Genomic DNA, 112256 nt, shown 5'->3' on the forward strand with positions numbered 1-112256 from the left:
TGCTCTCCAGACCTGACTGGTCAGTACTGCACCCCAACCATCACCCCAACCAGTTACAGTATCTAGTAGCTCCCCCAGGGCCTTTTACCCATCTGCTCTCCAGACCTGACTGGTCAGTACTGCACCCCAACCATCACCCCAACCAGTTACAGTATCTAGTAGCTCCCCCAGGGCCTTTTACCCATCTGCTCTCCAGACCTGACTGGTCAGTACTGCACCCCAACCATCACCCCAACCAGTTACAGTATCTAGTAGCTCCCCCAGGGCCTTTTACCCATCTGCTCTCCAGACCTGACTGGTCAGTACTGCACCCCAACCATCACCCCAACCAGTTACAGTATCTAGTAGCTCCCCCAGGGCCTTTTACCCATCTGCTCTCCAGACCTGACTGGTCAGTACTGCACCCCAACCATCACCCCAACCAGTTACAGTATCTAGTAGCTCCCCCAGGGCCTTTTACCCATCTGCTCTCCAGACCTGACTGGTCAGTACTGCACCCCAACCATCACCCCAACCAGTTACAGTATCTAGTAGCTCCCCCAGGGCCTTTTACCCATCTGCTCTCCAGACCTGACTGGTCAGTACTGCACCCCAACCATCACCCCAACCAGTTACAGTATCTAGTAGCTCCCCCAGGGCCTTTTACCCATCTGCTCTCCAGACCTGACTGGTCAGTACTGCACCCCAACCATCACCCCAACCAGTTACAGTATCTAGTAGCTCCCCCAGGGCCTTTTACCCACCTGCTCTCCAGACCTGACTGGTCAGTACTGCACCCCAACCAGTTACAGTATCTAGTAGCTCCCCCAGGGGCTTTTACCCATCTGCTCTCCAGACTTGACTGGTCAGTACTGCACCCCAACCATCACCCCAACCATCACCCCAACCAGTTACAGTATCTAGTAGCTCCCCCAGGGCCTTTTACCCATCTGCTCTCCAGACCTGACTGGTCAGTACTGCACCCCAACCATCACCCCAACCAGTTCCAGTATCTAGTAGCTCCCCCAGGGCCTTTTACCCATCTGCTCTCCAGACCTGACTGGTCAGTACTGCACCCCAACCATCACCCCAACCAGTTACAGTATCTAGTAGCTCCCCCAGGGCCTTTTACCCATCTGCTCTCCAGACCTGACTGGTCAGTACTGCACCCCAACCATCACCCCAACCAGTTACTGTATCTAGTAGCTCCCCCAGGGCCTTTTACCCACCTGCTCTCCAGACCTGACTGGTCAGTACTGCACCCCAATCATCAACCCAACCAGTTACAGTATCTAGTAGCTCCCCCAGGGCCTTTTACCCATCTGCTCTCCAGACTTGACTGGTCAGTACTGCACCCCAACCATCACCCCAACCAGTTCCAGTATCTAGTAGCTCCCCCAGGGCCTTTTACCCATCTGCTCTCCAGACTTGACTGGTCAGTACTGCACCCCAACCATCACCCCAACCATCACCCCAACCAACATCTCCAACCATCACCCCAACCATCACCCCAACCATCACCCCAACCATCACCCCAACCATCACCCCAACCAGTTACAGTATCTAGTAGCTCCCCCAGGGCCTTTTATCCATCTGCTCTCCAGACTTGACTGGTCAGTACTGCACCCCAACCATCACCCCAACCATCACCCCAACCAACATCTCCAACCATCACCCCAACCATCACCCCAACCAGTTACAGTATCTAGTAGCTCCCCCAGGGCCTTTTACCCATCTGCTCTCCAGACCTGACTGGTCAGTACTGCACCCCAACCATCACCCCAACCAGTTACAGTATCTAGTAGCTCCCCCAGGGGCTTTTACCCATCTGCTCTCCAGACTTGACTGGTCAGTACTGCACCCCAACCATCACCCCAACCATCACCCCAACCATCACCCCAACCAACATCTCCAACCATCAGCTCCACCATCGCCCCGACCATTGCCCTGACCATCACTCCAACCATCACCTCAACCATCACCCCAACCATCACCCCGACCATCACCCCGACCATCACCCCAACCATCACCCCAACAATCACCCCAATCATCACCCCAACAATCACCCCAATCATCACCCCAACCATCACCCCATGCATCACCTCAACCATCGCCCCAACCATCACCCCAACCATCACCTCAACCATCACCTCAACCAACACCCCAACCATCACCCCAACAATCACCCCAATCATCACCCCAATCATCACCTCAACCAATACCCCGACCATCACCCCAACCAACACCCCAACCATCACCCCATGCATCACCTCAACCATTGCCCCAACCATCACCCCAACCATCACCTCAACCATCACCCCAATCATCCCCTCAACCAACACCCCAACCATCACCCCATGCATCACCTCAACCATCACCCCAACCATCACCCCAACAATCACCCCAACCATCACCCTAACCATCACCCCAACCATCACCCCAACCATCACCCCAATCATCACCTCAACCATCACCTCAACCATCACCCCGACCATCACCTCGACCATCACCCCGACCATCACCCCAACCATCACCCCAACCATCACCTCAACCATCACCCCAACCATCCCCTCAACCAATACCCCAACCATCACCCCAACCATCACCTCAACCAACACCCCAACCATCACCTCAACCAACACCCCAACCATCACCCCAACCATCACCTCAACCATCACCCCAACCCTGTCCAATCCCCAAACTCTCCTCACCTGTTCCTGCTAAACTGCTGTTGTCACGCAGTTCCTATGATTAACCACCAATGCTGTTCAAACAGATCATCAACTGAGTTACTGAGTGATGAGATGAGCGGAGATGTCAAATCATGCTCTAATTAGCCGGCTGCATTTAAGCTCGGGAGGTTTGAGTAAGGGTTGACAGCTTTGAGTTAAACCACCATGCTAGCTAATCCTGATTCGCAGCACTAAACTACATAGAACTAAAATGTTGGATTATATCAGTTACAAATTCTAAGAATCCAAGGTTCTTATCATGGATTAGTCTCAAATAAAAATAAATGTGTCTGTGATGAGACACTTCATATTATGACAAATACGGCTCACAAACTGTGGGGGTTCATTCGATGGTTAATTTCGGAAGAGAACATGAATCCCTGACCACTCTGAGAGAGAGAGAGAGAGAGAGAGAGAGAGAGAGAGAGAGAGAGAGAGAGAGAGAGAGAGAGAGAGAGAGAGAGAGAGAGAGAGAAAGAGAGAGAGAGAGAGAAAGAGAGAGAGAGAGGGGAGAGAGAAGGAGAGAGAGAAAGAGAGAGAGAGAAGGAGAAGGAGAGAGATAGAGAAGGAGAGAGATAGAGAGAGTGAGAGAGAGAGAGAGAGAGAGAGAGAGAGAGAGAGAGAGAGAGAGAGAGAGAGAGAGAGAGAGAGCGATAGTTCTATCTACCATGCTCTATCAAGGGCTGCCATCTAGTGGCCTCTCTGTTACATTGCAACGGCAAACATTTATGAGAGAACATTTGCCTTGTCCAATTCTTCCACCACACACTGAGTACTGAACACTCCGTCACTTTAAGTGACCTGTTTCTGAGTGCAAATCACCTTTGTTTGAGGCCACAGTCATGTGGTCTAACAGGTAGAATGCAAAATGAGCCTATGGCAGTGTTTCTCATCCTCGGCACCGGTCCGTACAGGATGTTGCTCGGCCAAGGGGTTATAGGGGATAGGTGCTAGGTGATAGGACTTGTTTCTGGAACGGTCCAGAGATCCGTTGCGATGTGTCCCTCAGTGCCATTATATACAGTCCAACTCTAGACCGTGTTGTTGTACATTTATTGGTCCATAATGAACTGGAATACGATGACAAGGCCATGCAGTGTAAACACACTCAGTATCTCTGGCCGTCAACACAACACTCCTACGCTTTCTACAGTACACACTGGAATCACAAGGTCACCAACAAAAACGTTTTAACCGTCAGCAATGTGCCAGTTTCCTTATCAGAGTTTGGTTCCAAACTATGTTGGTTCATGTGCTTGGCATCAGATCCCGTTTATTCCACAGGGCTGGCTTCTTTGTTTTCTCATACAGAACTAAATATCAAGCAAATAGCCGTTGGAAATGTACAATATATACGCCTTCACTGGAAACAGCCAACATAAATACCCTCTGGGTTCTGTTTGAACAAACCTAACCCAGTGGTAAATATTAGCACTGGCAGTAGCACTATAGGTCCAGGAGTGTGTCAGAAACATCAGTGCTATTTTCACAATTATGAGCACAGTAGCTGGCGGTGGAGCGAAAGGGCTGGGTTTTGATGAATGAATAAGTTGGATGCTTGACCCCTCAATGGCCAATCAGAACGTGCTCCGTGGATAAATATGTGGTTGCTTCGTTCTCATCATTAAAGCCAGGATGGTGAATCATTCTAACAAGTAGTTGGAAATAGCTTGGGGTCAGAAGCATGATGTCATACAATGAACAGGAGAAAAAAGGTAGAAAGGAATGTTGAAGCAGCCTTGGTTACAGCCTATAGACCCAGGGTAAGGGTAACCTATAGGCCTAGGGCAAGGGTAACCTATAGGCCCAGGGTAAGGGTAACCTATAGACCTAGGGTAAGGGTAACCTATAGACCTAGGGTAAGGGTAACCTATAGGCCCAGGGTAAGGGTAACCTATAGGCCCAGGGTAAGGGTAACCTATAGGCCCAGGGTAAGGGTAACCTATAGGCCTAGGGTAAGGGAAAGGGTAACCTATAGGCCCAGGGTAAGGGTAACCTATAGCCCAGGGTAATGGTAACCTATAGGCCTAGTGTAATGGTAACCTATAGGCCTAGGGTAAGGGTAACCTATAGGCCTAGGGTAAGGGTAACCTATAGACCTAGGGTAAGGGTAACCTATAGGCCTAGGGTAAGGGTAACCTATAGGCCAAGGGTAAGGGTAACCTATAGACCTAGGGTAAGGGTAACCTATAGGCCTAGGGTAAGGGTAACCTATAGGCCTAGGGTAAGGGTAACCTATAGGCCTAGGGTAAGGGTAACCTATAGACCCAGGGTAAGGGTAACCTATAGACCTAGGGTAAGGGTAACCTATAGGCCTAGGGTAAGGGTAACCTATAGACCTAGGGTAAGGGTAACCTATAGACCTAGGGTAAGGGTAACCTATAGACCTAGGGTAAGGGTAACCTATAGGCCTAGGGTAAGGGTAACCTATAGACCTAGGGTAAGGGTAACCTATAGACCTAGGGTAAGGGTAACCTATAGACCTAGGGTAAGGGTAACCTATAGGCCCAGGGTAAGGGTAACCTATAGGCCTAGGGTAAGGGTAACCTATAGACCTAGGGTAAGGGTAACCTATAGGCCAAGGGTAAGGGTAACCTATAGACCCAGGGTAAGGGTAACCTATAGGCCTAGGGTAAGGGTAAGGGTAACCTATAGACCTAGGGTAAGGGTAACCTATAGACCTAGGGTAAGGGTAACCTATAGGCCTAGGGTAAGGGTAACCTATAGACCTAGGGTAAGGGTAACCTATAGACCCAGGGTAAGGGTAACCTATAGACCTAGGGTAAGGGTAACCTATAGACCTAGGGTAAGGGTAACCTATAGACCTAGGGTAAGGGTAACCTATAGGCCTAGGGTAAGGGTAACCTATAGACCTAGGGTAAGGGTAACCTATAGGCCTAGGGTAAGGGTAACCTATAGGCCAAGGGTGAGGGTAACCTATAGGCCTAGGGTAAGGGTAACCTATAGGCCAAGGGTAAGGGTAACCTATAGGCCTAGGGTAAGGGTAACCTATAGACCTAGGGTAAGGGTAACCTATAGGCCTAGGGTAAGGGTAACCTATAGACCCAGGGAAAGGGTAACCTATAGACCTAGGGTAAGGGTAACCTATAGACCTAGGGTAAGGGTAACTTATAGGCCTAGGGTAAGGGTATCATATAGACCCAGGGTAAGGGTAACCTATAGGCCCAGGGAAAGGGTAACCTATAGACCTAGGGTAAGGGTAACCTATAGACCTAGGGTAAGGGTAACCTATAGGCCTAGGGTAAGGGTAACCTATAGACCTAGGGTAAGGGTAACCTATAGACCTAGGGTAAGGGTAACCTATAGGCCTAGGGTAAGGGTAACCTATAGACCTAGTGTAAGGGTAACCTATAGACCCAGGGTAAGGGTAACCTATAGACCCAGGGTAAGGGTAACGTATAGACCTAGGGTAAGGGTAACCTATAGGCCTAGGGTAAGGGTAACCTATAGACCTAGGGTAAGGGTAACCTATAGACCTAGGGTAAGGGTAACCTATAGGCCTAGGGTAAGGGTAACATATAGACCCAGGGTAAGGGTAACCTATAGGCCTAGGGTAAGGGTCACCTATAGGCCTAGGGTAAGGGTAACCTATAGGCCTAGGGTAAGGGTAACCTATAGGCCTAGGGTAAGGGTAACCTATAGACCCAGGGTAAGGGTAACCTATAGGCCTAGGGTAAGGGTAAGGTTAACCTATAGACCTAGGGTAAGGTTAACCTATAGGCCTAGGGTAAGGGTAACCTATAGACCTAGGGTAAGGGTAACCTATAGGCCTAGGGTAAGGGTAACCTATAGGCCTAGGGTAAGGGTAACCTATAGGCCTAGGGTAAGGGTAACCTATAGACCTAGGGTAAGGGTAACCTATAGACCTAGGGTAAGGGTAACCTATAGACCTAGGGTAAGGGTAACCTATAGGCCTAGGGTAAGGTTAACCTATAGACCTATGGTAAAGGCAGCCTATGGAGGGCTTGGTTTTTAATCATATGAAACAGAAAACAAGCAATTGTTACAGGAAAATAAGTTCCAAATACATCGGTCACCAGCATCATGTCCTTGTAATGACAGGCATATGGACACATCTAGCCTTCATGGAGGGGTTTGATGTTTCATTTTTATTTTACTAGGCAAGTCAGTTAAGAACAAATCCTTATTTACAATGACGGCGTACACCGGCCAAACCCGGACGACGCTGGGCCAATTGTGCGTCGCCCTATGGGACTCCCAATCACGGCCGGTTGTGATTTCCCACGCTGAAGATGTCTATATCGGTCCACTAATACAGGACTAGTAAAGGCCCAGTGGAAAAAAATTAACTACATGTATTTGAGTGTTTACCAGCATTTGTAACTTGAGTCTGATAATTATCTGTACAAAACAGTTAATGTGATAATACTTGCGGAATATAAAAATACTTGGTTGATATCCCCGAGCCGACTAGGTGAAAAATCCGTCGATGTGCCCTTGAGCAAGGCGCTTAACCATAATTGCTCCTGTAAGTCGCTCTGGATAAGATTGTCTGCTAAATGACTAAAATGTAAAAGTATATCTGTTTTCCAGTTTCTTGAAATACAACTTATTTCCGTGTGAACACTGAAATGGTCTGTTCATTCCTTTTCCATTTTAGTAAACGCTCTTCTCCAGAGTAACTTACAGTAGTGAGCGCTTACATTTTCATACTGGTCCCCCGTGGGAATCGAACCCACAAACTTAGCATTGCAAGCACCATGCTCTTCCAACTGAGCCACATCATCACATCACATCGTCACAAACCACTTGATGTCTCAATGTGCTTAATTACTGTACTGTGCATTGTTTATCTTCATGGTGATGGAAAGTCTACAGGTACAAACCTAGATGACCAGCCTATGTACAATACAGTAATGTACGTGTACATTAAGTGGTTTGTAAGGATGGTAAATTAATACTGCACAAAAAGTGGTTGTTTTCCATGTTATTTGATCAATAATTGTTTTTTAATTTGACGTTGGATGTTTTGTGTCTTAGCCCACAATTGTGCACCTTTTGATGTAAATGTTAGAGGACAGGGTTTCGTTCTTTCTGGAGTCCATTAGAATGACCATCGCAGAGAAAGAGACAGGGCAACGACTCATACAATTCCAACTATTGAATCCTGCAAGATACTCTTCTTAATTATATACAACTACCTTTTTTTTTACCAAAAGCAGAGATGCCGAAAAGAAAATGTGCCTGCACTACAGACACCAACAGTATATCTGTCTGCTAATACTAGGAAAGGCTCAGTGCACTACTATTTCTCCAAGAATTGCATATTTTTTAAAATAATATTTTTTTCAATTCAGATTTTTCAGTGGGTGCTGCAGCATTGTCAGTACCTCTGCGGCTATGGGCCTACACAATACATAGATAAAAAGGGGCTGTCCGCTTACTGTTTTGATGCTCCCAAACTTGATCTTTTAATAAAGCTTTTGTTTTTATTTCAAAGCAGTCTCAGGAGCCAAACACCTTTATTGATAGGCTTGGCTACTTGGCGAACGCATTGGGCAGGACAAAAAAAACCCACAGCCTTCATTGAGGGGAGGCTATAGCCTATAGTTGGTTTTGAATCAAATGAAACCAAATGGGGAAAAAAAGGTTACTGGCACAAAAACACATCTCCTCTCTTGTTCCATGAGCATAAGGGACATTTCGCATCACTGCTGGTTGCGCTTCGGCTCACAAAATCCAACATTTATTTATGACAGCAAACTTCAATTTACAACCAAAACAAAAAGACTGTGTTTTTTGTCTTTTGAGCTTCTAGTCTATTAAATCTTTGCAGCCTCCTCAATTACTTTTTATAGCTACTATTTCATCACAGTTCATAAATTAAACACTCTTCATTTTCTTTCAACTCACAGTAGATTTAGGCCTACTAAAATTTGACGCGCAGGTCACATATTTATAGACGCGCTCATGGCAAGCTCCCCCTGTAACATTCAACAGGATGGAGAAACCAGACACATGCACACACAGAGCGCTCCAAACAAGACATTGGGGAAATTGTCAAAACAATTTGAGAGAGAGAGAGAGAGAGAGAGAGAGAGTGAGGGAGGGGGAGAGAGAGAGAGAGAGAGAGAGAGAGAGAGAGAGAGAGAGAGAGAGAGAGAGAGAGAGAGAGAGAGAGAGAGAGAGAGAGGAACATTCCCCCACCAGGTGGTGCCTGCTACAACCATTCAGTTTGTCTACATTCCTACATTACACAAAGCATTGTTTTGGGAGTGGCCTACTGTATGCCTACAAACACAGCATGTTGAAATCACATCCATTGTGGGGAGGGATGCAATGGAGGAGCGTGAAGGTCTGTTCACACAAACCTTCACAAGGGCCAACAAGTTCTAATGATAGCAGAGAAGCATGGAGAGGCCAGAGATAGCCAGACTTCTATACTGAACAGAAATATAAACACAACATGCAACAGTTTAAAGATTTTACTGAGTTACAGTTCCTATAAGGAAATCAGTCAATTGAAATAAATGAATTAGGCCCTAAGCTATGGATATGCATCTGTTGGCCACAGATACCTTTTTTAAAAACTAAGGGTGTGACCACTATTTACCTCATGCAGCGCGACACGGTTGATCAAGCCGTTAATTGTGGCCTGTGGAATGTTGTCCTACTCCTCTTCAATGGCTGTGCGAAGGTGCTAGATGTTGGCAGAAACTGGAACAAGCTATCTTACATATTGATCCAGAGCATCCCAAACGTGATCAATTGGTGACATGTCTGGTGAATATGCAGGCCATGGAAGAACTGGGACATTGTCAGCTTCCAGGAATTGTGTACAGATCATTGTGACATGGGGCCGTGCATTATCATCACATGAGGTGATGGCGGCAGATGAATGGCACGACAATGGGCCTCAGGATCTCGTCAAGGTATCTCTGTGCATTCAATTGTAATCGATAAAATGCAATTGTGTTTGTTGTCCATAGTTTATCCCTGCCCATACCATAACCCCACTGCTACCATGAGGCACTCTGTTCACAACATTCAGCAAACCGCTCACCCACATGACAACATACACATGGTCTGCTGTTGTGAAGCCGGTTAGACATACTGCCAAATTCTCTAAAACGATGTTGGAAGCGGCTTATGGTAGAGAAATTAACATTACATTCTCTGGCAACAGCTCTGGTGGACATTCTTGCAGTCAGCATGCCAATTGCAAGCTCCCTCAAAACTGTATACATCTGTGGCATTGTGTTGTGTGACAAAACTGCACATTTTAAAGTGGCCTTTTATTGTCCCCAGCACAAGGTGCACCTGTGTAATGATCATGCTGTTTAATCAGCTTCTTGATATGCCACAGGTGGATGGATTATCTTGGCAAATGAGAAATGCTCACTAACAGGGATGTAAACAAATTTGTGCACAACATTTGTGAGAAATTAGCTTTTTGAGTGTATGGAACATTTCTGGGATCTTTTATTCCAGCTCATGAAACATTGGACCAACACTTTCCGTGTTGCGTTTATATTTTTGTTCAGTGTAAAATGGGCTAAAGAACAGAAGTTGGAAGCAATACACTGAATAAAGGCGTGACAAGAGTGGGGTGAACGGACAGGCGTGGTTACGGACAGCGAGGAGGAGGAAGAAGAAGAGCCCAGTGGGAAGATGTGTGTTGAGGAAGAATGGCGCCAATTACAAACCGTATTCTGCTGTCTCTGACGGCTCAAATATTGAACCTGACGAGAGTGAGAATGAATTACCTGTGGTGGCAGGTGTGGTGAAGAATTCCGAGTCCGAGCCTCGCTCCGATGATCATGCAAAGGATGATTCACCCCAGTGGGAGGGACATTTTTGGAGAAAGTGGATCCCTGCCTTTTGGTTTATCCATATGTAGTCTCAGGTTATATATATATTTTATATATTATATATCTCAGGCTGAGTAGAAAATAAGTTGGCTACTGTTAAATCAGTGAAGGTAACTGGAAGTGGACTTGATTTTCTGTGTTTCTTCCGTCCAGAGGGAGTGGGCCGTCGCGTCACACGACTAGGGACAAGACCTGTGCCTTGCTTTGCTCTCCGGAGCCGGGCGCCTTTGAAAGGAGTGATTACTGGGGGGTGGTGTTAAGTCTTAAGGTGGAGCAACTGAAATTGAAAATCCCCCCGTATATGTGACGCCCGCCGTTTGGTGCGACGCAGACCCGTTGTGAAACTGAGAAGACGTTGTCTGTCCTTTTGAGTTTTGAAGCAGTCTTTACCTGATAAAGTCATGTTAGGATATGTCAGGTATCCAGTGAGAGCTTTTGTGCCGAACCCAATAAGGTGTTTCAGATGCCAAGCTCATGGTAATGTTGCAGCAGTGTGTGGGAGGGAGATTCCTAGATGTAAGAAGTGTGTGTGGTGTCAGAGACAACGATGCTGATCTATGCTGTGATGATAAGAAGTCCGCTTACACTGTACTTTGATTATAAAGGTTTATTATTTCAAAGTATTCCAGCGTCAATTTACAGACATCTGCAGATATCTGGAGAACAACGGCCCAATCTGTTAATATGTTGTCTCTCCCCGTCCTTTGTTCAAAACATGGTATTTATATCCTATGTAACATAATATGGCGTGATTTTAATAGACCAATCCCCGGGTTCCACATATCTCCCAATGTCCTCTATTCCAAGAAACCTATGTAGTAATGCTTTCCAGATGTTTCAGCAACGCAGAGTAGAGTTCATCCATTACACCATTTGCAAATGTCAGCAAAATCATAGACCCTCAGACACTACATGTGCAAGAAGGCATGGGACAAAGGAATGTGTAGTATCGGCGGCAAAAACTGTGTGTCAATTGTGGGGGTGCCCATGTTGCTGGGGATCAGAAGTGCAAGAGAGACAAGTTGAGGTTGCCAGGGTCAGAGTAGAACAGAAGGTGTCGTATGCTGAGGCAGTGAAGAGAGTAGAGGATGATGGGTCAAGGGTGAGTAGTAGGCCAAGGACAATACAGAGTGATACCAATTTGTGTTTCAGTAAGGTTGGGTTCTTAGCATTCATTGCCATGGTTACCAACTGTACCGCAGAAGTGGAACATAAATCACAGAAAATAGATGTTTTGGTGGCAGCTGCAGAGAAGTACTTGGGTGTACAAGGTTTTACTGCAGAAGAGTGTTGAACGTAAGAGTCCCGTCCTCCCAGGCTGTTGGCCTAGTGTAGGATCAGTTAGGGTCAAAGAGGTGGAATGGGGTGGAGATTTTTTTTGTTTAGAAGGAGTGCAAGGTTGAATTGAGTTTGTGCTCACGCCCACTTCACAGAGGAGGCGTTCCCTAACGGAAATATGCAAATACACATGCTACAACGCGCCAATAGGATCTCGCTAGCTCGTGCTTGGCTCTGCCCACCTGCTTGCTTGTTCTGCCCACTATGCTTCATTTGCTCCCACTGTAAACAGATGAGGGTTGGTTATACATATGTTTGGAGGTCCCCTATGTGGTGGCAGAGGGGAAAAAATGGCAGATTTAAAGTTAATGTCCTGGTATTCTATACGTCTAGATGTTTTAGGGACTACAGATGGAAATGTGCTATTAGCTAAATCTGGTGCGACATGTTTTCTCAGTGACTTCTGTTTTTGTTGTGCATTTTCCCTGCCAGATAAACGGAATAAATATAAATAACTAAATACATTGCCATGGGGTGTAGAGAAAATGTTGCTCTTTTAAAGCAAATTTCCTGTGATTCTACTCCTTTTGCCATGGGTTCTGCATTTGCTACATCCATATGTACCCATTGCTTCTTGAAGAATTGAATGTAGTATATATGTGCCTCATGAGCTTAGTTCAACTGTCGTACGCCATCAGAACTACACATTATAGGCTTGTTTTACTCCAATGTTTGTAAACAAAGTAAATGTAAACCAACACTGTATAGCCTCAAAACCTGGTTAACACTATACTTTAGACGTCGTGGATGGTCAGTCCTTGCATCGATAGCTCTGTTTATGAATATAAGAGTGGTTCCATTTTTCCATCCAGCAGCCTTTATTTAAATATTTTATATATACACTACCGGTCAAAAGTTTTAGATTATTGATCAATTGACTCTGACTTTTCAAATCGCCCAGTAGTTCTATCTGCAGTTAGCTCCAGGTAAATTATAAAAAAATTATTCAGCCATTCCTGGACCTACGACCAAAAACAAGCTACATATGGACAGTACCAAAACAAATTATCGAATGATTCGGTCTCTTCGCAGCAAAATCTGCAGAGCTGGGATGGTTGTATCTCCCATATATACAGTATTACATTCTATTGGGTGCAAGAGTTTTGTATAATAATTTGAATAAATAAGTAATATGTTTTGAATCCGGTGTTGTTTTGCGTATCAGTTCATAAACCATGTTGCCATGGAATCGGTACATCGAAAATCTCTTTCCAACTATTTTGCAATCCATACGGCACAGCTGTCAATTTTTGGGTTGTCGTATCGAGTGAGTGGTGGCAATTATTGCTGATGAACAAAAGGAGTCTGCTCATACGGAACGTTGATCATAAGGTTTATTCAGATCACAAGCTTCAGGATGAGTGACAGACTCGCGAGGTCTGGAGAGCAGTGTCCTCCAATTCTAATGGCTGCTCTGCCCTATCTTCTTCGTGTACCCCTATTTATAAACAATGCAACAAGATGGGCTCCCTCTTCTGGCCAATCACCAGTTTACAACACACTTCCTGTCTATTATATGTGACATTATACTAAACATTGCCTTTTGATACTAACATAACCAACATTCCATTTCTTCATGAAAAACATTTAACAAAGACATAATCTTAATACACTACAGGGTCCTTAAAGGAAACTGATACACTTTATTTATCAACATTTTCTTTAACCAATTTTGGTCTTTAATGCAGGGCCGACAGACAAGTTCCTTACTTTTTCCCCCTTTCCACTTGCCACTTGCCACTTCCATTTTTGTGGTAATGCTGCAATTAGTTGGTTGTAATTTTGGATAGAGCAGACATTTCCATATATTTTTGTTAGCTGCATGTGTGACATAACTCCACCAGTCCTATTTATGATATCATTTAGAAAGATTATACTTTTTTTTAAAAAATCAATTAGTAAATTTTATTTGAGTTTAACCACATTATTTGTTGTATTATTTGTTCTGTCTTTTCTGGTGGATTAAACTGAAATTGCAACCAACTTTCTATGTTGTTCTAAAAATAGCAATATTTTGGAGATGATTTCATTTTCCAATAACCGTAAGTGAGAGGTTGTAATCTGAATAAAGGGGAAAATGCCATTCTTGAACATGGGGTGAGACATTCTTACTAATCTGCTAGAGAACCAGTTCGGATTTAAGTATAACTTTTGGATGACTGACGCCTTTAGTGAGAGGTCTAATGCTTTAATATTTAATACATTCTGCCCTCTGGATTCATATTCATTATATTAATAGGCCTGTTTAATTTTATCTGGCTTGCCATTCCAAATAAAATCCCTTGTGTGTGCTCGGTAAAGCATGGTGCTTGAAATGCCAAGGTTGTGGTTTCGATTCCCACGGGGGTCCAGTACAACAACAACAAAAATGCTAATGTAGGAACTCAATACTGTAAGTCACTCTGGATAAGAGTGTCAGCTAAAATGTAATATTTTTTTCTCCATCGGCTTTTTACTGAAACAGTATTGTTATTGTTTCCACTGTGGATTGCCCCTTTAAAGCTAATTTCCTGCAATTCAAAATGTTTTGCCATGACATGCCATGTTCATATGATACCTGAGTGGGCGTGAGTAACAAATCCAATGGGGGTCCACTCGACCATTAATACTACAAGGTTTAGATAGCCGTCTAGAACAGTTTACCTGGAAATCTATAAAATGTTAGCTGACATGGGCTTATAGTGAGTAATATTAATGGAGTCTTTTTGTAGGTACTAACGGAGGCTAACTCTGCCATGGCTCGTTGGCCAATATCGTATCTGAAGATTATGCCTTTGTTAAATGTTTTTCATGACGAAATGGAATGTTGGTTGTTCAGGCCAGAGGGGGGAGGTTTTATGATGTTATTTGAAATGTGCCGCTTGGAGGGTGACGCCCGAGGGGAGACTGGTGATTGGTCAGAAGAGGGGAGTCACTCCTCTTTTTGCATTGTTTATAAATAGGGGGTAAACGATGAGACGGCAGAACGGCCATATCAATCTGGGGAGCCGTTCTCCGGACATCGCGAGTCTGTATCTATGCTGGAAATTCGTGATTTTAATAAAAGCCTCTAACACGATACAGCATAGCGAACTCTTTGTTGACGGCAATAATGACCACCATTCATCATATACGACATAATGGCGCCCAACGTGGGGCTGGTTTTGCGTCTCTTCCTTGTTTCAGTCAACCGCCGGCCTAACTCTCTCTGAAGCATGGCCGAAAAAGGGTGAGTGTGTTCTTACCGCTTCGGAGTTTGTTAGATTGGATATGACTTGTGTACACTGAGGGGATGTTCCATTTCGACATGGCCTCGGTGGTGTTATTGTGGTCAACTAGAGTCTGCTAAAATTTATCCCAGGGGAAACGGCAGATAATTGGGAGTTTTTAGAGCATGAAACGGTAGGATTTAAGTATTGAAGTGACGATTAAGGCAGATATGCGCATTCTTTAGGGCACTGTACCACTTAAGACCTCCAGGGGGGGCCATTTTAGATGTCGGGCCGACAAATCCGTTTACACGATAGAATGGGTGGACGGTGGGTTTCTTTTCTTAAAGAGAGCTCGGATTCATGGGGTTTATCTGATTGTAATTATGATTTGACTCTCGTCCGACGGGGCGTTTGATTGGGTCTGATTTTTCGGTGTAATGGTCATTAGTCCCGGTAGCAAAAACGGTAGGATAAATATGTTAAAATTGATAGGGCAGTGCAGGGTTTGTTACATGTTGTAGGCTGCCGTTAGCTAGAGGCTAAGGCTACAAGGCTAAATGGGAGTGTGTTTCATGCTACATGGTACATCGTGGCTAGAGGCTAAAGGCTAATTGTGTTGTGTGCTACATGCTAACGTATCCTTAGAGATTCCATTGCGATGGATTAAAGTCTCTTAAATTTGTCTCTGTCTGTAAGTCAGGTTATATGTTTGGTGAGCGCTGTTAAATGTTGTTTGACTATAAGGGGGAAATGGGAAATTACAGCTGGCTGTTATTCTGTCTGTTTGGGGAGAGAGAATAGAAAATCTTCCTTTCACGGTGAAAAGGGATTTTTGAATGGTTGTGCGCATGCGTTTAATTTTGCGATACTACCCGACAGAAAGGGGGAGTTTATGACACGAGATTAGGGAACGTTTTGTTTTACGGCACTAAACGACACCACGAGGGGATGCTGAAACTCAAGCATGAGGTTAAAATGATATTTGCGCATGCGTGGATTTCTGTAAAACAACACATTGGTTAAACTGCAGGGGGAGACAGAGGAACACAGACGACGGAACAAATACGCATAAAGAGATTTTAACACGAATCTTATAAGTTTAAACGGCGGTGGGTTAAGATGAAACTTGTTTTGGGACCTATTGAATTTATAAATTAGATATATGGTAGCGGATTATAATACATTTAATTAAATAATTAAATAACGGATTAAAATAAAAAAGGTTTTTGAGCGATCTATTTAATTCTGAGTTTAGTCTTAGAGTGAATAATGTAGAACGAATGAATATTGAATGGTTGGAAATACTCAGTGATTGCATTAACTGCTGAAATCGTGTGTGTTTCTATGTTTTTGTGAAATATGAGAGGAACATGGAACGGCGAGACGAGAGAGAGAGAAGGGGCTGACGTGTGCGTCACGAACAAGGTGTGACGAGGCAGACGAGAGGATCGGATCAGGCTAGTACACAAAATCATCCTAACAGAATATGTGATGTTATGACAATTTTACATGGGCTTGGCAAATACTATTTCATTAAAAATTGCATTTTGGAAGCTGTGTATCACTGGGATTTAATTACAGATGTGTTGGGAATCCAGGATGGATTGAGGATTCTTCTGTAAATTTATGATAATTAGGGGTTATAGAGCAAGGGGTTAAAGGCTTTGTTTATGGGTATTTTAGTCTGAAGATGACTAACTTGCATTTACTGGCAGTTGATGGGTTGTGGTAATATAGCCACCACTAATGGATAAGTTGGTGACATAGGATATAGGAATAAAAATTGGGTTTAATTATTCAGGATTTATTTGGAGTTGTTAGGGTTATATTAATAATTTAAGGGGGTAAGCCTTAGGATATACAGTCTAGAATAATATAGTTCACAATAAAGGAATTTAAAAGGGTTGATATAGGGGAAAATTGACTAAAATAGTAATTATTTAACTAAGGTAGTGTTAGGAGAGACTAATGGCAGAAGTTAGTACACCTTTATAGACCGAGGCGTATCAGGCCTGGAGGAAGAGACGACTTTGGGAGAGGTAAAGGAGCTAGAGGAACAGCTCGAGACGCTGAAGATACAGAAGAGACAAGGAGAAAACCTGCGGAGAACATTTTTAATCCCAAGAAGTGGAGGAGAAGAAGAATACATTGAGGCAAAGATGCTGAAGAAAAGTAAGAAGATGATGGAAGATGATATTTGGAGGACAGAACTTAAAATATAAGCTTTTGAAGAATACTGATATGTCAACAACAAAGAACAGGACGAAGAAACTCTGAGAAGTCAATCATACAACTGGTGGAGAAGAGAAGCTTGTGTGATGAAGAATCAGGGTGAACCAAATCAACAATCACTGTTACAGCTTCAACTGAACAATATCAAAGGCAACTATACCAGCCAAGGGGGGACCAGATGTTCCATATCGACCGCCAGTTTCTGGACAGACACAGAATTGGAGAGGGAGAAGAACCAAGAAGAAGGAGGAATATTTCAGCTACACTTTCAGCAACTTTCAGAAGACTGGTATAATTATGGACAGATTGGGTACTTTACCTGTTCATGCAACAAGTTAGGAGGAAGAACAGAGAACATTTTTAAGGAAGATACAGGGGCAATTCAAGATCACCTGTTAGTACCTAGGAGATCCGGAAGGGGGGTGCATTGCTGAGAGCCTCGATTAGAGGAGAAGAGAAAATAGCTAACAGTTGAAACAACCGGCCATTAGAAGTGATAGTGAATAGGGGAAAACTTATCTGGGTTCAGCCTAAAGAGGTTAAACATCTCACTAATTGATAACGAATTAGGATAGGGATTTGAGGTCGTAAAATAGTTAATTACTCTTAAGATACTAATATTAGAAGAAACTGTTATGGCAGTGTTGGGAAGAGATGCATTGTTTAAATTGAATTGTACAATAAGATGTACACTAGACGACTGACTGTCTGGTAGAATATTTTAAGAAGTAGGGTTTTTTGGGAATCATTTGCTTAAAAGATAATATCATAGGAAGGATGATAATGTATTAGATTACCTGTTAGACAATCTGTCTGGGAAAATAAACTTAAAAGGGGTGATTATTATTCTGGGTTACATCCTTACACCAAGAGATTTGAGGTTAGGCTAAAGGTGTTTAGTCGGGTTTTGCCAAGTCTGTGTGTAATGAGTCAGAAGCAGGTGGGGAACTTTCCCAATCACATATTCTAAAATTTGGTGGTAAGAGATTTTGTCAATAAGTCAGGGGAAAAGGTTTTAAATGTTATGAGAGAAAAGATTAGATTAAAATAAGTTAGGAGAACTAGGGGTGAAGGAACTCTGAGACAGTAAGCTAAGTTTCAAAGTTAGTAGTGAGAGAGAACAGTAATGAATGACACTTTAGAATAGGAAGATCAAGGTAATTGTGGGTACCTTTTGTTATAATCAGGAGGTTTAAAGTTTAGAGGTAGAACTGAAAGGGGGAAAAAGTGACACTAGTGGGGATGGATGGAAGTACAAGGAAAGAGTTCAAAGTCTTAGGGGAAAACTGGGGGAAAACTAGGAGTAAATAAGGACATTAACACTTCAGTCTATTAGAACAACAGGGAGAAGCAATTTAACTCTTTCAACATTGATAGGTATTAAAGTCATAAATATATTGCATTTGATTATAAGGGAACCAATACAGCACCAATTTTAGGGGGAAAACACTTATTAGGGTTTAGGATGGGGACGTTCCTCCCATATGGAGAGATAATTATGGAGAATAAGTATTGTTATCAGGACCAGGAGTAAAAGGAGGTATAGTTGAGAAGAGGGTTAGGAGTGACTGTTCACTTATGTTGCGTAATGTTACAGAGAAAGGTCAGGGAGAATATGTGTACTTATCTAGTGCAAGCATTAGAATTTGTTCCGGTTCAGAATTATTGGGTAAAGGGCTATGTAATTCATAAAGTAATGCTTATAATGGAAGAGTTGAGGTCTGTTGTAGCCTCCACAGTCATTGAGGGAGTTCAGGAGGAGTAGAACTGAATGGACAGTAGTCACTCCAACAGTAGATAAGACATAGAGGATAATGGGAATGGGAACTTTTGCACTAGAAGTAATTAGGGTTGATACAGCAGCTAAATCAACTACTTTAAGGGTAACTTTGGAAGGGATTAATGATACTATGGCAATAGCAAATATAGGAGTATGATACCGACAACAACTGTTCTGAAATTAAAGAGGTAGCAAGAGGGACTCAGGAGGTTATAGTACGAATGGGGTTAAAATAGGAGAGCAGATAGAAACAATATAGATTAATCTGAAATGGAGAATAGAGATTCATCATGGAAGCTGCAGGATGGGGTCTTTTGATTTTGATGACAGAGGGGGGGGGCATCTGATCAGTGCTGCTCGTTCCTCTGTTGTGAAAATTAGAGATAGATTAACTCATTCTGTAAGAATCAGTGAGGAATCTTGAGGGTTGATGTCTGTTGGGGATGCCAGCCCAAGACGTGTTAGACGGTCGCGCGGCCTCTGGCAGGTGTGGGTCAGGGTTATGCTTTGTCATGACTGTGGTGTCGGCAACAGTCATTGACAGATAAAATAATGTAGTTGTCAGACCAGTAGGGTTTAAGTGTTCTTGGGTAAATGGTTTACCCTATGGGAATTGTTAGATGGAAAGTAAAGTCAGGTAACAGTGGAAACCTGAAGTATTCAGGTGAAATATTGAGGGATAAAAGTTGTTTTTGTTCTAATAAAACATATGAGGTAAGGGGTATGTTTATGGGAATATCAGAGTGTGATGAGTATAGGATAACCTTGGATAAGTATGACCTTAAGGGTAGTGATGACAAATAATAGGTTACTTTTTATATATCAGGTAGTAAGAAGAGCAGGACTTTGATGGTTAAAAGATTAGCTTTTGACTGACAATGTGACTATGGGAATTTTAGAGATATTTGGTGGGTTTGTGATGATAGAGTATATTCTTACCCTATGGGGGATAGGATGTTGTTACAGGTCAACGTTTAAGCTTCCATATGAGGTTTTACCATTATAAGAGGGATAGCATTGGACACAGCTAACTCTAGGGTTAAAAGGGTGACATTACATTTACATTTTAGTCATTTAGCAGACACATGGCGACATGTCATAGTCTTCAAGCCTATCATTGAAGAATAAGTTTAAGGGAGAAGGGGGGACTTCATTCATGGTATGGTGTAACATTTGGGAAGATCATATTGATAAATATTAGTTATCTTTTGAGTCCAGATAGTTTAGATAAGATCACTGGGGTTATATATGCATTATAAGGGATGTGTTTGGGAGATCTGAGAAGATTTGGTTGCAAGATCAATTAGGCCAGTAGGGGCAGTGATGGGTTAATGACAGCTTTGATAGCACTGTGTAATATGTTACTGACTTTTGAGGAAGCTATGAGATTGAAATAGGTTGGAGAATGATGCCGGTGTTGACTGTTCCGGATCTGGACGAAGACGGACGAAGGGGTCTAGATGGACTACTGAATGGATAAATATCCTTTTTGATTATTTGATCATTTTATTTTTATTGTTTCAAGGAAAACATTTTTTTTAGTATGATTTTAGTATGATTTATGAATCAAGGGGGGGATAGGTTTATGTGATTCATACATCATTTATAGGTCATTTTTATATTCTTAAATTGATGTTGAGTTTTAATTTGAAAATGTTGTTTTGCAAAAGATACTGTTTGGTCGTTTATTTTCTTGTCATTCCAGAAGCATTTGGGGGAACATGTGACTCAAAGACAATATGAAGGGACAATATGACTGGAGGAGATGAAACAAGGAGGGTGTGGCTGATTCCATCATCAACAAGTCCATTGGAAGTTGAGACTACGGAGGAGATGAAGTGTAGTGGACTACATTCCAGTGTCTGCAATGAAATATAGACATATTTGATGTGTAATACATAATTGTGTCATATTCTTAGGTATTGATTTTAGTAGAATGATGTTTGATGTTATTGAATGCAGATGAGGATCTTAGATGCTTTTGTTTATTTCGATGGGGTTAGGGAAAGGACGTTTAGGCAGGGAGAGATTCCCTTTCCGGTCCTATGGGTTGACCAGCCTGAGAGTGGATGTTTCTGGATAGGATTTTGTTTGCAGGGGAAACATGTGTATTTAATGGCATCATAGTTTCAAATGTATTTACATGGTTTATGAGTTTAGCTGGAGTACCGCGGTGGTTGCCTGGGGCAGAGGGACCGTGAGAGAATTTTACTGTCTTGATTGATGGATGGATGGATTTGGAACAAAGGTTGCCGGACAGGTTTTTCGCTCTCACACTCCATAAAGATTTATTCATAATTCATAGTAATGTATTCATACTTCATAAACAGTTGTTCATAGGTCATAGTAATGTATTCTCACTTCATAAACAGGTATTTCATAGAAAGGTATTTACACTCTAGAGGAGAATGTGTTTGGTTAAAGATACTCAATGAGATAAATGGTTAATAGTCATAATCTTATTCTGTTTGTTTTCGAGACGTTTATTTCGTCTCGAAAGGGGGGAATATCGTATCTGAAGATTATGCCTTTGTTAAATGTTTTTCATGACGAAATGGAATGTTGGTTGTTCAGGCCAGAGGGGGGAGGTTTTATGATGTTATTTGAAATGTGCCGCTTGGAGGGTGACGCCCGAGGGGAGACTGGTGATTGGTCAGAAGAGGGGAGTCACTCCTCTTTTTGCATTGTTTATAAATAGGGGGTAAACGATGAGACGGCAGAACGGCCATATCAATCTGGGGAGCCGTTCTCCGGACATCGCGAGTCTGTATCTATGCTGGAAATTCGTGATTTTAATAAAAGCCTCTAACACGATACAGCATAGCGAACTCTTTGTTGACGGCAATAATGACCACCATTCATCATATACGACACCATGAATTGTTTTTTTTTGTAGGCTTTTTGGATAAACGCTGAAAATAAGGTCTGTGGTGAACACAGTCTTAGGAGATCTTATACGTGTTGTTCCATGAGATAATCTTCATCAGCTAATGTCACCTTTTGTGAATTTCGAATCAATTATGTAATCAAAACAAGCGCGTAAAGGCTTCACAACTCACAACGGTCGTGTTAACGGTAGACTCAGCGATATGACGTAGGGACAGAAAGTAGACAGCATAGTGGGTCAATTTTCAGCAGCAACAACTAAGAGCGTTGCAACTTCTCCGCTGTTTCGGTGCCCTGGCTACCACGCTGTAACAGCATGAAGCGAATCCGTGCACACGCGCAGATACTGAGTGAGAGTGAAGTCGTGCATCTCGCTCATCTCAATATCTGCGGCGCTGCTCGTGACGACGTCATTTTGCGTCTACCTTTAACTGACTGATATTATCACCTAGAACAAAACCTATGAGATCTCATAAGCCTGTGTTAACCTCAGACCTTATTTTTTTGTCGTTTTCACAAAACCCCATTCTTTCCCCATTAATTTCCCCCAATAGGAATGGCTGAACAGACAGAAGTAGAAAATTCTAACTCATTTCTGTTTTTCAGGACTACAAGCTGGCGAGCTCTATTGAGTGACTCTCAGTGACTGACATGAGAAGGGGAAAACTTCTGATGCAGTACCAAATAAAAACAAAATGTCACCTTGTGTATTCTACTATCCTAACTAACAGTAAGTTGAGACCCTGACTGACTTCCTTAGTTTGGTTGGGGGTCCCCTAGCGATGGGCGCTTACGTCACTTATACATTTACATTTTACATTTTAGTCATTTAGCAGACGCTCTTATCCAGAGCGACTTACAGTTAGTGAGTGCATACATTTTTCATTGGTGCTTATACCCAGAAACAGCACTGGTTTCATTTCTCCACTATCTGCCAGCTGTCATGTCAGATCTGAGATGGAACTAATGAATCCTTGACCCATACAGCACGTGTCTCAGAGGACATTGGTGCTTCCTGCCACAAGCCATTCAGTTTGTATACGCTGGCTCTAATGACTACACTACACACTGTTTAGGGAGTGGCCCAATGCCCAAAACACACACAAACACACACACACACACACACCACTCAAAGCAGGGCCAGGCTGCATGCCCTGTCAGAGTGGGTAAACAGGGCTTCCCTGTCGGAGTGGGTAAACAGGGCTTCCCTGTCGGAGTGGGTAAACAGGGCTGTACTAACACCTCAACCTCTCCTCAGGCCGTTCTCCCTTCCACTCATTTTAGGGAGGGTTTGCATTGTTTTACATTTACATTTATGTCATTTAGCAGAGCGACTTACAAATTGGTGCATTCACCTTATAGCCAGTGGGATAACCACTTTACAATTATTTTTTTGGGGGGGGGATAGAAGGATTACTTTATCCTATCCCAGGTATTCCTTAAAGAGGTGGGGTTTCAAATGTCTCCGGAAGGTGGTGAGTGACTCCGCTGTCCTGGCGTCGTGAGGGAGCTTGTTCCACCATTTGGGTGCCAGAGCAGCGAACAGTTTTGACTGGGCTGAGCAGGAACTGTGCTTCCGCAGAGGTAGGGGAGCCAGCAGGCCAGAGGTGGATGAACGCAATGCCCTCGTTTGGGTGTAGGGACTGATCAGAGCCTGAAGGTACGGAGGTGCCGTTCCCCTCACAGCTCCGTAGGCAAGCACCATGGTCTTGTAGCAGATGCGAGCTTAAACTGGAAGCCAGTGGAGTGTGCGGTGGAGCGGGGTGACGTGAGAGAACTTGGGAAGGTTGAACACCAGACGGGCTGCAGCGTTCTGGATGAGTTGTAGGGGTTTAATGGCACAGGAAGGGAGCCCAGCCAACAGCGAGTTGCAGTAATCCAGATGGGAGATGACAAGTGCCTGGATTAGGACCTGTGCCGCTTCCTGTGTAAGGCAGGGTCGTACTCTCCGAATGTTGTAGAGTATGAACCTACAGGATCGGATCACCGCCTTGATGTTAGCGGAGAACGACAGGGTGTTGTCCAGGGTCACGCCAAGGCTCTTCGCATTCTGGGAGGAGGACACAACGGAGTTGTCAACCGTGATGGCGAGATCATGGAACGGGCAGTCCTTCCCCGGGAGGAAGAGCAGCTCCGTCTTGCCAAGGTTCAGCTTGAGGTGGTGATCCGTCATCCATACTGATATGTCTGCCAGACATGCAGAGATGCGATTCGCCACCTGGTTATCAGAAGGGGGAAAGGAGAAGATTAGTTGTGTGTCGTCTGCGTAGCAATGATAGGAGAGGCCATGTGAGGATATGACAGAGCCAAGTGACTTGGTGTATAGCGAGAATAGGAGAGGGCCTAGAACTGAGCCCTGGGGGACACCAGTGGTGAGAGCACGTGGTGCGGAGACAGCTTCTCGCCACGCCACTTGGTAGGAGCGACCGGTCAGGTAGGACGCAATCCAAGAGTGAGCCGCGCTGGAGATGCCCAGCTCGGAGAGGGTGGAGAGGAGGATCTGATGGTTCACAGTATCAAAGGCAGCAGACAGGTCTAGAAGGACAAGAGCAGAGGAGAGAGAGTTAGCTTTAGCAGTGCGGAGAGCCTCCATGACACAGAGAAGAGCAGTCTCAGTTGAATGACCAGTCTTGAAACCTGACTGGTTTGGATCAAGAAGGTCATTCTGAGAGAGATAGCAAGAGAGTTGGCTAAAGACGGCACGCTCAATAGTTTTGGAGAGAAAAGAAAGAAGGGATACTGGTCTGTAGTCGTTTACATCAGAGGGATCGAGTGTTGGTTTTTTGAGAAGGGGTGCAACTATCGCTCTCTTGAAGACGGAAGGACATAGCCAGCGGTCAAGGATGAGTTGATCAGCGAGGTGAGGTAAGGGAGAAGGTCACCGGAGATGGTCTGGAGAAGAGAGGAGGGGATAGGGTCAAGCGGGCAGGTTGTTGGGCGGCCGGCCGTCACAAGTCGCAAGATTTTATCTGGAGAGAGAGGGGAGAAAGAAGTCAAAGCATAGGGTAGGGCAGTGTGAGCAGGACCAGCAGTGTCATTTGACTTAACAAACGAGGATCGGATGTCGTCAACCTTCTTTTCAAAATGGTTGACGAAGTCATCCACAGAGAGGGAGGAGGGGGGGGAGGAGGAGGAGGATTCAGCAGGGAGGAGAAGGTGGCAAAGAGACATCACATTCTAGGGTTAGAGACATCACATTCTGATTTCCACCCTTCTGACCCCCTGTTGCTCCTCTGTCTGCCTACCAACAGTCCTCAGCTGAGAGTTGAGATGGAATTATCATCATCTGATCTAATGAGGGTTTACATCTGGTCACATTCATAGGCAGCAGGCATGGGAAACATCTGAAACCAGCAACAGTTCCTCCCTGAGCCATGAAGTCTCTCCTGGGTTATTGGATGTGTGTCATAGTAACATCTCACAGCCATTAGTGGTGGACCTCCCTGTTGTTTCCTCTCTAACACTATGTTCATTAACCTCTAATGGGCCTGAGAGGAGACTGGAGAGCTCTCTCCTTTTCTCTGCGCTCTCTCTCTCTCTCTCTTTCCCTCTGCCTCCCATTCTCTTTTTCATCTCTCTCTGTATGTGGGGACAGACAGAGCCAATGGCTAGGTCTCTGTATATGGGGAGAGACAGAGCCAATGGCTAGGTCTCTGTATGTGGGGACAGACAGAGCCAATGGCTAGGTCTCTGTATATGGGGACAGACAGAGACAATGGCTAGGTGTCTGTATATGGGGACAGACAGAGCCAATAGCTAGGTCTCTGTATGTGGGGACAGACAGAGCCAATGGATAGGTCTCTGTATGTGGGGAGAGACAGAGCCAATGGCTAGGTCTCTGTATATGGGGAGAGACAGAGCCAATGGCTAGGTCTCTGTATGTGGGGAGAGACAGAGCCAATGGCTAGGTCTCTGTATATGGGGAGAGACAGAGCCAATGGCTAGGTCTCTGTATATGGGGACAGACAGAGCCAATGGCTAGGTCTCTGTATATGGGGAGAGACAGAGACAATGGCTAGGTCTCTGTATATGGGGACAAACAGAGCCAATGGCTAGGTCTCTGTATGTGGGGAGAGACAGAGCCAATGGCTAGGTCTCTGTATATGGGGACAAACAGAGCCAATGGCTAGGTCTCTGTATGTGGGGAGAGACAGAGCCAATGGCTAGGTCTCTGTATATGGGGACAGACAGAGCCAATGGATAGGTGTCTGTATATGGGGAGAGACAGAGCCAATAGCTAGGTCTCTGTATATGGGGACAGACAGAGCCAATGGCTAGGTCTCTGTATATGGGGACAAACAGAGCCAATGGCTAGGTCTCTGTATGTGGGGAGAGACAGAGCCAATGGCTAGGTCTCTGTATATGGGGACAGACAGAGACAATGGCTAGGTCTCTGTATATGGGGGCTGCTTTGTCAAACAACGATTTACAAGTTGTGCAGAGCAAGGCTTTAACACGTATAATGGTTGTTATTTCCTGTGGTGCAGCTTGTTAGCCTTGATAATATAATTAATTGGCAGTAGGTACAGCTTGTTAGCCTTGATAATATAATTAATCGGCAGTAGGTACAGCTTGTGAGCCTTGATAATATAGTTAATTGGCAGTAGGTACAGCTTGTGAGCCTTGATAATATAGTTAATTGGCAGTAGGTACAGCTTGTGAACCTTGATAATATAATTAATCGGCAGTAGGTACAGCAGCTTGTGAGCATTGATAATAATGTTCCTTGGCAGTAGGCGTAATTAGTCGATTGGACTCAGGTGATAATTGTTACAGGCTGATTACTCTGATGAACGAGCCAGTAGAGGTCAGAACTGCTCTGGGGTTTCACTGTCTACAAGACTGAGGGTCGGTTTGCTGTGGGGTCTGTATGTTGGAGACTGGAGTGGACTGTCTAGTTAGTAACCACACCCACAGCTTTGAAAGAGAGGCTAGAGAGAGTGGACTGGGCTGAGTAGTCAGGAACCACACCCACAGCTTTGAAAGAGAGGCTAGAGAGAGTGGACTGGGCTGAGTAGTCAGGAACCACACCCACAGCTTTGAAAGAGAGGCTAGAGAGAGTGGACTGGGCTGAGTAGTCAGGAACCACACCCACAGCTTTGCAATACGGGTTTGTGAAAGAACCCTCTCACTCCCCCACAACACCAGGCCGGGTCTGGAACAGAGCAGTAGGCAGTAACTTGACGTTGGTCTGACATCACCTCTCGCCTGGCTGCTGGAAGGATAGAAGATGGCTGTGAATAAGTGTGTGAAGTACCTGCTCTTCCTCTTCAACCTACTGTTCTGGGTGAGTCATATTAACCTAAATGGTTTTAACTATAGTTTCCTTGATTTGGTTTGACGTTGGTTTTTAATCATATAAATGTGTCTGTGTAGTACAGTGAGGTGTTTGATCGTTTTAGTGATCAACTAGTAGCCCTAGTACATGTAGTATTCATTCAAAAAGCTATTTACATGTCTGTTATGGAAATGAAATCACGTTTCAATGTGTCTGCTAACAATGTGTGAATATCACACGGCCATCTTTCGTTAAAGCCTTCAAGACAAAATAACTCTGACCACTCCCTCCTTCGTATGGTTCCTGTTCCATATATCCACACTAGCTTTTTCCATCTTTGTAAAGACATGATCAATTATAATTCCATCTCGCCACTCTCAGCCCGACCAGAGAGGGGGCCCAGCCAGGTCATAGCAGGCTACTGTATCGATACACTTCTCAGGCCAGCTAAACCCTTTAAAGCATATTAACATTAATGACTTTCTGATTGGTCTCTGTCCTGAGTTTACATGTTTTGTCTTTGGAAAACATGACCTGGTGATTATGTTTTTTTTCTACACAGATTAGACATTCACAACTCCCTTGGTTTGTTTCTCTGTATGTTTTACCACTTCTTAAACTAGTCTCCTAGCCATGGCCTTGACAGGAAACATGGGAAATACAATATTCTTCTACTGTTGATGTGGGGGGAAAAAACTGCTTAGGCATAGTGCTTCATGGTTATCTGTCCTTAGCCTGTTGCCAGGACCTGTCCTGAGTTTTTACGTCAGTTTATGGAGCCTTTAACAAACCAGAAACCATAGAATTAAAGTACAGTATCATCTCTCTGCCAGAAACAACCCATCTCCCACTCCCTAGGCAATTAGGATATATCTACAACCCATCTCCCACCCCCTAGGCAATTAGTATATATCTACAACCCATCTCCCACTCCCTAGGCAATTAGGATATATCTACAACCCATCTCCCACCCCCTAGGCATTTAGTATAGATCTACAACCCATCTCCCACTCCAGAGTTACAGCACTGGAATGTAGAGACTGGCAGGTTGGAGAGTTACAGCACTGGAATGTAGATACTGGCAGGTTGGAGAGTTACAGAACTACGTATTTTCATTAGGCCTGAGGACGTTTCATTACAGTCCCATATTAACCTGCGTTTGGCACTGGTCCCATTCTTAACTTCTGAAACTGGTGGTAGGGGAGGACTGGGCTGGACTAGTACCTCTGACCCTTAGTTGTTGGATAGAAGACATTGGTGCAAGTGTTTTCTTTCTTTCCAGAGAGCACTCTGTTACCTTGGCTGAGTCACATGGCATAGTAGTACACTGTATGTAATGTGGTGCCATTTGGGATTGGATGTGACTCTGTTCATTTATTAACTGGTATGTGTTGCTTGGTCACTTAGTCATTGTTCTAGAATGTGCCGGTACTGCCCTAACTGGTTCTCTCTAGGGTGACTGGGTAGGGAAGGAGAAGTAATTATCTCGGGTTACTGGGTAGGTAGGGAAGGAAGTAATTCTACCTCCACTGACTCTGGAAGGTGTTGCCTTTGCGATGATAGCTTAACAAGCCTTCCCAGTTCCCACAGTTAAAGCAGGGTCGTATTCATCAGTGCACTCCGTAGCTAAATATTTTGCAACATGGAAAATGAAAATGATCATTTCTCAATGGACAAGCCTCTGCCCCTCCCTGATTCAGTCAGTTTTCTTCCGTTTGGTGCATAATGAATGCAACCCAGATGCCTGGCTAAATGTCACCAGGCACAGTGGTGTTTGTTTAGTGTGTGTGTGTGGCTTGAACTCCTTCAACTTCTATATGACTAATGTAGGAAATGTTGCTGGAATTGAATTGTGAATTGCAGAAGAGTATTCTTCTAAAATGGAACACTTGTGGTGTTCTAGAATGGGAAGTTGTTGCCCAGTGTTCCTAGCATAGAACTCACTAGTCATGTATCGAGACATAACTGTAGTCTGTGGTTTAGACTTGTGCTATTTTCTATCAATTTGAGGCAGCCAGTGTTGCCTCACTACAATGACTGAACGCTTGTACGTTTTTGTGTTGCGTTGGTTTACAAACCAAGGGTCCCGTGTAGCTCCGTTGGTAGAGCATGGCGTTTGCAACGCCAGGGTTGTGGGTTCGATTCCCACGGGGGGACCAGTATGGGGGGGGAAAACAATAAATGTATGCACTCACTAACTGTAAGTCGCTCTGGATAAGAGCGTCTGCTAAATGACTAAAATGTAAAGGGTATTCAGTCTGAGGTATAAGGTGTCACCTCCCCTTTGTGGACAGGTTGAAATTACTTGTCCCAAATGTCACCCTAGGATTCCCTTTAGTGCACTACTTTTAACCAGAGGGGTATACTACAAAGCAGGCTCAATGAGTTAGCCAGCTAACTTTGATAAACAACCAGAAATAACAGATTTTTCTGGTTCATTTAACATTAAGAAAGCTTAACCTAGATGAGTGTTTGTTGGTTGACTCAATTAGACCATGCCCATTTCAAGCATATCTAGCTAACTCCTTAATCTTGATTTGAAGTATACCCCTCTGGCCCATAGGGAATAAGGTGCTGTTTGGGATGATGTCATGGCCAGAGAATGACCAGACCAGTCTCTATGCAAGGCTCTACTCACAACCTGTTCTTTGTCAAAGACTCGTGTTTGCTGCCCGTCCAGTGTTGGCAAGGTGACCGGTTTCGAGCCTGGTCGGTCTTATCTCAAGAACAAAAAAATATTTGTTATGTTTTGTCTTGCGTCGCTTAGCAGCAATCTGATAGAAAAAGCATTAGGGGGAAATACCCACAATGGTTTCTATGAATTGTGATGTGGGTTGTTTACAAGTCCTGGGAATCTCAATTGTATTTCTTTAAAAAAAAAAGTGGAACTGTTCATTGCATTTCTCTAAGTAGTAGCCCAACTTAAGTCTTACCAATCCACCAATTTGACCAGATGACCTTACCTAGGCTATAGTGTAATATATTAACTGGAGATTACCTTACCTAGGCTATAGTGTAATATATTAACCAGAGATGACCTTACCTAGGCTATTTACATTTGCATTTGTCATTTAGCAGACGCTCTTATCCAGAGCGACTAGGGTTAAATGCCTTGCTCAAGGGCACATCGACAGATTTCACCTAGTCGGCTCGGGGATTAGAACCAGCGGTTACTGGCACAACGCTCTTAACCACTAAGCTACCTGCCGCCCTATAGTGTAATATATTAACCAGAGATGACCGTACCTACAGTGGCTTCTCTTTCAATGGATGTAAGAGGCGAGGATAGGATTTGAGGAATCAAGGAAAACAATTTGAGATTCTCCCATGTGGTCTAGCATCCATTGTTGTGACCACAGGAAAGCTATCCTCCTGTGGTGGTTGGATGATGCTGTATCTCATCCTTGATTGTGGTGGTTCAACTGTAGTTTCACAGTGGTGGTGGTTCAACTGTAGTTTCACAAAGTCGCCACCAGATGTAGCTAGTGTGTTTTTGTGCATCTTTGACATGAATCCACATTCATGTTGAGTTGGTACGGCAACAAGACCTGTTAATGTAATCCCAGTGACATTGAAATGCACAACTTTATAAAGCTGATTCTAGATAAAGTGTTCATTTCATCTCTTTTTTTTTTTTTTTTTCTTCCCCCAGATCAGTGGATGCATCATTCTTGGTGTCTCCATCTACCTCAAAGTGAGCAAGAATGGAAACGTGGTAAGGAAATGTCCAGTCTGACACTACATTGCCATCCCCATCAAAAGCTTTACACAGTAAAAAAATAACAAGTGTAAACCCATCACCTTGATAAAAAAAAAAAAAAAAAAGGGATCCAGTCATATAAATATATTTAGCACGTAATATCGACATGTAGAAATGACTGAGAAACTGCCTGTCCCCCTTCCATCAGATAATGGACGAGGCAGTGCCGTTTGTAGACCTGCTGATAGCTGTTGGTGTCATCATCATGGTCCTGGGCTTCTTGGGCTGCTGCGGAGCCATTAAGGAAAACCGCTGCATGCTCATTCTGGTGAGGGGAAACACACACACACACACACACCCTTACAATGGCTAACCCTCACATTTTAAAAATTTAAAAATGCAACAGTATTGTACACTGCATAGGATAACGCTGTCCCAAATAGCCAACCGCTGAAGCACCGAACACAGGCAGCAGTCGGCCACAGACCAGCAGTCAGACACACTATAAAACAAAACCTTTATTATACTGCTCTACTTTTTGTCCTGGGTGCCATTTTGAGCCTGTACGCCTGTAAAAGGAAGTGGATGCGGTTAGCTGCAAGATGTGGAGGAGGTCTTGTTGTTTGTCACCTAGTAGGTCAGTGGTGTTTTAATCTTCATGTTAAAGGTGTGGTTTGGCCTCTGGGGGTTTTAGTGGCTTTTAGAAATGTTCTGTGACACTTTCACTCAGTGGAACTTTGGTTTGGTTAGATCCTACAACTAGTCTCTCCATATACCTACACACGATCATGTATTTAACCTTTTTTTTATATATACATGTTCGAGATGGCATCTCTTTTGCAAGAGAGACCATTGCAAGTATGAGATTGCAAGTATGAGATTGTAAGGCTTTTAGTGAATCTAATGGTTTCCCCAGGTCACCCATGGGAAAGGACTTCTGGGGACAGATTTTCACAGCTTTTAATCTGGATCAGAATGATCCAGATTCTGTAATTGTCTTTTTTTGCTATCCAGGATCAGATTGATCTGGCTGGTTTTGCTATACAGAATCAAATCAAATTTTATTTGTCACATGCACCGACTACAACAGGTGTAGACCTTACCGTGAAATGCTTACTTACAAGCCCTTAACCAACAATGCAGTTCAAGAAATAGAGTTAAGAACATATTTACTAAACACAATCAAATAACGAGGCTATATAAAGAGGGTAACGGTACCGAGTCAATGTGCAGGTTAGTCGAGGTAATTTGTACATGTAGGTAAGGGTGAAGTGACTATGCATAGATAATAAACAGTGAGTAGCAGCAGCATAAAAACAAAGGGAGGGGGGAGGGGTCAATGTAAATAGTCTGGGGAGGGGGGAGGGGTCAATGTAAATAGTCTGGGTGGCCATTTGATGAATTGTTCAGCAGTCATGATTTGGGGGTAGAAGCTGTTAAGGAGCCTTTTGATTCTAAACTTGGCTCTCCGGTACCGCTTGCCGTGCGGTAGCAGAGAGAACAGTCTGACTTGGGTGACTGGAGTCTTTGACAATTTTGTGGGCCTTCCTCTGACACCGCCTAGTATATAGGTCCTGGATGGCAGGAAGCTTGGCCCCAGTGATGTACTGGGCCGTACGCACTACTCTTTGAAGCGCCTTACGGTCGAGTGCCGAGCAGTTGCCATACAAGGCGGTGACGCAACCGGTCAGGATGCTGCATCTGTAGAACATTTTGAGGATCTGTGGACCCATGCCAAATCTTTTCAGTCTCCTGAGGGGGAATAGGCTTTGTCGTGCCCTCTTCACGACTGTCTTGGTATGTGTGGACCATGATAGTTTGTTGGTGATGTGGACACCAAGGAACTTGAAACTCTCAACCTGCTCCACTACAGCCCCGTCGATGTTAATGGGGGCCTGTTCAGTCCTCCTTTTCTTGTAGTCCACGATCAGCTCCTTTGTCTTGATCACGTTGAGGGAGAGGTTGTTGTCCTGGCACCACGCTGCCAGGTATCTGACCTCCTCCCTATAGGCTGTCTCATCGTTGTCGGTGATCAGGCCTACCACTTGTGTCGTCAGCAAACTTAATGATGGCGTTGGAGTCGTGCGCGGCCACGCAGTTGTGGGTGAGCAGGGAGTACAGGAGGGGACTAAGCACGCACCCCTGAGGGGCCCCCGTGTTGAGGATCAGCGTGGCGGATGTGTTGCCTACCCTTACCACCTGGGGGCGGCCCGTCAGGAAGTCCAGGACCCAGTTGCAGAGGGAGGTGTTTAGTCCTAGGGTCCTTAGCTTAGTGATGAGCTTTGTTGGGCTCTATGGTGTTGAACGCTGAGCTGTAGTCAATTAACAGCATTCTCACATAGGTGTTCCTTTTGTCCAGGATCAGATCGATCTGGCTGGTTTTGCTATCCAGGATCAAATTGATCTGGCTGTTTTTCTTTTCCTCCAGAAAATAATTGGATAGGATCATTCCGATCCAGATGCCACAATATCAAAGATCACAGAATCCAGATGTTCAGTGCTTTGAACTGGCCTACACCTCGCCATCTAATTACTTATTATGGATCCCCATTAGCTGCTGCCAAGGCATCAGCTACTCTTCCTGGTCCGGCAAAATTAAGGCAGTTATACAATTCTAAAAACATCTAATGGACAGCTTGGGGTACTACCTCACTGTTATAGGGATACAGAGATGAGTAAACTACATGAATTAAAATACGTCAAATGTAAAATGGAGCCTGCAAATCCCTTATACAGTGCCTTTTGGAAGTATTCATGTAAATGTGATATCTGTTTTTAATTTTCAATACATTTGCAAACATTTCTAAACATGTTTTCACTTTGTCATTATGCAGCATTGTGAGGGAAAAAAATCTCTTTCATCCATTTTGAATTCAGGCAGGTACACAATGTGTAAGTCAAGGGGTATGAATACTTTCTAAAGCCACTGTAAGTAGATGGATTTATTTGACACTTCTCAATATAACAACTATCCTGCAGTCAATTTAACGTAACGAAGCTTTGGTTTTCAGATGTAACGTGTTTGGACCTCCTTTAGTTCCGTTGTAATGTCTTGGTTGTAGGACCGTTCACCTTTTCTAAAACCACCCAGACTCCACCCTCCCAGTGGGATCAAGATGATCACGATTTACGGTCTCAAAAATATCCTCATTACATTTAATCATGATTTTTAAAGGTGATATTGGATTACCAAATCCTTATATGAAAGATCAGAGTATCATTTCACTTTTGAAAAACCCAATTCTGATATTTTTAATCTTATCTGATAAGTTGAATCCAGTTCACTTTTAGAAAAACTTCCTGGACCAATAGCATGTGGTGGGCATATCATGTTATTGTTTTGTTTCAGTTCTTCGTCGGGCTGCTCCTCATCTTCATCCTCCTGCTGATCGCCGGAATCCTGGGAGCTGTCGGAGAGAAGAAGGTAAGGAGGAAACCCTGACTGGTTCAATCAACGTTTCCACGTTTTTAAATGAAATTACGTTGAACCAACGTGGAATAGACATTGAATTGAAGTCTGTGCTCCGTAGGATGTCACACACCCACTGTTAGCGAGGGGAAGGTGACACACTCGTCGCGATCAGATTTGTTCATTTTATTCATTTAGCAGACGCTCTTATCCAGAGCGACTTACAGGCGCAATTAGGGTTAAGGTGCCTTGTGCGAAGGCACATCGACAGATTTTTCACCTAGTCGGCTCGGATTTGAACCATTGACCTTTCGGTTACTGGCCCAACGCTCTTAACCGCTATGCTACCTGTTGTGGGGACAATTGAATTCCTACAAAAAAAATGTAGTCCCTCGTATACAGTCAGTACCTTGACACTTCTTGAATATGTGTTTTAATAAAACATGCTTTCCACACCGGTTTCGTGTGTGTGACTCCCATACTGTTCAATGACTGTGTAAATGGCCTCTTCCAGTCTCAGGTGTGGGTGAAGGAGAGTCTGGGGAAGCTGCTGCCACTGAGGGACCAGAAGCCTGACGTCCAGACGGACATCCAGAAACTGGAAGTGGAGGTACCATAGAGAACGATAGATCTTCATTATGGTGTCTGTGAACACACGGTGGCCAACGCCATTGAGGTACTCACCATTTTTGAAGTAGTACACTCTCTTCTTCACGAGTCAAAGTAATTGGTTGATCTCTCCTGATGACCCGGTTGGACATGACTCCGACAGGGTCATCAGGAGGGATCAGCCGATGAAGTTGACTACTTCAAAATGGAGAAAGTCCTCAGTGGCGCTACCCCATGTTAAAACAGGCTTTTGGCCACCAGAGTCTTCTATCCAACTCTATGGGAGGTACCGAGATGAATCACCTGGACGTAGGATGCGCCACAAATGGCACCAATTCCCTAATAGTGTATTACTTTTGAGCAGGACCCAGAGGGCTCTGGTCCAAAGCAGTGCACTATAAAGGGAATAGGGTGCATCCTATGTCCAGGTGATTCATCTCGGCACCTCCCATAGAGTTGGATAGAAGACTCTGGTGGCCAAAAGCCTGTGTTAACATGGGTAGCGCCATTGGGATAGGGTGCCATTTGGGTCGCATCCTATGTCCAGGTGATTCATCTCGGTACCTGCCATTGACTGTCCAGTCTTGAATTTGTCAGTGGTGAATAATTGTTTGTTTAGTGGGCTCCAGATGAATTGTTCTAATTCAATTGGCTACGGATGTTATTGGATCATTTTGTAGACAAACTGAATAACATTTTTTTTAAATCGTTAGATGGGCTGTTACCTGAACAGATCGTAGTAAAATATTTTGCAATGGGGAAAATGACAGTGTGCCTTTACTGAACACAACCCCAGTGTTGGTAAGATGGAGGGCTAACTCACTTGTTTTCCAGGCAAAGTGCTGTGGCCTGATCAACGGAGCCTCTGACTGGGGCTCCACTGTCCCCGGCTCTTGTAACTGTGTTGACGCCGCTCAAGCCTGCCAACTTGCAGATGGACGCCAAGTGTACTCAACGGTGAGCAGAGATTGATTTATTATTAATAAAATACTATTTATAAAATGCTTTTCAAGGAAGATGGCGTTACATTGTACAAAATAAACAAATCAATAAACGTACTCTACATCACATCACACTACCGCGACCATCACACTACCGCGACCATCACACTACCCCTACACTACATCACACTACCACTACATCACACTACCAGTACACTACCGCTACATCACACTACCGCTACATCACACTACCGCTACACTACATCACACTACCAGTACACTACCGCTACATCACACTACCGCTACATCACACTACCGCTACACTACATCACACTACCAGTACACTACCGCTACATCACACTACCGCTACATCACACTACCGCTACATCACACTACCCCTACACTACATCACACTACCCCTACACTACATCACACTACCCCTACACTACATCACACTACCCCTACGCTACATCACACTACCCCTACACTACATCACACTACCCCTACACTACATCACACTACCCCTACACTACATCACACTACCCCTACGCTACATCACACTACCCCTACGCTACATCACACTACCCCTACACTACATCACACTACCCCTACCATCACGCTACCCCTACACTACATCACACTACCCCTACACTACATCACACTACCCCTACACTACCCCTACGCTACATCACACTACCCCTACACTACATCACACTACCCCTACCATCACACTACCCCTACACTACATCACACTACCCCTACACTACCCCTACCATCACACTACCCCTACACTACATCACACTACCCCTACCATCACACTACCCCTACCATCACACTACCCCTACCATCACACTACCCCTACGCTGCATCACACTACCCCTACACTACATCACACTACCCCTACACTACATCACACTACCGCTACATCACACTACCCCTACACTACATTACACTACCCCTACACTACATTACACTACCCCTACACTACATCACACTACCCCTACACTACATTACACTACCCCTACACGACATCACACTACCCCTACACTACATCACACTACCCCTACACTACATTACACTACCCCTACACTACATCACACTACCCCTACACTACATCACACTACCCCTACACTACATCACACTACCCCTACACTACATCACACTACCCCTACACTACATCACACTACCCCTACACTACATCACACTACCGCTACATCACATCACACTACCCCTACACTACATCACACTACCCCTACCATCACACTACCCCTACACTACATCACACTACCCCTACACGACATCACACTACCCCTACACTACATCACACTACCCCTACACTACATCACACTACCAGTACACTACCGCTACATCACACTACCCCTACACTACATCACACTACCCCTACGCTGCATCACACTACCCCTACGCTGCATCACACTACCCCTACACTACCCCTACACTACATCACACTACCCCTACACTACCCCTACGCTACATCACACTACCCCTACGCTGCATCACACTACCCCTACGCTGCATCACACTACCCCTACACTACCCCTACGCTGCATCACACTACCCCTACACTACCCCTACGCTACATCACACTACCCCTACACTACATCACACTACCAGTACACTACCGCTACATCACACTACCCCTACGCTACATCACACTACCCCTACGCTACATCACACTACCCCTACGCTACATCACACTACCCCTACGCTGCATCACACTACCCCTACGCTGCATCACACTACCCCTACACTACCCCTACACTACATCACACTACCCCTACACTACCCCTACGCTACATCACACTACCCCTACGCTGCATCACACTACCCCTACACTACCCCTACACTACATCACACTACCCCTACACTGCATCACACTACCCCTACGCTGCATCACACTACCCCTACACTACCCCTACACTACATCACACTACCCCTACGCTGCATCACACTACCCCTACACTACCCCTACACTGCATCACACTACCCCTACACTGCATCACACTACCCCTACACTACATCACACTACCCCTACGCTACATCACACTACCCCTACACTACATCACACTACCCCTACACTACCCCTACACTACCCCTACGCTACATCACACTACCCCTACACTACCCCTACACTGCATCACACTACCCCTACACTGCATCACACTACCCCTACACTACATCACACTACCCCTACGCTACATCACACTACCCCTACACTACATCACACTACCCCTACACTACCCCTACACTACCCCTACACTACATCACACTACCCCTACACTACCCCTACACTACCCCTACACTACATCACACTACCCCTACGCTACATCACACTACCCCTACACTACATCACACTACCCCTACACTACCCCTACACTACCCCTACGCTACATCACACTACCCCTACACTACCCCTACACTGCATCACACTACCCCTACACTGCATCACACTACCCCTACACTACATCACACTACCCCTACGCTACATCACACTACCCCTACGCTACATCACACTACCCCTACACTACATCACACTACCCCTACACTACATCACACTACCCCTACACTACATCACACTACCCCTACACTACATCACACTACCCCTACACTACATCACACTACCAGTACACTACCGCTACATCACACTACCCCTACACTACATCACACTACCCCTACACTACATCACACTACCCCTACGCTGCATCACACTACCCCTACGCTGCATCACACTACCCCTACACTACCCCTACACTACATCACACTACCCCTACACTACCCCTACGCTACATCACACTACCCCTACGCTGCATCACACTACCCCTACACTACCCCTACGCTACATCACACTACCCCTACGCTGCATCACACTACCCCTACACTACCCCTACGCTGCATCACACTACCCCTACACTACCCCTACGCTACATCACACTACCCCTACACTACATCACACTACCAGTACACTACCGCTACATCACACTACCCCTACGCTACATCACACTACCCCTACGCTACATCACACTACCCCTACGCTACATCACACTACCCCTACGCTGCATCACACTACCCCTACGCTGCATCACACTACCCCTACACTACCCCTACACTACATCACACTACCCCTACACTACCCCTACGCTACATCACACTACCCCTACGCTGCATCACACTACCCCTACACTACCCCTACACTACATCACACTACCCCTACACTGCATCACACTACCCCTACGCTGCATCACACTACCCCTACACTACCCCTACACTACATCACACTACCCCTACGCTGCATCACACTACCCCTACACTACCCCTACACTGCATCACACTACCCCTACACTGCATCACACTACCCCTACACTACATCACACTACCCCTACGCTACATCACACTACCCCTACACTACATCACACTACCCCTACACTACATCACACTACCCCTACACTACATCACACTACCCCTACACTACATCACATTACCCCTACACTACCCCTACACTACATCACACTACCCCTACACTACATCACACTACCCCTACACTACATCACACTACCCCTACACTACATTACACTACCCCTACACTACATCACACTACCGCTACACTACATCACACTACCCCTACACTACATCACACTACCCCTACACTACATCACACTACCCCTACACTACCCCTACACTACATCACACTACCCCTACACTACATCACACTACCCCTACACTACCCCTACACTACATCACACTACCCCTACACTACCCCTACACTACATCACACTACCCCTACACTACATCACACTACCCCTACACTACCCCTACACTACATCACACTACCCCTACACTACCCCTACACTACATCACACTACCCCTACGCTACATCACACTACCCCTACACTACATCACACTACCCCTACGCTACATCACACTACCCCTACACTACCCCTACGCTACATCACACTACCCCTACGCTACATCACACTACCCCTACGCTACCCCTACACTACATCACGCTACCCCTACATCACGCTACCCCTACATCACGCTACCGCTACCATCACGCTACCATAACTCTACCCCTACACTACATCACGCTACCGCTACCATCACGCTACCATTACCATCACACTCCTATTAACAACCTGTACAGGGCACTGATCTACAGCCACATGAAACCATAGAGGGTTCCAGGATGATACAACCATGTGCCTCAAAGTCTTCCTACAATCAACCTGCACTGGTGTTCACTGGTGTTCACTGGTGTTCACTGGTGTTGACTGGTGTTGACTGGTGTTCACTGGTGTTCACTGGTGTTCACTGGTGTTCACTGGTGTTCACTGGTGTTCACTGGTGTTCACTGGTGTTGACTGGTGTTCACTGGTGTTGACTGGTGTTCACTGGTGTTCACTGGTGTTCACTGGTGTTGACTGGTGTTGACTGGTGTTGACTGGTGTTGACTGTTTTTTTTCTTCTTCTTTGTCTTCTGCAGCCTTGTGTCAAGTTTGTGACTTCCTTCATGGAGAAACACGCAATCATCGCGCTGGGGATTGCATTCGGCGTCGCAGTCTTGATGGTAAGAATCCAAAAGTCCCATTGCTATAACAAATCCACTATTAATACATTATAATATGCAACGTACCGGTCATAGAAATTGAATATATTTCTATGGTACTAGTCAATGTTCAGTACTGGTCTGTTTCATCTTCTCCATCTCTTACTTTATGGCTGTTGTCATTGTCATTAAGATGGATATGTGCAATTCACTCTGTCACTGTTCAATAGTTAGTGAACGTGTCCTGGTCCCAGATCTGTTGCCACCTTCTTGGCAACGCAGATGTCAAATAACAACCCGTTGGCAAGACTGTACAAACGGCTCTGGAACCAGGCTAGACACCCCGAATTTGATGTGGGACCGGGGCTATAGCCTGGTAGTGAGTGGGTTGTGAAGTACCTTCTTTCGTTTTGTGTTTCAGCTCTTTGGAATGGCCTTCGCCATGACCCTGTACTGCCAGATTGGGAAGAGGGATGCCAACACTGCCTAAATGCAGCGACACATGATACACCTTCATCCAGGGTTGTGGTCAATTTTGAATTGGAAGTCATCAATTCAGGAAGTAAACTGAAATTCCAATTGAAAAAAAAAAGATCTATTTTCAATGATTTCTCAAACTGAAAAGCAGAAGTTATTTATTCCTAATTTTTACATTAGAATTTTAAATACAAATCACTTCCTGAATTGACTGACTTCAATTCAAATTGACCCCAATCATGACTTTATCAAAAGTTGGCTTTGACATATCCCATACAGCATGCATGCAACGTGTACTTTATACTGAACGTCAGGGTTGGGGTTCAATTCCAGTCAATTCAGGAAGTACACTGAAATTCCAATTCTCTTCAATGAGCAATATTTGGAATGGAGTTTGCATTGTGAATTGACTGGACTTGAAATGGCATGGACCCCAACATGCTGAGCATCACTATGGACTGCATGTGTTTCTATATCTTTTACCTGCGCCAAATGATGCTCTGATTTGGGTTTCAGATCTTTGTTAAATTATGGCAGTGTCTTGACTTGTGAAGTTGATTGAGCCATATCTCATTGAACATGCATTAGTCTTTTTGAAAGAGCTCTGTTTCCATTGACTACTGCTCTACGTATTTCTCACTGAAGTCCATACACTGAACTTTGTATAATTCATGCTCAAATGTTTTAAACTTTTTCCAAATTGTATTGCAATCTCGTAGATATTAGTCTGATGGTAATATTGATCAAGCTGTATATAATTTTGCCTGTTTTTAAAAAAAATGTAATTTATATAATGATTGCAGTACATGTCAGTGTCTTCTGTTCAAGGCCTGTGAGCTTTACGTCCTTCCTCTTCTGAGGTACTTTACAAATAAAGAAAAGTCATTCATTTGGTTGCCCCCATTTGCTTCCCGCCTCTTCAGAGAACAACTTTGACTCATTACTTTAACACTCTTTTTTTTCTAGTTCTGACTCCTGAAGAAACCAGGGCCTCAGAGTAGGAGGGCTGATCTAGGTTCAGTTTTGTAATAGATCAGATGACATGGACCGGTGGGGGGGGGACCTGATCCTAGATCAGCGCTCCTCCTCTGAGGGGCTTTATAAACACGGGCCCAGCTCTCTTTACATGGTGTTGATTCCTCCCTACTACCCATATAACCTGTATAGAATCCACCTGTATTTTGTAGGTCTATCTGGGGTAATGAACTACAACACAACCTTACGAAACAGGAACAATCCTGGGTTGTATTTATTAGGCACCAAGTTGAAGACCACTAACAAACTGGGAGGAACTAACAGAACCTGACCAATGAGAAACGCTTGTTTTTTTGTTTTCGCTACGGTGTGCACGAATGAATACCACCCTGATGTCTGAGGAACTATAGAAAACAACTGGAAATCACACAAAACCCAGAGTTTTTCTTTCAATGCACATTGAGAGAGCGAGACGAGAGTGAGACCAGAACTACAATGTGTTGTTCTTGCTCTTTTAGAGGCTGGCTGCTTTTCTTCACTACCCTACAAGTGGTAATGCAACACTTCAATACTATGTCATTATATTGTGTTTTATTTTAATCAATCTTTAACGGATACTCTTTTTAAAATCTAAAGTGGTGTCCAAAGGCAGAGCAACTGCAGCTAAGAGACTGCAATATTATGAATATATTTATTTTATAATCGTTTCTCTCCCAAAATGTCGTCTTCAGATTGGTGGCATGAGTTTCATTGTCACCCCTTGGATGTATTACAGGAGTAGTAAAAGTGTAAGCAACATTTTTCTAACCGGATATTTTCATCTTGCATGTGACTGCAATGCAACAAACTACGTGTTGTTTTTGCTGTGTTAGAGCAATGATGTGTGTTTAATGTTGAAGGACCTAGATGAACGTCTGTCTCCAGTCAGATGGGCTATCTTCACAGCCGGTGCGGTCTCCTTTCTCCTCGGCATCACCGGTATGCATGGAGCTCGTAAGAGGAACAAGAACGTCCTGATCACGGTACGTTCAGTTCTTAAAAGGGGCAATCTGGGATTCAAACAATGCCATCATCCTGACGCTATTTTGTAAACCGCTGAGGGATGCGGCTTGAAAAAATTTAACCGCTCTCAAATTACTCTCAAACTATAAGACGGTTGAACTGAGCTCATGAGGCATTTATGAGTTATATTCTTCAATAATAAATAGCTATATATCGTTAATTGACAAGTCAGAAACCCGATGGATCAATCCCAGATTTCCCGTTTATTAAAGCCAAAATCTCATTGGTAATGTCAACGAATTAAATACTTTATTATTTGACCCCTTTTACAACTAAGACCAAGTCAAGTATATCACGGTGTACAGTGTATTGCCCCCCAATATAATGTTTATGATTTACGTTATTCATGAGGTGATGTAGTATTCAGTTGGATCTTGTCTTCGATGCTTTGGACTGGGGTTTCTGGCCTACTATCTTCCTCCACAGGTAGGACAGAATTACAAGTTAAAGTCTATAAAAATAAACAAATATTTTTTAAACATTGATATTTATTTAATTGTGTCCAATCAATTTTTTTGTATATATATTTTTTAGTTTCCAAATATGATTAAAGCCTTGTATGAAAAGTACATCCCATTGCACACAAACGGAAGAGATCTGGTACCAGGACTGACGGCATTACAAACCATTGTAAGTTATTATCTAACAGGATGTGGTTTTATATGATCAGTTAAACTGGTCTAAACCAGATCTTTAGAAACCGGCCACACCCATGTCATTAAATATTTAACTTTACTCAACAACAAAAATCAGAAAAACAGAAAAGTTGTCCTGAAAAAATAATTTTCCAAATATTTAACTCAGTTAAATATTTTAATTAAATGTGAATTGTCTTGCCACGTTTCGTGTTTCCCTTTTCTTAAATCTGAACAGGGGAAATGCTGTGGATTGGTCAACGGGTATGAAGATTGGGGTTCTCATGTCCCCTCCTCCTGTTACTGCTCTCCTCTCCAAGGAGAGTCCTTTGTTCTTCCTGAGGTCAGACTGGGTCTTACATCTACAGAAATTAGACTATGACTGTCTGTACATTCACTGTATACTTCTATGGACTGAACACATAAATCCATTTTATTTTCTCCTGTATACAGCAGGGATATGTTTACAAACAAGTGAGTGTTGGTTTTCCTATACATGTAGTAGTCTGGTCATTATAATAGCTAGACGTAACATAGAGCTGTTGGTGGTGGTGTTGGTGTTCATTTTTGTAATTCCTTCTTTGTTGGTATTATTTCAGCCTTGTCTTGATCTACTTGTGAAGGTGTACGTGGACATGAATATTGTGAGGAACAGCTGTATTTTCTATGTGGTCTTTACGGTGAGTGCAGTACTTGTACCGCAGAAAGGTCAGGGTCAGGGTCAGAAATATTTTAGCTATTTTCACAACCACAATGATCGGCGCAGTTGCTGGCATTGGCGCGAAAGGGCTGGGTTTTGATGAATAAACAAGTCTTGCCTTGGAATCAACTCCAATTCCAATGTAAGTCCATTATAGTTTGTTAAATGGCTTACAGAAACGAAATAATAAAATGTAGACCTATCCCATCTTTGCTAAATATGTTAACTTGAACCTGTTTGCAGTCCACATTGTTTGAAGTAATCAAATGGCTTCAATATGGAAATATAAACATAGCATTCGCCCTGATCTAGCGGCTAGGCCTACTGTAAATTGCATTAAGGCTGAGCATGGACATGCCAAATGTTGTCAATAAGCGAGATTGAATACACTAAAAGTAAAAGTAATTCTAATCAAATTCTAAACAAAACGAAAACGACAGCTTGACAAAGATCCAATATAAAGACAATGGGAGAATGTCCACTCACCCTTATACTGCTTCCAAATAGAAATGTTTTATAAACATATTGCAACCATCTTAGAGATCGCATTCACACTTCTCCAGAAGTTGCATTGCAGGCACGCCACGGACGTTCTCACCATAAAACCAGGACGGTGAATCATTCTAATAAGTTTGGTATTAATCAAATTCTACAAAAAAACAAGCAATCTGTTAGTTTTTTTTCACCAACAATAAATACATGTAAAATGTAGCCTAATGATGTCATAAATTCTCCAGCATAAATACAGACATGACGCATTGCTGTTAAAACCAGTCTTCGTTATAGTATATATATATATATATATATATATATATTATTTAGCAGACGCTCTTATCCAGAGCGACTTACATGAGCAATTAGGGTCAAGTGCCTTGCTCAAGGGCACATCGACAGATTTTTCACCTAGTCGGCTCGGGGATTAGAACCAGCGACCTTTCGGTTACTGGCAAAATGCTCTTAACCACTAAGCTACCTGCCGCCCCATAGTAGGCCTAGGGTAAGGGTTTTCGGATTTTTTAAAATAGGAAACGGAAAATGAACCATTTTTACAAGAAAAATTACTTCCAAATAGAGGTTCGCCGGTATTCACCAAGGTTTTAATCTCTCGTTTCATGATGGGCATTCCCACACGTAGCCTTCATCATAAAGGGGGTTTACGCACGGGAGTTGCAGTGCTAAAATAATGTAGGCCTGCCTACAATACATAGATAAAAAGGGAATGTCAGCTCAATGTTTTTACTCCTCTCAAACTTGATCTTTTAATAAAGCTTCTGTGATGAAGAATAATTTCCAAGCAGTCTCACGAGCCACACACTTTATTGACGGTTTTGACTAGCCTACTTGATTACATTGGGCAGGACAAAAAGAAAACAGCCTTCATTGAGAGGAACGGAAGCTATGCTTGGTTTTTAATAAAATAAAACGAAATGGGGGGGGAAATAGTGTTTTATGTTTCTAAATATGAAGTATACAGGCACCAAATCACATCTTGTTCCAAGCACATATGGGGCAGTGCGCGTCACGGCTGGATAGGCTGCGTTTCCTGCATTAATGCTAAAATATTTCCACCCCTCCCACCTGAGCACAAGCATACTGATGTTAGACAGGTAAATTGCCGAACCTGGCGTTAGGCAGTTCCACACAAAAACAATATTTTGGTATTTGTTTCATTAGTCCATTGTTGACAGTCCCAAAAAAGTTTTGCATATCAGCACTCAAGTTTAAGATATGCATCATAAGGGGATGATTTCTGTATTTTGAAAGTTACATATCTTGAAAAGTTGCGCCAGCTGAAAATAGAGCCCCATAGTGTGATATATTTAGTCTGTTCTTTGAATACTGCTTAAGCAACAAGTATTAAACAACACATTTGTTTACAATATTCAAGATAATATCTTGTAGGTTGAATATAAAAACCCATTTCATTGTCTCTTACTTGCAGGCCATTGAAATGCTTCTGGCTTTGGTAATGACCCGAAGAATCAAAAAAGACTCCTCGGCTGAGGTGACCGAGGCTCTTCGTTATGGAAATGCTTCCAACATGGAAATGGCAACGACTCATCAAGCTCCTCCCATGCTGCCTGCCACACAAGCTCCTCTCATGCTGCCTTCAACACAAGCTCCTCCCATGCTGCCGTACTCACAAGCTCATCTTTACGCCAGCGCTTATTACCCGCCCCCTCCTCCGTACCAGTACTATGGGAAAAACTAGAGGGACGTGACTGACCAGCGAACCCATGTTGAATTTCCTCATTGGTTACGGCTGGACTAGGGTTAGGTTTAAGGTTAGGGTCGGGGTCAGTTACGGCTGGACTAAGGTTAGGTTTAAGGTTAGGGTTGGGGTCAGTTTTAGTGTTTTGCCTTCATTGGACTGCCAACGTGTTGCACCCCAACATGCCTTAGTAAAGGCAGAGCACTTCTGTTAATGTGAGGCAATATAGAAGTTTGTTAGTTCTGGAAATAACGTGGCCGAGGGAAAGGGTCTATTGCGTTGTCAAACAATCACCCACATGAAGCACCAGTTTTCCTATCTGATTACTCCTCTAACGTCAAATAAAGTTTGTCTCATTTTCTAAAGTTCTAAACCATGTGTAATTCGGTGAATAATTTGTTGGCTTTCAGTGATGCGTGATGTGTATAAAGGGTTCATCTTTTTCTTGCTAAGGTTGTCAGGGCTGGTTTGTTATTTCCCATCATACTGTTCAACAGTATTATGCCTCACATGCAGGTATACACAGCGTGTGCAGATCAGTGCTGTTAAAAAGACAACCACAGTATGTTGATTCAGATTCTTGTCGTGAGAATTGAAACCACAAGAGTATAAATGGAACATGAGCAAAGATCCAATATAAAGACAATGGGATAATGTCCACTCACCCTTATACTGCTTCCAAATATGTTTTATAAACATATTGCAACCATTTTACAGATCGCATTCACACTTCTCCCGAAGTTGCATTGCAGGCGCGCCACGGACGTTCTCACCATAAAACCAGGACGGTGAATCATTCGAATAAGTTTGGTATTAATCAAATTCTACAAAAAACAAGCAATCTGTTTTTAGTTTTTTTTCACCAACAATAAATACATGTAAAATGTAGCCTAATGATGTCATAAATTCTCCAGCATAAATACAGACATGACGCATTGCTGTTAAAACCAGTCTTCGTTATAGTAGGCCTAGGGTAAGGGTTTTCGGATTTTTTAAATAGGAAACGGAAAATGAACCATTTTTAGAAGAAAAGTTACTTCCAAATAGATGTTCGCCGGTATTCACCAAGGTTTTAATCTCTCGTCATGATGGGCATTGACACATGTAGCCTCCATCATAAAGGGGGTTTTACGCACGGGAGTTGCAGTGCTAAAATAATGTAGGCCTGCCTACAATACATAGATAAAAAGGGAATGTCAGCTCAATGTTTTACTCCTCTCAAACTTGATCTTTTAATAAAGCTTCTGTGATTAAGAATAATTTCCAAGCAGTCTCACGAGCCACACACTTTATTGACGGTTTTGACTAGCCTACTTGATTACATTGGGCAGGACAAAAAGAAAACAGCCTTCATTGAGAGGAACGGAAGCTATGCTTGGTTTTTAATAAAATAAAACGAAAAGGGGGGGGGGAAATAGTGTTTTATGTTTCTAAATATGAAGTATACAGGCACCAAATCACATCTTGTTCCAAGCACATATGGGGCAGTGCGCGTCACGGCTGGATAGGCTGCGTTTCCTGCATTAATGCTAAAATATTTCCACCCCTCCCACCTGAGCACAAGCATACTGATGTTAGACAGGTAAATTGCCGAACCTGGCGTTAGGCAGTTCCACACAAAAACAATATTTTGGTATTTGTTTCATTAGTCCATTGTTGACAGTCCCAAAAAAGTTTTGCATATCAGGACTCAAGTTTAAGATATGCATCATAAGGGGATGATTTCTGTATTTTGAAAGTTACATATCTTGAAAAGTTGCGCCAGCTGAAAATAGAGCCCCATAGTGTGATATATTTAGTCTGTTCTTTGAATACTGCTTAAGCAACAAGTATTAAACAACACATTTGTTTACAATATTCAAGATAATATCTTGTAGGTTGAATATAAAAACCCATTTCATTGTCTCTTACTTGCAGGCCATTGAAATGCTTCTGGCTTTGGTAATGACCCGAAGAATCAAAAAAGAATCCTCGGCTGAGGTGACCGAGGCTCTTCGTTATGGAAATGCTTCCAACATGGAAATGGCAACGACTCATCAAGCTCCTCCCATGCTGCCTGCCACACAAGCTCCTCCCATGCTGCCTTCAACACAAGCTCCTCCCATGCTGCCGTCCTCACAAGCTCATCTTTACGCCAGCGCTTATTACCCGCCCCCTCCTCCGTACCAGTACGATGGGAAAAACTAGAGGGACGTGACTGACCAGCGAACCCATGTTGAATTTCCTCATTGGTTACGGCTGGACTAGGGTTAGGTTTAAGGTTAGGGTCGGGGTCAGTTACGGCTGGACTAAGGTTAGGTTTAAGGTTAGGGTTGGGGTCAGTTACGGCTGGACTAGGGTTAGGTTTAAGGTTAGGGTTGGGGTCAGTTTTAGTGTTTTGCCTTCATTGGACTGCCAACGTGTTGCACCCCAACATGCCTTAGTAAAGGCAGAGCACTTCTGTTAATGTGAGGCAATATAGAAGTTTGTTAGTTCTGGAAATAACGTGGCCGAGGGAAAGGGTCCATTGCATTGTCAAACAATCACCCACATGAAGCACCAGTTTTCCTATCTGATTACTCCTCTAACGTCAAATAAAGTTTGTCTCATTTTCTAAAGTTCTAAACCATGTGTAATTCGGTGAATAATTTGTTGGCTTTCAGTGATGCGTGATGTGTATAAAGGGTTCATATTTTCCTTGCTAAGGTTGTCAGGGCTGGTTTGTTATTTCCCATCATACTGTTCAACAGTATTATGCCTCACATGCAGGTATACACAGCGTGTGCAGATCAGTGCTGTAAAAAAGACAACCACAGTATGTTGATTCAGAGGAATGGAAAACAATGCTTGTCGTGAGAATTGAAACCACAAGAGTATAAATGGAACATGAGCAGTGGAGGCTGCTGAGGGGAGGACGGCTCATAAGAATGGCTGGAATGGAGTCAATGAAATGGTATCAAGAACATGGTTTTAATGTGTTTGATACCATTCTACTCCATTCCATCTATTCCTCTCCATTCCATCTATTCCTCTCCATTCCATCCAATCCACTCCATTCCATCATTCTACTTCATTCCATCCATTCTACTCCTTCCATCCAATCCACTCCATTCCTCTCCATTCCACCCCAATCCACTCCATTCCATCCCAATCATCTCCATTCCAACCATTCTACTCCATCCCAATCCTCTCTACTCCATTCCATCCATTACTCTCCATTCCATCCATTCTACTCCATTCCATTCCATCCATTCCTCTCCATTCCATCCATTCCACTCCATTCCACTCCATTCCATCACAATCCTCTCCATTCCATCCATTCCTCTCCTTTCCTCTCCATTCCATCCATTCCATCCATTCCTCTCCATTCCATCCATTCCTCTCCATTCCTCTCCATTCCATCCATTCCTCTCCATTCCATCCATTCCATCCATTCCATCCATTCCTCTCCATTCCATCCATTCCTCTCCATTCCATCCATTCCTCTCCATTCCATCCATTCCTCTCCATTCCATCCATTCCATCCATTCCATCCATTCCATCCATTCCTCTCCATTCCATCCATTCCATCCATTCCTCTCCATTCCATCCATTCCTCTCCATTCCATCCATTCCATCCATTCCATCCATTCCTCTCCATTCCATCCATTCCTCTCCATTCCATCCATTCCTCTCCATTCCTCTCCATTCCATCCATCCTCTCCATTCCATCCATTCCATCCATTCCATCCATTCCTCTCCATTCCATCCATTCCATCCATTCCATCCATTCCTCTCCATTCCATCCATTCCTCTCCATTCCATCCATTCCATCCATTCCTCTCCATTCCATCCATTCCTCTCCATTCCATCCATTCCATCCATTCCATCCATTCCTCTCCATTCCATCCATTCCATCCATTCCATCCATTCCATCCATTCCTCTCCATTCCATCCATTCCTCTCCATTCCATCCATTCCATCCATTCCATCCATTCCTCTCCATTCCATCCATTCCTCTCCATTCCATCCATTCCTCTCCATTCCATCCATTCCATCCATTCCATCCATTCCATCCATTCCTCTCCATTCCATCCATTCCTCTCCATTCCTCTCCATTCCATCCATTCCATCCATTCCATCCATTCCTCTCCATTCCATCCATTCCATCCATTCCTCTCCATTCCATCCATTCCTCTCCATTCCTCTCCATTCCATCCATTCCATCCATTCCTCTCCATTCCATCCATTCCTCTCCATTCCACCCATTCCATCCATTCCATCCATTCCATCCATTCCTCTCCATTCCATCCATTCCATCCATTCCTCTCCATTCCATCCATCCCTCTCCATTCCATCAATTCCTCTCCATTCCATCCATTCCATCCATTCCATCCATTCCTCTCCATTCCATCCATTCCTCTCCATTCCATCCATTCCATCCATTCCTCTCCATTCCATCCATTCCATCCATTCCTCTCCATTCCAGCCATCCCTCTCCATTCCATCCATTCCATCCATTCCTCTCCATTCCATCCATTCCATCCATTCCTCTCCATTCCATCCATCCCTCTCCATTCCATCCATTCCATCCATTCCTCTCCATTCCATCCATTCCATCCATTCCTCTCCATTCCATCCATTCCATCCATTCCATCCATTCCATCCATTCCATCCATTCCTCTCCATTCCATCCATTCCATCCATTCCATCCATTCCTCTCCATTCCATCCATTCCTCTCCATTCCATCCATTCCATCCATTCCATCCATTCCTCTCCATTCCATCCATTCCATCCATTCCATCCATTCCTCTCCATTCCATCCATTCCTCTCCATTCCATCCATTCCTCTCCATTCCATCCATTCCTCTCCATTCCATCCATTCCATCCATTCCATCCATTCCTCTCCATTCCATCCATTCCATCCATTCCATCCATTCCATCCATTCCTCCATTCCATCCATTCCTCTCCATTCCTCTCCATTCCATCCATTCCATCCATTCCTCTCCATTCCATCCATTCCATCCATTCCATCCATTCCTCTCCATTCCATCCATTCCATCCATTCCATCCATTCCTCTCCATTCCATCCATTCCTCTCCATTCCATCCATTCCATCCATTCCTCTCCATTCCATCCATTCCTCTCCATTCCATCCATTCCTCTCCATTCCATCCATTCCATCCATTCCATCCATTCCTCTCCATTCCATCCATTCCTCTCCATTCCATCCATTCCTCTCCATTCCATCCATTCCATCCATTCCTCTCCATTCCATCCATTCCATCCATTCCTCTCCATTCCATCCATCCCTCTCCATTCCATCAATTCCTCTCCATTCCATCCATTCCATCCATTCCTCTCCATTCCATCCATTCCTCTCCATTCCATCCATTCCTCTCCATTCCATCCATTCCATCCATTCCATCCATTCCTCTCCATTCCATCCATTCCATCCATTCCTCTCCATTCCATCCATCCCTCTCCATTCCATCCATTCCATCCATTCCTCTCCATTCCATCCATTCCATCCATCCCTCTCCATTCCATCCATTCCTCTCCATTCCATCCATTCCTCTCCAATTCCTCTCCATTCCTCTCCATTCCATCTATTATTATGAGCCTCCCATCCACTGGCCACAAGGGACTTCCAGCTACTGAAAAAGTCCCTTTTGGTTTTACTCTGTTTAAATGTACGACTATGTAATCAAACTGCACCCTGGTCATACTAAGATGCAGGATTGCATCCCAAATGGTACCCTATTCCCTACATAGTGCCCTATGGGCCCTGGTCAAAAGTAGTGCACTACATAGGGAACACGGTGCCATTTTGGATGCAGACGTAGCCTTCGTGTGACCTAGATGAGCATGTTTTCCACTGAAGAAGGAAGTGGTTGGAGTGTTGACTGTCATCTCGCTCAGGGGGAAGTTTCCCCTAGGTACAGATCTACCATTGGCTCCCCCTCCCCCAATCCTAACCTTAACCATTGGTGGGGAAAATGCTGAACAGACCCAGGACCCAGGGTAACTCCACCCTACAGCCTGTAATCTCCATGAGGTGTTGGTACTACAACTCCACCCTACAGCCTGTAATCTCCATGAGGTGTTGGTACTACAACTCCACCCTACAGCCTGTAATCTCCATGAGGTGTTGGTACTGCAACTCCACCCTACAGCCTGTAATCTCCATGAGGTGTTGGTCCTACAACTCCACCCTACAGCCTGTAATCTCCATGAGGTGTTGGTACTACAACTCCACCCTACAGCCTGTAATCTCCATGAGGTGTTGGTACTGCAACTCCACCCTACAGCCTGTAATCTCCATGAGGTGTTGGTACTGCAACTCCACCCTACAGCCTGTAATCTCCATGAGGTGTTGGTACTGCAACTCCACCCTACAGCCTGTAATCTCCATGAGGTGTTGGTACTACAACTCCACCCTACAGCCTGTAATCTCCATGAGGTGTTGGTCCTATAACTCCACCCTACAGCCTGTAATCTCCATGAGGTGTTGGTGCTACAACTCCATCCTACAGCCTGTAATCTCCATGAGGTGTTGGTGCTACAACTCCACCCTACAGCCTGTAATCTCCATGAGGTGTTGGTGCTACAACTCCACCCTACAGCCTGTAATCTCCATGAGGTGTTGGTCCTATAACTCCACCCTACAGCCTGTAATCTCCATGAGGTGTTGGTACTATAACTCCACCCTACAGCCTGTAATCTCCATGAGGTGTTGGGTACTACAACTCCACCCTACAGCCTGTAATCTCCATGAGGTGTTGGTGCTACAACTCCATCCTACAGCCTGTAATCTCCATGAGGTGTTGGTCCTACAACTCCACCCTACAGCCTGTAATCTCCATGAGGTGTTGGTACTGCAACTCCACCCTACAGCCTGTAATCTCCATGAGGTGTTGGTCCTACAACTCCACCCTACAGCCTGTAATCTCCATGAGGTGTTGGTCCTATAACTCCACCCTACAGCCTGTAATCTCCATGAGGTGTTGGTACTGCAACTCCACCCTACAGCCTGTAATCTCCATGAGGTGTTGGTCCTACACCACCCCCTCCCCCCTCCTTCAGGTCTGCCTCACTCTGAGGACCACATTCGAAATAAGTGTATTTCATAATAACACTATCGTGTGTTATCCTGTTGGCTTTCTTAGTTTTTGAATTGTTTATAAACAGTAAGAATAGTTTTAACCCATTTTTTTGTTGTTGTTGAAATAAATCAAATCAAATGTCAAAAGGCGGGATGACTTAAGAAATCAGGGCCGATATTCATAAAGCTTCTCAGAGCAGGAGGGTTGATCTAGGATCAGTTTAGCCCTTTTATATCATAAATAAGATTACAAAAAAAGATAACATGGACAGGGGGGGGGCCTGATCCTAGATCAGAACTCTTAGAGGCTTTCTGAATACAGGCCCGGTTCCCTTCACATGGTGTTGATTCCTCTGTACAAAAAGTGCTATCTAGAACCTAAAAAAGGTTTCTTCAGCTCCTATAGGAGAACCCTTTGAAGAACCATTTTTGTTTCCATGTAGAACCTATTTTGTTCCAGGTAGAAGAACCCTTTTGGGTTCCATGTAGAACCCTTTCCACAAAAGGGAACCAAAAAGGGTTCTCGTATGGGGACAGCTGAATAACTCTTCTGGAACCCATATTTCTCTATTGTAAAGTATAGAATCCACCTGGGCTTCATAGGTCTTCTTTGGTACCATTCGTTAACTATTGAAACATCATGAACTAGGAACAATCCTGATTGATTCTGAGTTTGGACATATATAAAGTTTGTATGTGAAAACGACTTCTAAAGACACATACATTCAGTTGCTCTGAACACACTTCACTCATGCTCAAGAGGGAGGCTGGCTCTGCTGGTGCTAGTACATGCGCAGGTCAAATACACAGCTGGAACACAGATTTATGGTGTTTACATGTCATAATAATTTGAAAGACTGCTCAGAAAACCAAATGTTTCAATCGGCGTATGCTTATTACAGTTTTGACCTTACGCCAATTAAGATAAGATAAGCGGAGTGGTAAGGTGTTTCTTTTGACTTCTTTCTTTGGGGGGAGGGGTTGGGGTAGATCAGTGAAGGAAAAGCAGCCAACAAGTGCTCAGCATATGTGGGAACTCCTTCAAGACTGTTGGAAAAGCATTCCAGGTGAAGCTGGTTGAGAGAATACCAACAGTGTGCAAAGCTGTCATCAAGGCAAAGGGTGGCTACATTGAAGAATCTCAAATATAAAATATATTTTGATTTGTTTAACACTTTGGTTACTACATGATTCCATATGTGTCATTTCATAGTTTGGATGTCTTCTATTATTCTACAATGTAGAAAATAGTAAAAATAAAGAAAAACCCTTGAATGAGTAGCTGTGTCCAAACTTTTGACTGGTACTGTATATACAGTGCATTCGGAAAGTATTCAGACCCCTTGACTTTTTCCACATTTTGTTACGTTACAGCCTTATTCTAAAATTGATTAAATTGTGTTTTCCCTCATTAATCTGCACACAACAAGCCATAATGCCAAAGAAAAAACAGGTTTTTATAATTTCTTTCAAAACACCCCCGGAAGAAATCACATTTACATAATATTCTGACCCTTTACTCAATACTTTGTTGAAGCACCTTTGGCAGCGATTACAGCCTCAAGTCTTCTTGGGTATGACGCTACAAGCTTGGCACACCTGTATTTGGGGAGATTCTCCCATTCTTCTCTGCAGATCCTCTCAAGCTCTGTCAGGTTGGATGGGGAGTGTTGCTGCACAGCTTTTTTCAGGTCTCTCCAGAGATGTTCGATCAGGTTCAAGTCCAGGCTCTGGCTGGGCCACTCATGGACATTCAGAGACTTGTCCCGAAGCCACTCCTGCGTTGGCTTGGCTGTGTGCTAAGGGTCGTTGTCCAGTTGGAAGGTGAACCTTCACCCCAGTCTGAGGTCCTGAGCGCTCTGGAGCAGGTTTTCATCAAGGATCTCTCTGTACTTTGCTCCATTCATCTTTCCCTCGATCCTGACTAGTCTCCCAGTCCCTGCCGCATGATGCTGCCACCACCATGCTTCACCGTAGGGATGGTGCCAGGTTTCCTCCAGACATGACGCTTGGCATTCAGACCAGAGTTCAATCTTGGTTTCATCAGACCAGAGAATCTTGTTTCTCATGGTCTGAGAGTCCTTTAGGTGCCTTTTGGCAAACTCCAAGCGGGCTGTCATGTGCCTTTTACTGAGGAGTGGCTTCCGTCTGGCCACTCTACCATAAAGGCCTGATTGGTGGAGTGCTGCAGAGATGGTTGTCCTCCAGAGGAACTCTTGAGCTCTGTCAGAGTGACCATCGGGTTCTTGGTCACCTCCCTGACCAAGGCCCTTCTCCCCCAATTGCTCAGTTTGGCCGGGTGGCCAGCTCTAGGAAGAGTGTTGGTGGTTCCAAACTTCTTCCATTTAAGAATGATGGAGGCCACTGTATTCTTGGGGACCTTCAATGCTGCAGAAGTATTTTGGTACCCTTCCCCAGATCTGTGCCTCGACACAATCCTGCATCGGAGCTCTACGGAGAATTCCTTCCACTTCATGCCTTGGTTTTTGCTCTGACATGCACTGTCAACTGTGGGACCTTATATGGACAGGTGTGTGCCTTTCCAAATCATGTCCAATCAATTGAATTTACCACAGGTGGACTCCAATCAAGTTGTAGAAACATCTCAAGGATGATCAATGGAAACAGGATGCACCGGATGTCAATATCGAGTCTGATAGCAAAGGGTCTGAATACTTATGCAAATGCAAAGACATTCCTAAAATCCTATTTTCGCTTTGTCATTATGTGGTACTGTGTGTAGATTGCTAAAGAATTATAATATTTAATCAATTTTAGAACAAGGCTGTAACGTAACAAAATGTGGAAAAAGTAAAGGGGTCTGAATACTTTCCGAAGGCACTGTATCTTTACTGACTAGTTCAAGTATGCCCAGTTTATCATTTATCGACTTTAACAGATCGGTTTCCACCCTCAGCATTCCCGGTGGTGACGAGCATAAATCGTCTGTGTCCATCGAGGAGTCTGGTTTTCTTTGATTTGATTGGTTCTCCATGTTTACTCTCCGTTGGGTGTTGATTGTTTTGGTAATATTGGTCGATACATTTCTCTAACCTTATAATTTTTTCCGTATTTGTTATCCAGATTGAAGGTTATTGCCAACAGGTATGTGGAGTGAAGTGCTAATATTTAGTCCAACTTTCAGATATTGAATGTAATGTTTTCATCTTGAGGAGAGCTGCATCGCTGTGTTCAGTCCTCCATCTTCTCTCCTATCGTCACCAGAGTAAGGAATTAACATAACTATTGCATAATCTGCCTACTGCCATAATCAGTTTCATATCCAATGATTAGTGTGCATGTAAAAGGTACTCAATGATTCTCTACACTATTCAGTGCTCGTTTCCTCACATAAACTGAAATTGAACGAACCTGTAGAATTTTAGCAACCAGGAAATGACAGAGCAATTTCCACTAGATAACACAGCCACAAAGTCAGAACAGCTTTTCACATTTTGACGGCGGTAGAAATCAATAGGTGAATATCACAGCCAATCACAACGCTGGCGGGTAAGTAATACTGTGAAATTACAATACAAAACATCTAATAAATCCTATGTGTAGCACCTTTAAATGTGCACCGCTTTGGGTCCCAGGACCAGGATTGGGAAACACTGTGTTAATCAAATCAAATCAAATTGTATTTGTCACATACACGTGTTTAGCAGATGTTATTGCGGGTGTAGCGAAATGCTTGTGCTTCTAGCTCCGACAGTGCAGTAATATCTAACAATTTCACAATATATACCCAATACACACAAATCTAGTAAGGAATGGAATTTAAGAATATATACATATATGGACGAGCAATGACAGAGCGGCATGGACTAAGATACAGTAGAATATTATAGGATAGAATACAGTATATACATATGAGATGAGCAGTGCAAGATATGTAAACATTATTAAAGTGACTAGTGTTCCATTTCTTAAAGTGGCCAGTGATTTTAATAGGCAGCAGCAGCAGCCTCTAATGTGCTAGTGATGGCTATTTAACAGTCTGATGGCCTTGAGATAGAAGCTGTTTTTCATTCTCTCGGTCCCAGCTTTGATGCACCTGTACTGACCTCGCCATCTGGACGACAGCGGGGTGAACAGGCAGAAAGAAGGTTCGAAAAATAGGCTTACATTTATATTTCATCTGCTGTAATATCCTTTGGATGAACACCAGACTATTGTCATCAATCTACAGAAGACAGACATTTTAGCAGAAAAGGAATAGGTATATTCATAATACTACAGTCTCTTAGCTGCAGTTGCTCTGCCTTTGAACACCGCCAACACACCTGATTCAAATAATCAAAGGCTTGATGGTTAGTTGAATCAAGTGCTGTGGTGCTATTTGCAAAAACCCTTTGGGTTCCCAGGTCCAGAATTGGGAAAGACTGCATTAACAAGTGTTTCATGCTGTGTATTTGAGTAATAATGACGGCTGAGCTTTGAAGGACCTAGATCAGGGATGGGCAACTTCGATGGGGGCCACAAAAAAAAAACAGAACTCATCATGAGGGGGCCGCAGTGGCTCGTGGGTCTGCATACCCACCCCGGTCGGTAATTCGACCATGATTACTACAAGTTTAAATAGCTGGCCGCTAGACTAATTCACCAATCTAAAGAAATGTAGCTGACATGGGCTAATTGAGTGACTGCTGATGCACAACCAAATTTCAAAATTGCACCTCGTGTATTCTATTATTCGAACAGTAAGTTGAGAACACGACTGAGTTAAAATAATAATAATAATAATAATAATAATAATAATAACAATAATAATATTAATTGGTCCGTGGGCCTGCAGAAGCATACAAAAAGGGGGCCACCAGTTGCCCATCCCTGACCTAGATGAACGTCTGTCTCCAGTCAGATGGACTATCTTCACAGCCGGTGTGGTCTCCTTTCTCCTCGGCATCACGGGTATGCATGGAGCTCGTAGAACAAGAACTTCCTGATCACGGTACGTTCATCTAAAAAAAATCTCAAAATCATCAAAAATACGTTCATCACAAAATAATCTCAAATATGTTCATCTGAAAATCTAGAAATAATCTCAAATATGTTCATCTGAAAATCTCCAACCAAAATCTCATTAATGTCAACTAATGAAATACATCCCTTTATTATTCAATGATTTAAAATCTAAGATCAAGTATTAAAATGTTTTATTATTTACGTTATTCATGGGATGATGTAGTTTTCAGTTGGATCTTGTCTTCGATACCTTGGACTGGGGTTTCTGGCCTACTACCTTCCTCCACAGGTAGGACAGAATTACAAGTTCTAGTCCATAAAAATAAACAAATATTTTAAAACACTGGTATTTACAGTGGGGAAAAAAAGTATTTAGTCAGCCACCAATTGTGCAAGTTCTCCCACTTAAAAAGATGAGAGAGGCCTGTAATTTTCATCATAGGTACACGTCAACTATTACAGACAAAATGAGAAGAAAAAAATCCAGAAAATCACATTGTAGGATTTTTAATGAATTAATGTGCAAATTATGGTGGAAAATAAGTATTTGGTCAATAACAAAAGTTTCTCAATACTTTGTTATATACCCTTTGTTGGCAATGACACAGGTCAAACGTTTTCTGTAAATCTTCACAAGGTTTTCACACACTGTTGCTGGTATTTTGGCCCATTCCTCCATGCAGATCTCCTCTAGAGCAGTGATGTTTTTTGGGCTGTCGCTGGGCAACACGGACTTTCAACTCCCTCCAAAGATGTTCTATGGGGTTGAGATCTGGAGACTGGCTAGGCCACTCCAGGACCTTGAAATGCTTCTTACGAAGCCACTCCTTCGTTGCCCGGGCGGTGTGTTTGGGATCATTGTCATGCTGAAAGACCCAGCCAGGTTTCATCTTCAATGCCCTTGCTGATGGAAGGAAGTTTTCACTCAAAATCTCACGATACATGGCCCCATTCATTCTTTCCTTTACACGGATCAGTCGTCCTGGTCCCTTTGCAGAAAAACAGCCCCAAAGCATGATGTTTCCACCCCCATGCTTCACAGTAGGTATGGTGTTCTTTGGATGCAACTCAGCATTCTTTGTCCTCCAAACACGACGAGTTGAGTTTTTACCAAAAAGTTATATTTTGGTTTCATCTGACCATATGACATTCTCCCAATCCTCTTCTGGATCATCCAAATGCACTCTAGCAAACTTCAGACGGGCCTGGACATGTACTGGCTTAAGCAGGGGGACACGTCTGCACTGCAGGATTTGAGTCCCTGGCGGCGTAGTGTGTTACTGATGGTAGGCTTTGTTACTTTGGTCCCAGCTCTCTGCAGGTCATTCACTAGGTCCCCCCATGTGGTTCTGGGATTTTTGCTCACCGTTCTTGTGATCATTTTGACCCCACGGGGTGAGATCTTGCGTGGAGCCCCAGATCGAGGGAGATTATCAGTGGTCTTGTATGTCTTCCATTTCCTAATAATTGCTCCCACAGTTGATTTCTTCAAACCAAGCTGCTTACCTATTGCAGATTCAGTCTTCCCAGCCTGGTGCAGGTCTACAATTTTGTTTCTGGTGTCCTTTGAAAGCTCTTTGGTCTTGGCCATAGTGGAGTTTGGAGTGTGACTGTTTAAGGTTGTGGACAAGTGTATTTTATACTGATAACAAGTTCAAACAGGTGCCATTAATACAGGTAACGAGTGGAGGACAGAGGAGCCTCTTAAAGAAGAAGTTACAGGTCTGTGAGAGCCAGAAATCTTGCTTGTTTGTAGGTGACCAAATACTTATTTTCCACCATAATTTGCAAATAAATTCATTAAAAATCCTACAATGTGATTTTCTGGATTTTTTCCCCTCAATTTGTCTGCCATAGTTGACGTGTACCTATGATGAAAATTACAGGCCTCTCTCATCTTTTTAAGTGGGATAACTTGCAATATTGGTGGCTGACTAAATACTTTTTTTCCCCACTGTATTTAATTGTGTCCAATCATTTATTTTTATTTTTTTATTTTTAAAGTTTCCAAATATGATGAAAGCCTTGTATTAAAAGTACATCTCAGTGCACACAAACCATTGTAAGTTACTTCCACCACAAGTAGGACAGAATTACAAGTTCATGTCCATTTTCAAGTTTTTTTTATTATTTAAAAACAACATTGGTATTTATTGAATTCTGTATTTTTTATTTGTATTTATTAGGGATCCCCAGTAGCTGTTGCCATGGCAGCATCTACTCTTCCTGGGGTCCAAACATATTAAAGCACTTACATTACATATAAAACAAAAGATAAAACAGTACATCATATAACATTATTACACCACTACATATCTACAATACAAAATGTAGAGTACCACCATACGACAATATTACAATGTATGCGTATGCGTGTGTCTGTACCTGTGTGTGTGTCTCTTCACAGTCCCCGCTGTTCCATAAGGTGTATTATTACCTGATTTAAAAAAAAATCTGATTCTATTGCTTGCATCAGTTACCTGATATAGACTAGAGTTCCATGTAGTACTGTGCACCTCCCATAGTCTGTTCTGGACTTGGACTGGGATTATGAAGTGTCCAATCAATATATATTTTTTCTCCAGTTTCCAACTATGATGAAAGCCCGGTATGAAAACTACATCCCTTTGGACACAAATGGAAAAGATCTGGTACCAGAACTGATGGAATTACAAACCATTGTAAGTTATTTTCTAACAGGATGTGGCTTTCTATGATCAGTTAAACTGGTCTAAACTAGATCAATAGAACACATCTACAGTACTAAAACAATAGAGACACAAATGTTTTTCCTTTTGACCTTTTTTCTTCATTCTGGTTCCTGTCTTTTAAATGTAACTTACTATATGTTGGCGGCAGGTAGCTTAGTGGTTAAGAGCGTTGTGCCAGTAACCGAAAGGTCGCTGGTTCTAATCCCCGAGCCGACTAGGTGAAAAATCTGTCGATGTGCCCTTGAGCAAGGCACTTAACCCTAATTGCTCCTGTAAGTCGCTCTGGATAAGAGCGTCTGCTAAATTACCCAAAATGCAAATGCAAATTTGTTCAATCTGAACAGGGGGAATGCTGTGGATTGGTCAACGGGTATGAAGATCGGGGTTCTCATGTCCCCTCCTCCTGTTACTGCTCTCCTCTCCAAGGAGAGTCCTGTGTTCTTACTGAGGTCAGACTGGGTCTTACATCTACAGAAATTAGACTATGACAAGCTCCTCCCATGCTGCCTTCCACACAAGCTCCTCCCATGCTGCCTTCCACACAAGCTCCTCCCATGCTGCCTTCCACACAACTCCTCCCATGCTGCCTTCCACTCAAGCTCCTCTCAAGCTCCTCCCATGCACCCATGCTGACTTCCACACAAGCTCCTCCCATGCCGCCTTCAACCACATGCTCCTCCCTACACCAGCGTTTATCAACCGCCACCTCCTCCGTACCAGGATGTTGGAAAAACTAAAGGGATGTGACTGACCAGCGAACCCCATGTGGAATTTCGTAATTGTTTTTAAATTAGGTTAGGGGTTTGGGGTTAGTTTGTCACATGCTTCCCAGTGGAAACAGTTCGCGCATATATTATGACAACATTTTGTGACGTTTTTTTCTCACCATTACAATAACATGGGAGGTTAGCATTTTTTTGGGGGTATAATATTTGTGCGTCTAACTTTCACACTCATCATTATTCACCACTTATCCAGGATTATCCGTAATCCTGGTAGTAAGTGTTTAGAAACATATTCTATTCTTATTTACAATAAAAGTGACTCCAAAATGACACAATATATTATTTACCATTCATTTCTATTGGGCACAACATAATCTGAAACACAACCAAAACCAACAGCCCAATTCAGATTTTTTTTTCTCTCCACTAATTGGTCTTCTGACCAATCACATCAGATCTTTTCACTTTAGATCTTTTTCAGAGCTGATCTGATTGGTCAAAAAGACCAATTAGTGAAAAAAATGGATCAGAATTGGTCTGCCTGTGTAAACACAGCCAAAGGTGCTGCAGTGGCCTTGAGTAATCTTATCCCACCCTTTCACATACTCTCTAAGAGCTGCCCGTCTACACTTGCGGCGTTGACCCCGAAAAAAAATCTAAAACTTCCACTTCAATGCTACTGAATTTGGCAACTATGACTGAAATATTAATCTTTTAGAAAATAATTAAATTGAAAAAGGTGTTTATGTTTTCTGTTTAATGGCAGTGCCCTTGACTTGGACGTCTGATTACAAATGGCATTCCTTTCTGAACTCGTCGGCTCATTGTTACGCTGTGCAGACTGAAGGTTACAGCTCCTTGACAGAGCGAGGTAGCAGAGCCAATCATATGAGGGGCGTTTAAGTTATGCACTGGACTGTATCCACTGAAAACTAATATTTGCTTTTTCAACTTACTATTTCAAGTTATTGTGCTGCATCAAGTATTCTGAGTTATATCAACTTTAAAAATGTTCAGTTATCCTAACCTACACCACACTTAGTTTGATTAATATAAAGTACAGCGTCTACTATGTTTTCATCTAATTCACTAGGAAGAGGAACCTACAGATGCCCAGACAAGTGTTAATGCTTCCCTTAACGCCAGATAAAGGCCAAGTTTCACTAAAGTGTTTTCAACTGGCAAGAGGAAAAGAAAACTCCTTATTTTGATCAGTTTCTTCTGCTGTAGTTGGTAACCAAGGGCTTTCTGCCAATGCACATAGTAGTTAAAGAAACAACCTTCCAAACTTGGTCATTTTCCACCCTCTAACAGAAACAAGTTGAAGGGTCCTCTTTTAAACACAGTAAATCACCATGCAGGGTCCTGCGTTCAGTCCGTTATACGTCCAGTTATAGTTTGAAGCAACTGTTTTGGGATCGAGGACTTATTTATCCCACTATGGGGAATGGCAGAACTTACGTGAGAGGACTATGCATCACTTTCAATGTCCTGCTTCTGGTAAGTATGTGACCGGATTACATTTAAGTGTTTTGACCTGCTGGTTCTGATTTATTTTTTGTTTATTATTTAGTTAGTTAGTTAATGGGTTATGTTATGGATTCATCATTATAACAGTGTAGAAATCACATTAAAAGCACTTGTGTGACATTTAGTAACTAAAAAAGGTAATTGAAAAACAAAACGTTAGTCTAAAGTGCAATACAAAATTGAAAACATATTGAAGTATATCTATATTGTATAATATGCAGTGTAGTATGTTGCCAATAATGACCTCATACGGTATCCTAATACATATGAAACATACCGTAACATACCTAAAATATCTATACTTCCAGGTATCTGGTGTCTTTCTGTTTGTAGTTGGGGTTTCATACAGCTTTCAACACCCTCCTGAGGTAAGAACTGGACAAATGTGGTTGTTGTTGTTTTTTTGTTTTTTTTTATCTCAGAAGAGTTTCTTCTGCTGCCACAAAATTCTTTATGTAATAAAATAATAACACAATTTACAATTAATTGTAAATTACCAAAGTTGTCAGGTCATTTAACTGACCTTAACATTTCCTGATGTGAAATTACATTGTAAAAACCTACAGTACGTCACCTAAAGTGATTTTGACAGCAACACAAAGATGCAACAATACTGTATCCTGCTCTTCCTTTCTCAGATGTTAAAGGCTCATTCAGAAAGTATTCAGACCCCTTGACTTTTCCCACATTTTGTTACGTTACAGCCTTATTCTAAAATGGATTAAATTCTTTTTCCCCCCTCATCAATCTACACACAATACCCCATAATGACAAAGCAAAAACTGGTTTTTAGACATTTTTGCTGATTTATAAAAAAAAAAACGGAAATATCACATTTACATAAATATTCAGACATTTTACTCAGTACTTTGTTGAAGCACCTTTGGCAGCGATTACAGCCTCGAGTCTTCTTGGGTATGACGCTACAAGCTTGGCACACTTGTATTTGGGGAGTTTCTCCAATTCCTCTCTGCAGATCCTCTCAAGCTCTGTCAGGTTGGATGGGGAGCTGTGATAAGGTGGTGTTGAAGGAGTCAGGCGCAGGAGGGTAAATCACAGAAACAGGCTTTAATCAGAAAAATACAGGTTTACGCAGAAATGCGTCAAACACACTCCAGGGCACAAAACAGGTGCACTGGAAAATACAAGGCACACGGGAAAAATACTCCCGTCGATACCAAATACAAGAGCTCCACCGAGCTACTAACCTCCACAACAAACAATCACCCACAAGGACAAGGGGGCAGAGGGAACACTTATACATGGACTAATTAGGGGAATAGAACCAGGTGTGTGTGATTGACAAGATAATTGATATGATGATTGGGGCGGCAGTGGTTAGCACTCCGGTGACGACGAACAGCGAAGCCTGCCCGAACAAGGAGGGGAGGCAGCCTCGGCGGAAGTCGTTACAGGAGCGTTGCTACACAGCTATTTTCAGGTCTCTCCAGAGATGTTCGATCGGGTTCAAGTCTGGGCTCTGGCTGGGCCACTCATGGACATTCAGAGACTTGTCCTGAAGCCAATCCTGCGTTGTCTTAGCTGTGTGCTTAGGGTCGTTGTCCTGCTGGAAGGTGAACCTTCGCTCCAGTCGGAGGTCGTGAGCGCTCTGAAACAGGTTTTCATCAAGGATCTCTCTGTACTTTGCTCCGTTCATCTTTGCCTCGATCCTGACTAGTCTCCCAGTCCCTGCCGCTGAAAAACATCCCCACAGCATGATGCTGCCACCACCATGCTTCACCGTAGGGATGGTGCCAGGTTTCCTCCAAATGTGACGCTTGGTATTCAGGCCAAAGAGTTCAATCTTGGTTTCATCAGACCAGAGAATCTTGTTTCTCATGGCCTGAGAGTCTTTAGGTGCCTTTTGGCAAACTCCAAGTGGGCTGTCATGTGCCTTTTACTGAGTAGTGGTTTCCGTCTGGCCACTCTACCATAAAGGCCTAATTGGTGGAGTGCTGCAGAGATGGTTGTCCTTCCATCTCTACAGAGGAACTCTAGAGCTCTGTCAGAGTGACCATCGGGTTCTTGGTTACCTCCCTGACCAAGGCCGTTCTCCCCCGATTGCTCAGTTTGGCCGGGCGGCCAGCTCTAGGAAGAGTCTAGGTGGTTCCAAACTTCTTCCATTTAAGAATGGAGATCACTGTGTTTTTGAGGACCTTCAATGCTGCAGAAATGTTTTGGTACCCTTCCCCAGATCTGTGCCTCGACACAATCCTGTCTCGAAGCTCTACGGACAATTCCTTCGACCTCATGGCTTGGTTTTTGCTCTGACATGCACTGTCAACTGTGGGACCTTATATAGACAGGTGTGTGCCTTTCCAAATCATGTCCAATCAATTGAATTTACCACAGGTGGACTCCAATCAAGTTGTAGAAACATCTCAAGGATGATCAATGGAAACAGGATGCACCTGAGCTCAATTTCGAGTCTCATAGCAAAGGGTCTGAATACTTACGTAAATAAGATGTTGTTTTTTTTCTCCAAAAAATTCTAAAAACCTGTTTTCACTTTGTCATTACGGGTTGTGTTTAGATTGCTGAGAAAATTGTTTTATTTAATCCATTTTAGAATAAGGCTGTAATGTAACAAAATGTGGAAAAAAGTCAAGGGGTCTGAATACTTTCCGAAGGCAGTGTAATTGACCTTTATTGTTTTTTCATTGACCTTTATTATTTGTGTGAGTGCAGTTTGACCATCGGAGTACCCTCCATGAGATGTACGTACTAAATGTGTTTGGACCCATCACTGTACTTTTCTCCATCCTGGGAGGCTACGCTGCCTACAAAGACAAGAGAATACTTCTGATCCTGGTAAGTGTCTCTAAGGCTCCGTTCACACAGGCAGCCCAACTCTGATCATTTGCCCAATTAGTGGCAAAAAAACAGATCTGATTGGTCAAAATACCAATTAGTGGCAAAAAGTTCAGAAGTGGGCTACCTGTGTAAATGCAGCCTAACAGGATTGGGCTCAATTCCATTTAAATTCCATTCAATTCAGGATGTACAATTAAATTAGAATTCTGTCTTTTCAATGCTTTTTAATGAGGAAAATGTTGATTTTGGAATTGGAATTTGGTTTAATTTCTAAATTGACTGGAATTGAAATGGAATTGACAACAACCCTGGTTTCTAACAGCTTAGTCTCATAGCTCAGAGTTATAGGATTGATTTGTGTTACTATTCAAATTCATCTGATAGTTTTCAAATCAAATCTAGACAAACTATAATAAATGATTAGGACAGGTTTTTTGGGGGGAAATGTGCATGTCGTTAACCTGTCTCTGTCTGTCTCTGTCTCTATATCTCTCTCTCTAAATATATAAATATATATAAAATCTCTCTCTTTCTACAGTATGTTGTTTTCATGACCTGTGAATTCATAGCCATCGTAATAATCACTGTGCCGATGGTTCGTGCCCAACCAAAGGTACCCACTTCCTTCCCAAAAAATGTAATTGAGTTAACAATACAAACTGTTGTAATGTTAATAAACAGTGAGTGATGTTATAATAACGTGTTATTTATTCCTTTAGATGGAGGAGATTCTGGACAGAAGGTTTCACTCTGTGACTCCTCTTCACGATACTGAACCACAGTTTCAGAGGGAGCTGAACAAACTCCAGGCATCAGTAATGATCAATCAATCAATCAATCAATCAATCTGGCTTCAGATCTGTATTAGCTTCAGCCAACTTGTCTGAATTTTGTTAGCATTGCCAGATCTGTATTAACTTTAACACCATCATAATTGCCATTAATCCATTTCTTGACAATGGTAGCCAGAATAGTTGGCAAAAACATACAGAGCGGACCATTTTTTTCGCTGCAACTCCCCTACGGACCCGGGAGAGGCGAAGGTCGAGAGCCATGCGTCCTCCGAAACGCGGCCCTGCCAAGCCGCACTGCTTCTTGACACACTGCTCGCTTAACCCGCAAGCCAGCCGCACCAATGTGTCGGAGGAAACACCGTCCAACTGGCGACCGAAGTCAGCTTGCAGGCGCCCAGGCCCGCCACAAGGAGTCGCTAGAGCACGATGGGACAAGGAAATCCCGGCCGGCCAAACCCTCCCCTGACGCTGGGCCAATTGTGTGCCGCCGGTCACGGCCAGCTGTGACACAGCCTGGGATCGAACCCGGGTCTGTAGTGACGCCTCAAGCACAGCGATGCAGTGCCTTAGACCGCTGCGCCACTCGGGACGCGACTAATTGTGTTTGTTGTTGTACAATTGAACAAATGTTGATATTTGGAGATTAGTGTTCTTTTTTTGGTTGGTTTGTTTATGTTTTTTTGTCCATTAGGATCAATGCTGTGGACTGCGTGGCCACTCAGACTGGGGTTGTCACATTCCGCTCTCCTGCTACTGTCCTCTACCTCCTCCAGATGACTCAGTCGACGGTGGTTGTGAGACTGTAAATCCAGGCCTACAGAACACCATGGTGAGCTCACCTACAGTTACCTTACTGTCAGGAGATGGACAAGTAGAGCTAAGGCCGTCTTAACATTGAAGACATTTTAGATGCACAGAGATGACTAACAGCAGCAGCCAACGGATCGAGAAAAACAAAAGATGAAATTGAAATGGAGACATAAGATAGCCTTGGGGCCAGCCTTTAGTCATTTAAATGATAAACAGCTGAGGGATGGGTCTGGAGAAATGTAACCCCTCTCCAATTCATAGACAGAGCTATAGAGGCAAAGACTGACCATCCATGATATCAACATTATAGTTTTGAGGCTATACAGTGTTTGTCTACAAACATTGGAGTAAAACAAGCTTATATTTGGGGTTCTGATGAGGTACGACAGTTGAACTAAGCTCATGAGCCATTTATAAGTTATATTGTTTAAGAATCAATGGGTATATACAGTTGAAGTCGGAAGTTTACGTACACTTAGGTTGGAGTCATTAAAACTTGTTTTTCAACCACTCCACAAATTTCTTGTTAACAAACTATAGTTTTGGCAAGTCGGTTAGGACATCTTCCTTGTGCATGACACAAGTAATTTTTCCAACAATTGTTTACAGACAGATTATTTAACTTATAATTAACTTTATCACAATTCCAGTGGGTCAGAAGTTTACATACACTAAGTTGACTGTGCCTTTAAACAGCTTGGAAAATTCCAGAAAATGATGTCATGGCTTTAGAAGCTTCTGATAGGCTAATTGACATCATTTGAATCAATTGGAGGTGTACCTATGGATGTATTTCAAGGCCTACCTTCAAACTCAGTACCTCTTTGCTTGACATCATAGGAAAATCAAAATAAATCATCCAAGACCTCCACAAGTCTGGTTCATCCTTGGAAGCAATTTCCAAACGCCTGAAGGTACCACGTTCATCTGTAAAAACAATAGTACGCAAGTATGGGACCACGCAGCCATCATACCGCTCAGGAAGGAGATGCGTTCTGTCTCCTAGAGTTGAACGTATTTTGGTGCAAAAAGTGAAAATCAATCCCAGAATAACAGCAATGGACCTTGTGAAGATGCTGGAGGAAACAGGTACAAAAGTATCTATATCCACAGTAAAACGAGTCCTATATCGACATAACCCGAAAGGCCGCTCAGCAAGGAAGAAGCCACTGCTCCAAAACCGCCATAAAAAAAGACAGACTACGGTTTGCAACTGTACATGGGGACAAAGATTGTACTTTTTGGAGAAATGTCCTCTGGTCTGATGAAACAAAAATAGAACTGTTTGGCCACAATGACCATCATTATGTTTGGAGGAAAAAGGGGGAAGCTTGCATGTCGAAGAACACCATCCCAACCGTGAAGCACAGGGGTGGCAGCATCATGCTGTGGGGGTGCTTTGCAGCAGGAGGGACTGGTGCACTTCACAAAATAGATGGCATCATGAGGAAGGCTACCCAAAACATTTGACCCAAGTTAAACAATTTAAAGGCAATGCTACCAAATACTAATTGAGTGTATGTCAACTTCTGACCCACTGGGAATATAATGAAAGAAATAAAAAGCTGAAATAAATAATTCTCTCTACTATTAGTCTGATATTTCACATTCTTAAAATAAAGTGGTGATCCTAACTGACCTAAGACAGGGAATTTTTTACTAGGATTAAATGTGAGGAATTGTGAAAAACTGAGTTCAAATGTATTTGGCTAAGGTATATGTAAACTTCCGACTTCAACTGTATAATACATGTATAAGTCCAAAACTGGATGTAGCAACTAAGGATTGTAGCTTTAAACAGACTTGAAACATTACAGAGGCTTGTGGTGACCTATAAAGAAATTTGATCCCGTTTATCTGTCTCCGTGTTTTTCTGAAGCCAGACTGCCAGAACAATAACACACATGGACAAACTACAACTTCAGTGTCCCAGGAGCGCTGGGTGTACAGCAAGGTAAAGCAATCTTACAGTGGGGAACAAAAGTATTTAGTCAGCCACCAATATTGCAAGTTCTCCCACTTAAAAAGATGAGAGAGGCCTGTAATTTTCATCATAGGTACACGTCAACTATGACAGACAAATTGAGAAAAAAAATCCAGAAAATCACATTGTAGGATTTTTAATGAATTTATTTGCAAATTATGGTGGAAAATAAGTATAAAAGACACCTGTCCACAACCTCAAACAGTCACACTCCAAACTCCACTATGGCCAAGACCAAAGAGCTGTCAAAGGACACCAGAAACAAAATTGTAGACCTGCACCAGGCTGGGAAGACTGAATCTGCAATAGGTAAGCAGCTTGGTTTGAAGAAATCAACTGTGGGAGCAATTATTAGGAAATGGAAGACATACAAGACCACTAATAATCTCCCTCGATCTGGGGCTCAACGCAAGATCTCACCCCGTGGGGTCAAAATGATCACAAGAATGGTGAGCAAAAATCCCAGAACCACACGGGGGGACCTAGTGAATGACCTGCAGAGAGCTGGGACCAAAGTCACAAAGCCTACCATCAGTAATACACTACGCCGCCAGGGACTCAAATCCTGCAGTGCCAGACGTGTCCCCCTGCTTAAGCCAGTACCCGTCTGAAGTTTGCTAGAGTGCATTTGGATGATCCAGAAGATGATTGGGAGAATGTCATATGGTCAGATGAAACCAAAATAGAACTTTTTGGTAAAAACTCAACTCGTCGTGTTTGGAGGACAAAGAATGCTGAGTTGCATCCAAAGAACACCATACCTACTGTGAAGCATGGGGGTGGAAACATCATGCTTTGGGGCTGTTTTTCTGCAAAGGGACCAGGACGACTGATCCGTGTAAAGGAAAGAATGAATGGGGCCATGTATCGTGAGATTTTGAGTGAAAACTTCCTTCCATCAGCAAGGGCATTGAAGATGAAACGTGGCTGGGTCTTTCAGCATGACAATGATCCCAAACACACCGCCCGGGAAACGAAGGAGTGGCTTCGTAAGAAGCATTTCAAGGTCCTGGAGTGGCCTAGCCAGTCTCCAGATCTCAACCCCATAGAAAATCTTTGGAGGGAGTTGAAAGTCCGTGTTGCCCAGCGACAGCCCAAAAAACATCACTGCTCTAGAGGAGATCTGCATGGAGGAATGGGCCAAAATACCAGCAACAGTGTGTGAAAACCTTGTGAAGACTTACAGAAAACGTTTGACCTGTGTCATTGCCAACAAAGGGTATATAACAAAGTATTGGGAAACTTTTGTTATTGACCAAATACTTATTTTCCACCATAATTTGCAAATAAATTCATGAAAAATCCTACAATGTGATTTTCTGGATTTTTTTTCTCATTTTGTCTGTCATAGTTGACGTGTACCTATGATGAAAATTACAGGCCTCTCTCATCTTTTTAAGTGGGAGAACTTGCACAATTGGTGGCTGACTAAATACTGTTTTCCCCCACTGTATCTGAAAGTTTTTTCTATTTTATTTTGATGCAACAATTTTCAGTGAAAGCTAGCTAGCATTGGACTAAACTGACTCCAAAGTTACATGATAAACCACAAAAGAATTAAGAGAGCTGTTACCACAGAGATACTATTCAATTACTAATATGTAATTGTAATAATGAGTTCTATTATCTAATTATATGGCTGTTACAATGCCATCTTTATCTGTTCCAGCCTTGTGGTCCCATCCTGAAGAGACACATGATCCTCCTGATTCAGATCATGATCGGATTCATCTCTACATTTGCCACCACTATGGTATGACCACTGATTTGTATTGCTTAATGTTGATTCATGTTTTATTTTAAACCTACTGCTGTTATTGTTTTAAATGTTTAATTTTGATTCATGTTTTATTTTGATGCTTCTGTTATTGTTTTAATGTTTAATGTTGATTCATGTTTTATTGTGATGCTACTGTTATTGTTTTCATGTTTAATGTTGATTAATGTTTTATTGTGATGCTACTGTTATTGTTTTAATGTTTCATGTTGATTCATGTTTTATTGTGATGCTACTGTTATTGTTTTAATGTTTAATGTTGATTCATGTTTTATTGTGATGCTACTGTTATTGTTTTAATGTTTAATGTTGATTCATGTTTTATTGTGATGCTACTGTTATTGTTTTAATGTTTAATGTTGATTCATGTTTTATTGTGAAGCTACTGTTATTGTTTTAATGTTTAATGTTGATTCATGTTTTATTGTGAAGCTACTGTTATTGTTTTAATGTTTAATGTTGATTCATGTTTTATTGTGATGCTACTGTTATTGTTTTAATGTTTAATGTTGATTCATGTTTTATTGTGATGCTACTGTTATTGTTTTAATGTTTAATGTTGATTAATGTTTTATTGTGAAGCTACTATTACCTCCCCCAGGTGTTATGTCTTTAGATGCAAGACAAGTGTAGCATTTAGCACAACTATGGTTCAATACCACAATGTGGACTTATTGTTGTGGATATGAGTGAATAAAAAGCACATTATTCTGTGCAAATTTCTATATGTTATATTATGTTTTGTTATTTTTATTTTAACGTGTTATACATTGTAAATAAACGGGAACATTTCAACTTGATCTGTTCCACTGTATTCCAGATTGCTGCCATCGTGATGTCTCTGGTACTGCTGGCCCTCCAGCTTCGGTCCACAGAGCCACCGCTCAACGACAGCCTCGACAGAGTCAAGTACCAACTCAGTCCTCTAGCTCTCACCTGACCTCAGCGTCAACACCACAGATAACCATCCTCTGCATGAGGAGGAGAAGATTATTTATATATATTTTCCAAACTATTATCCTACTGCTGGTCTTTTATTTGGAACACAAGCTACAGTGGAAATCAACACGTCTAAATTCCAGTGCCTGAAATGTTTTTGTTTTTTATTACACAATAAATGCACTCAAATGAAAAATGCTATTTTAAAGTGTTGCATTGCCACTTGTGGGAGCCAGCCTCTGTTGCACTGTTTGAGAATGTGCATCAGTGGTTAAAGTCTGGGTTTTCTGTGGTTTTCTGTACATGATAAATGCCAGTTGTTCCCCTCAGATCTAACTATTGTACCTTGTTTTTGAAGTGCATTAAAAAAAAGATGAACTGCAAGTTTAATAGTGAGTGCATAAGTGTGGTATCACAATGGTGAATGAATACGGCATTATGAGTATCTGTCCAACACGGTGAAAGGTTTTTCACCCTCGCAAACAACATGTATCATGCCAGTAAACAACTAGCTCAGAGTTAAATGAAATTATATTATATAAATCATTACTGCTTGTTGTAATTCTGTCATAGTAATTTCTGATAAGTCCTATGTTTCTATGACACAGCCAATTTGGTAAGTGGAAACGGGCAGTTATGATTGGACAATGTGATTGGATGAACATAACCTCAAAGAGAGTCCATATAAGAAGATACGCATTAAGGGGTGGTTCCCATAGAAACACCTGACCACGTTAGCTTAGCATGGCTGCCGAGCTAGCTATGTAGAACCATGTCATCGCATTCAGTACTATACACTGCAGTACAGCACTTCCTTTGTAATAAAGTTGTTTATGACAAATATGGATGTGTCAGTTTGTCACTTTCATGGTCATGTAGTGAAGACATATTCAGCTAGTAAAGAAACGGTCTTCAAGATAGCTAATGTATTGAGATTTAGAGGATAAGTACCAACAAGGGACGACAAGTTTGTCATTTTCCCCCATTGACAACCAGCCGGCCCAAATCCTGCCCTGCCCTGACCTACTAAGTAATCATGTCAACGACCGTCACAGGAAGTGCCTTTTAGAAACCCTGCCTGTTTTAAACATCATTTACCGTAGATGCACAGATGAAAGACCGCCCTCCTCACACACAGTGGTATTATTAAAGCGGTGTGTGCTGTTGAAACAGCCTGACTTGAGAATAGGGGATACATAACCAAGCTAGTGGATACTCTGTGTGCCCAGCATCGTTTTTAACAGCCTCTTTTGCTTTTTGATTCTGTTCACAATGGCACAGGTCAACAGATGTCTGAAACAGCTGTTCTTTGGATTCAACATGTTGTTAGGGGTAAGCAATATTAAGATGAGATAACCTCCATTTTTTGGGGGGGGTTCATTAAGTGTACCTGTTGTTGGTTTATTCATAGATATTTCTGCCTGTTTGTCTTTCAACCTCTTAATTTATTTTTTATTTTTTATAAAGTAGTTCTTCATTTTAGCTCTGTTGTTTGACTACTTCTGTTATCTTTGTTTCTAACTCTTCTTTATGCATTGGTTCATGCATTCTAAAAATTGTGACACGGTTTTCCCCGGTGTTTAGATTGCAGGTTGTGTCCTATTGGTTTTGGGAACGACCGCAGCACCACACGATAAAGAGGTGAAAATTATCCTACTAATTAACAACACAAAACGACAATGGTAAAACTTAGTTCTGTGATTCAGCCCCAGTGACAATGCTTTTGATCCTTTTTTTCCCCCAGCTTGACCAAGGAGAGTCAACTGGCTTGGCATGGATTGTATCAACTGCAGTTGTTTCTGTGCTACTCTCTTTACTTGGAGCATGTGGTGCATACAAAGAGAACATTGCGTTACTGAAAGTGGTAAATACTTGAAACTCATTCACACAGTACAAGCCAGTACAAAACATCACATTATTAATAATCATTATTAACCATATAGTGTTTCTAAAATACAAATACAAAATTCAACTTTTCCTGCGAGAGACGATAATATGGTTGCATGGTAACATTATATGCAAAATATAATATAATAACATTTTAAAGCAATGAATTAAAAACAAAACTGTATCATTATGTATGATTTAGTAATTGTTGGTTTCCCAAAAATTTGTATTTTGTTTTCAGTTCGTTGGAATAATGGGCTTTGGAATAATCGTCTTTCTTATTGTTGGATTTAACGTGGCTCGTTCAATGCCTGAGGTAAACTTTTTCTTTAGATATTTAAAAGTCCTGTGAAAAAAAATTTCTTAATTTGTCAATAGTCGCATTAGACTTTGTAAGAAAATGCATCGCTTTTAAGTCGATATCAATCACTTACACTGTTTATCTTAAACTAAGCTGTTAAACAGAAGGGTTTGAACGTTCTGTAGACACAAGCTATTGATATATATTTTTTCCCAGTCAATATTTTGTACCTTTACTTTGTGGCTTAATTAACACTTTAAATAAAATAAAAAAGGCATCTTAAAATTGTTGAATCCTCTGAAAACGTTTTTTTTCTTCTCATAATTTAAAGGCCATGCAAATGATTAAAGAAAACCTCCCTGCAGCTACATCAGCAATGATGGCTGATGAAGAGCACCGACAAACGATCATGGCTCTACAAGCAGAAGTACTGTAGAAGTCTACATATTGTCCACAATTATTAATATTCATAAATAGGTTGCAAAATTTGAATATCTTTCCCTAAATTCCCAGGTTTTCCTGAAATCCTGGTTGGAGGATTCAGGATTCCCTGCTTATTCCCTTCGTAATCTGGGAATCTTCCAGCCAGGATTTCTGGAAACCTGTGAATTTTGGAAAAGTTACCAGAATTTTACAACCCGATTCATATAGAAGTCTTTAATCTGTCATGATCAATTCGTCAGACTAGCAATGTACTGTGCATTTTACACAGTTTCTCACCCTGTGTTCACGGTTTCTCACCTTGTGTTCACAGTTTCTCATCTTGTGTTCACGGTTTCTCATCTTGTGTTCACGGTTTCTCACCTTGTGTTCACTGACAACTGTGTCTGCTGTTGCAGGCTAAGTGTTGTGGAATAATGAGTTACAGAGACTGGGATAGCAAGATTCCAGAGACCTGTAAATGTTCTACTTTCAAATCAGACCCATCCCAATGCATGGAGGTGCAAACAACTAAAGATGACGGCTTCAGGGTAAGTTCTAAAATCAAACTTCAGCTGTTTTAATTGGGGCTAGGAGTTTTTCCTCCTAACTATGTGATTTGAGCAGGAATAACTCCCGGCAACCTACTAATTCAGTTACGAGAAAAATTACAAGAAGAAAATGTTCCATATGTCAAAATAATTTTGAATCCAATAATGTTCTTTTTAAAACATTTTTCTTCCATTGTTTGTTACCTCAGGGAACATCTGAAATGATGTGGATCTACAGCAAGGTAATGCTTCTTTATGTCAGCCACAACAACACTATATATTACTTCTAAAAGTTGGTACATTGAGGATACATTCTCTACTGTACCCTACTCTACTGTACCCTACTCTACTGTACCCTACTCTACACTACCCCACCCTACTCTACTCGACCCTACTCTACTGTACCCTAATATACTCCACCCTACTGTACACTACTCCACCCTACTATACTGTACCATACTCTACTGTACCCTACTCTACTGGTCCCTACCCTACTGTACACTAGTCCACCCTACTCTACTGTACCCTAGTCTACTGTACCCTACTATACACTACTCCACCCTACTCTACTCTACTCCACCCTACTCCACCCTACTCTACTGTACTCTACTCCACCCTACTCTACTGTACCCTACTCCACCCTACCCTCCTCTACACTACTCCACCCTACTCTACTCCACCCTACTCCACCCTACTCCACCCTACTCTACTGTACTCTACTCCACCCTACTCTACTGTACCCTACTCCACCCTACCCTCCTCTACACTACTCCACCCTACTCTACTGTACAATACTCCACCCTACTCTACTCCACCCTACTCTACTGTACACTACTCCACCCTACTCTACTGTACCCTACTGTACACTACTCCACCCAACTCTACTGTACCCTACTCCACCCTACTCTACTGTACCCTACTCCACCCTACTCTACTGTACCCTACTCCACCCTACTCTACTGTACCCTACTCCACACTACTCTACTGTACCCTACACTACACTACTCCACCCTACTCTACTGTACCCTACTGTACACTACTCCACCCTACTCTACTGTACCCTACTCCACCCTACTCTATTGTACCCTACTCCACCCTACTCTAAACTACCCTACTCCACCCTACTCTACTGTACACTACTCCACCCTACTCTACTGTACCCTACTCCACCCTACTCTACTGTACCCTACTCCACCCTACTCTACTGTACCCTACTCCACCCTACTCTACTGTACCCTACTCGACACTACTCCACCCAACTCTACTGTACCCTACTCCACCCTACTCTACTGTACCCTACTCCACCCTACTCTACTGTACCCTACACTACACTACTCCACCCAACTCTACTGTACCCTACTCCACACTACTCTACTGTACCCTACTGTACACTACTCCACCCTACTCTACTGTACCCTACTCCACCCTACTCTACTGTACCCTACTCCACCCTACTCTACTGTACCCTACTCCACCCTACTCTACTGTACCCTACTGTACACTACTCCACCCTACTCTACTGTACCCTACTCCACCCTACTCTACTGTACCCTACTGTACACTACTCCACCCAACTCTACTGTACCCTACTCCACCCTACTCTACTGTACCCTACTCCACACTACTCTACTGTACCCTACACTACTCTACTCCACCCTACTCTACTGTACCCTACTCTACTCCACCCTACTCTACTGTACCCTACACTACTCCACCCTACTCTACTGTACCCTACTCTACTCCACCCTACTCTACTGTACCCTACTCCACCCTACTCTACTGTACAATACTCTACTGTACCCTACTCCACCCTACTCTACTGTACCCTACTGTACACTACTCCACCTTACTCTACTGTACACTACTCCACCCTACTCTACTCTACTCCACCCTCCTCTACACTACTCCACCCTACTCTACTCCACCCTACTCTACTGTACACTACTCCACCCTACTCTACTGTACCCTACTGTACACTACTCCACCCTACTCTACTGTACACTACTCCACCCTACTCTACTGTACCCTACTGTACACTACTCCACCCTACTCTACTGTACTCTACTCCACCCTACTCTACTGTACCCTACTCCACCCTACCCTCCTCTACACTACTCCACCCTACTCTACTGTACAATACTCCACCCTACTCTACTCCACCCTACTCTACTGTACACTACTCCACCCTACTCTACTGTACCCTACTCCACCCTACTCTACTGTACCCTACTCCACCCTACTCTACTGTACCCTACTCCACACTACTCTACTGTACCCTACACTACACTACTCCACCCTACTCTACTGTACCCTACTGTACACTACTCCACCCTACTCTACTGTACCCTACTCCACCCTACTCTATTGTACCCTACTCCACCCTACTCTAAACTACCCTACTCCACCCTACTCTACTGTACACTACTCCACCCTACTCTACTGTACCCTACTCCACCCTACTCTACTGTACCCTACTCCACCCTACTCTACTGTACCCTACTCCACCCTACTCTACTGTACCCTACTCGACACTACTCCACCCAACTCTACTGTACCCTACTCCACCCTACTCTACTGTACCCTACTCCACCCTACTCTACTGTACCCTACACTACACTACTCCACCCAACTCTACTGTACCCTACTCCACACTACTCTACTGTACCCTACTGTACACTACTCCACCCTACTCTACTGTACCCTACTCCACCCTACTCTACTGTACCCTACTCCACCCTACTCTACTGTACCCTACTCCACCCTACTCTACTGTACCCTACTGTACACTACTCCACCCTACTCTACTGTACCCTACTCCACCCTACTCTACTGTACCCTACTGTACACTACTCCACCCAACTCTACTGTACCCTACTCCACCCTACTCTACTGTACCCTACTCCACACTACTCTACTGTACCCTACACTACTCTACTCCACCCTACTCTACTGTACCCTACTCTACTCCACCCTACTCTACTGTACCCTACACTACTCCACCCTACTCTACTGTACCCTACTCTACTCCACCCTACTCTACTGTACCCTACTCCACCCTACTCTACTGTACAATACTCTACTGTACCCTACTCCACCCTACTCTACTGTACCCTACTGTACACTACTCCACCTTACTCTACTGTACACTACTCCACCCTACTCTACTCTACTCCACCCTCCTCTACACTACTCCACCCTACTCTACTCCACCCTACTCTACTGTACACTACTCCACCCTACTCTACTGTACCCTACTGTACACTACTCCACCCTACTCTACTGTACACTACTCCACCCTACTCTACTGTACCCTACTGTACACTACTCCACCCTACTCTACTGTACACTACTCCACCCTACTCTACTGTACCCTACTGTACCCTACTCCACCCTACTCTACTGTACCCTACTGTACACTACTCCACCCTACTCTACTGTACCCTACTCCACCCTACTCTACTGTACCCTACTGTACCCTACTCCACCCTACTCTACTGTACCCTACTCCACACTACTCTACTGTACCCTACACTACACTACTCCACCATACTCTACTGTACCCTACTCCACCCTACTCTACTGTACCCTACTCCACACTACTCTACTGTACCCTACACTACTCTACTCCACCCTACTCTACTGTACCCTACTCCACCCTACTCTACTGTACCATACTCCACCCTACTCTACTGTACACTACTCCACCCTACTCTACTGTACAATACTCTACTGTACCCTACTCTACTGTACCCTACTGTACACTACTCCACCCTACTCTACTGTACACTGCTCCACCCTACTCTACTCTACTCCACCCTACTCCACCCTACTCTACTGTACTCTACTCCACCCTACTCTACACTACCCTACTCCACCATACTCTACTGTACCCTACTCTACACTACTCCACCCAACTCTACTGTACCCTACTCCACCCTACTCTACTGTACCCTACTCCACACTACTCTACTGTACCCTACACTACACTACTCCACCATACTCTACTGTACCCTACTCTACTCCACCCTACTCTACTGTACCCTACTCCACCCTACTCTACTGTACCCTACTCTACTCCACCCTACTCTACTGTACCCTACACTACTCCACCCTACTCTACTGTACCCTACTCTACTCCACCCTACTCTACTGTACCCTACTCCACCCTACTCTACTGTACCCTACACTACTCCACCCTACTCTACTGTACCCTACACTACTCCACCCTACTCTACTGTACCCTACTCCACCCTACTCTACTGTACCATACTCCACCCTACTCTACTGTACCCTACTCCACCCTACTCTACTGTACAATACTCTACTGTACCCTACTCCACCCTACTCTACTGTACCCTACTGTACACTACTCCACCCTACTCTACTGTACACTACTCCACCCTACTCTACTGTACAATACTCTACTGTACCCTACTCCACCCTACTCTACTGTACCCTACTGTACACTACTCCACCCTACTCTACTGTACACTACTCCACCCTACTCTACTCTACTCCACCCTACTCCACCCTACTCTACTGTACTCTACTCCACCCTACTCTACACTACCCTACTCCACCATACTCTACTGTACCCTACTCCACCCTACCCTCCTCTACACTACTCCACCCTACTCTACTGTACTCTACACTACCCTACTCCACCATACTCTACTGTACCCTACTCCACCCTACCCTCCTCTACACTACTCCACCCTACTCTACTGTACAATACTCCACCCTACTCTACTCCACCCTACTCTACTGTACACTACTCCACCCTACTCTACTGTACCCTACTGTACACTACTACACCCTACTCTACTGTACCCTACTCCACCCTACTCTACTGTACCCTACTCCACCCTACTCTACTGTACCCTACTCCACCCTACTCTACTGTACCCTACTCCACCCTACTATACTATACAATACTCCACCCTACTCTACTCCACCCTACTCTACTGTACCCTACTCTACTCCACCCTACTCTACTGTACTCTACTCCACCCTACTCTACACTACCCTACTCCACCATACTCTACTGTACCCTACTCCACCCTACCCTCCTCTACACTACTCCACCCTACTCTACTGTACAATACTCCACCCTACTCTACTCCACCCTACTCTACTGTACACTACTCCACCCTACTCTACTGTACCCTACTGTACACTACTCCACCCTACTCTACTGTACCCTACTCCACCCTACTCTACTGTACCCTACTCCACCCTACTCTACTGTACCCTACTCCACCCTACTCTACTGTACCCTACTCTACACTACTCCACCAAACTCTACTGTACACTACTCCACCCTACTCTACTGTACCCTACTCCACCCTACTCTACTGTACCCTACTCCACCCTACTCTACTGTACCCTACTCCACCCTACTCTACTGTACCCTACTCTACACTACTCCACCCAACTCTACTGTACCCTACTCCACCCTACTCTACTGTACCCTACTCCACCCTACTCCACCCTACTCTACTCCACCATACTGTACTCTACTCCACCCTACTCTACTGTACCCTACTCTACTCCACCCTACTCTACTGTACCCTACTCCACCCTACTCTACTGTACCCTACTCTACTCCACCCTACTCTACTGTACACTACTCCACCCTACTCTACTGTACCCTACACTACTCCACCCTACTCTACTGTACCCTACTCCACCCTACTCTACTGTACCCTACTCCACCCTACTCTACTGTACACTACTCCACCCTACTCTACTGTACCCTACTCTACTGTACCCTACTCCACCCTACTCTACTGTACCCTACTGTACACTACTCCACCCTACTCTACTGTACACTACTCCACCCTACTCTACTGTACCCTACTCTACTGTACCCTACTCCACCCTACTCTACCCTAATGTACTGTACACTACTCCACCCTACACTACTCCACCCTACTCTACTCTACCCTACTGTAGTGTACTCTACTCCACCCTACTCCACCCTACTGTACACTACTCCACCCTACTCTACTGTACCCTACTCTACTGTACACTACACCACACTACTCCACCCTACTCTACTGTACTCTACTCCACCCTACTCTAAACTACCCTACTCCACCCTACTCTAAACTACCCTACTCCACCCTACTCTACTGTACTCTACTCCACCCTACTCTACACTACCCTACTCTACTGTACTCTACTCTACTGTACCCTACTCCACTGTACCCTACTGTACCCTACTATACTGTACCCTACTGTACCGTACCCTACTCCACCCTACTCTAAACTACTCTACTCCACCCTACTCTAAACTACCCTACTCCACCCTACTCTAAACTACCCTACTCCACCCTACTCTAAACTACCCTACTCCACCCTACTCTAAACTACCCTACTCCACCCTACTCTACTGTACTCTACTCCACCCTACTCTACTGTACTCTACTCCACCCTACTCTACACTACTCTACACTACTCCACCCTACTCTACTGTACCCTACTCTACTGTACCCTACTATACACTACTCCCCACTACTCTACTGTACCCTACTCTACTGTACTCCACTCCACCCTACTCTACTGTACACTACTCCACCCTACTCTACTGTACCCTACTGTACTGTACACTACTCCACCCTACTCTACTGTACACTACTCCACCCTACTCTACTCTACCCTACTGTAGTGTACTCTACTCCACCCTACTCCACCCTACTGTACATTACTCCACCCTACCCTACTCCACCCTACTTTACTGTACCCTACTCTACCCTACTCTACTGTACCCTACTCCACCCTACTCTACTGTACCCTACTCCACCCTACTCTACTGTACCCTACTCCACCCTACTCTACTGTACCCTACTCCACCCTACTCCACCCTACTCTACTCCACCATACTCTACTGTACCCTACTGTACTCTACTCCACCCTACTCTACTGTACCCTACTCTACTCCACCCTACTCTACTGTACCCTACTCCACCCTACTCTACTGTACCCTACTCTACTCCACCCTACTCTACTGTACACTACTCCACCCTACTCTACTGTACCCTACACTACTCCACCCTACTCTACTGTACCCTACTCCACCCTACTCTACTGTACTCTACTCCACCCTACTCTACTGTACCCTACTCCACCCTACTCTACTGTACCCTACTCCACCCTACTCTACTGTACCCTACTCCACCCTACTCTACACTACTCCACCCAACTCTACTGTACCCTACTCCACCCTACTCTACTGTACCCTACTCCACCCTACTCCACCCTACTCTACTCCACCATACTCTACTGTACCCTACTGTACTCTACTCCACCCTACTCTACTGTACCCTACTCTACTCCACCCTACTCTACTGTACCCTACTCCACCCTACTCTACTGTACCCTACTCTACTCCACCCTACTCTACTGTACACTACTCCACCCTACTCTACTGTACCCTACACTACTCCACCCTACTCTACTGTACCCTACTCCACCCTACTCTACTGTACCCTACTCCACCCTACTCTACTGTACACTACTCCACCCTACTCTACTGTACCCTACTCTACTGTACCCTACTCCACCCTACTCTACTGTACCCTACTGTACACTACTCCACCCTACTCTACTGTACACTACTCCACCCTACTCTACTGTACCCTACTCTACTGTACCCTACTCCACCCTACTCTACCCTAATGTACTGTACACTACTCCACCCTACACTACTCCACCCTACTCTACTCTACCCTACTGTAGTGTACTCTACTCCACCCTACTCCACCCTACTGTACACTACTCCACCCTACTCTACTGTACGCTACTCTACTGTACACTACACCACACTACTCCACCCTACTCTACTGTACTCTACTCCACCCTACTCTAAACTACCCTACTCCACCCTACTCTACTGTACTCTACTCCACCCTACTCTACACTACCCTACTCTACTGTACTCTACTCTACTGTACCCTACTCCACTGTACCCTACTGTACCCTACTATACTGTACCCTACTGTACCCTACTGTACCGTACCCTACTCCACCCTACTCTAAACTACTCTACTCCACCCTACTCTAAACTACCCTACTCCACCCTACTCTACTGTACTCTACTCCACCCTACTCTACACTACTCTACACTACTCTACTGTACCCTACTCTACTGTACCCTACTATACACTACTCCACCCTACTCTACTGTACCCTACTCTACTGTACCCTACTATACTGTACCCTACTCTACCCTACTCCACCCTACTCTACTGTACTCTACTCCACCCTACTCTACACTACCCTACTCTACTGTACTCTACTCTACTGTACCCTACTCCACTGTACCCTACTGTACCCTACTATACTGTACCCTACTGTACCCTACTGTACCGTACCCTACTCCACCCTACTCTAAACTACTCTACTCCACCCTACTCTAAACTACCCTACTCCACCCTACTCTACTGTACTCTACTCCACCCTACTCTACACTACTCTACACTACTCTACTGTACCCTACTCTACTGTACCCTACTATACACTACTCCACCCTACTCTACTGTACCCTACTGTACCCTACACTACCCTACTCCACCCTACTCCACTGTACACTACTCCACTCTACTCTACTCCACCCTACTCTACTGTACACTACTCCACCCTACTCTACTCTACCCTACTGTAGTGTACTCTACTCCACCCTACTCCACCCTACTGTACACTACTCCACCCTACCCTACTCCACCCTACTCTACTGTACCCTACTCCACCCTACTCTACTGTACTCTACTCCACCCTACTCTACTGTACCCTACTCCACCCTACTCTACTGTACCCTACTCCACCCTACTCTACTGTACACTACTCCACTCTACTCTACTGTACCCTACTGTACTCTACTCCATCCTACTCTACTGTACCCTACTCTACTCCACCCTACTCTACTGTACCCTACACTACTCCACCCAACCCTACTGTACCCTACTGTACACTACTCCACCCTACTCTACTCCACCCTACTCTACTGTACTCTACCCTACTCTACCCTACTGTACCCTACTCCACCCTACTCTACCCTACACTACTGCACCCTACCCTACTGTACACTCCTCCACCCTACTCTACTCCACCCTACTCTACTCCACCCTACTCTACTCTACACTACCCTACTGTACCCTACTCCACCCTACTCTACACTACTCCACACTACTGTACACTACTCCACCCTACTGTACCCTACTGTACACTACGCCACCCTACTCTACTGTACCCTACTCCACCCTACTCTACTGTACCCTACTCCACCCTACTATACTGTACCCTACTCTACTCTACTGTACCCTACTCCACCCTACTCTACTGTACCCTACTCCACCCTACTATACTGTACCCTACTCCACCCTACTCTACTGTACCCTACTCCACCCTACTCTACTGTACCCTACTCCACCCTACTCTACTGTACCCTACTCCACCCTACTCTACTGTACATTACTCCACCCTACTCTACTGTACCCTACTGTACTCTACTCCACCCTACTCTACTGTACACTACTCCACCCTACTCTACTCCACCCTACTCTACTGTACCCTATTCTACACTACTCCACCCTACTCTACTGTACATTACTCCACCCTACTCTACTGTACCCTACTCCACCCTACTCTACTGTACCCTACTCCACCCTACTCTACTGTACCCTATTCTACACTACTCCACCCTACTCTACTGTACATTACTCCACCCTACTCTACTGTACCCTACTCCACCCTACTCTACTGTACCCTACTGTACTCTACTCCACCCTACTCTACTATACACTACTCCACCCTACTCTACTCCACCCTACACTACTCCACCCTACTCTACTGTACCCTATTCTACACTACTCCACCCTACTCTACTGTACCCCACTCTACCATACTCTACTCTACTGTACCCTATTGTGCCCTACACTATTGTACCTATTGTACCATAATCTACTTTACCATACTCTACTGTAGTGTACCCTACTCTACTGTACCCTACTGCACCCTACTCTACCCGTCTCTACTCTACCCTACTCTACTGCACCACACTACTGGATCCTACCGCACCGTACCCTACTGAACCCTACCCTACACCACGCTACCCTACTGTACCCTACTGATCCCTACTCTACCCTAATGTACTGTACACTACTCCACCCTACACTACTCCACCCTACTCTACTCTACCCTACTGTAGTGTACTCTACTCCACCCTACTCCACCCTACTGTACACTACTCCACCCTACTCTACTGTACCCTACTCTACTGTACACTACACCACACTACTCCACCCTACTCTACTGTACTCTACTCCACCCTACTCTAAACTACCCTACTCCACCCTACTCTAAACTACCCTACTCCACCCTACTCTACTGTACTCTACTCCACCCTACTCTACACTACCCTACTCTACTGTACTCTACTCTACTGTACCCTACTCCACTGTACCCTACTGTACCCTACTATACTGTACCCTACTGTACCCTACTGTACCGTACCCTACTCCACCCTACTCTAAACTACTCTACTCCACCCTACTCTAAACTACCCTACTCCACCCTACTCTACTGTACTCTACTCCACCCTACTCTACACTACTCTACACTACTCCACCCTACTCTACTGTACCCTACTCTACTGTACCCTACTATACACTACTCCACCCTACTCTACTGTACCCTACTCTACTGTACCCTACTATACTGTACCCTACTCTACACTACTCCACCCTACTCTACTGTACCCTACTCTACTGTACCCTACTGTACCCTACACTACCCTACTCCACCCTACTCTACTGTACACTACTCCACCCTACTCTACTCCACCCTACTCTACTGTACACTACTCCACCCTACTCTACTCTACCCTACTGTAGTGTACTCTACTCCACCCTACTCCACCCTACTGTACACTACTCCACCCTACCCTACTCCACCCTACTTTACTGTACCCTACTCTACCCTACTCTACTGTACCCTACTCCACCCTACTCTACTGTACTCTACTCCACCCTACTCTACTGTACCCTACTCCACCCTACTCTACTGTACCCTACTCCACCCTACTCTACTGTACACTACTCCACTCTACTCTACTGTACCCTACTGTACTCTACTCCATCCTACTCTACTGTACCCTACTCTACTCCACCCTACTCTACTGTACCCTACAATACTCCACCCAACCCTACTGTACCCTACTGTACACTACTCCACCCTACTCTACTCCACCCTACTCTACTGTACTCTACCCTACTCTACCCTACTGTACCCTACTCCACCCTACTCTACCCTACACTACTGCACCCTACCCTACTGTACACTCCTCCACCCTACTCTACTCCACCCTACTCTACTCCACCCTACTCTACTCTACACTACCCTACTGTACCCTACTCCACCCTACTGTACACTACTCCACCCTACTGTACCCTACTGTACACTACGCCACCCTACTCTACTGTACCCTACTCCACCCTACTCTACTGTACCCTACTCCACCCTACTCTACTGTACCCTACTCCACCCTACTCTACTGTACCCTACTCCACCCTACTCTACTGTACCCTACTCCACCCTACTCTACTGTACCCTACTCCACCCTACTCTACTGTACATTACTCCACCCTACTCTACTGTACCCTACTGTACTCTACTCCACCCTACTCTACTGTACACTACTCCACCCTACTCTACTCCACCCTACTCTACTGTACCCTATTCTACACTACTCCACCCTACTCTACTGTACATTACTCCACCCTACTCTACTGTACCCTACTCCACCCTACTCTACTGTACCCTACTCCACCCTACTCTACTGTACCCTATTCTACACTACTCCACCCTACTCTACTGTACATTACTCCACCCTACTCTACTGTACCCTACTCCACCCTACTCTACTGTACCCTACTGTACTCTACTCCACCCTACTCTACACTACTCCACCCTACTCTACTCCACCCTACACTACTCCACCCTACTCTACTGTACCCTATTCTACACTACTCCACCCTACTCTACTGTACCCCACTCTACCATACTCTACTCTACTGTACCCTATTGTGCCCTACACTATTGTACCTATTGTACCATAATCTACTTTACCATACTCTACTGTAGTGTACCCTACTCTACTGTACCCTACTGCACCCTACTCTACCCGTCTCTACTCTACCCTACTCTACTGCACCACACTACTGGATCCTACCGCACCGTACCCTACTGAACCCTACCCTACACCACGCTACCCTACTGTACCCTACTGATCCCTACTCTACCCTACTCTATGTGTACCCTGCTGTACTGTACCCTTCCATACTGCACCCTACTCTATTGTACTCTACTATACCCTACTCTACTTTAACCTACTGTACCCTACTGTACTCTACTCTACTGTACCCTACTCTACTGTACCCTACTCTAATGTACTGTACTGTACCCTACTCTAAATGTGCTCTACTGTACTGTACCCTAATCTACTTTACCATACCCTACTGTAGTGTACCCTACTATACTGTACCCTACTCTACTGTACCCTATTTACCCTACTGTACCCTACTCTACTCCACCCTACTCTACTGTACCCTACTCTACTATACCCTACTCTACTGTACCCTAATCAATTATACCATACTCTACTCTACTGTACCCTACTCTACTCTACCCTACTGTACCCTACTATACTGCACCCTACTGCACCCTACTCTACTGCACCCTACTCTACTGTACCCTACTCTAATGTACCCTTCTGTACTGTACCCTTCCATACTGTACCCTACTATACTTTAATCTACTGTACCCTACTGTACTGTACCCTACTATTCTGTACTGTATCCTACTCTAATGCACTCTAGTGTACCATACTCTACTGTACCCTACATTAATGTACTCTAGTGTACTCTACCCTATTCTACTTTACAAAACTCTACTGTACTGTACCCTACTCTGTGATCTACTGTACTGTACCCTAATCTATTTTACCATACTCTACTGTAGTGTACCCTACTATATTGTACTCGACTCTACTCTACTGTACCCTACTCTACTGCATTCTACTCTACCACACTGTACCCTACTCTACTGTACCCTACTGTAACCTACTGTACCCTACTGTACTATACCCTACTGTACTGCACCCTAATATACCCTACTCTACTGTGCCCTACTGTACGCTACTGTACCCTACTCTACCATAATCTACTTTACCATACTCTACTGTACCCTACTCTACTGTACCCTACTCTACTGTACCCTACTCTACTGTACCTACACTATTGTACCTAATGTACTGTACCCTGCTCCACTGGACTCTACTGTACCCTACTCTAATGTGCTCTACTGTACTGTACTCTAATATACTTTACCACACTCTACTGTAGTGTACCCTACTATATTGTCCTCGATTCTACTGAACCCTACTCTACTGTACCCTAGTCTACCGTATTCTACTCTACTGTAATATACTGTACCCTACTCTAATGTACCCTACTGCACCCTAATATAATGTACCCTACACTACTGTACCCTACTGTACCCTACTATACTGCACCCTACTGCACCCTACTCTACTGCACCCTACTCTACTGTACCCTACTCTACTGTACCCTACTCTACCCTACTCTACTGTACCCTACTGTACCCTACTCTATTGTACCTAATATACTGTACCCTAATCTACTTTACCGTACTCTACTGTAGTGTACCCTACTCTACTGTACCCTGCTCCACTGTACTCTACTGTACCCTACTCTACTGTACCCTATTCTACTGTACCCTACTCTACCCTATTCTATTGTACCCTAGTCTACCGTATTCTACTCTACTGTACCCTACTGTTCCCTACTCTGTTGTACCTAATGTACTGTACCCTACTCTAATGTACTCTACTGTACCCTAATCTACTTTACCATACTCTACTGTAGTGTACCCTACTCTACTGTAATGTACTCTACTCTACCCTGCTCTACTGTACCCTGCTCCACTGTACCCTATTCTACTGTACTCTACTGTACCCTACCCTATTCTACTGTACCCTAATCTACTATACTCTACTGTACTCTGTACCCTAATCTACTGTGCCCTAATCTACTGAACTGTGCTCTACTCTACCCTGTTCTGCTGTCCTCTACTGTATCCTACTCTACTGTACCCTACTCTAATGTACTGTACCATACTCTACCCTACTGTGCTGTACTCTACTGTACCTTACTCTACTGTACCCTATTATACCCTACTCTACTGTACCATACTCTCTTGTACTGTACTCCCTTGTGCCGTACTCCACTCTGCCGTACTCCACTCTGCCGTACTCCACTCTGCCGTACTCCACTCTGCCGTACTCCACTCTGCCGTACTCCACTCTACTGTACTCCACTCTGCCGTACTCCACTCTACTGTACTCCACTCTGCCGTACTCCACTCTGCCGTACTCCACTCTGCCGTACTCCACTCTGCCGTACTCCACTCTACTGTACTCCACTCTACTGTACTCCACTCTGCCGTACTCCACTCTACTGTACTCCACTCTGCCGTACTCCACTCTGCCGTACTCCACTCTACTGTACTCTCCTCTACTCTGCTGCACTCTATCAGCAGATGTCACAAAGTGCTTATACAGAAACCCAGACTAAAACCCCAAAGAGCAAGCAATGCAGATGTGGAAGCACGGTAACTAGGTAAAACTCCCTAGAAAGGCAGGAACCTAGGAAGAAACCTAGAGAGGAACCAGGCTCTGAGGGGTGGCCAGTCCTCTTCTTGCTGTGCCTGTGGAAATTATAAGAGTACATGGCCATTAAGGCCAGATTGTTCTTCAAGATGTTGAAACATTCATAGATGACCAGCAGGGTCAAATAACACTCTATTGTACTGTACCCTACTTAACCCTACTGTACTATACCCTACTGTACCCTACTCCACCCTACTGTACCCTACTGTACTGTACTCTACCCTACTGTACTGTACCCTACTGTACTCTACCCTACTGTACTCTACCCTACTGTACTCTACCCTACTGTACCCTACTGTACTCTACTGTACCCTACTGTACCCTACTGTACTCTACTGTACCCTACTGTACCCTACTGTACTCCACCCTACTGTACTCTACCCTACTGTACTCTACCCTACTGTACCCTACTGTACTCTACTGTACCCTACTCTACCCTACTGTACTCCACCCTACTGTACTCCACCCTACTGTACTCTACCCTACTGTACCCTACTGTACTCTACTGTACCCTACTCTACTCTACCCTACTGTACTCCACCCTACTGTACTCTACCCTACTGTACTCCACCCTACCCTACTGTACTGTACTCTACTCTACTGTACCCTACTCTACTGTACCCTACTCTACTGTACCCTACTGTACTCCACCCTACTGTACTCCACCCTACCCTACTGTACTGTACTCTACCGTACTCTACCCTACTCCACCCTACTGTACTCCACCCTACTGTACTCCACCCTACTGTACTCCACCCTACTGTACTCTACCCTACTCTACTATACCCTACTCTACTGTACCCTACTCTACTGTACCCTACTCTACTGTACTGTACCCTACTGTACTCCACCCTACTGTACTGTTCCCTACTCCACCCTACTGTACTCTACCCTACTGTACTCCACCCTACTGTACTCTACCCTACTGTACTGCACCCTACTGTACTGTACTCTACTGCACCCTACTGTACTCCACCCTACTGTACCGTACCCTACTGTACTCTACCCTACTGTACTCTACCCTACTGTACCGTACCCTACTGTACTGAACCCTACTGTACTCTACCCTACTGTACCCTACCCTACTGTACTGTACCCTACTGTACTCCACCCTACTGTACTGTACCCTACTCTACTGTACCCTACTCTACTCTACTGTACTCCACCCTACTGTACTGTACCCTACTCTACTGTACCCTACTGTACTCCACCCTACTGTACTGTACCCTACTCTACTGTTCCCTACTCTACCCTACTGTACTCCACCCTACTGTACTGTACTCTACTGTACTCCACCCTACTGTACTCCACCCTACTGTACTCTACCCTACTGTACTCTACCCTACTGTACTCTACCCTACTGTACCCTACTGTACTGTACTGTACCCTACTGTACTCGTTTACTTGAGTTTCTTAGAATTGAAGAAAGGGCCCATGAACTCTTGATCTAGTGATCTTGGTCTTGCGACCACTCAAGACCACATAAATGCAGTCTTTTACTTGTCATGGTCTCAACTCACTGGGTGGGTCTGGATCTGGGGACCAACGTCCTGGTTTACATCTTGGTCTTGGCTCCTGGATATTACCTTAGTATTTGTTTTACAAACCATAGGCAACCCAATTTGATGAAGGCAATGCTCTCTGATCATTGGCAGATCACTCCCGACCAATAGGATTCCCCACCCAGTTGCCTACTTTTAAATGGTGGAAGCAATGTGGCAATGTCTATACAAAAAAAAAGTGATATCCTTCTAGACTAGAGTCCTCCTTTTACTGTATTTCTAATGGGCCAATGAATGTAAATATCAATGGATGTGTCTCTCCTCTCAGCCCTGTGGTCCTCTCATCTTGAAGAACTTAGACTCCGCTCTTAAGACCGCACTTGGATTCTTCTTTGGGTTTGCTGTTTATGCTGTATGGAATTATTTCTAATAATATTGCTAATACATTTACACATAACAAATATTAAACCAAACTCAATGTAACTCCTTTCTAATGATTTACCACGTCCCTCCCAATTTTGATTGAATTCCAGCCATGCTGTGTTATGGGTAATAACATTTTTGTAACATCCTTCCCACAGTTGATTGGGGAACTGTTGTCCTGCATGATGATTGGTCAGATCAAGAAGGCGCAGTCTGCTGATGTTCCTGAGACAGTAGAAGACGGGTATCATTTCACACCTCAATTCTAAGCAATTCGCCATGCGGAGGGAGTTGCGGGAGTTGAACCAACGACCTTATACACGTATCCCCCATAACCAGGGATGAGGTCAGGGTTTCAGTCTGGCATCCAGGCAAGAGGAGAGGAGTAGAAGGTGCTGAAACCAACGTGAGACGAGGTGCAACCAAAAAAAATGAATATGAGCGTTTGGAATGAAAAGGAATAACTCAAGCTCACAGTTAAAAACCTCGATGCTTTATTTATCTAATTTGTGTAAAAGATCATAACGACGTTGTGTCTGTCCATGGCTTTTCTGGTCATTCTGATGAAGTCCATTAATGGTCAAAAACGTCTTGATTTTAACTCAAATTTAGATTAGTAACGTATCAAGCTTTGAACTATGACGGAGAGTCATGCCTTTTTTCTCAACACTTTTTTTGTTGTTGTTTTATTTTTACTTTTTTTGTTAAAAATAAATGCACTGTTGGTTAAGGGCTTGTAAGTAAGCATTTCACTGTAATGTCTGCACCTGTTGTATTCGGCGCATGTGACCAATACAATTTGATTTGATTTGATTTGATTTTACCTTTAAAATTCAGGCTAGAAGAGTAAGAAGCGTCCTTAGGATGAACTTTGGAGTGAGACATTATGAAGCACTGTAATGAGGTCTGCTGTAGCCACGCTGACAACAAACGTATGGTCCGCGTCCCAAATGGTACCCTCTTCCCCTGCTGTACATAGTTGCACTCCGGTCAACAGTAGTGCACTATATAGGGAATAGGGTGCCATTTGGGTCAAAAGTAGTGCACTATATAGGGAATAGGGTGCCATTTGGGTCAAAAGTAGTGCACTATATAGGGAATAGGGTGCCATTTGGGTCAAAAGTAGTGCACTATATAGGGAATAGGGTGCCATTTGGGATGCAGACAATGTAATAAGGAATCTCTGCTCTGCCCACACTGACAATATCATTCTGTTAATACCTCCTCTGTCTTCTGAGTCAACATGGCCTGCAATCAGCTTGCTGAGACGAGCTTGCTGTTTTCATTGTAAATCAGGTCTTATTATGCACAGCTAAATTGCTAGATTGTATTTCCACAGTAAAGTGTTGTCCATCCAGAAACCAGACATCTGGGGACTAAACTTCCATGCAGGCCGCACTCTAGACATTGCATTTAGCAACATACGGTACAGTGAACTCCAAAAGTATTGGGATAGTAATGTATTGTGTCATTTTGGAGTCACTGTTATTGTAAATAAGAATAGAATATGTTTTAATGAATAGTCCTGGATGAATCGTGAGCAACGATGAGTGAGAAAGTTAGAGGCACAAATATCCCCCCCAAATGCTAACCCCCCCCCCCCCCCCTGTTATTGTAATGGTGAGAGGTTAGCATGTCTTGGGGGTATATTTGTGCATCTGTGACTTTCTCACTCATCATTATTCACGACTCATTCAGGACTATCCGTAATCATGGTAGAATCCACATTAATGTATGAGTGTTTAGAAATATATTTTATTCTCATTTACAATAAAAGTGACTCCAAAATGACACAATACATTATTTACCATTCATTTCTATTGGGCACAGCATAATCTGAAACACAACCAAAACAAACAGCAAATGCATCCAACAAGTTTGTAGAGACACAAGCCTGATGTAGCCATTGTGTGCTATGGATATGGGACAGAATACTTCACTTTTTACTACTTACTTTAATAGTGAATTTGTCCAAATACTTTTGGTCCCTTAAAATGGGGGGACTATGTACAAAAAGTGCTGTACTTTCTAAAACAGTACACCCTATATGAATAACAATACACCCAAATTAAAGCTGACAGTCTGCACTTTAACCTCACAGTTTGTATCATTTCAAATCCAAAGTGTTGGAGTACAGAGCCAAAACAACAAACAAAATGTGTCACTGTCCCAATACTTTTGGAGCTCACTGTATATATGACAGTACAGTGCAGCCATTTCCACTGCAGCAGTCGGTCCTGTGAAAAGCACCACTGTAACCTATTACAGCTTATTTTGACTACATAAGGAAATAAAGACGAAGAATATGAAATATGTCTCATTTTTCTCCAGTAATCTTTCACAAATTAAATGACATTATTTATTTCCCGAAAGTCTATTCTCCTTTATCTGATGTTTTCTCCTGTCTTCCTGCTTGTCTAACTACTTCTTCTTCTCTTCACTACCAACTGTTCACTGTCAAATAGAAAGACGGTTCTGAAAACACACAGAAGCACTGCAGATTGCAAATGACATATTGTACTACAGTGCCCGTGAAAAAGTATTGGCCCCTCTTTCTAATTTTCTTTAGTTTTGCATATTTTTGATACTGAATGTTATCAGATCTTCAACCAAAACCTAATGTTAGATAAAGGGAACCTGAGTTTACAAATAACAAAAAAAATATACACTTTTTTTTTTAATTTAATGAACAAAGTTATGCAACACCTAATTCCCCTGTGTGAAAAAGTAATTGCCACCTTACACTCAATAACTGGTTGTGCCACCTTTAGCTGCAATGACTGCAACCAAATGCTTCCTGTAGTTGTTGATCAGTCTCTCACATCGCTGTGGAGGAATTTTGGCTCACTCTTGCATGCAGATCTGCTTTAACTCAGCGACATTTGTGGGGACATTTGTGGGACAATGTCAGGCCATCTGTCTGTGAGCTAAAGCTGAAGCACAGCTGGGTCATGCAGCAAGACAATGATCCAAACAAACAATCAAGTCTACATGAAAATGGCTAAAAAGCAAAACATTTGATGTTTTGGAATGGCCTAGTCAAAGTCCAGACCTAATCCCAATTGAGATGTTGTGGCAGGACTTGAAACGAGTAGTTCATGCTTGAAAACCCACAAATGTCGCCTGAGTTAAAGCAGATCTGCATGGAAGAGTGAGCCAAAATTTCTCCACAGCGATGTGAGAGACTGATCAACAACTACAGGAAGCATTTGGTTGCAGTCATTGCAGCTAAAGGTGGCACAACCAGTTGCTGAGTGTAAGGGGGCAATTACTTTTTCACACAGGGGGAATTGGGTGTTGCATAACTGTGTTCATTAAATTACAACAAAATTATGAAACGTCTGGGGGTCCCCGAGGAGAGGTTTGAGAACCACTGAACTAATGTATCATTGTGGAATAACACTTTAATAGATTTTCCAAACTCTAACTAACATATACTGCTACTCAGTTTTCAATAAATACCTTCACAGTATTACAAAACAGTCTGATGTATTTAGTTGTGTGAAGGCAGTGGTCTCAGCAACTCCTTGCGTACATGCTGACCAGACCGTCCGCATGTGCCATCTTTGTCACTGAACCAACTATATTAAACTTCGGGACAGGTCAAAAACCATTAAACATGTATGGCAATTTAGCTAGCTAGCTTGCTGTTTTCTAGCTAATTTGTCCTGGGATATAAACATTGGGTTGTTATTTTACCTGAAATGCACAAGGTCCGACAATTAATCCACAGATAAAAGGGTAAACCGAGTGAGTTTCTAGTTCTCTCCTTCAGGCTTCTTCTTCTTCTTCTTCTTCTTCTTCTTCTTCTTCTTCTTCTTCTTCTTATTTTTCTTCTTTGGACTTTATATGGCAGTTGATAACCAACTTTAAGGTGCATTTCCACCACCAACTGGACTGGAGTGTGGACCGCAGTTCATCTTTCAATCACCCGCGTGGGTATATGCTCCTAAAAACCAATGAGGAGATGGGAGAGGCGGGACTTGCAGCACGTCGAGCGTTAAAATGTCGTATTACCACTGGAATGATAGATGTGCAAAAGATGATGTGCAGATAGAGATACTGGGGTGCAAATGAGCAAAATAAATAACAATATGGGGATGAGGTAGTAAGGTGGGCTAATTTCAGAATGGCTGTGTACAGGTGCAGTGATCGGTAAGCTGCTCTGACAACTGATGCTTAAAGTTAGAGAGGGAGTTCTATTTTAGAGCCTGGCAACGCAGACGTTCATTGACGCACATGAGCAGTGTGGGTGCAATGATTGAATAACATGTATGTGTACATTTATTTTTGCAACGCTCGCGTACGTAACGCGGGCGGCCTGATCAGCATGTGCCTTTCCCCAGTTGACCCACTCTGGTGTTTCATGTTGACTGCAATTACCCTTTACACCACAAGAGGGAAATATATATTACTTTATAAAGCATACACATCTAACTGATCAACATCTAGCCATGTTTACTATGTAAGTAATCTCTCGTGGACAGATGCATGTGAGCATCTGACGCAATTACGCAAGATTTTAGTTCTGGGTGTCTGAGATGAGATTACTATTTAAGAAGAAACCTATAGCCTGGTAGTCCTGTCTCTTAGTGCTTTCCTCTCTGTTTCTGTTCATTGGCATGCCATGTGATGATAGAACAATTGACTCCCAACTAAAAAGACAAGACTGACACGTCATTATGGGACTGTGGCTTCACCATTCCAGCTACAATATCTCAGTCCCAAATGGCACCCTATTACTGACATAGCACACTACTTTTGTTCTGGTCAAAAGTAGTGCACTATGCAGGGAAAAGGGTGCCATTTGTGAGGCATCTCCTGCCTCACCTTCTTCCTCTGCGATGTAATGTCTCACCATGCATGATCGCACCTCCGTGGATATGAACCGCCTCATCTCCTTCTGAAGGATATCAATGGTCTCACTCAAATGCTTGTTTTCTACCTTTCTACCTCTCTCTGTGGCCATCCTCCTGCTCTCTGTGGTCATCCTCCTGCTCTCTGTGGTCATCCTCCAGCTCTCTGTGGCCATCCTCCTGCTCTCTGTGGTCATCCTCCAGCTCTCTGTAGTCATCCTCCAGCTCTCTGTGGTCATCCTCCAGCTCTCTGTAGTCATCCTCCAGCTCTCTGTGGCCATCCTCCTGCTCTCTGTGGTCATCCTCCAGCTCTCTGTGGTCATCCTCCAGCTCTCTGTAGTCATCCTCCAGCTCTCTGTGGTCATCCTCCAGCTCTCTGTGGTCAGCCTCCTCTGTCGCTCTCTTATCTTTCTCCTCTCCTCCTTCAGGCCCTGCATCTCTCTCTCTCCATCTCTCTCTCCATCTCTCTCTCTCTATCTCTCTCTCTCCATCTCAGTCCATCGCTCTCTCTTCATCTCTCTCCATCTCTCTCTCCATCTCTCTTTCTCCATCTCAGTCCATCTCTCTCTCTCCATCTCTCTCTCTCCATCTCAGTCCATCTCTCTCTCCATCTCTCTCTCTCCCTCTCTCTCTCCATCTCAGTCCATCTCTCTCTCTCCATCTCTCTCTCTCTCTCTCTCTCTCCATCTCTCTCTCCCTCTCCATCTCTCTCTCTCTCTCTCCATCTCTCTCTCTCTCTCTCCATCTCTCTCTCTCTCTCTCTCTCTCTCCATCTCATCTCTCTCTCTCTCTCTCTCCCTCTCTCCCCATCTCTCTCTCTCCCCCATCTCTCTCTCTCCCCATCTCAGTCCATATCTCATCTTGTTTTCTTCATATCTGCTATGACTTCTTTCATCTTCCTCCTCTCATTATCCATCATCGTCTTTCTCACTTTGTACATTTTATTCATAAAGTTGATCTCACACTTTTCACATTTCAAGAACCTCCTCTCAACCTTCATCACCCACTGTTCAGCCTCTCTCTCTATCTGCAGGCTTGTCCGTTGCCGTCTCGCCCCCTTCAACTCTTTCTTAATCTCTTCTTTCTCTACCTTCTAACCTCTCCAACTCGGATTCTAACCTCTCCAACTCGGATTCTAACCTCTCCAACTCGGATTCTAACCTCTCCAACTCGGATTCTAACCTCTCCAACTCGGATTCTAACAAGAATTTCTATTGTTTTCATTCAACTGATTTGGAACTTAAGATGCAAAGGTTCTAAACTGGAATGTTCTCTCAAATGAGTAAATACGTTTGAAGTTCAAATATATTCCTCAAAAGAGTTGTAAATAAGTTCCAAGTTCTAATATAATTCTACAAAAGAGACAAAATGTAGAAGACAGATGCTTTATTTTGAAAAATAGAGTGCAAGACAGTTGGCATGTTATATATTTCATATAAGGATTTACAGTTCATAGCAAAAAATAGAACATCCTTTCATTGCAAAAAACAAATGGCCTCCGTGTCAGCTGCAGATATTTATTTTCCCTTATCTCCATGTCAACCTTCCATTTTCTTTCCCTTTATTATTGCAGTTACAAGGCAAATTATTTGACATTCAAAATCATATGGAAATGAAAGAAAGTTGTACTCTCTTTACAATAACCTCTTTACAATATCCTCTTTTCACAACGCCCTGCCAGTTCGTCGTCATTCGGCAAATAAAATGCAACATTTCACAAATATTTTACTAGCAACTCCCTGCACATTTATAAATCACCACAGGTGGTTTTCTTAAAACGTAGAACTCAAATCAAAGCAAATGAGACAGAATGAAGTAGTACCTTTCTTTTGGTTTGATAGTAAGAGTAGTTATGTAGCTCTCTCTTTAACAACACAACAACAACAAGATGTGGAAGCGAAACAGTGTGAACACTGACCTGGGGTTACAGAGGCTGGACACCATAGAAATAGATCACTAGAACGAAAATCCCCATTCAACCGTATTCATCATACCCATGGTGGTGCAGTCAAAGTACAGACGTCTGTGGGGGGGATTTAGCCATTCTAGTAGTTCTATTTCCATGCTGAGCCAGACAGAACTACAGCCTCAACCATGCTATCCAACTAACCATATCCTGAACCTCAGCCTGAGCAGCGGCCTAGTTCTCAGACTTCTCAGGCACGTTGTAAAGCTCGCTGTACTTGGGCGGCTGATAACTGAAGCTGAACTTGGACAGCTGAGAGCTGACACTGGACACCACAGGAACCCCAACGGTAGACCTCCTCACCTGAGCCAGCAGGACGGCAGACATCACCGCTCCCAGGAGCTGGAGAACACAACAACATGAATTTAAAAAACAACAACAACATGGGTGATAGCAGGCCAGGGAGTAGTAAGAGATATTTAAAGACAGTTTGGTGTGTAAGGTGTGAAATGTGTGTAGTACAGAATGCATACTCACAGACAGAACAGCGAATCCAAAGAAGACGCCCAACACAATGTCCATTGCTTTAGCCATGTAGCCCTTGAGGATGGGGAAGCAGGTCTGTGGGACAGAGGTAAGTTAATACTCAATGGAACACACGTCATAACTCAATCGTGGTCCTGTCTGGCTCAGTTGGTTAGAGTGTGGCGCTAGCAATGCCAAGGTCACAGGTTTAATTCCCGCAGGGATCACAAACTAAAGTGTGCAGATTGAAAAATATGTTGGTATTTCATGTTTTTGTAATAATGTGACTCAGATCATGGCTCAACAGAAGAGCTTCATTCTTGACAGTGTGCTGCTCTCTGACCAGTGATAAAAGCAACTGGTTCTGTCTAGGAATGTAGAAGATAAGAAGGTTAATCTAAAGTTGACAAAAGGGAAGCTGGTCTAACCTGTTTGTAGATCAGCTTCTCCTGTCCAGTCATCCTGATATCAGAAAAGAACAATAACTGAAAAACAGAAGAAGAAAATAATTGAACCAGTACACAGAAGTCCATTTTGGCTGATATGGCATTTTCCTTTATTATAATGCACTGAAGGGCTAAAAGGTTTTCTCATGGTAGACCTGGATGTAAGCCTATATGCATATGAACTGAGAAGAAGAAGAAGAAGAAGACTATTGAATATAAAGCTACATCATCAGTCCTGTCATGTAGAGTTGATCTGAACTCACCTCGTATGGAATGTTCTGGCATTTACCTTCCACCTGATCTTCCTCACCCTGACAGAGACAGGAGTCAGGGACGTTCTGGCCCCAGTCTGTGTAACTGAACAACCCACAGCACTTCAACTGTTAAAACACACACACACACACACACACACACACACAGCGTATCAGGAAGAGCATGTTGAGAACAGTAAACCGGTTGAACCACTAGATCAACCTCTTCCTCATTACTGCTGTTAGAGAGTCAACAAAACAAGTCTGTTATGGCCAGCCGTGCCTGGACCTGTTGGGAAGGAACACTTCCTTTTGTATTCGAGAGGACAGTATCCTCATTGGTCAATGATAAGGATCAAGAGGACACTATACTGTTAACGTTACTTAGGTACATTTTCTACATGCAACTATAAAATGTAACTTCTCAAAACTATCAAGTATATAATTAATGATATTATTGTAAACCTTAAGTGAAACATTTCACGCTGATGTTTTCATGTAAAAAATGGAATGGATCCCAAGCGGAATCGTTTGATATAAATGAATGCTATGGAAATGTGAAGTATATTCTGGTGAAATGTTTACTGTAGATGTTCCATACCCCGAGCTGAATCCTCTCAGTCAGCTGTCTAACGTCAGGGGAAGCTCGGTTCAGAGGCAGTACCTCACGGAACTTCTCCTCCATGCTCTGCTCTACCTGCAAAAAACACACACAACCTGCAGTTGTCAACAATGGCGTTGACAGAATTCACACCTTCCAATAAAAAAAAACACACAACCGCAGTTGTCAACAATGGCGTTGACAGAATTCACACCTTCCAATAAAAAAAAAAACACACAACCGCAGTTGTCAACAAGGCCCTACTCAATTCACACACCTAAACCTGAATGTATGGATATAGGTCATGTTGTGTAGCGCCTTGTGTACTGAATAAATCAAATGTATTATTATTATTATTATTATTATCAGGTTGCCTTATCAGAAACAGATATTGTGTGAGCTGCTAGCTGCTGGAAGACAGTCTGTTAGGAGAGACTGGAGGTCCCCTAACAGAAGTTCAGTATTTGTATAGCATACTACAGTCATCCCTTGGGGAAAGGAAACATAAAGAAACATCAAGTATTACAGTACCACTGGCTGTAGGCCTGTCCAACAGTATAGTACATCAAGTATTACAGTACCACTGGCTGTAGGCCTGTCCAACAGTATAGTACTAAGTATTACAGTACCACTGGCTGTAGGCCTGTCCAACAGTACAGTACTAAGTATTCCAGTACCACTGGCTGTAGGCCTGTCCAACAGTATAGTACTAAGTATTACAGTACCACTGGCTGTAGGCCTGTCCAACAGTATAGTACATCAAGTATTCCAGTACCACTGGCTGTAGGCCTGTCCAACAGTATAGTACATCAAGTATTCCAGTACCACTGGCTGTAGGCCTGTCCAACAGTATAGTACTAAGTATTCCAGTACCACTGGCTGTAGGCCTGTCCAACAGTATAGTACTAAGTATTCCAGTACCACTGGCTGTAGGCCTGTCCAACAGTATAGTACTAAGTATTCCAGTACCACTGGCTGTAGGCCTGTCCAACAGTATAGTACTAAGTATTCCAGTACCACTGGCTGTAGGCCTGTCCAACAGTATAGTACTAAGTATTCCAGTACCACTGGCTGTAGGCCTGTCCAACAGTATAGTACTAAGTATTCCAGTACCACTGGCTGTAGGCCTGTCCAACAGTATAGTACTAAGTATTCCAGTACCACTGGCTGTAGGCCTGTCCAACAGTATAGTACATCAAGTATTCCAGTACCACTGGCTGTAGTCCAACAGTATAGTACTAAGTATTACAGTACCACTGGCTGTAGGCCTGTCCAACAGTATAGTACCAAGTATTCCAGTACCACTGGCTGTAGGCCTGTCCAACAGTATAGTACATCAAGTATTCCAGTACCACTGGCTGTAGGCCTGTCCAACAGTATAGTACATCAAGTATTACAGGACAGTCATGTACAGACGTTATTATTAACAAACAATACCTCAGGACGGTAAATGGCTGTGGGCACCGCCAGACGCAGGAAGCAGAAGCAGCCAATAATACAGGCTAGCAGAAACTACACACACACAGAGAGACAGAGAGAGAGACAGAGAGACAGAGAGACAGAGAGACAGAGAGACAGAGAGAGAGAGACAGAGAGACAGAGAGAGAGAGAGAGAGAGAGACAGAGACAGAGACAGAGACAGAGACAGAGAGAGAGAGAGAGAGAGAGAGAGAGAGAGAGAGAGAGAGAGAGAAAGTTACTGTGTGACTCAGTGAACAGTTAGAAAGTCCCATCTTGAACCATACAGGTTACGAAATGGTAATTATCTTTCCTAATCCAATGTCGTAATAGGATATAAACAGGATATCAGGGTGGTTTCCCGGACACAGACTAAGACTAGTCCTGGACTAAAAAGCAAGCTCAAGTAGGAATCTTCATTGAAAATAGTTGAGTCCTGGACTACGCTTAATCTGTGTCTGGTAAACCGTGACATGTTGTATATTGTTCTGTCTCTTTGGTCATAGTTGTCTGAATGAATTTGAACTCAGCTAGTAGCAGTGGATCCACTCACCACGATCAGGGGGATTCTCTTCCCTCGGTGTGCTCCGTACGCGCCAAGCAGAGACATAACCATGGTGACGCCTCCGACCACATACAGCACGACAAAGCCAGTGGTCTGGTTCTCAAACTGAAAAGAATGCAAAATCCATTGTGTCTCTCAGTATACAACTATGTTATCATAGTGTTATCATAATAGCCTACATCCCTTCTGGGTTTTTTTGGACCAACTTTTTATTTAGTTGTCTTGTTTTGGTAGGCCAAAATTGACTTTGTACACAAGAGTTCACTTTGTATTCAAAATAGGGAAATGATCAAATCAAAGTGATCAAAGTTAATTATCTTTGGTTAAAATTCATTCAACATCCCTATATATTCGTAAAATACAGTTTGAACGCAATTGTAACTTTGAGCCCAGTTAGCTCTTGTCTAGGGTGTTACGTGTGCGGCTTTAGACTTCTTCAAAGCACAAGCCGCACACGTAACGCCATGGACCAGAGCTAGATCCCATTTTACCTCTGAAGTACTGCCATGGTAGAAGAATTGACCCAGAAGTCCCAGGCCGATAATCACACCTCCAACAATCTAAAGAAAAACACCCCATCCACTATCAAATAACATGATTTTCATATTTGTACTAGGCATATTTACATCATATAATTCAAAATGTCTTTAAAGCCATAACGGATGTAAAATTGTATCATACAACTTTATACAACATGGAAACACGTAGGTAAGTAGATAGAAACTATATCATTTTACACAGATAGGCAACAAACACTTTAAACTAACTTCTCTGGGCAGAAGTGTTTGGTGAACAGGATACATTAACTTGTTGTTTCTGCGCAGTTGATTACAATCGAAAGTAACCTTACAGTATCGCCTATTGAATTGATGACATTTTCCTACTTGTATTTACAAATAAAGAGTTGCCAACTTACCGCGAACAGCAGGTTGAAGAAGATAAAAAGCCGTTTGAAACAGCTACTAAGTTTAGCCATCGTCGTGTATTTCAGGGACACACTTCAGCTCTCAGAAGACGTACTCTTTTCCGGGTAGGGTAGCTTATGAGGTGGGCGGTACTTAAAGTTTGTTCCTGTAAATTACGCAGTAGCCAATGTTGTATATTAACTCTGGATTGCATATGCTATGTATTGGCCATTGAGGCCCTTTGAAGCCATCGGTCGGCCATATTTGCACTCCCCGGTATGGCCCAGTCCTCCATAGTCCAGGGTTTCCCAAACTCGGTCCCGGGTCCCTCCTGGGTGCATGTTTAGTTTTTTCCCCCTAGCACTACACAGCCTATTTCAAATAACCAACTTATTATCAAGCTTTGATTATTTGAATCAGCTGTGTACACTACCGGTCAAAAGTTTTAGAACACCTACTCATTCAAGGGTTTTTCTCTATTTTTACTATTTTCTACATTGTAGAATAATAGTGAAGACATCAAAACTATGAAACAACACACATGGAATCATGTAGTAACCAAAAAAGTGTTAAACAAATCCAAATATATTTTATATTTGAGATTCTTCAAATAGCCACCCTTTGTCCCTAAGGAAGAGAGGCTGGGTCAGAACTGGGCCTTAGTCTCCTGAGTCTCAGGTTATTCGCTGACTGTCTGTAGTCCCTAAGGAGGAATGCAGTGAGTCAGGGTCTGCGTCCAAATGGAACACTACTTTTGACCAGGGCCCATAGACCTCTGGTCAGAAATAGTGCACTATTTAGTGAATAGGATGCCGTTTGGGACGTAATCAGTGCTGCTACCCCACAGGTGATTAAGGTAGGCAACATTACCAATGCCGAATGAGGAGAGACAGAGACAGAGACAGATAAAAAGAGGGGTGTAAACTCTACTGAGGAATGCAGCGAGTCAGAGGGGTGGCAGTCCCACAGTTGATAAAGGTAGGAAACATTAGCCATGCTAAATGAGGAAAGATTTGCTCAACGTATTGATGCCAGGCTAATATAGTCATATAATCTACCATAACCTGTTCAAAGTCAATGTTTCTCTATGACATTCTAGAATTATTTCATAACTGTTTTAACAACAGTCAATCAAGCCCCCACTATACACTTCACATGGCAGAAAAAGGCTCCATTTAGGACCCCTGGTAAACAGACAACCTGGTACTCCCAATTAAACAGACAACCTGGTACTCCCAATTAAACAGACAACCTGGTACTCCCAATTAAACAGACAACCTGGTACTCCCAATTAAACAGACAACCTGGTACTCCCAATTAAACAGACAACCTGGTACTCCCAATTAAACAGACAACCTGGGACTCCCAATTAAACAGACAACCTGGTACTCCCAATTAAACAGACAACCTGGTACTCCCAATTAAACAGACAACCTGGGACTCCCAATTAAACAGACAACCTGGTACTCCCAATTAAACAGACAACCTGGTACTCCCAATTAAACAGACAACCTGGTACTCCCAATTAAACAGACAACCTGGGACTCCCAATTAAACAGACAACCTGGTACTCCCAATTAAACAGACAACCTGGTACTCCCAATTAAACAGACAACCTGGTATTCCCAATTAAACAGACAACCTGGTACTCCCAATTAAACAGACAACCTGGTACTCCCCAATTAAACAGACAACCTGGTACTCCCAATTAAACAGACAACCTGGTACTCCCCAATCTCACTTCTGTTGTTGTTAAACAGACAACCTGGTACTCCTCAATCTTATTTCTGTTGTTGTTAAACAGACAACCTGGTACTCCCCAATCTCACTTCTGTTGTTGTTAAACAGACAACCTGGTACTCCCCAATCTCACTTCTGTTGTTGTTAAACAGACAACCTGGTACTCCTCAATCTCACTTCTGTTGTTGTGTGTCTTCATTCTATCTGTCAGTGATGCGACTAAGACCCGTAAGCTCCTCCTCATGTCTTCAATGTCAGAGAATTGCACTCAGGAAGAGTGGAGAGAGGCAGGTGTGTGTGTGTGTATGTGTGTGTGTGGCTAGGAGGAGCATCAGGACTGACGCAGAAAGCAGAGCCAACGGGACCAGAGCTCTGTGTGTTGACAGAAGTAGGTAGCGATCAGATAGCTAGGCGTCTCTCTCTCTCTCTCTCTCTCTCTCTCTCTCTCTCTCTCTCTCTCTCTCTCTCTCTCACTCTCACTCTCTCTCTCTCTCTCTCTCTCAATCACACACACACTCTCTCTATCACTCTCTCAATTCAATTTCAATTCAATTTAAGGGCTTTATTGGCATGGGAAACATATGTTAACATTGCCAAAGCAAGTGAAGTAGATAGTAAACAAAAGTGAAATAAACAATAAATATTAACAGTAAACATTACACTCAGAAGTTCCAAAAGAATAAAGACATTTAAAGTGTCATATTATGTATATATACAGTGTTGTAACAATGTGCAAGTACAAATGGGAAAATAAATAAACATAAATATGGGTTGTATTTACAATGGTGTTTGTTCTTCACTGGTTGCCCTTTTCTTGTGGCAACAGGTCACAAATCTTGCTGCTGTGATTGCACACTGTGGTATTTCACCCAGTAGATATGGGAGTTTATCAAAACCGGGTTTGTTTTCAAATTCTTTGTGGATCGCTGTAATCTGAGGGAAATATGTGTCTCTTATATGGTCATACATTTGGCAGGAGGTTAGGAAGTGCAGCTCAGTTTCCACCTCATTTTGTGGGCAGTGTGCACATAGCCTGTCTTCTCTTGAGAGCCAAGTCTGGCTACGGCTGCCTTTCTCAATAGCATGGCTATGCTCACTGAGTCTGTACATAGTCAAAGCTTTCCTTAAGTTTGGGTCAGTCACAGTGGTCAGGTATTCTGCCACTGTGTACTCTCTGTTTAGGGCCAAATACCATTCTAGTTTGCTCTGTTTTTTTGTTAATTCTTTCCAATGTGTCAAGTAATTCTCTTTTTGTTTTCTCATGATTTGGTTGGGTCTAAATGTGTTGTTGTCCTGGGGCTCTGTGGGGTCTGTTTGTGTTTGTGAACAGAGCCCCAGGACCAGCTTGCTTAGGGGACTCTTCTCCAAGTTCATCTCTCTGTAGGTGATGGCTTTGTTTGGGAATCGCTTCCTTTTAAGTGGTTATAGAATTTAACGGCTCTTTTCAGGATTTTGATCATTAGCGGGTATCGGCCTAATTCTGCTCTGCAAGCATTATTTGGTGTTTTTCGTTGTACACTGAGGATATTTTTGCAGAATTCTGCATGCAGAGTCTCAATTTGGTGTTTGTCCCATTTTGTGAATTCTTGGTTGGTGAGCGGACCCTAGACATCACAACCATGAAGGGCAATGGGTTCTATAACTGAATCAAGTATTTTTTGCCAGATCCTAATTGGTATGTCGAATTTTATGTTCCTTTTGATGGCATAGAAGGCCCTTCTTGCCTTGTCTCTCAGATCGTTCACAGCTTTGTGGAAGTTACCTATAGCACTGATGTTTATGCCGAGGTATGTATAGTTTTTTGTGTGCTCTAGGGCAACTAGATCAAATTTGTATTTGTGGTCCTGGCAACTGGACCTTTTTTGGAACACCATTATTTTTGTCTTACTGAGATTTACTGTCAGGGCACAGGTCTGACAGAATCTGTGCAGAATATCTAGGTGCTGCTGTAGGCCCTCCTTGGTTGGTGACAGAAGCACCAGATCATCAGCAAACAGTAGACATTTGACTTCAGATTCTAGTAGGGTGAGGCCGGGTGCTGCAGACTGTTCTAGTGCCCTCGCCAATTTGTTGATATATATGTTGAAGAGGGTGGGGCTTAAACTGCATCCCTGTCTCACTCCACGGCCCTGTGGAAAGAAATATGTGTGTTTTTTGCCAACTTTAACCGCACACTTGTTGTTTGAGTACATGGATTTTATAATGTCGTATGTTTTTCCCCCAACACCACTTTCCATCAATTTGTATAGCAAACCCTCGTGACAAATTGAGTCAAAAGCTTTTTTGAAATCAACAAAGCATGAGAAGACTTTGCTTTTGTTGTGTTTTGTTTGTCAATTAGGGTGTGCAGGGTGAATACGTGGTGTGTCGTACGGTAATTTGGTAAAAAGCCAATTTGACATTTGCTCAGTACATTGGTTTCACTGAGGAAATGAACTAGTCTGCTGTTAATGATTATGCAGAGGATTTTCCCAAGGTTGCTGTTGACGCATATCCCACGGTAGTTATTGGTGTCGGATTTGTCTCCACTTTTGTGGATTGGGGTGAACAGTCCTTGGTTCCAAATATTGGGGAAGTTGTCAGAGCTAAGGATGATGTTAAAGAGTTTAAGTATAGCTAATTGGAATATGTTCTCTCTCTCTCTCTCTCTCTCTCTCTCTCTCTCTCTCTCTCTCTCTCTCTCTCTCTCTCTCTCTCTCTCTCTCTCTCTCTCTCTCTGAAAGCAGAGCCACTGGGGCCAGGGCCCTGTGTACTGGGCCTAGCTCAGGAAGGTATTGTTAGATTGTAAATAATTGCTTTTTGTGTGATTAAGGGGAAGTAGAATGAGACTTTAAGTCTCAAGGATGGTTTTGTATTGTAGGGTTGTAGTGAATGAAGAGAGAAGGGGATTGTATACTAGGCTGTGGGTGGTATTGGGGAACTGTCTGTTAGAAAGCTTGTGACTTGAAATCACGGATACGCTCCATGGCCTAACAGCAGGAAGATGAGGAAGGGGCAGCAGATAAGAGGAAGTGATGCCAACAGCGGTTGAGTGGCATGATGCGGTACTGAAACAAGAACCGAGAGAGCTTAGTTGTGATGGTTCCCCCAGTCATCCTTTTGAGCCCCTCTTTCAGTGTCTGCACAGCCCGCTCCGCTAAGCCATTTTGAGGCCGGGTGAAACGGAGCGCTGCGGACATGGCGAATCCCGTTTCTCTGCATGAATTCTTGGTAACAAGTCACAGGTAAACGTTGTTGCGTTGTCGGGACACAAGAGAGTCAGGAAAGACCATGGGTTGCAAACACCTGCCGAAGCTTTTCGATGGCTGTGGTCGCTGTGATGTTGCTCATGATGTGAGCCTCCAGCCACTTGGAGTGCACGCGTCCACCATGACAAGGAACATGTGACCCATGAAAGGGCCTGCAAAGTCTATGTGCAGCCTGGACCATGGCCGGTCCCGCAGATGTAGTGGCGCGGGTGGCGCCATCTTCTGGTTACTCTGACACTCAGAACATGATTTAACTTTGTTTTCTACGTCCTGAGCCATGTTAGGCCACCAGATGTATGATCTGGCTAAACCTTTCATCCGGGAGGCACCCGGGTGAGCCTCATGGACCTCATTCAAACAAATTGCAAAAATCTCTGAAGCTGGAGACACTTATCTCCCTCACTAACTTTAAGCATCAGTTGTCAGAGCACCTTACCGATCACTGCACCTGTACACAGCCCATCTGAAATTAGCCCGCCCAACTACCTCATCCCTATATTGTTATTTATTTTGCTCATTTGTACCCCAGTATCTCTATTTGCACATCATCTCTTGCACATCTATCATTCCAGTGTTAATACTAATTGTAATTATTTTGCACTATAGCCTATTTATTGCCTTACCTCCATAACTTGCTACATTTGCACACACTGTATATATATTTATTTCTGTTGTATTTTTGACTTTGTTTTGTTTTACCCCATATGTAACTCTGTGTTGTTGTTTTTATCGCACTGCTTTGCTTTATCTTGGCCAGGTCGCAGTTGTAAATGAGAACTTGTTCTCAACTGGTTTACCTGGTTAAATAAAGGTGAAATATATATATTTTTTAAATAAATAAAAAAATCCATGACCTGTGCACGGCCAGGGGGGGTGGAACAACCACTCTGGACCCCCAGAGTATGCAGCCGTCCTGCACACTCAGCTCAGTTTTGCGCTTTGCATAAGGTCTTAGTCCATCATCCTCTATGACAGGAGGCCAACCCTGCATAAGGAATCTTTTCACTTGGGACAGGATAGGATCCCGGTCTGTCCACTGTTTGATCTGTTTGGCATTCACAGGTGAGTTTGACAATCTCTCCATTAGGAAAATTGTCTCGGGAGGCACCACAGTTGTGGCGGGCATCTCTGGTAGCGGGAGACGGCTGAGCGCGTCTGCGTTTGAATTGTCCTTCCCCGCTCTATACACTATAGTGTACTGGTAAGCTGACAGTGTGAGGGCCCAGCGCTGTATCCTTGCTGAAGCCATGGGAGGAATGCATCTTGATTCACTGAAAAGGCTCATCAGTGGTTTGTGGTCAGTGCAGATGGTGAAATGACGACCGTAGAGGTACTGATGGAAGCGTTTCACAGCAAAGACTATGGCCAGACCTTCCTTGTCTAACTGTGAATAATCCAGATAAGAGGAAGTGATGCCAACAGCGGTTGAGAATGTCAAAACTCCTGGGTCATGATTAGCAGAAGATCATGTCCTTAATCAAGACATAAGAGAGTGCTGCGGACGGGGAGAGTTTTGATAGGATATAAGAGAATGCTGCACAGCTCGAAAGGCACGTGTTCAGCTGTTGCGTCTTTTGGGTATTAAACAATTGAAATTCACTCTGAGTTTTGACTCTTTTGTGGTAAACAAGTTTATTGCATATTGAGTTTAACTTATCAATACGCAGCACCTACACTGAGCTCTACTGGTCAGGAAGGTATGCAGCACCTACACTGGGCTCTACTGGTCAGGAAGGTATGCAGCACCTACACTGGGCTCTACTGGTCAGGAAGGTATGCAGCACCTACACTGGGCTCTACTGGTCAGGAAGGTATGCAGCACCTACACTGGGCTCTACTGGTCAGGAAGGTATGCAGCACCTACACTGAGCTCCACTGGTCAGGACGGTATGCAGCACCTACACTGAGCTCTACTGGTCAGGAAGGTATGCAGCACCTACACTGAGCTCCACTGGTCAGGACGGTACGCAGCACCTACACTGAGCTCTACTGGTCAGGAAGGTATGCAGCACCTACACTGGGCTCTACTGGCCAGGAAGGTATGCAGCACCTACACTGGGCTCTACTGGTCAGGAAGGTATGCAGCACCTACACTGGGCTCTACTGGTCAGGAAGGTATGCAGCACCTACACTGGGCTCTACTGGTCAGGAAGGTATGCAGCACCTACACTGGGCTCTACTGGTCAGGAAGGTATGCAGCACTGAGCTCCACTGGTATTTTACTAAGTCATTAGAATTGATGTATTACCTACTTTTTGACTTGGCACTAAGCTACTGCCATATTTGAGAGTTCTCTGCAGGCAAAATGATTATACTGTAGTTGAAAGAGCTCTAAAACAGGAAAGGAAACCCATAGGGACTGACTGGGTTTCTGTAGCTTGCCTGCCAGAGTTACCACTATCTCCAACTACTCACTATCTCCAACTACTCACTATCTCCAACTACTCACTATCTCCAACTACTCACTATCTCCAACTACTCACTATCTCCAACTACTCAATACATCAGAGTGTCAGCTCTCATGTTATTCCCCCACCCCCTCTCACTCACTCACTCACTCTGCTCTCTCTCTCTCTCTCTCTCTCTCTCTCTCTCTCTCTCTCTCTCTCTCTCTCTCTCTCTCTCTCTCTCTCTCTCTCTCTCTCTCTCTCTCTCTCTCTCTCTCTCTCTCTCTCTCTCTCTCTCTCTCTCGCTCCTCTCTCTCTCTCTCTCTCTCTCCTCTCTCCCTCTCTCTCTCTCTATCTCAATTCAATTCAATTTGCTTTATTGGCATGACATAACAATGTATATTGCCAAAGCTTACTTTGGAGATTTACAATATTAACATAATTAACATAATAATAATCAATATTATCAACGGGACAACAGTAACAACGATAACCAAGGGTCAAAATAACCATTGAACAATAACAATATAGAGGACATGTGCAGGTTGGTTGGTCTGTCAGACACTGTCCCTCATCTTATGGCAGGCAGCAATGTAGTGCGCTGCCATCCCACAGCTCTCTGCGTCCTCCCCCAACAGGACGGGTAGCCTATCCTGCCAACCCACAGCTCCCTGAGTCCTCCCCCAACAGGACGGGTAGCCTGAGTCCTCCCCCAACAGGACGGGTAGCCTCTCCTGCCAACCCACAGCTCTCTGCGCCCCTCCCCAACAGGACAGGTAGCCTATCCTGCCAACCCACAGCTCTCTGCATCCTCCCCCAACAGGACAGGTAGCCTATCCTCGCCAACCCACAGCTCTCTGCGTCTCC

The 112256-nt window shown here is 43.7% G+C and overlaps 5 protein-coding genes across 7 annotated transcripts; 4 read left to right on the forward strand and 1 right to left on the reverse strand.

Annotated features, from left to right (window-relative positions):
• Positions 1–26978: 26978 nt before the first annotated feature.
• On the forward strand, positions 26979–41894 carry LOC311119061 (tetraspanin-8-like). 2 transcript variants are annotated; one of them, XR_014611900.1, is made up of 9 exons: positions 27026–27278; positions 30922–30984; positions 31178–31297; positions 34319–34393; positions 34893–34988; positions 35822–35944; positions 40430–40513; positions 40914–41054; positions 41312–41871. XR_014611900.1 is itself a non-coding variant. In XM_084193813.1 (8 exons), exons 1-8 carry the CDS (start codon positions 27222–27224, stop codon positions 40980–40982), a joined length of 687 nt encoding a protein of 228 aa, XP_084049939.1. In that variant the 5' UTR covers positions 26979–27221; the 3' UTR covers positions 40983–41894. The 2 variants fall into 2 exon arrangements, 1 of the variants encoding a protein (XP_084049939.1); XM_084193813.1 differs by having other exon boundaries at positions 26979–27278; positions 40914–41894.
• A 493-nt stretch (positions 41895–42387) lies between these two features.
• On the forward strand, positions 42388–47002 carry LOC311119056 (uncharacterized protein). Its single transcript, XM_084193808.1, has 9 exons — positions 42388–42496; positions 42676–42732; positions 42844–42966; positions 43367–43432; positions 43541–43636; positions 43880–43984; positions 44095–44115; positions 44241–44321; positions 46284–47002. The coding sequence occupies exons 1-9, from the start codon at positions 42440–42442 to the stop codon at positions 46551–46553; spliced, it is 876 nt and encodes a 291-aa protein (XP_084049934.1). The 5' UTR covers positions 42388–42439; the 3' UTR covers positions 46554–47002.
• Positions 47003–63463: 16461 nt separating this feature from the next.
• LOC311119057 (23 kDa integral membrane protein-like) lies at positions 63464–72714 on the forward strand (the record flags this gene model as incomplete). Its single annotated transcript, XM_084193809.1, has 9 exons — positions 63464–63523; positions 63862–63921; positions 66242–66364; positions 66906–66980; positions 67087–67182; positions 67853–67990; positions 69851–69925; positions 71625–71708; positions 72553–72714. 9 exons carry the CDS (start codon positions 63464–63466, stop codon positions 72670–72672), a joined length of 831 nt encoding a protein of 276 aa, XP_084049935.1. The 3' UTR covers positions 72673–72714.
• A 1131-nt stretch (positions 72715–73845) lies between these two features.
• Positions 73846–93193, forward strand: LOC311119059 (tetraspanin-8-like). 2 transcript variants are annotated; one of them, XM_084193811.1, is made up of 9 exons: positions 73846–74003; positions 74256–74312; positions 74416–74535; positions 74800–74874; positions 75191–75286; positions 75699–75830; positions 76040–76072; positions 92407–92490; positions 92660–93193. In XM_084193811.1, exons 1-9 carry the CDS (start codon positions 73944–73946, stop codon positions 92768–92770), a joined length of 768 nt encoding a protein of 255 aa, XP_084049937.1. In that variant the 5' UTR covers positions 73846–73943; the 3' UTR covers positions 92771–93193. The 2 variants fall into 2 exon arrangements, with proteins under 2 accessions (XP_084049937.1, XP_084049938.1); XM_084193812.1 differs by lacking the exon at positions 92407–92490.
• A 5535-nt stretch (positions 93194–98728) lies between these two features.
• On the reverse strand, positions 98729–105240 carry LOC311119062 (tetraspanin-8-like). The gene is made up of 9 exons (XM_084193814.1): positions 104026–105240; positions 103601–103669; positions 103098–103214; positions 102524–102598; positions 101087–101182; positions 100498–100614; positions 100217–100273; positions 99801–99884; positions 98729–99665 (listed from the first exon to the last, which is right to left on the reverse strand). Exons 1-9 carry the CDS (start codon positions 104083–104085, stop codon positions 99498–99500), a joined length of 843 nt encoding a protein of 280 aa, XP_084049940.1. The 5' UTR covers positions 104086–105240; the 3' UTR covers positions 98729–99497.
• Positions 105241–112256: the final 7016 nt, after the last annotated feature.

The sequence above is a fragment of the Coregonus lavaretus genome (assembly GCF_964263955.1).
Source record: "Coregonus lavaretus genome assembly, contig: HAP1_SCAFFOLD_829, whole genome shotgun sequence".
Lineage (NCBI taxonomy): Eukaryota > Metazoa > Chordata > Actinopteri > Salmoniformes > Salmonidae > Coregonus > Coregonus lavaretus.

Bases quoted from the DNA above. Each gene is read 5' to 3' on its own strand.
- LOC311119061 (XM_084193813.1), top strand. From the start codon at position 27,222: ATGGCTGTGAATAAGTGTGTGAAGTACCTGCTCTTCCTCTTCAACCTA. The intron at 34,394-34,892 runs GTAAGGAGGAAA...GGCCTCTTCCAG, and splicing joins GAGCTGTCGGAGAGAAGAAG to TCTCAGGTGTGGGTGAAGGA. The intron at 40,514-40,913 runs GTAAGAATCCAA...TTTGTGTTTCAG, and splicing joins TCGGCGTCGCAGTCTTGATG to CTCTTTGGAATGGCCTTCGC.
- LOC311119056 (XM_084193808.1), top strand. From the start codon at position 42,440: ATGTGTTGTTCTTGCTCTTTTAGAGGCTGGCTGCTTTTCTTCACTACC. The intron at 43,985-44,094 runs GTCAGACTGGGT...TCCTGTATACAG, and splicing joins AGTCCTTTGTTCTTCCTGAG to CAGGGATATGTTTACAAACA. The intron at 44,116-44,240 runs GTGAGTGTTGGT...GTATTATTTCAG, and splicing joins AGGGATATGTTTACAAACAA to CCTTGTCTTGATCTACTTGT.
- LOC311119059 (XM_084193811.1), top strand. From the start codon at position 73,944: ATGGCACAGGTCAACAGATGTCTGAAACAGCTGTTCTTTGGATTCAAC. The intron at 74,536-74,799 runs GTAAATACTTGA...TTTTGTTTTCAG, and splicing joins ACATTGCGTTACTGAAAGTG to TTCGTTGGAATAATGGGCTT. The intron at 75,287-75,698 runs GTACTGTAGAAG...CTGCTGTTGCAG, and splicing joins TCATGGCTCTACAAGCAGAA to GCTAAGTGTTGTGGAATAAT.
- LOC311119062 (XM_084193814.1), bottom strand. From the start codon at position 104,085: ATGGCTAAACTTAGTAGCTGTTTCAAACGGCTTTTTATCTTCTTCAAC. The intron at 103,215-103,600 runs GTAAAATGGGAT...CATTCTTTTCAG, and splicing joins ACCATGGCAGTACTTCAGAG to TTTGAGAACCAGACCACTGG. The intron at 100,615-101,086 runs GTATGGAACATC...GTGTTTTAACAG, and splicing joins CTGAGAGGATTCAGCTCGGG to TTGAAGTGCTGTGGGTTGTT.